The sequence below is a fragment of the Rhinolophus hipposideros genome (genome assembly GCF_964194185.1).
Source record: "Rhinolophus hipposideros genome assembly, chromosome: 1".
NCBI lineage: Eukaryota > Metazoa > Chordata > Mammalia > Chiroptera > Rhinolophidae > Rhinolophus > Rhinolophus hipposideros.
In genome coordinates this window covers 19,003,439-19,139,173 of record NC_138047.1, presented here as the reverse complement: position 1 = coordinate 19,139,173, position 135,735 = coordinate 19,003,439, and the positions used below count along the sequence as shown (strand labels likewise).

The window sequence follows — 135,735 nt, the reverse complement described above, 5'->3', positions numbered from 1 at the left end:
AAAGAACAACATAAATGTCTCGTGCAAGGCCAAGCAGCAGGGGCTGGGCGACCTGGAGCACCAGGAGTCAAGGTCATCAGGCCCCAGAGGACAAGGGGCGCTGGTGCTCATGGGTTCACAGAGTCTGCAGCAGTCACAGGGGCCAGGTAAAAGGTGCAGACTCCTCCAAATGGCGTGTTGCTGACAAAAGCAGGCTTTTTATGTTTCCATGTCTCATCACTTTTAAAACTCATAAGCCAAGAGAAGGCCATGCCCACAGAGAGATTCATGAAGGAATAAGGAAAATATTAGTACATAGTTTACATAATGGTGTCTTAACTTCTGGGTCCAGTTCTCTGCTTATTTATGGACAACTCTCCTCTCCTTCCTCCTCTGTGCCCTGCTTGAGGGCAAGCAGTGATTTCCTCTCTGCAGCCTCACAGGGTCATGCTTGTGTGCAGTCACACAGGATGAGACACGAACAACCCTGACTCCCTCTAAGGAGTCACTTCCCCAGAGGACCCACCTCTCCTGCGTGCACACGAATCAGGTCCTCACAGATGCCATGGACACAGAGCGCCTTGGAGCCGCCTTCACAGTCGTTGTATTTGGATTCACACTGGGGGCCATGGGTCTCAGGTGAGCACTGACAGCTGTTGGTTACACAGGAGTGCAATGTCAGGGCATGTGTCAGGCGGAGCGCCTGTTTCTTAGCATCAATTAAAAACAATAATAACAATTCCAGTGGCGGGTCAATGCTGTTCTTGTGGAATTATACACCAGCAGACCCGACTTACTGGCTGAAGTCTTGGAAGAAAATCACTCTGTCCTGCTTCAAGAAGTGGATGGAGTAAATGTGTTATATTTTCAAATACGGTGTGGGAGGGGCACGACTTACCATCTGGGCAGGACTGCCACTATAAATTCTTCTGGTATCATGTCATCAAACAGCGCTTTCAAAGGTCAGACATCTATAAACTAAGAGTTCATTCAAGATGGTCAAGGGAAAGACCAACGGGTGCATTCACTGTCTGTCCACCTGGACCCACCTGTTAGCACAGGTGACCTTAACTGAACTGATAAATTCCTGATTGTTCTCTAGGATTGTATAACCCAACAAGCAATGATAGCTATGATAACTATTATTATCTTACAAAGGGCAACACTCCTATCTGTAAGAGATATAGTTAACATCGTCACGTTTCTTTTGTAGCTATGTTTTAACTCACAAAATGGAATTATCACATAATACATATTACATAATAGTGGTAGGTGCTTTGTTACAAGAAGATTTCAGTTCAACAATAATCAAATAAGCAAAGCTGTCGTAAACTTTCTTTAAATTATACATAATTCTTAAAATTGCTGAGTTAGCTTTCTATGTACCTGGCATGTTCAAAGGGAATATGGAAGGTATGAGAAAGACACTTGGGGGAGAGGAGAGGGGTTGGGGAGTCACAGAGCCCAATCCTATTTACACGTATCAGAGCACAACTGATGGAATGGAGAGCCAGGCCGAGAAGTCACTGTTTGCCTGACTTCCACAAGCGTTGGACCTCACAGAGGACATTGCCCATGGGGGCTCGGGGTCAGAGACAAGGAACCAGGAAGGCTGGCATGGTCTGGAACCATGAAGTAGTTACTGAGTTGTGGAAAAGGGGCCATTCTATGAGGTAAAGAAGCTCTTTTAACAACACACATGAAGGTACAAGGAGCTTAGCTAATGTCCATGGATGGAAACACACATGTGATTGGCAGTGTGGGAAATGAGAGTTTCAATGTTTGAGAAGCATCAACAGCCACACTCTGGGCACACAATGTGGTATACCCGTGGAGGATCCCAGAAACAATGTCCTGGGTGGCACCTTTGAGTGGGTTCTGTGGAAGATGAGATCAGTAGACGTGGCTAGCGATGGAGAGTAAGAATACGGTGAGTACCATGCAGGCACTCCCATGGAGGGTTGCCAGATCTAGCTAATAAAGATATAGCATGCCCACCGGATAAATGAATACTTTTTTGGTACACGTATGTCCCATGTAATCTGCAACACCAACATGTAATTGTGTAAAGTATGTTCCATTAAAAAATCATATTTCTGAGCATTTCAAGATTGCCTTTCTCATTAAGATAAGGTCATAGATTACTAGCAGGAAGAGATGATTAAACTTAAAAAGAGATCGTATTCATGCCCTATCAAAAGCTATTTATCTTCCTCTTTCTCTTTCCATATGCTCCCTTTCATATTCTCTTCCCTTTCCTCTGCACTCTCCCATCCTTACAAAGACTATTCTTTCTGAGGATTTGATTAAGCTCTTGGAGATTATAGAACTTTAGACTATTTCATATGCATATTTGAGCATTTGATTCAGGTGTCTCCTTGCTTAAAATTTATTTCACCACCACCTCCATCTGCCAATTTAAAAAAACAAAACAAACAAAAAAGACCTTTAAAACAAGATCTTTATTACTAGCTTTCTGAGTTTATCACGCATAAGAGAGCTGAGTATTCTGAATCTCATGGGACAAGACTACCCAGGTTTAAATCCTGACCATACTTAGTTCACCTGAGACAGTGTTTGTTTCTTGTAAAATAATGGTGCCAATCTATAAGCACTATTTTCATCTTGGGATCTAAAGGCATTTTCCTGTAGGCAGTGCTTGGGAAATTGTGTTTATCTTATCACTACGTGCTTTACTATTGGAAAATGACTTAAGATTTGAGAGGGGATTCAGGGTCAGGAACTTGCAGTTAAATCTTCTCACTTTCTCTCTCTCTTCCTTCTCCTTTGCTATTGTCACATAGAGATGAGCAAATTTTAATCCTACATTCTTCTCAAAACAGCTACAAAGTATATTTCTTTCATTTAAATTTAGATCATATGATCAGAAGAAAGAGGTGGAGAGGAAGAAGCCAAGTACATTATCAGCTGCTTCTCTATGATCCTCAAAGACAAGTACTATTCATCCCATTTTACTGGCAAGATTCACGCGGGCCAAGGCCACAGAATTAGTAATTTGCAGACGATGAATTAAAACCTACTTCTGTGTTACTCCTGCACCATTGTTTCTCCATATCACATTCCCACATTGAGAAAAGGAAAGTTAGATGAAGACTTTCCCTTTTAATGTGTCTTTTTAACATAACAGTGTTTGTATGTGAAATGTATTCTCAAAGTATCTGGATATGCCGTTAAAGAAAGAGAATATTGAATTACATACCTCACTGCTGAGGTCACTTTTGTGAATCTACTGCTGATGGGGTTCCAGTAGAACAAAAGTGGGCTTTTCAGAAACAGTGCAAGTGTACTTGGCAATTGAGAAGAGGTCAACTATACTTTCTTAGTCATAATTTAACTTGCTTTAGAGTCCATGGTTCAATATTAATATAACTGACTAACTGAAAGAGGTAATAAGTTTAATGCCTAACTACCATCTGAGCTAAAACTAGATCATCCTCGTCATGTAAGCTCTCCATGTTTTAAAATCCACCAGTGATAAGAATGGAGATAAAATATAATGTGCTAACACTCATTGTGTTCCTGGAGAAAAACAGAAGACAACAAACTCAATTTTTTTTTCTAGAAAACCTTCTCGATCTGAGCCCAAAGTATAGAACATATACACCGTCCATGCATGGCAAATTTGGACCACCAAGGGCTGCCTTAATCCAAGTAAGCAGGAGAACAACAAGAATTAATTCTTCAGAACAAAGAGGCAAAAAAAACATTGAGATGTGGCAGAATATTAGCTATTATCTATCTGAAGCAGTTGAGGGCAAGACCTCCTCGGTGCAGAGAATAGTTTTCCTTGCTCTACTTTCCTTACTGTAAAAAATAATTTTAACCAGAAATTTTTCTGGGAAATAGGGCTTCCAATTAATTAGCATTTGCACAGTGCCTTATCTTTTCAAAGGTCTTTATATGTAGGAATCATTAATCCCTTTAAATAAAGACTCCTTTGTACCCCCAAGTAAATGGACCCCTGGAGTTAGACACCTCAAAAAGAGGCCCCAAACCCAGAACAACCTCTGCCCACCATGGCCCCATTTCTGCAGCTCCGATTGTTCAACAGCAGGTCCAGTTTACCTTCAGCAAATGTCTGTTGCAGTTTCCTGAAGGGGTTACTGGCCTCAGAGAAGCTACTGATGAACAAGGATGTAACCTCACATAATTTACAGAAGTCAAGAAAGTATCTAAGTGATCACTGTTTCATACACACAAACTCCACAAAGCAAGAATTTAATTTGAGACTTAAGCACACTTTTCTATGTACTTTTATTCCTTCAAAAGTCTCTATTACATGCCTGAATTAGAGTTTTACATTGTAGATAATCCAGTGGAATTCCTGAGGCTTCATAAACTAGCAAGAGGAAGAAACCCGATTTAAATGTACTGCTCTTTAAGGTCCTCCATCCAGCAAATCTATGAAGGATAGTGATTGGAAGCCAAAACCATTTCCAGAGTCAGCACTACCCTATTTCCCCAAAAATAAGACCTAACCAGAAAATCAACTCTAATGTGTCTTTTGGAGCAAAAATTAATGTGAGGCAGGGTACTATATGATAGTAAAATAAAACCGGGCATTTGATATGATATGATATGATATGATATGATATGATATGATATGATATGATATGATATGATATGATATATTTATTATATGTCATTGACCTGGTCTCATATTATAGTAAAATAAGACTGGGTCTTAATTTTTGCTCCAAAAGACACATTAGAGCTGGTTGTCTGGTGTTATTTTCAGGGAAGCACAGTATGAATCTTCAGGCTTTCTTTCTTTTATAGGTGGTACAAGACAGAATTCGGCATTTTCAGCATTGCTATTTACAATTGAATCTATTTAGGAAGCTCTCAAGAGAAAAAAAATATTCTCTCTCGCCCCTCTCCCTTCCCACCACCATTTGTATCAGGACAAAGAACTCTCACCCCTGACATGCAGTAAATAGTAGTGCTAAAGTTTTTCTTTTCTTTTTTTCTTTTTTTTTCTATTTGTTGGGGAGAAGGGAATATAATGTGCTGGGGGAAAAACAATTTTGCCTTGGTCTACAAATCTCATCCCACTAGCACGTCTTTCACTTGCAAGACCCCAGAAGTCAGTGATGATAAAGGAAGACTAGAGTAAGACCTAATTTGCAGGACATTCCTGAGTATCAGGAAGGCAACAGGTATTAGTGCTAGGAGTCCAGACATTTGCCACTGATATCTCCAAGCAGTAATTCTCCTTGATAAATGCCTATAAATAGAAAGAGATAAGGCTTTCAAGAGAATGAAAGATAAGACCTGCATTCTGGATCTAGCCCAAGCTTGAATGTTTAAATAAGAAACAGAGTCCTAAAAGCAGGAGGTTTTCTAATAACATAATACGTAATTTAAGTTAGAGGTGGTTAATTTTGGTTTTGCACAATGATGAACTCATAGATATATCTACCAGAAGTTTCAGTGGGTTAAGCTTATAACTTAGAATGAGCAAGAAATTTTTAAGATCAGATCAAAAGAAGGAAAGAATCAATTAAATGAAGAAGAAAAGGATTGTGACTGCTTTTTGAGAAAACAGTGTGTTAACAGATGACAACGAAAAAAAAGCAAAATTATTGCATTTATTTTTGTTGGAAAGAACAGAATGAATATTTTAAAAAGAGAATCGAAGAACAAGGTAGCAGAAAGACTAGTAAGAGAGCAAACAATTGCTCTTCACTCCAAAGAGATTACCCACCCACTCCATACCCCAGAGTAATAAAAAACTGTTCATGCCATAATAAAACAATTTCTTTATCTTTAAATAATCACAGAGTATAAGAGATCAAAAAAAATAATGTCTAGAGATTTTTTTTAGGAAGTGATTTTTAAGAAACTATACAAAAGTAAGTTTGATGTTATCTGCCATCACTTTTTGGATTTGATTATTGAAAAAGATAATGTGTCAGCCAGTTTAGCTTTGACGACCAGTACTGCTACAGTTTGATGGGAACATGGAGGTGTGTGAGACTGCTTAGTAAGGGACGGGAAGCTATCCTGGGGAGGAGGGTACCTGAGCTGAGCTGGGGAATATGCTGTAGATAAGCCATGTGACAGAGTTCATCAGAAGAAAAGATAGGAGCTGCATGACAATTGTTACAAGGGTCCTTGTAGCTAATTAAAGAAAGGCAGTGAAAGTTAACTATTTGATCACAACCTCAGTTGAATCTCTAATCTTGTCATGGTGGACATTTTACTCAGTAGCTCTTGAATGAAGATATCCTTACTAAGTCTATTAGCTCATTCATCTACTGAAGGAGGACAGCAGTGGTTTACTAATATGGCGGGGTAACCCTTGTCGACATACGAACGTCCAAACCTACAGAGAATTTTTATATTAATTTATTTGAGCCAAACAGAGGACATGCCTGGAAGCAAAATCTCAACAGACTGAGAAAAATGATCCTGAGAATAGCAGTTTGCAGTTTCTTTATGCATTTGAGATTAAGGAGGGAATGTAAAGATGACACTAGGGTGGGAGAAAGCAAGGGGGGTTCGGATTACAAGCTAGTTAAGATTCTGTGCTCTCTTGAAGGCGGTCATGGTTTAGATGGAGGGGACTCAAAGGGGCATTTCAAAGGTGTGTTAACTTAAATGCACAGATACAAGAGACAGGGCTTGCTGAACGCAAAGATAAGCCTTTTAGTAAAGAAGTTACATGCCTGGGGTGGGACTACCCACCATCACCTGCCCAGTTAGGAATTCATGATCAGATCACCCTGTGAGATTCCTTTCCACAGCACCCCTTTTTCTTGTCCACACGTTCTTCTATTTAAAGCTCTTCCACAGCTGTCTATTCAATGCTCTGACTGTTTCTAACCTTTCAGCCTCATCTCGTACCAGGCCATCCTTACTCTCCATGCCAACCTCACTCTCCATGCCAACCACAGTGGCCTTCTCCCAGTTCCTCAGGGCCTCTAGAGAAAGGATTTTTCATGGGTGAGAGCTGAGGGTGCACAAGCTTTTCTTCATCTAAGCAAATAGCCGTGTGTACTTCAAATAAGAGCCACGTGTTTCCCCATGGAGCACCTCATTTTGCTGCTAACACAGGTATTTAATCTTGGATTTTCTTAACTATGGGATGTTTCAGTCCTTCAAAAACACATCCTAATATATATATATATATATATATATATATATATATATATATATATATATATATGTATATATGTATATATATATATACATATATGTATGTATGTATGTATATATATATATATATATATATATATATATATATATATATATATTTAATAGGCAAAAGGCAGTCAGTTTTGAGCCAAAGCTTTAAGAGACTTTACAGGTTTCTGCTCAATGCTCTGGGAGCGTTTGACCTTGGCCATGAGAAGTACCTTCCTCAGGTAGCTGCTGGTTCTTCCCACCCCAGCCCAAGAATGAGACATGCAGACCACACCTAAGAAGAAGCAGAGCTACCATGGCCAATCTACCGACCCACGAGTATGAAAAATCAATGCTTGCTTTTTTTTGCTTTTTTGTTTTGTGTTTTTTAAAAAAAAAAAATAAAGGAAAAGTTACCTGTAACTTCCTGCTGTATTTATGCACGTGGCTCCATTCTGGCAGCCGAAGGGTGTTCCTGAGTAAATCGCACATTCATTAACATCCACGGAGCACAGAGGACCCTGTGTTCATATAAAGAACAAAGTCAGGTGCCACGGGTCACAGAGGCAACAGGGGCCACTGTCATGTGAGATGTTTAAGGATTTACACACTGACGTAAAGGACTCTCGGTCAAGCTCAATACAGTAACACTAACACAACACCAGTCTCCAGGTATCCTCATCTGGAACTCAGAGTTTCGCCCAGGAGCTCTTCCTAAGAAAACACCAGTCACACAAGAGGAATCCTTAGAAAACTAATTCTCATTTCACCATGGCGCTATGCCTGAGAATATTCACTCACCAATATTTTTTTAATACACATTTCCACCATTAATAAAAAAAAGAGTAAGAAAACGTATATGGCTATGTCAAGATTCATCTAGACTTTCGATGCTGAACAATTTAAATCAATGCTAGCTGAAATATCATGCTCTTCCACATAGTTATCCACTCAAGTGAACCCCCCCTTAAGATGGCTTAGCATTTAGTGGGATATATAATTACGCTGGTCGTTGTTTGCATTTTGGCATCCATTGTATAATTCGTTCTGATTCAAAAGACCACAGAATCCTAGAAACTTGGGATGGAAAATTAACTATGTCTGAAGGATTCCAAGGAAACCACAGATGCTGCCTCACCATCATTTTAAACCGAAGACCAAGTGACTCACCTTCCACTGTGAGGGACAGATACAAAAGAAGGAGTCATGAAGATTGAGACAGGTTCCACCGTTTTGGCAGGGATTGCTGCTGCACACCTTTTTGTCCACTGTCTGAAACAAAGACAGGACAGTCAGTCAAGACAATCGGACTGGAGGTAGGCAGCAGTGAAAGGTGTGTTCGGTGCAGGTGTGTGTGGAAAAATACATTTTACTCCTAGTCAACAGAAGGTCTTCCTCTGGATTTTAAATCAATTACTTAAATTCTTCTTCAAATCAACTCTTGGATGAAAACATAAGTGTTTCTATTATCAGTCCTATTCATATTCCTTCACTATTTACATGCCTGTAACCCTGGATGGGATGAAGCATGAGGGGAGAAAATTCTCACTCAATTCTCCGGAAAAGCATTGTTTACCAGAGAAATATGCTTTGGTAGACAAGAGTAAAGATTTCAGGTGTGGGAATAATAATGGACATGCCTATTGTACTAAGAAAATAAAATGGAAATTCCAGTTCCTTTGCTGTTATTCTTATCTTTGGTACCTCCAGATAAGCATTTGAAATCTGATCATCTTTTGCTGTCACCCCTCCTCCATCGGTTAAGATGACTGAACTCTTTTCATCCAGGTCCCTTTGTTTGAAATGTGACCAGCTCAAATACACCCTCCATTCTCGTGTTCACATGACTACTTTCAGACCAGAGTCACAAACAGACTCGCCTTTGTCTACACAATCGGGGGGATTCCCACCATATGTCAGATACCAGTTCTAATCTTGTAAGATTTGCAATGCTTTTGGTGGCAGAGAAAACTTCTTCTTTAGAAGGGATAAGTGATTAGGCAAGGATAGCTATTCTATTCATTTCACTTAATCATAGTCTAATTCTCTGTTTTAAAAATTAAAATAGGAGCAAATTATTCACTACACTTTTTTTTTTTTTTTTTACATTTTGCAACTCAAAGAAAATCAAGTTTGTTCTTTTCATTCTATGGATGAAACTGAGAGCCAGAAAATAGCCAACTGTCTCAGCACCATTTGCAAAGCCCATTCTCTCTCCGCTTTTGTCATAAGTCAGGTGACCATACAAGTGAAAGTCTCTTTCTGGACTCTGTTTTCTTCTATTTGTCCATCTTTGGGCCAGTACCACAATTAGCCCTGTTCATCAAAGGAAACTCTTAAGAAAGTTAACTTCAATCTCATTAGAAGTATTTCTGGTATACAAAAGCAACTGTGTCTGGGGATTAAAAACACAAAAGCCTACAGGGGGGAAAAACCAGGAAACAGAATCAGGAAGCACTCAGGGGCAAGACAACAGGGACCAGTGGCAACTGTAATGCTCAGAGCATACTTGCCTTATCCTAAGGCATAAAGGCATGTACATTCAAGCATCACTGAAAGCTCTTTTTGAAGGATGGCGAGAGGGAGGCAGTCGCAGCTTATTTTGACCCAAGCCTCCAGGTATCACCCTGTGGTGGGAGTAACAAAGCACTTGAGAAGACTAAACATGCCAGTGCTGTGTCTTACTCCCAGGTGTGATTCCTTGCTCATTTTCATTAACTCAACTAATCCCTTCAAAGAGCAAGGCTCTTATCAAAATCGGGAAAAAGAATACATGAACTTGTTTGGCAAATTTAAAACACTGAAAAAAGAAGACAACATGTGAAGCATAATCAAAACAGATCGAGAATATTAGGGCAGAGATCCTTAACCTGGAATCCCCTGACTTTCATTCAAAATTTCAGATGTAGGGACATTCTGTGCATTTCTCTGGGTAGAGGTTATGGTTTCCGTGAAAGTCTTAAAAATGTCAGCTACCTACAAAAGGGGTAAGTAGTCTAAAATTATAAGGACTAGTTTCTAAGCACGTACTGAAGTTATGGAAGGTATACCCTAACAAACTTTTCAAATTTAATTGCCAGTAACTGTACTTCTAAGGAAATTTGGGATATTTTGTGATATACCCTACACTTCTGAGTTGAATGTTAGAGAGGATGCGTGGCGTTTCAAATGCGGTCCTTGATGCCAGGATCAGAAATTGGGTGGCTACCAGCTGACCAGGTAGGGCACGCGTAAGCCTCCTCTGACACCATTAAGGGGCGACAGCATAAGGTGAAGAGCACGAGGACGGCTGGCCTCAGAGTCAGGGGCCTCACGTGCCCGCGTGACTCCCATGCCCAGGGACCCTGGGCTGGTGCCGTCATCTTTCTGAGACTCAGTTTCTTCATCTGCACCCTGGGAAGCATGAGCTATGATAAGAACTAAATTACAGGGGAAAATCGAAGTCCTTGATACTGACAGCCATCCACCTGACGTTAAGAATGCCAGCTCCACCAGTGATTCTAGTACACTTTCAGTGAAAGACACTCCATGACTAGTAGTTACGGGGCTTACCTGCTGTAAGCTTTGAAATTTTCTCTCAAGATCCACAAACTAGACGTGGAGAGGAAAAAGCATAAAAAGTTAGCTGGTTCAAAGGTATTTTATATATGATGTTATCCCCTTGACATGCTTTTCTAATACTCGCTCCTGGGGAACTCACTTTATCTGTTCTTTCTTTTATTGCCATCCCCCTCCTCCTTCCTCTTCCCTCCACGATTCCCTTCCTTCGTACTCTCTTTCATCACGTAGGTTTTTAAAGGTATTTTTTAAAAGAAGTACAACCCACTGACAAGTTGATTCCCTGCTTCTCTGCACACAGGGACGCTGGGAATGTTTATAAATGACAGGGATCCATCCACTTCACCAACAAGAAGGTCGCCATCAGAACATGAGCAAGCCCACGTAGGCAACAGGTTCAGCATTTCCAACTTCCTGCCCATCCCCACCTCCACATCCCCTACTGGACTGTGTCACTTAACCAAAAAAGTCCATAGTTGCAGAGCTCAATTTCTACAGTGGGTGCGAAGTTGGTATATTCCCTGTAAAATGGTTACTGAAGGAGCTGAGTGAAGGAAAACCCCTTTGCTCTAACTGTGTGGAGGCCAGACTTACCTTGGAATTAAGCTGATGGATTTCACTAGAAATATTTTGCGGCAGACCAACTGCACTCCTTTTTAAATCTATAATATCATCTTTGTTTTTCTGGATCTAATTTTAAAAAGAAGAAGGAGGAGGAAGAGGAGGAGGAAGAGGGAAAGGAACAGGAGGAAGACCATGAGAGTGAGAAATTTATGCATGCATTATAGGAATACAATTCAAAATTTGAGTGGTATTCTACTTCAAGCACTAAGATCTTGCCCATTGTTATAAAATCCAAAAGAGTGCCATATGTAATAAACATGGGACTAAAATACCCATGGCATAATTCCATTTACCTTTTTCAGAAATCTATCAAGGTATTTTCCATTTGCATTTTCCCCCATAATAAGTTTAGAGTGCTTACTAAGAGGCGTGGCTTGGAATCAGACTGTTCATGTTTTAAATCTTGGCTCAGCCAGTTTTCTGTGTGTGTCCTTGGGCAAAGGACAGAGGTGCTGCAGGGTTCCTTTACCTCCTTTATAAGTGGGGTAATAATCAAGCCAAGCTCGAGGGTAGCCATGAGGGTTGGATGAGATGACGCACAGAGTGCTGAGCACCGTAGAGAGCTCATAATGAGCTCTAAATCACACCAGCTTCTCCTCTGTGGCTTATCTACCAGCATGGTGTAGCAAATAATGAGCACTAACAACACTCAATAAGGCAGGAGAATAACTGGCCACTTCTGTTCTGTGGCAAAAGTGAACTGGTCCCATCTATTACTTTCTCTGATCTCCCTTTTCCTTGCTCCCCTTGGGAAGGAGTCCCAACATACCCTCTGGTCTGGCTCTAGACCAGAGTACACCGAACTGCACAATCAGCTCCTTCCCACTAGCATTACTCCTTTGACCCATCATTAACCCTCAGGCATTGTTCTTCACAAGGACTTGTGTCACCTCCAATTATGTCCCCTATGCTCAAGATTCAAGGTACAGATTAATATAGACCTGTTCAATTAAGTGACCACGCATGGACATATAAAATGACGTCAGTATAGTTCCAATGTATTACCTGATGTAAGCATTCATCAAAGTCTTCATCATTTAATTTAATTTTTCCCAGAGATCCAGTTCTAAATTCAATGTTTTGAGCAGACCCAGTGAGAAACACTAAATTTCCTCTCTCTGAAGCCATCCGAGGCCTATAAAATTAAAACCACAGAATGCATCAGTGATTGGCACATATAATTTTTAAATCCAAAGAATGAGTTTCTCACTGAGTAACTGTAGACGGCATACACCTCCACCGGGTGGTCAACTCAACCAAATTCTCCCTGTTCATCTGCCATTTCTTTCTTTGCAAATTTCCTGGAGCTATGCCTTATTTGCAAAATGGTAAATTTGTATATAAGAAGATAACTCCATATGTCCGTCCAAAGGCTTTTCCCTATTTGTCTTTAACATCATTATTTTCCTCAAGAAAAATTACACCTTTGCTTATCTGGTTATTTGTAAAAATGGATGAGGAACTATCCTGGTCTATCAGCAGAAATAATTCGTACGTCTACTTACTGTTGGAGGTCAGTATTTCTTTTTTGTCTCTGCAACTCAAGTCTTCCAGCTTCACCATCTGATTCAGCAAATGTCAATAAAATAACCAAACTCCAAAGAAAAGGTGAAGACATGTTCTTCACCAAACCTCCTACGTTGCCAGGTAAGAGGGAGGCCACTCCAACCAACTGAGTGTGGGAGTTTGGAGAAAGCAAACCAGGCAGATGTACTTTGACCTGTGGAATGTCCTGCAACTTTCCAGCTCATTCTTTTTTGCCCTAGAAGGCTAAGTTATTTTTCCTTCCTGAGGAATGTAAATGATCTTAGATCTTCAGTACTCTTCAACTTGTGAGAGGTCAAAATCTACCTTTAAGTGACGTACAACTTAATCATTATCTATTTCACCTTTGAAATGGTAACAAACTGCTTTGGAAACACCCACTAAAATAATCCTTGCTTAAGAAGTAGCCACCTTTCAACAAATGGTACTGGAAAAACTAGATATACACATGCAAGAGAATGAAGTTGGACCCTTACTTTACACCATTCATAAATATTAACTCAAAATGAATCAAGTACCTAAATATAGGAGCTAAAACTATAATACTCTTAAAAGAAAACATAGGGTGAAAGCATTAGGACATTGACTTTGGCAATGATTTCTTGGATATGACACGAAAAACTCAGGCAACAAAAGAAAAAAATAAACTGGACTACTTCAAAGTGAAAAACCTTTGTATATCAAAGGACACTGTCAACAGAGTATAAAGGCAATTCACAGAATGGGGAAAAAATATGTGCAAATCATAGATATGATAAGAGATTAATATCCAGAATATACAGAGAACTCCTATAACTGAACAAAAACCAAATAACCCAAATATGAAATTGGCAAAGGAAATAGACGTTTATCCAGTGACGATATACAATATACAAAAATGGCCAAAAAGCACATGAAAAGATGCGCAAAAGCATTAATCGTTAGGAAAATGCAAATCAAAACCCCGAAGAGATACTACTTCATACCCATTAGAATGGCCACTATCCAAAAAACAAAACAAACGGTTGATGAGGATGTAAAAAAATTGGAACCCTTGTATACTGTTGGTGAGAATATAAAATAGTGTAGACACTATAAAACAGTGTGGCGGCTCCTCAAAAAATTAAACAGAATTACCATACAGTCCAGTAACTCCAATTTTGGGTATATACCCCATCTTGCAGGGTGGCATGAGGGGTCTCTGGTCCTGTTCCCCACATAAAAACACAGGATATGGTGAGGACAAAAAGGAACATCCACGAAGCCATAGATAGGGGAGTCATACCACTATATTCTCGTTGGAGGCTGGGTTGGAGACATAAGAAGCAGGAGCCACACGAGCTGCAACCCTTACTCCGCCGCTTGCTATCTCAGCCACCATCTCCTTGCTAGCACCCATTTGCTGCTTGCATAGCCACGACAGTTATATTAGTGGCCAATGGCTCACTGGTTACAGCTGACGGCCAACTAGCCACAGCTGATGGCCATCCAATCACAGCTGATGGCCATTTACTACCTGAACCAGCACCTTTCCAAGTGAGGCCGAGAGCCTGGAAACTGCACTCCTGGCTCCGTCCCCACATACCCCAAAGAGCTGAAAACAGGGATTCAAAGAAATATTTGTACAACCATGTTCATAGCAGCATTATTCTTTTTTTTCTAATTTATTGGGGTGACAATTGTTAGTGAAATTACATAGATTTCAGGTGTACAATTCTGTATTACATAATCTATAAATCCCATTGTGTGTTCACCACCCAGAGACAGTTCTTCTTTCATCACCATATATTTGATCCCCTTTACCCTCATCTGCAGCATTATTATTAATAGCCAAAAATTAGAAGCAACCCAAGTGTCCATCAACAGGTATTAATGGATTAATGGATAAATAAAACATGTTACATACATAATGGAATATTATTCAGCCTTAAAAAGGGAAGGAAATTCTGACACAAGCTACAACATGGATGAACCTTGAAGACATTATGCTAAGTGAAATAAGCCAGACACAAAAGGACAAATACTCTGATTCCACTTATATGAAGAACGTAAAGCAGTCAAAATCATTAGCGACAGAAAATAGAATGGTGTTTCTCTGGCTGGGAGAAGGGAAAATGGGGATTTATTGTTTAATGAGTACAGAATTTCACTTTGTAAAGATGAAAAAGTTCTGCAGATGGATAGTGATGATGATTGCACAACAATGTGAATGTATGTAATGCCACTAAACTTTCAAAAAGATTAAAATGGAAAACTTTATATTACCGTATTTCCTTGAAAATAAGACCTAACCAGAAAATAAGCCTTAGTCTGAGTTTTCAGGATGCTCGTAATATAAGTCCTACCCCCAAAATAAGCCCCAGTTAGGATCGTCGCCAGAGGGACGCATTTAGTAAGTCCGTTGCAACACACAACAGACATATTGAATTATAAAATAATAATGTTAATATATAATTAAATATATATAATATTATTGACATTAATACTTAAAATAAATGATAATATAAATTATAATTAAGTATCTGTAAATACCCAAGTGAGCACCTGTGGAATTGGACGAGCGGTAAATGCCTATGTAAACAGGCACTTGAGACTTAGTCCCGAATGACCAATCTGAGTACAGATAAATAACGTGCATACTTGATAACGAATGCATGTGTTTGTGTCTAATATGAATCTTCATAATTCAATACATCGTGTGTTGTAACGGACATACTTAATGAACTCGTGTGAAATAAAGAAATATTTTCTGAATTTTGGTGCCTGTAATTTTTCATTGCTTTTGTGTGGATCATCATTCTTAACTGTCATCATTTTTGTTGCCAGTCCTGTCCCATAAGTCTTCAATTAATACTTGATTTAATGGAAGATTTAAAGGGAATAATGTTTTGACCCCAGACAAGATGAGTGCAAAGAAAGAGCTATTCTGTCAAGTACAAGAAAGGAATCATGGAGGACTCCCGGAGCAAGAATCTTACGGTTTTCTGCAGAGAAGAATTTGGATCTCCGACTGGTCGGAAAATGGTGAGCAGAGTACGATAACCTCAGTCAACAGGTAGACAAGGGAAATGCTAAGAAGTGCAAGTGTGGATCAGGTCGGCAACCATTATTTCCTGAGCTGGAAGACATCATCTGTGAATGGATTGCTGAGAGGAGAGCGAAGGCTTTGGTTGTGCGCAGGGCTGATATTCAAGCATTTGCCCTTGCAATGACACCACAGTTAGAAATAGCCCCAGAAGAATTCAAAGCATCACAACACTGGCTGGATGGCTTCCTTCAGTGATATGAACTGTCTCTAAAATCGACAACACTGTTCAAGCTGGAAGATACTGAAGTTATTAAATGTGCACTTGCTTTCAAGTCCTTTGTTGATGGCATCGACTTCTCTAAATGCCAACTCTCCAGCATGATTGCTATGGATGAAACTGCAGTGTTTATGGCCCAAGGATCTCAAATAACAATTGATCAGAGGGGTGCCATGTCAATCTATATTCCCTCCACTGGTTACAAAAGTGCACGTGTTACCTGTATTTTGGCAATTCGTCTGGATGGAAAAAAAGCCTCACTTCTAATCATCACTAAGGGCAACAAAGATAAGGTTGAACGTGTTTCAGGCATTTATGTTCTTGAAAATGAAAAAGCCTGGTGCACACAAGCAGTTATAAGGAAGTGGGTCGATTTAATGCTGACACTTGTTTTGTGAGGTGGCGAAAGAGGTCTGCTAGCTTGGGATTCAGCCAGCACTCACCGCGCTAAAGACATGAAGAACTTCTTTGCAGAGAGAAGAACAGATCAAATAATGATTCCCGCAGGAATGACTGCCTATTTCCAGACTCTTGATATTGCAATAAACAAGCCATCCAAGGACCATTTGCACATAGAAATCAATGGCTACATTGAAAATAGAATGGAGAGAAATCAGCGTGGAAACTTTGTGAAGCCTCGCCTGCAAGAGGTCGTGACTTGGGTGAAGAATTCATGGGATAAAATCACTGACAGCTGTTGCCAATGCACTACGAGCAGGCTACACGGATAAGAAGTGTTCATTTAAGGAGAGCTCTATTGCCGGACATGAGAGATTGGGGCCAATGGTTCTACAGGAAATGGAGTCGCAAGAAATTCAAGCCGAATTCGGGGTTTGGAGAGTTATGACGATGTTCCAGAAGAAGATGACATGACTATTTGAATAAATATAGATTTTTGTACATGAATAAATGAATATAGATGGTTGTACATGAATAAATGTAGATTGTTGTACATGAAAAAATAAGACATCCCCTGAAAATAAGCCCTAATGAGTCTTTTGTAGCAAAAAATAATATAAGACCTGGTCTTATTTTCGGGGAAATACGGTATATATATATGTTATAAGCTGTAAAAAATTGAAACCAGAGCTAGGAAGATGGGATGGAAATTGGTTGCTATAGAAACTGTCTTAAGAAATAAAAGGATGCTTTTGCATGTTGATTCATTGGCTTCAAAAATTTAGAAAACTCGTCTGAAAAACTTTGAAGTGCCATTTAAATTTTAGATAGTATCTATATAAAATTACTCCTTTAAATAAGGTGGTGCAATTTGATATTATAGAGAAATGTAACACTGTTTTACACCTGTTCTATTCAGCCACAATAAAAATAGCAAAAATAGCTGGTAAGTTGCTGTTTATGTAAGGTGATACTGGGGTCAAGTGATGAGTTTTTGCTATTTTGTTGTTTGTTTGTTTTAAGAAATGGGTGTAATAACAATAAAATGGTATTTCAAGTTGAATAAACTTCTTTAAATTTACATTCATCCAAGGTTTGTTTAAAAGCTTAACAACTTGGGGTAGGGATGGGGAACGCTTGACATTGTGAACTATTTGTCAACTTTAGAATAAGATAAATAAAGGATGGGTTAGAATCTTTCAACACAGGATAGTTCTAACTCTCTGAGGTCTGGATATAACTATTTTCAGGATTATAACATCTTACAGCACTGAAGGTGGATAAAACATTTAGCATATTGGGTCTCTGGCACATAAGTGTCCACTAAATATGAACTGTTATTATATAAATAAATATAATACCTCTCCTTCCTCTTCCACCACTTGGGTTTGGGTTCCTTAAAGTAAGAAATGACAGAATTCATAGTTGACTTTAAAATCCTGAGTACAAGGAAAATCGGGATTGTCTAATCTCTTCTCTTATAGGAAAAGGTTCCAAAGCAGAGACATGCATTAGGGACATTGAGTGAGGAAGACAATAGCAGATCTTCAGCTAGCGATGTGAGGTAAATATGAACTGATGTCTGAGAATCAGGTAAGGTGGTGCCAGGAAGCAAGAAAGAGCTCCATGTGGATGGGTAGAGCGCAAGATTAGATTTAAATCCAAGAGTCTTCAAGAGTAGTCAACTCAAAGGGAATGATCTCTTGCTTAAGGTGGAGCTGACAAAACAGCAAGAAGGAGGGTTTGCTTTGGAGCTGCTGGGTATTGGGGGAGGAGATGGAGTGTGAGAGTACACCTAAGGAAGCCCTTACACACTTTTTTTACATTCATAAAAATAAAATTATTAATTCAGAACACTAATATTATTAAAGACATTTACACATCTTAAGTTTGTAATGGGGTCTGTTTTATTCTTGATTGCTAATGTCCAGCCTTTACTCTCTTTTGCATCTTCAACAAGGTACATTCAAACATATTTTGCTCTATTATAGATATTATACATGGTATATGGAATTAGGGTGATATCTGTTTCTCCATCTATATGTTCAGTGTATTGATAATTAGTAATTCATGACCTATTGACTTCTGGTTCCAATTCTGCCTCATCATCTCACCTTCCTATCTCTTCTTCCACCTGGCTTCACAGCTCTTCTTACAGAAGTCTCAGCTCCTTTCTCTTCCTTCTTCTCTCCTTACAAAACCACCAGAATGCAATTTAAGAATCAGAACTATCTTCTCCTTTCTTCTTCCTTTAACTTTTCCAAAACCTCTTTGTACAACCTTGGCTTCTTCTGTGCCATCGACTTCACTTCCTTTTTCTTTTCTGAATCCTGAGTTCCCACCCTTTTTAATAATCCTCAAGACAATGCACAAATGAAACTCACAAAAGACTCACAATTCACAAATGAAAATCCTGTAGTCACCAAAAACATACATGAAAGATTTCTGGTCAAGATGGCAGAGTAAGTAAATGCTATGCTTGTCTCCTCTCACGGCGACATCAAAATTACAACTAAACTACAGAACAACCACCATTGAGAATCACCTGAAGCCTAACTTAACCAAAGCCCTACAACCAAAAACATACAGAAGAAGCCACCTCAAGACTGATACGAAGGGCAGAGACATGGAAAGGGTTGCTCCCACACATGCATATGACCATTAAAAATGGGGAGGGATATCTTGGCTGCAGAGTTTCCCCCCAACCCCTGAAAAGCAAGGGGTCCCAGCCTCACACCAGGCTCTCCCAGCTCAGGGTTCCAATGCCATGCAGAGAAGTCCCCATTACTTCTGGCTGTGAAAACCAGTGGAGATTGTGACTGGGTTAGAGGAGGGTGGCTGGGGTCCCAGGTGCTTCTCTTAAAGGAACCGTGCAGACTTGCTCACTGATGGACTCACTCACTTTCAGCTCCAACACTGGGACAGCACCTCGAAAGGCCCCATGTACATAAGGGGAGGAACTGAGTTGTCTGGCTGCAGGGCAAAGGCTAGAGGAGCAGCTTTCTCTTGGATGCAGGAGCTGGTGGAAGCCATTGTTTCTTTGTTGAACCTTCCCCTCTCCCTATGTGCAGACGCACTCAGGCACCATATCTGAGTCACCATCAACCTGACTGACACCATTCATTTGTCCTGCCCTGGTGATTCCCTGAGACTCCACCCTATCCAACTTTCAGGCCCACTCAAGAGACTTCCCGTGGCTTTTCCAAAGTCCTGTGCTGTAGACTTTCCTAAAATCTCTCAAAGTTTCACAAAACCCAAACAAGCAGCATCTGGCTTCAATGTGTCCCGTACCTCATGTTGAGCAGCCCCAAGCCTGGCACTAGCAGTAGCTGGTCTCAGTTCATGGCTTGGCCTCTCAATGTATATCCAAGGCCAGCACAGATGGCACCCATCTGTGAATTGCTTTGTAGCTCATGCCAGATGGCCTGAGCAGGGCACAGGCAGAGGCTGAACTTGGCCTGTGCAGGGGCCCTTCCTAAAAAACCCTGAAGCTGGCATACCCAATAACAAGGTTCAGACTGAGCCAGCACATTACCCAAAGGGCAGACTGGACAGGCACCAGAGCCCCACTAAAGTGAATCCTGCTCTGTAGGGTCAGTTCCTGCACAACAGCTCTTCTACTGTAGTCATGGTCAGTACTCACAACCAATTAGCCCAAAGGTCTATTCCTCTAACAGATGAGCAAATAGCAACCAAGGCTTAATTATAACAGGAGGGCACACACAACCCACACAAGGGAGTACCCAGCTCAAGTGAGTAGGGAGACTGCAGCACCGGGCCCCACAGGACACCTACTACCCAAGGCCACTCTACTAAGACTGGGAGGCATAGCAGCCCTGCCTAATACATAAAAACAAACATAGGGAGGCAGCCAAAATGGGGAGACAAAGAAACATGTCCCAAATAAAAGAAGAGAACAAAGCTCCAAAAAAAGGAACTAAACAAAATGTAGACAAGCCATCTACCAGACACAGAGTTCAAAACACGTAAGGACACACCGTGAGCTCAGTGAGAACTTTAACAAAGAGATAGGAAACATAAAAAAAGAACCAGTCAGAAATAAAAACTACAATAACTGAAATGAAGAATACATTAGAGGGAATCAACAGTAGATTTCATGAAGCAGAGGATCAAATCTGTGATTTAGAAGATAAGATAGCAGAGAACACCCAATCAGAACAGCAAAAAGAAAAATATCCAAAAAAATGAGGATAGTTTAAGGGGTTCCGGAGCAACATCAAGTATACCGACATTTGCATAATAGGGGTACCAGAAGAAGAGAGACAGCAAGAAATTGAAAAAGTATTTGAAGAAATAATGACAAAAAACTGCCCCAACCTGGCAAAGGAAATAGATATAGAAGCCCAGAAACTGCGCTGGTGAACCAAAAAATGCCCACACCAAGACCCATCATAATTAAAAGGCCAAAGGTCAAAGAACAAGAGAGAATCTTAAAAGTAGCAAGAGAAAAGCAATTAGTTACTTACAAGGGAGCTCCCCTCAGGCTGTCAGCTGGTTTTCTCAACAGAAACTTTGCAGGCCAGAAGGGTTTGGCACAAAATTCTCAAAGTGATGAAAAGCAACGTCTTACAACCAAGATTACTCTACCCAGCAAAGCTATCATTTAGACTTGAAGGATAGATTAAAAGCTTCCTAGAGAAGAAAAAGCTAAAAATGTTGATCAACACCAAACCAGTATTACAAAGAAACTTAGAGGGACTTCTTTAAGACAATAAATAAATAGATAGATAGATATATAGATATATATATAAATATAGATAGATAGATAGATAGATAGATAGATAGATAGATAGATAATTTGAATAATAAAATGGCAATAACTACACATCTATGGAAAATTACTGTAAATATAAATGGATTATATGCTCCAATCAAAAGAAAGGGTGATGGAATAGATAAGAAAACAAGAACCTTACATATGTTACTCACTTAAGATTGAAAGACATACACAGACTGAAAGTAAAGAGATGAAAAATGATATTTCAGAAAATGGAAAAAAAAAGCTGGGGTAGTAATACTTATACGAGACAAAATAGACTTTAAAACAGAGGCTATACTAAGAGATAAAGAGGGACCAAGTAATCCCACCTCTGGATATTTATCTGAAGAAATCCAAAACACTACTTCAAGGGGACAAGTGTATCCATATATTCATTGCAGCACTGTTTACAATGGCCAAGATGTGCAGTGTCTATTGATGGATGAATAGATAAAGAGGAGGTGGTACATGTATACAATGGAATAATGCTCGGCCAGGGAAGGGAATAGGTTCTTGCCATCTGCAGTGGCATGGATGGACCTGGAGGGTATTGTGCTGAGTGGACTATGTCAGACAGAGAAAGATGCAATGTGATTTTGCTTATATGTGGAATCTAGAGAACAAATAAACAAACAAAACAGAAATAAACTCAAAGATACAGAGAACATTTTGATGTTTGCCATCTTGGAGGGGGTTTGGGGAAGAATGGGTGAAAAAGGGGATAGGATTAAAAAGTACAAATTTGTTATTACAAAGTAATTATGGGGATCTAGGGTATTGCATAAGGAATATAGCCAATAATATTGTAACAACTATGTATGGTGTTAGATGGGTACTAGATTTATCAGGGAAATAGATGTTAGGGGGTTTGGGGACAGAGTAAAAAAAGGTGACGGGATTAAGAAGTACAAATTGGTAGTCACAAACTAGTCATGGGGATTTAAAATAAAGCATAGGAAATATAGTCAATAATATGGTATTAACTATGTATAGTTCCAGGTAGACGAGACTAAAATTCTTAAATTTTATAAATGTCTAACCACTATGTTGTACACCTGAAATTAATATAAAATAATATTGAATGTCAACTGTAATTAAAATTGTTTTCAATGGGGGAAAAGGTGAAGGGGAATAAGAAGTTCAAATTTCCAGGAATAAAACAAATAAGTCTGAAGGTGTGATATACAGTCAATAATATTGTGATAGTGCGGTACATTGTCAGATGGTTCCTGGACTTATGGTGATCACTTCTTTAGGTATATTAATGTTGAATAGCTATGGTGCACACCTGACACTAATATGTTAGTTGTATGTTAACTGTGTTTTAATAAAAATCTTTTTAAAAACATACATGAAAGTAAATCCCTACATACTAGCATTTCTCGTAAGGGGAATTGCTATTAAGAAGGGATCACTGGAATCAGAACACTGATAAGAACAAACAAAGAAAAACAAAGAAGAGAGAATAGAATTAATTCTGTCTAGAAAAGGCAATACAGGATTCCCAGGAGACCAGTTGAGACTTACAGAATCAATAGGAGTTCTCCAGGAAAAGTAACGGGATCTGGAGTTTCAGGAAGAGAAAACGGCACATCCAAAGCTTTTCAGTTAGAAAGGAGCTCAGCATGGCTAGAGTAGTGTGTGTTTCTTGGAGATTAATTTTTTGAAACGGACAGGAAGGACCATATTACTGACTATATTCCCTGTTCTTTACTTTATGTCCCCATGACTATTTTGTAACTACCAATTTGTATTTCTTAATGCCTTCACCTTTTTCACCCTGCCCCCAATGCCTCTCCCATCTATCACCCTGATAGATCTAGTTCCCATCTGACACCATACATAGTTATTACAATATTACTGACTATATTCCTTATGCGATACCCTACATCCCCATGACTACTGTGTAACAACCATTTTAATGGGCTTAGATTTTATTTTTAAATAATGGAGAATCATGAGAGTATTTTAGGCAGGAGATTAATATGGTCATGTTTGAATTTTACAAGTATCTCTGTGTGGCCAAATCACAGACCCAGAGTTTATGAAGAGGTTGGAGTACAGTTAAAGAGAGGTGACCTGGTTGGAGCAGGGGACAGTTAAAACACTGGGCAGAGAAAGCAGGAGACAGTGAGAGAGATATTTAGAAAACAGGATATACCAAAGAAATATTTGGACAATTAGAGAGGAGAGACTTGATGCTCAGTTTCCTTGCTTATGAAATTGGAAGGATCAGGGTGCCAATAACTGAATAAAAGAGAATAATCAGGGGAAGGGGATTTTGGGGAAAGTATAGTGAGGCCAAATATGAATGCACAGATATCTGATACACTGCCCTTTGCTGCCTCACAGCCTCCCTCTGCAAGTGGTTTAGTCATTGATGAAGGGTGGAGGGAAGATGCAGAGATGGCCTAGACTACAGCCTTGCTCCTCAAAATATGGTCCATGGACCCAGGACAGGCAATCACCCAGGAGATGGTGAGAAACACAAAATCTCAGATTCAACCTCAGACCTATTGACTCCAAATGCACATTTTTAAAAGATCCTCCTCCCTGACCCAGGAGGTGAGGGCATCTTCACTCACAAAGAGAGTCACATGGTCACCTCTGCATCAGTATTTCCTTTTTTTTTTAATTGATCTTCTAATTTTCCATGCTTTCTTTTCTGTTTTCTACTTCATTATCTTTTGTTCTACTCTCTGAGAAATTCTTTGTATTTATCTTTTACAATCAAAATTAATTTTAAAAAAGTTATCATATTTTTAATTTCAAAAACTCTGGAAAAAAAACCTCTCTTTTGTTCTTGTTTCATGGTTGTAACATTTTCTCCTATTACTCTAAAAACATTAAAATTGCTTATTGAAGTTTTCTTCTGTTCACTGTATGGTGTCTGATTTCTCTAAGTTCTTTGTCTCCTGTTGGCTTGTTTAGGTCTTTCTATACCATGTTCGAGATGCTCCTCAAATACCTATTGATTCTATGTGTTCACTTAAATTTAAGAATAAGATATTAAAGAGTGGTTTATAAGTTCTGTGTGCATGGATGTGCTTCTAACTAGTAGGCTTTATCATGGGGTGATAGAACGGCAAGCAGGCAATTTCATGGAGGAACCTCAAATGTCAATTTTTAAAATTATTTTTCAATTATAGTTGACATCCAATAGTATATTAGTTTCAGGTGAACAGCACAGTGGTTGGATATTTATATAATTTGCAAGGTGATCCCCCTGATTAGTCTTGTACCCACTTGGCACTATACGTATTTATTACAATATTATAGACTATATTCCCTGTGCTGCACTTTAAAAAATGGGCAAAGGACCTGAATAGACATTTCTCCACAGAGGACATACAGATGGCCAACAGACATATGAAAAGATGCTCAATATCACTAATCATCAGAGAAATGCAAATTAAAACCACAATTTTTAGCTATCACCTCACACCTGTCAGAATGGCTATCATCAATAAATCAACAAACAACAAATGTTGGTGAGGATGTAGAGAAAAAGGAACCCTATGTACTACTGGTAGAATTGCAAGTTGGTGCAGCCTCTATGTAAAACAGTATTGACATTCTTCAAAAAATTAAAAATAGAACTAACGACCTTATGACCCAGCAATTCCACTTCTGGGTATTTATCTGAAGGAAACCAAAACACTAATTCAAGAAGATACATGCACCTTTATGTTCATTGTAGCATTACCTCCAATAACCAAGATATGGAAGCAACCTAAATGTCCATCAACAGCCAATGGATAAAGAAGAGGTGGTACATATACAATGGAATATTACTCAACCATAAAAAACAGAATGAAATCTTACATTTGTGACAACATGGATGGACCTAGAGGGTATTATGCTAAGTGAAGTAAGTCAGACAAAGAAAGACAAATACCAAATGTCAATTTTTGAAGGTATTTTCCCCCTAGGGACATTTATTTTCTTCAGAAAAAAATCCTCCAGTTTCTATTTGGATGAGGAAAGTTTGCTGGAAATTTTACTGTTGAGTATGCAGACATCATTTAGCCCCTAGTTAAAAACTGTGATTTCATCTTTTCTCCAAATTCTTGGAGAACATGTCAATACTACTTCATATAGTCCCATAACTATTGTTTTATATACCAAAGATTATTTTTCATTCCTACTAGCTTCATCCAAATCCCATTGTTTCATAGTCTTAATAAGCATTTATTGCTTATTTCTCTCAACAAGAAATTCAAAAGAAGTACAGGTCATGACCTCTGGTACAATAAAACCATCTGTACAAATCTAGAGAGCTGTAATAAAGCAACATTATAAAGATGTGCATGACAACATGGGGCAAAATATTTACCAATACGCCGTTATGAAAACAGCATGTACCAAACTGAAAAAGAGCTCCTAAACCCCGTCTGGGCAGACTTCAGACACAATAGCTCTGTAAATCCAGGAAGGTCATTTTGGAGAAAGGTGATTGTGTAAAAGTGGGGGCATTGATTAAGTCCTTAAGTGGCAGGACGAAGAACTGTGATTTAATCTTTTTTATTTAATAGGGAACGGCTCTGTAGCTTAAGTAAAAGAATCCTTATGTGATATTGCTGGCAGGCCAGCAGAACTTCTCTGGTGAGCTGTATCAGTGTGGGCATCGTGAGAAGGAGCAGAGAAGGTGGAAATGGACAGACACTTTGGAAGAAAAACGGCAAGATTTTTCTTGCCAGTCTAGCTCCCACTCTATGTTCTAACTCCCATTTCATTTTATTGCTTCAGTCTGGCTTTGGTGCTTTTGTTAGTCCCTTTTCATATTCCTATCAGTTTAAAACATAACACTGTAGAATTAATCTGTGCTTTTAGTGATTAATGAAAACATGTATGAACATAATAATCTCTTGTGACCTTTATGATACTTAAGTCTTTCTTTTTCAGGGACACAGCACTGCTTAAATGGTACATTTACATACGCCAGTCTGGTGCTTTTCTATAAAATTCCTGGGCAATACAATATTGCTCCAATTGTCTACTCATTTTCCATGAAGCATCACATAAAATAATTATGGAAATGCATGTAAAGTTTAAAGCTATTCATATGCTCATTTCATGAGAAATGCATTGCCTCCTAGGAAATTACCAAATCCTCTACTGCGATGAGATGATCTTTGTGAATGCAGTGTGGTCTTGATTCAGGAAACGTAATCCAAGCATTTGTCCTCCATGCTCATTACTGCAATGACTGCAATTATCCATGAGTATAATAAAAAAGAATTATGAGTTAATCACTGCCATCTGAACAATTCAGTTCTGGCAGATAGGTTCCTGAGATGGTAGATTGTTACACACGATCAAGTTTGAAGGACTTTTCTGCCTTTTTAAGACTTTTTTCTGAAGTACAATAATCTCTACACTAACAAAGAGAATATAATCAAAAAATTCATATCCAGAGGAAGAAATGCAGTAGAGGAATAGGGCTTCAGATAAGGACCACAGCGATGCTAATGGCAGTTTTATATATACACACACGCCCACAATGCACACACGCATACGTAATCTACCATCCACTCAAGCTCGAGAAAACATAAAATATGTAGAGAGGTCTTGTGTCATAGTGATACAGAGACTGGCTAAAGATAGGGCAGCACGTAACGGAGGAAACATAAATTGCTAGGACTCATGGCTCTAAAAGCTCTAAAAGCCAGCGAGGAAATACAACACAGCTTGTCTACCTCCACCAGCGCTTCTCACCAGCATTGCAGCACTTCCCACTAGATTAATCCAAGCTTGAGTTCCATGAAGGTGGGAAGCAGGAAGTGGAGGTTATCTTTGGCAAGCACGATGGGTTAACTCTCCTGACATCCCTTTCCAAGGTAAGCTTTTTTCTAAAAAGCACAAAATCAGTTTTCTCCTTGGTAACTCCTATAATTCTCTGAACAAAGCAACGAAGTGAACGGTTTAGATGCCATTCATACAATGAGAGGAAACTGCCACACTGCGCTAACACTTCAGGGTGAGTGACTGTAGAGTGTAGGTGGTAAACAAGTGTAATTTCTATTGGATCTGATCTTTTGAGAACGCGGAATGCATTTTTATAACAATGTGTTTTGTGTCTGACAAGAAGAAGAGAACAACTGAGGTGAGCATGTCACTGAGGAGAAGGAAGAAAGAAGAGTTTAGGGATACTTGGCATGCTAGGGACTCCGCCTGTTGTACTTTTAATTGGAGAGATACAAATACAAGCAGTACACAGAGGCATCTTTATCTTGCGATGGGAGGCTTTGCTTCACTGATGTGATTTACGATGGGAGGAATGTTTTAACAAGGCTGATGCCTTACAAAGGGCCCTCTTCTCGGGGGATTCCTCAATTGAAGTGCCACACAGATCTGTGGGAAGATATAAGGTGGTGTCCTCGAGAGCAGGAAGAAGGATAGCTGACCTCCTCTCCTCTCAGCTTTTTCAGTGCCATTATTCTAAGATCTATAAAAACCAAAGACTTTGTCCTTTGGTGAGATTTTTTTTAAATAGTGGTTTGGGCTATATTTATTACGGAAGTACTGCTAAATCAGGCTGTGTCAACAATTCCTAGACTATGTTTAGAGCAGGCATAGACAATCTCCTAGGAGTTATACACAATTCTAGTAGTAAATACTTGTCCTATAACATCTAATGTGCAATTTTTGTTTACATTGAGGGATAGAATTATTCCAACAAGCCATAAAAGCCCATAATGATTCTCCTATAACAGTCAGCATATACAGATTCCGGTCAGGTTAACTGCACAATTTTAGGTGCCCATATTTGTCAGCATCTGAGAGAGGGGCTGAGCAGACAGGACTGGTTAGGTCCAGCCTCTGTCCTGAGAAGAAAAGTCTGGGGAGGAAGCCGTACTAAAAGCCACCAGAATGCAAATGAAGAATGACTTGAAAGCCAGTTTAAAATGATCAGACTCTATGGTAAAGACTTGAAATAGAGTATTGGTTTTGAATGAAAGAATATTTTTGATTACAAAACTAACATATTCAATTTGCAAAGTGTGAACAAGACAATTTTGAATTCAATTACTCTAACATAACTTTTATCTATTATTTTATTCCCATCTATTTTCAGATGAATAATTTACATAGTTATAATCATAGGATATGTACGCATAAAATTGTGTCTCTTCTACTCGTCTTTATTTCACGTGAGCCTAATTTAGTGCCACTACCTGGCCTCCCTAACAATAACTGTACAAAGTTAAACAAGGTTTTTGTACACGAGTATATGGAGAGAGACACACTCAGACAAAGACTATTCATATACCATAAAGTTCATCCTATTTAAGCGTTTTTTTGTATAGTCAGAGTTATACCATCATCACCAGATTCTAATTCCAGAACAGTTTCATCACCCCAAAAGGAAATCCTCTACCTCTGGTAATTCTCCACTTTCCTCTTGCCCTGGAAATCACTAATCTACCTTGCCTCTTCTGGACATTCCATATAAAATGAAATTATGCAATACGTTCTTTGGTATCTGGCTTCTTTCCCTTAGCATAATGTTTCTGAGGTTCATCCATGCTGTAGCCTGTATCAGTACCGCATTCCTTTTTATGATGAATCCATTGGATGGATGTACACGTTATGTTTATCGTTATTCATCAACGATAAACATAATAGTCCCTTCTACGTTTTGGCGCTTATGAATAATGCTTCTATGAATATTTGTCTACTAGTTTATGTGTAGACATATGTTTTCAATTCTCTTTGGTATATACTTAGGAATAGAATTGTTGGATCATGTGGTAGCTGAACTTTTTGAGGAACTGCCAAACTGTTTTTCTTTTTTGGATTAAAAATTTAATATTATAAAAATATCAATTCTTACTAAATTGATATGTAGATTAAAAAAATTCTAATCAAATGTAACCGGTTTTTTTGTTGGAAGATATGGTATATATACAATGGGATACTATTCTGCCATAAGAAAAGATGAAACAATGCCATTTGCAACAATGTGGATGGATCTTGAGATATTATGTTATGTGAAATAGACAGAAAAAGTCAAGAACCATATTCTTTCACTAATATGTGGTATATAAAACTGAAAACAAAGGAACAAAACAAACAAAAGCTCATGGACACAAATAGTGGTTACCAGAGGGTAAGGGGGGTGGGGGGTGGGAGATAAGGGTAAGGGGGATCAAATATATGGTGATGGAAAGAGAACTGATTCTTGGTGGTGAACACACAATGGGATTTATAGATGATGTGATACAGAATTGTATACCTGAAACCTACATAAATTAATTAACAATTTTCATGCCAAACTGTTTTTCAAAGTAGCTTCATTACTGCACAATGTGTTATTGACTGGTTTTACCGTTCTTATTGTAGGACATTTTCGGTTTCCAGTTTTACTCTTTAATATCTTCATTCCTATAACCATTTGTCATTTTGATTTATAAAATGAAGGCAGATTCCCTTTGTGAGTCTTAATTTTACCATCCCATCCTTTTACTTTCAACCTATCTACATCATTTTATTTGAAGTGAGTTTCTTATAAATAGCATGTAATTAAATTGTTTTCTATCTACTTTGTCAATCTCTGTATTTTAATTAGTGTATTTTGACCAATTATATTTAAGATAATTATTGATATGATAGCTTTTGTGCCATTTAATCATTTGTTTTCTGTTTGTTTCCTCTGCTTCTCATTCCTCCATTTCCCTTTTCTTGCCTTCCTATGGGTTATGTGAACAGTTTTAGGATTCCATCTTGATTTATTTATGGTGGACTTGAGTACATTTCTTTGTATATTTTTTTTTTGCAATGGTTGCTCTGAGAATTACAATATACATACATGACTTCTCAAAGTCTACTGATATCAGTATTTTACCACTTTAAGTGAAATGAATTCTCACTTCCATTTAGGTCCCTTTACCTTTCTCACTTTGAAATGTTATTGTCTTGAGCATCAGATGATATCACACCTTTTGTTTCAATCTTCAAATGTGATCTATAAAATTCATGAGGAAAAGCATAGTTTATTGTATGTATCCATATTTCTGCCTTTTACATTGTTCTTTCTTCCTTCCTGATGCTTCAAGATGCCTTCTTTTATCATTTCAGTTTGAAGAACTTCCATTGTCCATTATTTATGGATAGGTTTGCTAATAACAAATACTTTTAGTGTTGCTTTATTTGAGAATGTCATCATTTCCCCTTCATTCCTGAATAACAGTTTGGATGAACATAGAATTTGCAGTTAATAGTTCTTTCAGAACTTGAAAAATGTTGTGCCACTTCCTTCTGGCCCTAATGGTTTCTGATGAGAAATCTGCTGTCATTCAAATTGCGTTCCCCTATAGTGATGTGTCACTTCTTCTGGCTGCTTTTTAGTTTTTTGTTTTGTTTTTAGTTTTCACAGGTTTAATTATATATCTTGGCATAGATTTCTTTCAGTTTATCCTGTTTGGGGTTCACTCAACTTCTTGAACCTAAACATTTATATCTTTTGCTAAATCTGAGATGTGTTTATCCATTATTTCTTTGCATAATCTGTCAACTCTATTCTTTTTTCTCTATTTCTGAGACTCCAAATATATGAGTTTTGGCTACTTTGTATTGTCCCACAGGTTACTCAGGTTCATTTTTCCCCCTAGTTTTTCTTCTCTGTCTTGTTCAGATTTGGTAAATTCTATTTAATTATTTTCAAGTTGACTGATTCTATCTTCTGTTATTTCTACTCTGCTATTGGATGCATCCAATGAGATTTTTATTTTGGTTATTGTATTTTTCAGTTACATACTTGCTTTTCTTTCTTTCTTTTTAAAAAGGGACATAATGGACATACCACAGTAATTTTTAACGTAAAAAAAACACTGAAAACTCCTTTTGTTAACTATTTCTTGCTGAAACTTTTTATTTTTTTTTTGTTTCAAGAGAATTTATACAGATGTAAAAATTCTAAAAAACTAATAGCAAATTAAATACAACAATATATTAAAAATATTATACATCACGATCAAGTGGGGTTCATTCCAGGCACGCAAGGAGTGGTTGAACATATGCAAATTGATCAATGTGATATACCACATAGTTGATAAAATAACTGATAAAAATAATATGATCATATCAATGGATGCAGAAAAAGCATTTGACAAGATACAATACTTATGATTAAAACACTTACTAAAATGGGCACAGAAGGAAAGAACCTCAACATAATAAAGGCCATATACAACACACCCTGAGCTAAAATCATACTTAATGGTCAAAAACTGAAAGCTTTTCCTCTAAGAACATGAACAAGGCAAGGATGCCCTCTCTCACCACTGTTATTCAACAGAGTATTGCAAGTCCCAGCTAAAGCCATCAGGCAAAAGAAAGAAATAAAAGGCATCCAAATTGGGAATGATGAAGTCAAGTTGTCACTTTTTGCAGATGACATGATCCTTTATATAGAAAAATTCTAAAAATTCCACCAAAAATACCTATTAAAAACAATAACCAAATACAATAAAGTTGTAGGATACAAAATCAATGTACGAAAAGCCATTGAATTCGTATATACTAAAAATGAAATTTCAGAAAAACAAGTGAAAAAAGAAATCCTTTTGCAATTGTAATAACAACAAAAATACCTAGGAATAAACTTGACAAAGGATGTGAAGAACCTATACATTGAAATGGAAATATATTCCATGTTCATGGATTGGAATAATCAACATAGTTAAAATGGCCATATTATCCAAAGCAATATACAGATTTAATGCAATTCCCATCAAAATTTCAATGGCATTTTTAAATAAATAAAACAAAAATTCATCTTGTACGGAATCACAAAAGACCCCAAGCGGCCAAAGCAATCCTAAGAAAAAAGAATAATGCTGGAGGTATCACACTCCCTGACTTCTGCTTGTACTACGGAGCAACAATAATCAAAACAGCATGGTATTGGCAGAAAAACAAACCAATGGAATAAAATTGAAAACCCAGAAATAAAGCCACATATATATGGGCAAATAATTTTAGACAAAGGAGACAGAAACATACAACATATTGAAAGTCTTTTCAATAAATGGTGCTGGGAGAATTGGAAAGCCTTGTGCAAAAGAATGTAACCAGAATGCAATCTGTCACCATATACCAAAATTAACTCAAAATGGATCAAAGACCTAAATCGAATACCTGGAACAATAAACGGCATAGAATAAAGCATAGGTACTGAGCTTACAGACCTTTGGTTCAGAGAGGATTTTATGAATTTGACCTCAAAGGGAAGTAAAAGCAAAAATAAATGAATGGGACTATATTGAACCAAAAAGCTTCTGCACAGCAAAAGAAACCATCAACAAAATAAAGAAGCAACCAACCAAAAGGGAGAAGATATTTGCAAATGACACCTCTGATAAGAGGCTAATATACAAAATATATAAAGAACGCATAAAACCCAACAACAAAAACCCAAACAATCCAATTAAAAAATGGACAGACACTTTTCCCAAGAAAACAAATAGCCAACGGATACATGAAAAAATGCTCAACTTCTCTAATTATTTGGAAAATGCAAATGAAACCACAATGAGATACCACCTCATATCTATTAGAATGGCTAATGTAAACATGACAAGTAATAACAAGTGTTGGACAGGCTAAGGAGAAAAAGGAATCATCGTATATTGCTGGTGGGAATGTAAATTGGTGCAGCCACTATGAAAAATAATATAGAAGCTCCTCAAAAAATTAAGAATAGATTTACTATATGACCTAGGAATCCCCCTCCTGGGTATGTACCCCCAACAATCTGAAAACATTTATCTGTAAAGATATATGTACCTCTATGTTCACTGTAGCATTAGTCACTTCAGCCAAGACATGGAAACAACCAAAGTGTCCTTCAATAGATGATTGGATAAAGATGTGGTACAAACAATGGGATATTACTTGGCCATAAGATGAAATACTGCCATTTGCAACAACATGGATGGATCTTGAGATTACCACGCTAAGTGAAATAAGTCAGACAGAAAAAGTTGAGAACCATGATTTCATTCATATGTAGGATATGAAACTGAAAGCAACAAATGAACAAGCAAAACCTCATAGACACAAACAACAGTTTAGTGTTTACCAGAGGATAAGGGCGGGGGCTGGGGGGTGGTAGATGAGGGTAAACGGGGTCAAATATATGGTGACTGAAGGAGAACTGACTCTGGGTGGTGAACATACAATGCAATATATAGATGATGCATTATGGAATTCTATACTTGAAACCTATATAATTTTACTAAACAATGTCACCTCAATAAATTTAATAAAAATTATAAAAAGTAAACTTATAATTGCTTGTTGAGGCACTTTTATGACGGCTGCTTTTAAATCCTTGTCAGATCATTCCAACATCTGATTCATCTTGGTAGTGCCAACTTTGTTTTTTTCTTATTCAAGTTGTAATTTTATTGGTACAACAGCTGATTTTAGATTGTATCCTGGATATTTTGTTTATTATGTTAGGAGAATCTGGGTCCTATTTTAATCTCCCATTTTAGCAGGCAGTCACTCTGCTTGTATTGAGCATGCAGGGTCAGGCCTACTTTTTGGTCTGTGATCCTGTGACAGTTAATTTTCAGAGCCTTTGCAATGCTACTTTGATCTTCTTGGTTTATCTGCTGCTGCTGGAGCTCCCAATGTCCTTGATGGTGCCACATTCGGGGAGGAAGTTTTCCACAGGCTCGGATACCTCGTGCCTCTAGGTCGGGGGAAGGAAGCCTCCTGCTCATGGTGATGAAATGGCTCCTGAATCAGGTACTTTTGTGATGGGATCCATCTTCCTGGTGCCCTCTGGCTGCCCAGTATCTCTCAGCAAGTGAGAGGGGTCTCAGACCTAGCAGGGAAGTAGAATGCTTCCCCTGGATACTTACTTGTCAGTGGGGATTTCTATATATTGCCATTACTGATGGTATCAGACTCACCTGGCTTTGTCAACAGGACTCCAATTCCATCTGGGGTAGAAATGAGCCATTTTGGACTCCCTTATGCTGCTGGGTGGGGGCTTGGGAAACCCCACACCTGGGTTTCCTTGTTGGGTGGGAGGTCATAAGATGTCCAGCAACTATGTTTCTGCTCCAGTCTTGGGAGTCCTTAGCCAGTTTGTTTTCCTCTTCCCACCTTTCAGGATTCTCTTTCTGTTGCCTCTTGCACTATTTTATAATCATACTTATCCAGAATTATTATACTTATCAGGGAGGAACAAGGAGAAACAAGTCTGCCATCTTGTCCAGACAAGAAGTCAAAATACAGTATTTTAAAAATTTTCTATCTGCCCAGCTTCCCCAAACCCTATTCTAGAATTATTTTTCAAATCGTGTTTCAAACTGGAGTAAACTTGGCTATTCCTCTGTGTATGGAGGAAGTGGCAATAACACAAACTAAATAGTTCTCAGGAGAGTGACTCAATGACACTGTTTAACCTCTACAGTGTGATGACCTTTGTGCAGCTTTTACATTAATCCAGTACAGTGGCTATTTTCCCTCGTTTAATAAATATTTATTGAGTGCTTACTATGTACCGGGTACTTGTGTAGTCACTGGGAAGGCAGCAACAAAAATTAAAATTCTTGCCCTCCTAAAAGTTTACATTCTCTAAAACATGGACTATTTTTCATTTAAAACCAACTCAAATCATAGCAACTATCCAGCTTAATGTCTATTCATCCATATGATGAGTTCTCAAACACCACACTCAGCTTATACCTACCACACAAGGAATATCACATTCCACTAGATATTTTCAATCATCTACGTGTGTGTGTGTGTGTGTGTGTGTGTGTGAAATTTAACTGTATTTGTGTGAGAACTAGGTAAGTGAGCAAAATAACTATTTTAGTAAGAATAATATTCATGCCAGATTAAATTCAGAAGGCCCAAATCTGTTAAATAGCCATGTTTAGCCAAGTATACAAATATGACTGCAAACATACATGTATGTTTTGAGACTTTAAAATGCCTTTTTCTCAGTTTTCCTAAAATAAATATAGTTCCAGGAAGTCTTTCTTGTGAAGACCACTTTATTACAGAAGCTGTAAGTGGAACTAGAGTGAGAAAGAAGGTGAAGATGATCTTGGCTGACGGAGTTTGAACTTGGGAGATTGGGAGAGAAGCAGCACCATAGAAAGAAATACTGAAGTTAGTCAGCAGTGGAACTGATTTTGGACTGCAGGATCATTGTTTTCAAATATGTTAAATTTGATGTGACAGGAAGATACTCAAGTTAAAATTGTTCCTGCATGAAAAGTATAGAATAGGGCTTAGGAAAAATAATCATATCAGATCTGGAGTCATCTGGGTATCATGGGCAAAATGGTAGAAGTTGTAGGAAAGGGTGACATCTCTGAGGAAAAGGGCTTGAACAATGAAGGGTAGAGAGACCTGAGAACTGAATCTTCAGAAATAGGTAAGAGTTCAGCTCCAAACCTCTGCTCTCCTCTCCGTCTCTCTTTACACTCTTGAGATTGTGATCTTATCTGATTATAGAGCCAACTCGGCTAAATAAACATGTTCTGTATTTACACTCTTATAATTTAAATCTGCCCTGATTTGAATAGATATAAAGATGCAAACAATATACAATACAAATGCTTGAAGTAAACAATAAAACCATAGTACGTACAAGCAAAGAAATAAGAACAATCTAGGGCTATAAAGAAGAGTTCTATGGGACAATTAACTTCCTATCATCCAGTTTTTGGGGAAATTTATATCTAGACTCATATTTACAAGAAAAATAAGATTCTGGAAGCTTTAGGAATCAAGTATGGTATACTTGAGAGTTGTAAGTACTGGATGTAGGTGAAAATAAGACTCAGAACCTATATTTACCTACGGTAAATAGAAAACAAATTAATTTGAGAACTTGAGGAATAAAAAGTCAAAAAAGTTCTTTCAACGTGCTCATGGTTATTGAATAAATAAATTTAAAAAGAAATAACTCACAAATCAAGACAAAACCAGGACTATAGTTTGGGTCATGGTTGCATAAGATTTTAAAGAGCACAAGTGTCTTAATGTAAGATGTCCTTCAAAGTCCTAAAGAGAGAAACAGAGACAGAGAGCCTAGGGAAATACATTTTTAAAACACCGAAGTTTTAAAATTTTAGTAGCAAAGTGAAGGAATGATAGGGGAGGGAAAGAGGTGCAGACAGGCTGGCTGGTATAAACTGAAGAACATGTTTAGAATTCTTACTGCCTTTTAATAAAGTTTGCAAAGGGACATTCCCAAATGAAATATTATAGGTCTAACTAGACATCTTGGTGAGTATGATGAATGGAGAAAGAACAGGCTGGATTGGAGGTGGATCAAAACAATGCACAGTAAGAAGTTGACAATGATAGTTGAATGCAGCCTACTTTGACATGAGAAGTTGAGAGGAACAGAGTTCTAGTCCAGGGAAGTTCAAAGCTGTCTTGAAAAATTATATAATGGGTTCAATGACAGGCTACGTAAAACTGCTGGGACAATATGACCCTCACTCAATTTCAAAGTCCAAAGCTATTAGTAAATGAGTTTATAACTGATAGCTTAAAATAGTTACAGTTCCAAGCTGAAGACTAAGTTATGAAAAGTTATTCTTTTCAATAACATAACCACCTTAGGAAAACACTCTTCAACTACTTTACATGGGCTTAAAAGTGGATCATTATTGTGTTATCCTGGTTTATTTGGGAATCTCTTGATTCTGAATTTTTACTTTAAATTATAATGTTACCAAAACAAAACGGGGACCCTGAGCTATTTTAGTTTGGAGGCAGACACAGCAGCTGGCCTGCAGGCTGCAGCCTTCAGCCTGGGTTTGTGGTTAGTGGGCATAGTAGTTGCTCCTTTCTTCTGGACTGCTATCGCTAAAATCAAACCATTTTCATTTGTACCCAGCTTCATTTCTCTACCCTTAAAAGCCTCCAATTTAATAACTTCTTACCCGAATGAGATTGAGATTGGAGCAAAAGACCGATTATGATTTTTGTTAAGGAATCCTACCCACTACCCCCCCTTTTTAAAATTTATTTTATTTATTTATTTACTTATTTACTTAATTACTTAAGTTCTGGGTAGTCCTTCAACTTTCAAAATTTCAACTATTAGTTTTGTCTTTTTAAAAGGCTCTATCTTGTGAGGTGGAGCAAGCTGGCTGGTGGTCAGAGGCATTTTCTCACCTCGTCAGGCCCAGAGTGCTGCCCACCCTGCAGGTCTGATGTAACAGCCAGAACACCACATTCAGCATCCTGTGAAGAGGCCCAGCGGATCCCTCAGTGACAGGGTGACCCACGCTGTCCTGTCACTCGGCTCTGTCGCCTGCTACCATAGAGATGTCTAATCATTATGTTGTACACCTAAAATTAATATACTATTGTATGTCAACTATACTTTCATTAAAAAAATAAGAATACGATGCCATCGAGGTGAAAGAAAAACTGTATCAAGAAAGGGAGCGTGGATGTTGAGAAGTCGAGGAAGGTGGGGACTGAAAACCTCAGGCATACGGAGAAGCTTGATCACAACAGTAAATGCTCTTTTGGTAGTTTGACCAAGGCCAAGTTATATTGGAGCAGTGGAGGAATTAGACAAGAGATGTGTAAGTGCAGATAAGTGTCAGATAAACTCTAAGAGATCAGGCTATGAAAGGGAAGCGATAAAAGAGGAATACAGGATCTGGAAAGGTTTGTACTTGTCCTTGTTTTTATCATGGAGGAGATTTGAACATAGGAGATGCTAGGAATGACTGAGATGGTGTATTTGAATATTTAAGAGGGAAAAGGAACAATAATGTAAGTTTCCTGAGAAGGTGAGAGGATATGGATCCAAAAAAATTAATAAAATCCTATACGAGGGCACTCATGAAAGATTATCAAGCCTTTGCAATTTGTCTTATTGTCTACCCTTCTCTTCAAAATTATTTTTAATATGATTCATTTTGTTTGTATTAACCCATTTGATTATCCCTTATTTATTATTTTGGGGTCTGAAAAAAGTCTACTAAAATATGAAGCAGATTAATAAATAAAGTAATTTGGCAAGCATCTAAAAGAGCACAAGTGATGCTAACAGTAGAATGAAAAATTAGTTTACTGTTAGAAATGGCATAGATTTAATTACATACAGTTCTTTTTAAAAGAGACTATATTTTCCAAAATATTGAATACATAGTAAGTCCAAATATCTGAAATTTCCAGGACAAATTTTATGCATATTTATTACTCATAACATAAAGTGGACATTCAATAAAATGATAGTTTCTAAACTAATTATACATGTGTATATATGTTAATTAAATAACACTGGTAAATTATAAGGTGTGAGCTTTATGCTTGCTACTGTGTATTTTTCAATTATGAATTAAGGGCAAAAATTACCATCTGCCCATGAATATACTTCAATAATTTAAAATATTTCACAAAGCAATGTTCTATCTTCTAGTTTGTAAAAAAGTATCACCATGGAGCTTTCATGTGTTTAGAGTTAGTGCACTGTAACTCAACACACTGACTTTGTGTAACATTGCTCAATGGGGCATAGAAAACTATGAATTACAGCAGAAACATAGTAAAACTGAACTTTTTTATTGGTAAGAATCTTTCAGCAGTGAACAGAACCTAGTAAAAGTATGCCAAAGTACTTTCAGAATGTATGCTAAAATTTATGAGACTTATAACAAGGTATGCTTTTAAATAAACACAAAATGTAGACAGTGATAGTTGATACATATATGCATTGGCCTATAGCTGCCCCATTTCTATATTTATCTATGAGTTCTTCTGAAAAAAAAATGGTGGTGGGGAAATATTGTTTGCGTGTGTGTGTGTGCTAAACTGTACATGACATAAAATTTGCCATTTTAATCATTTTAAGTATACCATCCAGGGGCATCAAGTGGTTCTGCAACCATCACCATCACCCATCTCCAGAACTTTTTCACTACACCAAACAGAAACTCCATAACCATTGAATACTAATTCTCATTCCTGAGGTCCCCTAAGCCCTGGTAACCACTAGCCTACTTCCTGCAGCCATGAACTGCATTCTTTTACATACCTCATAAAAGTGGAATTATACAAAATTTGTCCTTTTGTGTCTGGCTTATTTCACTGAGCATAATGTCTTCAAAGGTCATCCACGTTGTAGTATGTGTCAGAATGTTCCTTTTATCGCTGAATAATATTCCACTGTAGGTATACACCATATTTTGTTTATCGATTCCTCCACCGATGGGCATTTTGTTGTTTTCCCCCTCACTTTTTGGCTCTTGTGAATAATATTGCTATGAACATTTGTGTACAGATATCTGTTCAAGTCCCCACTTTCGATTCTTTTGGATAATACCCAGAAGTGGAATTGCTAGATTGCTTTTTTTAAGGAATCATCATCTATTTTCTACAGTGGCTGTACTATTTTACATTCCCACCAGTAATGCACCAGTTCTAATTTCTCCACATCAAATGATTTTCTTTTAAGAATAAAAATATGAATTAAAATTTTGTGATATAAATTCTGGTCTTATTTCTTTTCGTTTCTCCACCATTTATCACTTGCTTTTATCACTGAAATCAAAACCACAGGATTTCTGATGCAAGACTTAGTCTGATGAGAAACCCTAATTCTAAGAAGACTATTGAAAGGGAAACACAGAGAAAGTTAAAAATTATAAAAGCTAATTGACAGAATAGCCATAAAAATGGGATCAAAGGGCAGAGTTTCCTCTCTAACATTTTAATGCCACACTACATTACAATGTGATGGCAAATTTAATTTACAACAAGAAGCTGAGAAGAAAGACAAAAGCAAGCTCTGATAGCAGCAAACTAAAGGGAAGTATGCACAAATGAAGGAACGATAAGTTTTGCCCTTCAAATAGAATTAAAAATATAGAGGTAGAATTAGAATTAAATTCTAGAATTTAGGAGGTAGAATTAAAAATAACGTGCACCTATATATTCTGTAGCTTCCAGATGCAGAGGTAATAATCAAGAATTTAGAATGACTTTTTCTCACATTTTCTTCAGACTGTTGCTTGAGGTAAATAATGATAATTTGGTTCAAAATATTATAAGCATTTGTTTAGATAAAATAAAGGAATGTTTAAAGGATTGAAATTAAGTAAAACATTCAATAATTAAATCAGGCTAGAATTAGAATCATCATTTTAGAATTCTAATAATCATCTAACAAATGTAAAATCATAAGATTCATAAGCAACTTCTTTAATTAACACAAAAATATTTAACTTTTCAGGTTCATTACACCTATCTTGTTATCATTACACCTATCTTGTTATGACACTTTATAAAATAGTCATGTAGACACTAAAATTCTAATGTTTCTCAATTTATTTATACCATGTTTTAAAGAGAATATTTTACACAAACATTTAACAATATCATATGAAAATATGTTCACCTAAAGCATAACAACTTCCCTTTACGAGATGGAGTAATATAAATTCAAGGAAACATATTGGCATTTTTGTGATAAATCCAAATTTCTCATTAAAGAAAGACTGAGTTAATTTAGCTGAATTTCATAAAAATTAATTTAAAATAGAATTTCAGTATTACCATCTGTATATGAAGGAATACTGTGGCCATCTTTCAGAGTTATTTTAAAGGTACTCATGTAGGACTTTGATTAGTTTAGCTACTACATGCACGTTGAGACTATTTCCAAGTAGACGATAACGTTGTTTCACTGTTATATTCTCAGGAAAACCTAGAAAAGAGAGATGACAATTTATAACACAATCATTTGTAATAACTTCCAGAGATTAAAAAAAAATGTATCCTTTAGTAAGAGCACAGTGGGCATTTATATCAATAAGTCCTTAAGGGCTCCATGAAGTTCCATTAACAAATGGGAATTTGGAGCCAAAAGTATATACCAGTACATTGCCTACACAATGTGATATTATTATATCATATTTCATATCATATTAGGCACAGTGCACACACAGGTATACATATAACAGTTATATAACTTAGAAATCTGTATATTAGTGCACTTTAGGAAAAGCAGTGGCTAGCCAGTTTTATTTAACAACAGATTTATGAAGATATAATTCACACACTGTGAAATTCACCTTTTAAAGTGCACAATTCAGTAATTTTTAGTATAGTCACAGAATTTTGCACACATCTCCACTATTTAATTCCAGAATATTTCCATTACCTCAAAAAACAAACAAACAAACAAACAAAAAACTGGCCCAAAGTTAACATAATACTCAATGATGAAAAGCTGAAAACTTTCTTCTAAAATATGGATACCCACTCTCACCACTTTTATTCAAAATAATATTGGAAGTCCAAGCCAGAGCAATTAGGCAAGAAAAAAAATAAAACAAAAGGCATCCAAATTGGAAAGGAAGAAGTAAAACAATCGCTATTTGTAGATGACATGATATTGTATACAAAAACCCCAAACAACTCAACCAAAAGTGTTAGAACTAATAAATTCAATAAAGTTGCAGATACAAAATTAATATACAAAAATGTTTTGTTTCTATACACTAATAATGAACTATCAGAAAGATAAATTAACAAAACAATTCCATTTCCAAAAATAAAATACCTAGGAATAAATTTATACCAAGGAAGTAAAAGACCTAGACATTGAAAACTATGAGACAGTGATGAAAGAAAATGAAGACACAAATAAATGTGAAGATATTCTGTGCTCATGGATTCGAAGAGTTAATATTGTTAAAATGTCCATATTGTGAAAAGCAATCTACAGATTCAATGAAATATCTAAAAAAATTCTAATGGCTATTTTTTACAGAAATAGAACATACAATCCTAAAATTCATTTGGAACCACAGAAGACCCAAAATAGCAAAAACAATCCTGAGAAAGAACAAAGATGGAGGCATCATACTCCCTGATTTCAAACTATTAATATATTACAAGCTGTAGTAATCAAAATAGTATGGTATTGGCGTAAAAACAGACTCATTGATCAACAGAACACAATAGAGCACCCAGAAATAAACCCATATGTATATGGTCAATTAACTTACAACAAAGGAAGCAATATAAAATGGGAAAGGACAGTTTTTTCAGTTAATGGTGTTGGAAAAACTGAACAGATACATACCAAAGAATGAAACTAGACTACTATCTTACAACATGCACAAAAATTAATTCAAAATGGATTAAAGACTTGAAAATAAGACCTGAAACCATAAAACTCCTGGAAGAAAACATAAGTGGGAAGCTCCTTGGCATAGGTCTTACGGATGATTTTTTGTATCTGACTCTTTTCATATGCAAAGACAACAAAAGCAAGAATAAACAAGTAGGACTACATCAAACTAAAAAGCTTCTGTACAGCAAAGGAAATAATCAACAAAATGAAAAGGCAACCTACTAAGTGGGAAAAAATATTTGCAAATCAGGTATCTGATAAAGGGTTAATATTCAAAATATGTAAAGAACTCACATAACTCAATAGCAAAAGAAACCACAAACAATTCAATTAAAAGACTGTTAGAGGATCCGAATAGACATTTTTCCAAAGAAAACATACAGATGGCCAATAGGCACATGAAAAGATGTTCAACATCACTAATCATTGGGGAAGGCAAATCAAAACCACAATGAGATATTATCTCACACCTGTTAGAATGACTGTTATTAAAAAGATAAAAAACAACAAGTGCTAGTGAGGACATGGAAAGGGAACCCTGTGCACTGTTGACGGGAATGCAAATTGACTCAGCCAACCTGGAAAGAGTATGGAAGCTCTTCAAAAAATTTTTAAAAATCAAACTACCATTTGATCTAGTAATTTCACTTTTGGGTATTTATACAATAAAAACAAAACACTAATTAGAAAAGATATATGCCCTTCCATGTTCACTGTAGCATTACTTACAGTAGCCAAGACATGTAGCTAAGCGTTCACCAATGGATGAACGGACAAAGAAAATGTGGTACACACACACACACACACACACACACACACACACACACACACACACACAAAATGGAATACTATTCAGCCATAAAAACAAAGAAATCTTGTCATGTGTAACAACACGAATGGAGGGTGAGAGCATTATGCTAAGTGAAGTAAGTCAGACAAAGACAAATACCATATTGTCTTATGTGTGGAATCTAAAAAAACAAAGCAAACAAACAACAACAAACAAACAAGCTCATTCATACAGAGAACAGGTTGGTGGGGGGCAAAATGAGTGAAGGGGTTCAAAAGGTACAAAATTCCAGTTATAAATAAGTGTCATGGAAATCTTACGAACAGTTTGGTGACTATAATTAATAATACTGTATACTATATTTGAAAGTTGCCAAGGGAGTAGATCTTAAAAGTCTTCATCACAAGAAAAACATTTTGTAAGTACGTATGGTGAGAGATGTTAACTAGACTTACTGTGGTGATTATTTCACAATGTATACAAATATCCAATCATTATTTATTACACACCTGAAACTAACACAATATTATAGTCAATTGTACCTCAATAAAAAAAAAAAGCCAGTACCCATCACTCCCTATTTCCCCTCCCTGCCCCTCAACTAGTAATCTATTTTCTGTTTCTATGGCTTTGCCAATTATGAAGATTTTATATAAGTGCCAATTATGAACATTTTATATAAATTTATATATATAAATTATGAACATTTTATATACTGTTTTTGTTTCTGGTTTCTTTCACTTAGCATGATGTTTTCAAGGTTCATTGATGTTATATTATGTACCAATACTTCGCTCCTCTTCATAGCCAAAGGTGACATTCTATTACATGGATATACCACATTTCATTTATCCATTCATCCTTTAATAGAAGTTTGGGTTGTTTCTACTTTTTGATTATTATGAATAATGCTGTTATGAATATCATATATAAGTTTTTGTGTGGACATTTGTTTTCAATTCTCTTCGATATGCATCTAGTGCTGAAATTGCTGGGTCATACAGGAACTCTACATCTAACATTTGAGGAACTGCCAGACTATTTTCCAAAGCAGCTGTACCATTTGATATTCCAATTAGAAGTATACAGGGACCCTATTCTCTACATCTTTGTCAACATTCATTGTTCGCTTTTTTATGAAATGGTATCTATTATGGTTTTGATTTATATTTCCCTCATAACTGATGATGTTGAACATCTTTGCATGTGCTTATTGGCCATTTGTCTATCTTCTTTGGAGAAATGTCTACTCAAATCCTTTGCCCATTTTTAAATTAGATCATTTGTTTTTTTTATTGTTGAGTTGTAAGAGTTCTTTATATATTTTGGATACAAGTTCCTTACAGTTGTTTTTAATATTCTGATTCCACAAATTGACTTTCTCATGGCGGACTTCTATTTACTATATTCTCAAAACAAAATGGCCCACAGACACTACATTTGCTGGTACAAAGCCTTGTATCAATATAAAAGATTGTCTGTGCCTAAGAGTATACACTATAATATTAATTACAATGTTAGAATTTCACATCCAATAGTATCCTTTGGCATAGCAATTAAATAAAAGAAAAGCAAGTTAGATAATTAAGAAAATAATTGAAGAGCATTAAGAATAGCAAAATTTCATACACTTATGAGAACCAGATTATGATAAAATTGCTTCATCAAAACTTGACATTAAGTTTACTACAATAACAGCGATTACCATAATAAAACTATATTTGCAATTGAGCATGATCATAAAAGTGCTACTGTAAAGATAATATGTCTTAGACAAGCATATTAGTGATCTCAACAATTAGTTTGTTCAATGCACCCCAAAATACAAATATATCTACTGACTTTTAGGTTATCGCAGGAATGATCTTTTGCAATATTAAGATTTCATCACAGGGGAAGAAAGGTTTGAAAACAAACAAGATTTTGTGAAAATTATATATGTGTGTATATTTTATATATGAGTACAGACATTAAAATCTAAACTAGCTTATGGGAAAAAATTACGTAATTTTTTAAAAGGTGACTTTTCAGAAGCTTAGGAACATTAAAAATAATAACAATTCTCAAAAACAAAGAAACATAGAATAAACAAAGTCAAGCTGGCAGCTTCCATTTAGTAAGTGCAGGTTAGTGTTCCTCTCTTCCAAAGACTGCCACTTCACAAATGCATGCCACGAGTCACAAAGGGAACCAGGACAAAATGTATGGAAAAATCAATGTAAATCCATTATTGCCAGTGGACAGGCAGTGCAAACAATGCCTATTTTGGACCCAGAGTCAATAATGTCAAAAGCACACGTGAAGGACAGTTCTGTCAGAGTATTGCTCAGTGGTGACATAAGGGCAAGCCTGACTTATATCGCATATTTTATAAGGAGGGCAAGCAACGAAAAAGGCTTTTGTGTATGTATTACACATATATTTTCAGAGAGCTTTGAAAAAGCCTATCTTCCCCCATCTAAAAATTTTAAATAATGAGAAAACATATTTATGAAGTAAAAGCTATAAAAGCAAATAAATGTTCATGATATAAAAAAATAAAAGCTGACACTGAAATTTTACAGTATACGTGAGATAGAGTGTAAACATTTTACAGATACTGTCACACCAACTATATGAATTTGATTGTTCTGCAATTATTCCCATTTTACAGATGCGTAAACTAAGCCAGACAGTGGTTAAGGCAGGGTTAAACTCAGTCTGACTCTGGGGTCCATGCTAAGTTTTACTATTACCAAAGTGTAACTACTACTTGTAAAAACAAACACTCAAATAAAACCTAGGAATTAATTATCAAATAGTAAATCTCGTTTCTCTCTTTAGTACTATGGAGAGTACCTTTGGTTACTTGTTCTGAAAAAGAACAAGGAAAGCAGATTGGGAATTAAATTCTCGAGTTTAGCCTTCAGGTCTTTATTTATTTTATGATGTTCACACTCACTTTGTGACATAAACTAAGAAAAAGAAAGTCTGTGTTTTTCTTAAATAACACTCCGCATGGTATCTGTGACTGAATGAGATCACCAAGAAAAAGGCAGAGAGTTCAAAATAAACCTGGTTGTTGTGACTACACTTGAAGAATCAATTACCAAGAGGGTAGTCAAATCATATTAGCAGTTTTGTTCCCACTGTACAAAAGGATGTGTCCTAAAACTTCATTGGTAAATCCATCACTATTTAAAATTTAAAACATGATCTATTTAGCTCATTATGTGTTTCAAGAATAGAACTGTATTACTATTACAACAACATTAGCAAAGTCTGATTTTTCTGCAAACTCCAATCAGAGTTATCAAAAACACATTTCTTCTTTGTGTAGCCCTGGAAGCATGCTAAGGAGGTCTGTCCATACGGGGCCATGAGCCAGGTACTGGGGACACAGCCGCCTAACACACTCTTGGTGTCCATCCAGCGAGAGCTCAGGCACCAAGGAGTGGGGTCAGGAAGATGCTCTAAGAGGCAAAGGCAATCCGTCCCATCTCTTAGTAGGAACGATCCCTGGGTTCCTGCACTGCAAAGAGTTAGGACTTGGTCTTTCTTACTCTACAACTGTATCTTCACTTTTATTCTTGAGATTCCCTGCTTCAGATCCCCTAACTTTTTGTCACTTCTGGTATCTATGCTCCCGAGTCACCCTTTCTTTCCATTAGGGAAGCTCCTTCCTAGACCACTTCTCCATCTTCTCTTTTCACCACTTAAACCTTGTAAGGGAGGATAAAGGAACATAATTGATAAGAATGCATCTTTGAGAATAAACCCCTCACACAAAAAAGAATAAATTCCTCAATCTCCTTTTAATTTCTTTGTTAAAAAAAAAAAAGACAATACAATGTATTCTTTCATGTGATCTAGTGTTGGATTATTAGAACTAGGAATTCTGGAAGCAAGAAAATAAGCTGGAGAGAGATGCTATTAGCATCCATCCATGGGGCAAGGTGAGAAATTGCTGATTTGGCCCTGTGTCCCTGAAAAACCACTCAGGACAGTTACTGGAGTAAAGGGAAGGAGAGAACTGAGTGTGAAGGGAATGGATGGTGGCAGATTATAAACGAAAGCAGAAAGAGAAGAAAAATGTCAAAAATTGCATCATCAGGAAAAGGAAAAAGGTTTCTTGTATCCATCCGCCTGAGTAAGGGTTTCTTTGTAAAATACATATATGAGTCTCTAATGAATTTGAGGGCCTTTTACAAATGAAAGCAGAGGTCTGAATGTATCCCACATACCGAACTCTGGAGGAAATCCAAGGAGATTTGCTATTTCTTTAGGAGTGAAATATCGAAGTTTAAGCATTGACAATTTTGTTATCTTTTCTTCTTGTGACAGATTGGGAAGGGATTTGTAGATATTCTCAATCTGTAAGAAAACATCCAAAATAACTGATAAAGTAGATTGCAACTAGACTTGTTATGATAAGATCATCTATTGTGAGACAGTTTAAAAACGATAGTTGTGTGTGTGTGTATATATGTGTATATATATGTGTGTGTGTGTATATACGTATATATATGTACGTATATATACACACACACACATATATATGTATATATATATATATATATATATATATATTCTGCTGTAACACAAAGAAGCCAATGCACGGGTGGGGCAAAATGTCTCTCTGAGATAAACTTTATCATTGGCTCATCGACGGAAATGTAAACTTTGAAAATGAACAAAAGCTTAATGTTGAACAGTTCAGGATACTTGCAGTCATTTTTGACAGGATATTGTCATTCTTGATCCCTCAAAAATTAAATCATAATAATATAAATAATAAATGACAATATAGCAAAAGAAATACAGTGAAAGATGCATAAAAATAAACTTGATCAATCAATGAAGTCAGTTTTGCAATGCTAACAAGTAGATCATTAAAATATTTACTGTTTATGATTAATTTCATCAAACTATTTTCTTAAAATGATAAAATATTTAGTAAATATAATTTCTCAAATATAGACATGCATTTGCCTCTTATAGGATTTTTACCATGGGTAAATTTTATTAATAGTAAGAGTTTAAATCAGTAAAAAAGATAATGTGATTTCACTTCAGACTTATTCCAAAGTATAAAACTTGCACTATATGAAGCTTATATTCAACCATGATGCCATGAAGAGTTTATAACTGAAGTAGTAATAAAAAGCCTTGCTAAAACATAGATTTCTTTCCCTAAATGGCAGTTTTATAGTATGTGCTCCAATATTAAAATATATGTGCATAATTTTAGAGAAATTAACTATTGTACACTGCATATCAAGTTACTCTTTATGGAACAAAAAAACACAAAAGGTAAGAATAAAAAGGAAATAAAAACATGGAACATTCTTTGTCCATAAACTCATATGTAACAAGAAAAAGAAAATATTCTAGAGTAAAGAATTACTATATGTGAATACACATATGAGTGAATTATATATATTCATTTCCTAACGGAACACGTAAAATTATTTTAACATTCGCAAATTTTAAATATTAAAGATAGTTTTATTTAAAATTATTTTCCAATAATTTAGTTCTAAAGCCCGCATGGTACCTGCACATCCTCTGCAGTCTGTAACACAGATCCTGTCCCTTCTATGTACCTGCCGTAACTGAAAAATTAACACAAATATTATAAAGCATCTAATGAATTTGTTAATACAAAATTTGTTAAATATTTCCTGAATAAATTAATCAGCTACATAATTATTTCCTTCTGAAATATTCTAGATAATGTCACATACACAGGCTTTGTAAGTGCAAAATTACTGGGTGAAAAACATAAGATCATTCTATTTAAGCTTCTCAGACACTAAACTTGGCATAGTTTTCTGAGTTGTGTAAATACTATTTTGAATTACAGATTGTCAATTGTCATTTCTTTGTACTGTCATTTATTTAATGTTCATCATTAGTAAGTATGTACTTGTTACAATTTAATATCCAAATATAATATTGTTCAATATTTGCATCCCTGCTATATTAACCCAAATGCTATGTAGGTAAAAATAAATTGCTACTCTTTTGTATAAAGCCAGAACCATTTCTTCTCCTGGACACAAAACCCTACTTTCCAGTACCCAATGGCAAACACAGGCCCACAGAATGAGCGCCTGCCTCTTACTGTAACACAGTACGTTTTTACTCTTTTCATAAAACAATGAGCCCATTGTATACAAAATGGTAGTGGAAATTATAAAACACTCAGAAAGGTATTTGTAATATTTCTTTCGTAAGATCATCACCATGCTGGCTGTTCAACATATTAGCAGTATCTTTTTTCCAATGTATAAAAAGAGCAATTTAAAGTATAAATTAGAGCAATTTAAAGTATAAATTAGAGTAAGTCACACTAGGGAAAAATTTTTTTCTAATTGTTTTCCCATATATCATACACACACACACACACACACACACACACACGCATATATGTATGTTTATATAATCTACACTAAAACAGACTTTTACAATATGTCTTCTTTATAATCACAAAAGAATTTCAAGGCTGTTTTTTATTACAAAATTGGTAAGTCTTGTTTTATTAGAATCCTAACAAGAGTCTATTGGACTTGGAAATAGACAACAGCCGAGAGAAGTCTTTTAAGGTAATGGAAGGCAATAAACCTGTGTTCCTGAAAGTACAAGGGCAAAGTGTGATAAAATCAAAACGAGTCTGGTGTGACTGTATCAGGGACGTAGTGTCTTTTGCAAGATAGCTAGCTAGTAGGTAAAAAGGCTTGAAGTTTCAGAGCACACAGCTACTTATCAATCGAGGCTGAGCGGCATTAACAAAGCTGAGTCAGGGATTTTTACAAAATTTTCTGGAAAGGCCTAATTTTCCCCCTTTCTAGGTTTTAAAAAAGTTGATGAAAAATATATTGAAGAAATAATCCAAAGTTAACCAGTAAAAGAAGGGAGTCTTATAGTCTTAGTACCTTTTACATTCTGAACCATGAGAATAGATTACTTATTTAAAACAGTAAAATTTAAATGTGCTCCAACATATGCCAGGTGTATCAATTTTATATCTTGATATTAAAATTTAATTTCTTCTTATACATTGATCATGAGAGTGGATATAAATTTTTGAGGTCTGATGTGCAATAAAAAGCAAGGTGCTAAAAAATGAGCAATTCACCATTTATAGAAACCCTGTTTCCACCACGGGTAATTAAGCTTCTGTGAAGGTCACCAAACAAATGGCATCGTGTTTTATGAGCACTTTTGTGGGTTGTGCACATAATGTTTTGCCAGAAGGAATTTTCACTCGTGCATTCTATTAGAACATGAAAGCAGGCAATTAAGGGTGAAAACAATCATTCTAGCAGAAACATTTTATAAAATGCTCCTTGTTTTGCGAAGAACTAAAAGAAACAATAGGTATAAAAACCTGGTTATTTTGGATATACCATGAATAGAATCTCTTTAAAACCTACCCTTTCGTAAAGCACATGGACCTTCTGCAAGTGGGCTTTACAATGTCTAACAAAAGAGCATATCGCAGCAATGACTTTGGTGGTAAAAAGTACTGATTCAGGTCAATGTCATCTTCAAGAAAATCTTTTAGCATCTGCACAGAGAGATCACTGTCCTGTTGATGCTTCCGGTCAATTTCTTCTGCAGTTTCAAGCTTATAAAGAATAGCTTCTTTTCCAGAACATTGTTTGCTGCTAGTAAAGCAAACATTTGGTCCAATTTTCTTTCCTTCAATTTTATTTTCTGCATCTATTGCATGTTTTTGTAGATGTTCAGATTCAATTTTGGGGAATTCCATCAGCACCTGGCATTAAGTAAAAATACATAAACTGTCAAAAGCTTTTAAAAATAAAGAACAAATTAACAATGTCCATTCAACATTATGCAAAATATCTCTTTAGTTTTTATAAAGTTGTCATTAAAAATATAAAAACTGTGGTTTACATGTATTTATACAAGTTATTACAAGCTATTCATCATATATCTGTAGTGTCATCTGGCTACAGGTAATTTATTTCATGGAGATAAGGCTTTCTGTATTTAATAAAAACATTCAACAAAGTAATAGAAAATATACTGTGTATACGTAGAGCCTCATTATTGGAAAAAAGTTTAGAAAGCAACATTAACATTTCTAGAAAATGTGTTTTGCATCACACCCCAAAGTTTGCCATACCCCATCATTAAAAAAGAAAAACTAGAATATACCCATGATCTAAATGAAAACTAGTAATTAAAAAAAGAAAAGCACCTTTCACCCTCAAAGGTTATTTCTATTCCTGAGTCCCACAGGAAAAATTTGTTCCTGTAAAACATGCAACCATGGATGACGTCCTACTTTGTAAAAACAAAAAATAGTTCCAGGAATTTTAAATTAATTTGTTAATATATTTTATACACTGCTTCTGGAAGTGCCCGCCTTGGAAAGGGAGATGCATTGGTATTGTATAGTAGGGGATTCAAATGACACTACTGACCCTGACAGTAGGACATGGCTTTGAGTTCTTACCCATGATGGTTACAGGGAGCTTCACTGAACCACTGCAACTCTCTGATTCAGACCAATTTCTGACAGAAGCACATACAACTTTGCTTGCGTAATTAGAGATCCTATCTCTGGCAACTGAGCATTTTATTCTAGTTTGTAGTAATCATTACTATATTATAATTGATTGAGGCAAAATAGCATTGACTTCAAAGAAAAAGTAACCAATGTGTTAAAATACCCTCAAGCCATTTTTTCAGACAGCATAACTGAATTTTATCAAAAGTAGTTCATGGATTGTATTGGAGGAGAAAATGATAGATGCAAAATAGTCAACCGTCAGAAGGTAGATTATAGGGGGAACAGGAGGATAACAGCACTAGAGGTAAATTTTTTTTTTTTTTTTTAGTTTCAACTTATTTTTTCTCTAATTATGAAAGAAACGTTTTTGTTTTTTGTTTAGTTTTTGTTGTGTTTAAAGCAATAAGAGGATAAGAAAAAGGCCTAGGGGATAGAGCTAGGGCACAGTCTCTACAGTAAGCTCCGTAAGATGCACACAAACTTCCACAAAATAGTTCTTGAAATAAATCAGCAGGCTGATATATATTTACAATAGATAAATTATAATAATGATGACAATAGCAACAACAACAACAATACCTGACCAGGGACTTGAAAAGGTAATGGCTCTGACTGAAGCTTTGCAATCAGGAAATACCGTAGCCTTGAATTTGGAATGCCAAGCTGCAAGGAAACCAGAGCAGTTAGTTACTGTAGGAAATTAAAGAGCTCTGTATCAACGGTTAGCACCGAGTAAAGAAATTCATACATGTATACCTTTAGTTCCTGACAGAAAAAATATTATTGATTTGTAAAAAAAATAGCAAGTTCTTAAACTTTTTAAATTGCTGATTTGTACTTTTATTTGAATAAAACAAAGATTGAATCTGGTGAATCATACCTCTCTTTCATTTTATATTTCCCAGGTAAGAAGCTACATAGACATTTTTACATTCATTATTGATAATATAGTAATCATAAAATAAATCACATATACCTATTCTTTGTTATTTATTACCTCATTTTATTTAAAAAGTAGGTTTCACTAAATTTTAAAAGTTAAAAGGCAATAAATATGAAATGAACTTAGATGCCAGACATACTGCTAATTTCCACAGTTGTACCTCTAATTTTTGAAATGGGTTTTCTTTTACTTTCAGAGCAAAGAAGTGTATAATAGGTGAAAGCTAATGAGAGACTAACGAACCCAAAGACAAAAGAAAAAATAGACAGCGATGCTTGTAATATCAAACATCTACCAAAGATCTTATCAGAGCCAATTACTTCAATTTCTTACAAGAAATGCTTGCACGTTAATGGTGTGTCCCAGAAAAAGCAATGAGAAAATTACCATACGTTCATTTTGTTTTCTATTTTGGACTATTTTGAAACATTACTAAACTACAGCACAACTACTTTAAAAATAACAAATGTCACATATTTTCAAAACACACTTTCTGTGTGGAAAGCAAAATATATTCTCTATGAGCCTCAAGCTATATATTTTTTCATAAACTATGTATAAATGAATCTATATGTCTGTTCTATGTTCTTTAGAAAGATCCATGCCTGAACTAATTTTAAGATTTACCTATAATAATATCCAAAATACTGATTCAAATTCCCTTTGGGAAAATTTATGTAAGAGTTTATAATTGTGGTACCTACAGAGGTTGGCGATAATAGAAATTCTTGGTATTGAAAGCCGCAATTTTCTATTGTTTGTATTAACAGGTCTCTGAAAAGACAAAAATAAAAGGGGAAATAAAGGAAAAGCTTTCACTCAACAGTTGGAAATAGGGCTCTTATACAAAATATACATAAAGCTTCATCTTAACTGAAAACTGTATCTCCACTCAAGTTGTTTAGAAAGAGAATGATCCTAGGTCTTTAAGTCCAGAACACGAGAAATTACATTTCTCAAAAAAAGACAGAGATACTTTCTATCATAAATAAATAAAGCTGTCAGATAATTTATCCAAATTAGTGAGAGTTACAATCACTAATCTACTGATGACAAATCTGCTATGGGAACTAGAACGACCAATAGCAAGTCAGATGGGCAAACACTGTTACAGACAGCAGCTGAATCAAGAACACGGATGCTTTCTCTCCAGCGGGGCTACCATCTGAAAGGGCCCTGACACAGAGCTTGCTTCTTCCGTCTCACTGTAAGACAGAAAATGCCCGTCCACAGAACCAAGTCTTACTGAAAACATTCCAACTTCTAAAGAAATAGGCAACAATATAAGCAACTGCAATTGAGAAATACCCTTCTGATTAAAATGAGTGCTCATTCTGGAAACATTCAAACATATCGAAACGGAAGAGAATGAGTTGAAACTAACTTTGTGATACTTTACATTAATAGTCAAAATCATATTAATGAATAAAATATGTAACACATATGAAACGTCAGAATGTAGGTGTTTCAGATCTTTATTTCACAACAGTTCCTACTACAAAATATACTAAGTCTAAGACAAACACAAGAAAAATACATTTTTTACCTTGTAGATGATATTTCAAAACCTTTAACATTTTCTAACAGAATATACTTCGGTAATTTTTGTAATCTAAAAAAAAAGAAAAAACAAAAACAAATGGAATCCCAAACATCTCATTACAAAGAAGTAAGAAGTAAAGAAAATCCTTCCTTGTGGGAAATAAGTAGTTTTCTGACCTCTCTTTTTTATGTAAAATAACTTTATAAGCAATGGAGACAATACAGATTTTATTCATTTTTTCCCCATAAACATGGTACACCTGATAAAGTTAACAGCTGAAATGCTAATTTCCATTATTTCAAAACATGGGTTCACGCAGAGCCTCTCTGCACTGCACAGCTCAAGGGGCTGCCATTTACACAGAATGGCGGTTTCCAGGGTTAGCACGAGTTTCCAGGCCATGGCAACAGCATTCACTAACTTTAGCTTCCTCTGCAGTAATACTATGGGCAGAGGCAACAGAATTTACCTATCAGGCTGTGATTCCCTCTCACTCACTGTAGTGGCAACTGTGGAATCAGCAAACACTTGCAGTTATTCTATTAGTCATGGCAGAAGAAGATAAATGACGTGCACCAGGCGACATGTATACACTGCTCATCCCTATAAAATGACCAACATCACATTCGTCCAGATCCAGTTTTAAATTTATGGTAAGCTAGTACAGGAATCTCAGGTTTTACCTTGGGAGAATGTCTAGGATATACAAGAAGCTATTCGTCCTTGAATCAGTCACATCTCCTTGAAGACCAATTCTAAAGAGATAGAGAAAGCACAAATACATTTATCAAGAATTTTACATAAAGATATCAAATAACTTTTAAAAAGTTATAACCAAGTGAATTAAAACTAGTAATGTATTTAATCACTTAATTTAAAAGAAAAAAGGCTTGCCTATATAATAAACACTTAAAATTTATTTTTACAAAACAATATGTCAAATAACTTATATGAGGCAAAGAAAAAAGTTAAAGAATAAAATCAATTACCCTCTTAAAATCACTTGGATTAGGACACACACACACACAGCTGATGACACATTTTGCTCTGCCCCAGATGAGACAAAAGCTCTGATGAATGAACTGGTTGGGTAGGGGGCAACGTAGAGCTGATGGCATTCATGACTAATCACCATCTGAGCAGATCAAAATAATGAGACTGAGGACAATCCTGTCCCATGTAAATACTAGGAGAGACTGAAGCTAAAGGCTTGATTCTACAAGCAGGAGCAACAGGCAGTATGTGAACTAGCAATTAGATCTAACAAGTAAGATTCCACCTGATCAATTTAGAAGCAGAAAGGAAGACTTGGATTGAACCTGAGAAGTAGAAACAAAAGTACCTTGCTACTTATTAGTCTCATAGTCTTAAATAAGTTACTTGGTAACCTGACAGCCGGGCCAAAACCATCAGTGGACCTGAGACTCGGATGGGAGATAAGAATCGACTTTGAACAGATTCCTCAGAAATGTTGGGTTCTTCTCATCCTGGCCCTTTCCTTTCAGCATTCCAAATAATGATGGTGCTCCAGAATCAGTTACTGCTCCTACTATCAGCATAAGATTATAATGGAGTTGAAAGCTTCCCATAGCCTAGTGACATGGCCGTCACAACGTCGTAGCGTAATGCATCACTCACATGTCTGTGCTGACGCAGGTGTAAACAAACCTACTGCGCTGTCAGTCAGGTAAAAGTACAGCACAGGCAATTATGTACAGTACCTAAGAGTTGATCCTGATAATAAATGATTATATTGGTTAAATACTGGTTTATGTATTTACTATACTATACTTTTTGTCATTATTTTAGAGTGTACTCTTTCCAGTTTACAAAAAAAAAAAGTGTGCTGTAACACAGCATGTCATGTTATGCTGGCAGCAGCCTCATGTTTCCGTTCACCGCATCTCTAGAGATTGCATCATTTTCTGCTGTTTGATTCAATCTCGTGTTGTTTCATAAATGTAGTGTAGCCTGATGTACAGCGTGTATAAAACCTACAGCCGTGTACAGTCACATCCCAGGCCTTCACGTTCACTCCCCACTCACTCCCTGACTCACCCTGAGCAACGTCCAGTCCTGCAAGCTGCATTCATGGTAAATGTCCTATGCAGGTGTACCATTTTTTACCTTTTATACCATATTTTTACTGTGCCTTTTCCATGTTTACATATGTTTAGATACACAAATACTTACCATTGTGTTACAGTTGCCTCCAGTATTCAGCAGAGTTACATGCTGCACAGACTTGCAGCCTAGGAGCAATAGGCTGTACTATAGAGCCTGGGTGGATGGTGGGCTAGACCATCCAGGTTTATGTAAGTGCACTCTAGGATGTTTGTACAACGAAATAGCCCTAATGTTGCATTTCTTAGAGGGTATCCCCATCATAAAGCAGCACATGATTGCATCTTAGGTGGATACAAAAGAGGTCCCATATAGTCTCTGTATATCTACTACTGATCAAATTACTTTGCTCATGTGGCAGTAATTACAATTTCCTTCATGATTATGCTGGATTATAAATATGAGTAGATAAAAGTAATTATTTATGAAACATTTCAAAACTATGAAAATGCAGCTGATAGACTTCAAAGTATCCATGCTCGAAACTATGCTATGGTTTGATTTAATGAGACCTTCAAAAGTCCTCTTTCTCAACAGGGAAATATTCATTATACATACCTTGTGAATGGCTGACAGGGAGGGCTCATTAAAATCATATCGAAAGATAACCTGTCAAACTCTTCTAGGGTAATGCCCTAAAGAATGAACATGTGGGGGAAAAGAAAAGAATGTAAAAGCATGCATAGAATGGGAAAGAAAGAAAAATGGTAACTAATTATAACTGAATATATCAGACACTGTAACACTTAATAGTTTTATTTACAACACGTAAAGGTTTACATCACACTTAATACCTTTCAAATCAACTTCAGTAAAACTAACTCTTCAAAGCAATCTTGGGAAGGAAGTGAAGCAAAACTGCTGCTGTGAAAAATGAAGTGACTTTGCCCGAGTCCCAGAGCCAGCCAATGCAGAGCTGGGACACTAGTGTCCTGGATCTTTTGCATTTCACGCCTCTGTGATCTAAGGGCTAAGGTCTCACACTGCTATGTTTTCTGGAGTCAAACACGGAGAACTTTATTTTATAATTAACGATTTTCAGGCTAGGATGTAGGAAATTTTTAAACACTTCACTCTCAATAATATGTTTTATTTAGGAAATGTGATGCACTGACCGGTCGCCATTTCTTTCACGTATGTCTCTGTTACTGTATCACCAAATGGAAAAAGGTCTCATTCTCAGATATCCACAATTATTATACTGTTTTACAGTTGTGTGTGGTCAAAGAAGTTCAAATGATTGTAGATGAACCAAAATAATCGCTACTGAGCTAAGGAGTTGAAAAATGTGCTGTTTCTCTCCTGTTTTATACATCAGAAGATCGAATGATGGGTGTGTCAGTTCTCATGAAGCACTCTTAGTGCGCATTTTTAGCCAGAAATGTAAAGCGATAAGCCCAGAATCACAATCTTCCTAATTATGACATATTTCTAAGTAAAGTTCAAGTATATGAATAAAACAGGAAAAGCTTTATTCTGAGTTGTGTAAAATGTGAGTTAACTGGGGAAACATGTCAGTTATCTCCATTGTGTTGAAAACTTGAATGTGTATGTCTATCATTTTAGCATCGCAGGCCTTTTAAGCAGTTTAAGACATGTATGTAAAATGAAATTGGGCTGGTGCCCGACTCCCACGTTGCTTAAGAGTCAACTGTACTCTGACATTTTAGAGCTGGCAGAAATCTATTCTTTTTCCATAACCTGGCTATACAAGTTAATAAAAACATCATTGCTTTCTTACAATATTAGATCAACTCTGTGGTAACAGTGTTTATCACATGTTAATGGGCAGTTTTATTTGTCCCCCTACTTGCTTTATTCCTTCTTTTCTCAGAAAGTTTCTCAGAAAGTTTTCATTTAAACTTTTGGAAGAAACCCAACGAGTAGAAAACAACAAATTTTGACAATTGTAATGAATTTATAGTTAATCTAAAGAGAACTAAATTTTATACAATATTCTGTCATCCTATCCAAAACCACAATATGTTTCCATTTTTCAAATCCCTTTTTTTCCCATGTGGGTCATGCAGATTTCTAACTTTTGCATTGCTATTGTAAAAAACAAACACACAAAAAAAACAACAAAAAAAACTTTCTTCAATTATATTTTCTAACTTTTTTTATTAAAATTTATTGGGGTGACAATGGTTAGTAAAATTACATAGGTTTCAAGTGTTTTATTTGCATGTAGTAAGCTAGTGGTTGGCATATTTTTTGTAACCAGCCTCCTTATTAAATGCACTAATTGTTCCTCATACTACTTTTAGCTCAATATTAACTACACTAATAGTTTCTCATACTATTTTTAGCCATTTGGTGTTTTCTAGGCACATACAATTATTCTTTAGAATCCTCCTTAATATTTATATTTATACACTATTTCTCTTGTAGGAGTGCATTAGCTAACATCCATAACAATATTAAATAACAGTGCCAAAGGTGAACATCCTGGTCTTATTTATTATTTGAATGAGAATGCCTTTAAAGTTTTACCAGTTAGCATGTTACTAGATTTGGAGATATCTATGTGTGTGCATGTGTTTAAACACAAATATAAACACACACACACGTGCTTGCACATATTAAGCCAGTAAGTGACATATATATCACTTATATGGTAAGTGATAATACTGTGGTAATATTCATTTGTTCTTATTAAGAATGATTGAAAACAATCAGAAAGACACTACATTTTGTCAAATGTTTTCTAACATATAGTTTGGCTCTTTCCAATTACTACTATGTTAAATAATATTAACAGAATTCCTAAACACTCATCTACTTTTGCATTCCCAAAACAAAATTCATTTTGGTTATGCAATGCTATTCTTTTAATGTGCTTTTGATCTATTTGGTCATATTTTACTCAGAATTACTGAGTTTATATTCATAAGACAATGGTTTTCCTGTTTTGTGGCATATAGTGGGTACTCAAAACCATTTACTGAATAGGTATTTCCTACCATTTCCTGCCCTATGAACTCTGATGTGACTTTGTACATGAATATTCATGACAATCAAATATTTCTTGAGGATTGTACTAATCATCATGGCAAAGTAACTTCCAATGACTCTTAAATGATTTTTCTGTGAGGTCCATCTTATCCAACATTAATTCTGAAACACATTAGCCTTTGCTGACATTTGCCTGGTACTTGTCCATTGTTTAGGCACAATATGTTGTCCATTAAACAGTGTTTATAAATTAATCCACCAAGATTTCAGAGTATCTACTATAGGCCAGACATTATGCTAAGTCTGGGAAAACAACAATGAACAAACTAGGCAAGGTTTCTGCTCACATAAAGTTTATATAGTAGTGACTAGTACTTTCCCATTTTCTATCTAGAGAAATTACAGATTTTAGTGTTATTACTAGTTATCTTTACAACTAAGGAGTCCTGCTGCTGGTTAAAAACCTGTATGTGATTTTTTCACATGTGACTATAGGCAATTACAAGGCTTTGCCCAGGAGAGTAAAAACTTCACTGGGGAAGATACCCTCTCCACCCAAACTTGGTGCAGAACTCACGCATCTCAGGCTCTGAGGGCAGCTGCAGTCCAGGTCTGAGGCCCCAGCCACTCATGCTCTTCACATAATTGCATTTCCAGGTCTCTCTATTTGAGGCCTTCGACAGAGGTCCCCTTCAGGCACCACCTATTTCTGCCAAGGCCTCCTTACAAGAGCAGGAAGAAACCTTGAAGATACCTCTCCCCACTCTGACCAGTATCCGGTACTTTTCTGTCCCAGCCTTCCCCCAACTCCAGGGGCTCCCAAAAGTAAGCTGACCCCCACGTCTGTGCTGATCCACTCAACTCTCCACCAGTATGCTGTCTGATGGGGAAACGAAATGGGGTGTTGCGTTTTCTCTGCTTTTTTGACTTGCTTTTACCACCACAATAAGTGAGTAAGGCTTCACTCTTTTTACTCTGCTTTGTTGCTTTAATCAGCTACTCTAACCCCCGACAGCTCAGTTGTCTTGCCCAGCTCAGCTCCTGACAATAACATTAAATAATGTCCTAAAAATCTATAGCTTCATTAATCTTTCAAAGAATAGACATATTTTTCGAGTCTCACTTTCCCTTCCTACTCCAATTACATTATCCCTACACTGCAAAGATTTACATTTTCACCCTGTTTCCTAACCATGATTCTTTCCTAATAAAGCAGCTTCATTTCTGGGTTCTCTACTTTGATTCACCCCGTGCTTAGTTAGATTGAGTCATTTTTTTCACTAAGGGCTCAGGGATACTATAGTTCATGAGTTGTAGGTTTTATTTTAGGAATTTTTTTCATCTATTTCTGTTAATTATTTTTATTCCTTTGTTTTGTCATCTTCAGAATCATGTGTTATTATCACCTTTATCTATAGCAGTTATCATTTATTCTGCAATAAATGCTCTGTGGTCTTGATCCATATTCTTTTTCACTTTATTTTGCTTATTTTGCTCAAGCTCCATCCTTCATGACCCTGTTTGCAACATTATCCATTTTACTTTTAGCTCTGACATAACTTTTCTTTCTATAATAATGCTTTCATATCTCTCCCGTTGCGCTTTCCAGACCACTTAGTATTGTCTCATCATTGCTTTTTGAACTATTGTATATATTTATCTGAGTTCTTGTTTTGAAGATACCATGTTTTATTTTAAATGCTTCAAGCTCCCAGAGACGTGTTTGTCTGAAGTTTCTTCAGCTTCTTCACATAATTTTTGTTGCATATTCTGCTTTTAATGTTTCTTACCTCCTTTAAAAAATGCTATCTCAGCATCACCTCTAACTGATTCCTTTCTGATTATTATTCACTTTTTAATGGAGGCTACTTGATCCTAGGAGTTTGCTAAAAGACGAGATAAAACAGTGGCAGCTGTATCTACCCAGGTACTTTATGGCCACACTGTTTCTAGGAAGAAACAACAGGGCCTCCGTCCTTAATCCACATTCTTGCTTTCAGGTTGGGCAAAAAGTCTGTGGAATTTACAATGACCCTTTCAGCCTAGTGATTTGGAGTTTTAAATGTCTCTTCTCCTGACTTTAAACAATTGCTTGGTATATTTTGTCTTCTCCCTTGCCATTCTTTCCTTCTTGATTCTGCACAAGATATGCAGAGGTTTGCGTGCAATTTTGCCATCCTTATTTAATCTTGTCCCATCTCCACTACACTTCACATAATTCTTCAGTTTTTGTTTTGGCCTATGGCTAAATCCTATTTTAATTAATAATGGTTTTCCGTCCCTTCTTTCCCCTTCTTTTCTTATTTCTATTAAGAAAGATAATAAAGTTTGGGGGTAGAAACACCTTTTTCATGCTACGATCAATCAAGAGTCCCAAACAAAATGGTTACAAGTTCAACTTCCATACTAAATAGCAAGTTCTTAAAGGCAAAGAAAGACTATCTTAGTCCCATCTGACTTCCCTCGAAAAGCTCAATGCCTTGCATAAAGTATACATATTCAAAGGATTAGTATGTGTTCTTTTACAAAGCTTAACATCCCTAAAACCTCTCATTACTCGTAAGTTTTCCATTAAATTTCTATTGCTTTTTAAACATAAGGTGGAATCCATTGATAGAACAGAGCCAGAAATGAGAGAGATGATGGAATTAGCTTATTTTAAATCAGTCATTATTAATATCATCAATTTGTTCAAAGATCTAAAGGAAAACAAAAACATAATGAAGAGACAAACTGAAAACATTAAAAAGAATTAACTGAAACATCTAGAAATAAAAAAGAAAATATCTGAAATGAAAAATTATACAATGAAAAACCAACCAAAACCCTGAATATACAGCAATATAGTATGCTTTCAGTAGAATGATATGAAGGATATATATTCACATATAAAACCAGAGGTAAGTGAAGATAGAGGACAGAGAAAATATTTGAGGCTATAATGGCCAAAACCTTCCCAAATGCAATGAAAACTATAAACAAGAAAAGCACAATGAGGTCCAAACAGTATAAACATATACAAGCACATCAAAATAAAATTCATGAAAACATCATAGACAAAATCTTAATTGTAGCCAGAGAAGCACACAATACATTAGGAGAAATGAAAATAATTATTATAGACTTCTAGTCAGAAATTAAGCACATAACAACGGAAAATACTAAGAAAAAAATTAATTCATAGAATGCTATGAAAATTTCAAAAATGAATGCAACCGAGGAGTCAGTGAAAATTATATTTTACAATGGAGACAAATAAAATGCTTTTTTACTCAAAAAGAGCTAAGATAATTTGTCACCAGCCAAACATACATGATAGGAGATGATAAAGGAGGATTTTTAAGGAAGAAAAAAAAGTGTATCACATGAAATCCTTGATTTTTTAAAAAAGAATAAAGAATGCAGAAAATAGTAGATATGCAGGTAAATTTAAAATATTTCCTGTCCTCTTTAAATTCTTTAATAAATATTTTATTACTTAATCCAAAAAACAATAACATATTTTGGAATTTATAACACATGTAGCTGTAAAATGCATGACAATAATAGCAAAATAAATTGGAGGGTGAAATGAAAGTATATTGCTGTAATTTATACATGAAGTGTTATAATGATATTTGAAAGTAAGTGCCCATAAATTAAAGATGCATATTGTAAATCATGGAAGAGCCACTAAGAAAATAAAACAGATACATATAATAATATATACCTAATAAGCCTGGAGTGGAGAATAATGAAATATCAAAACATCAAAAGGCAGGAAAACAGGGTAAAACGATGAATAAACAGGTAGGAAAACAGAAAACAAATAACAAGGTAGTCTAATTTAACCTGACTATATTGATAACAAGATTAAAAGCAAATGATACAAACACTCCAATTCAATGTTAGAGATTCTCAGAATAGGTAAAAAATCAAGACTCAACTATAAGCTGTCTACAATAAATCTAATGTAAATCTAAGAACATAGAGTAAAATTAAAAGCATGGAAAAATATATGCACACAAACACTAATCATGAGAGCAGAAGTGGCTATATTAATATCAGGAAAAGTCGACTTCAGAAGAAAACAGGAAAAAAAATGGGGTAAGCAAAGACTTCTTAGGACACACAAAATAATTATGTCCCATAAAAGGAAAAAAAAGATAAATAACTTCAGCACTTTGATGAACACAAAAAAAGGAAATGAAAAGTTACAGAAGTGGAGAAAATATTTGCTACACATATTTCTAACAAACAACTTGAATCCAGAAAACTTAAACAACACTTACAACTAAATAACACAAACATGTCAAATAATAAGAAATGGGCAAGAAATTTCATCATAGAAGATGTAGAAATGGCCAATAAGGATATGAAAACAGATACTCAACATTATTAGTCATCAGCAAAATACAAATTAAAATCACAATACCATACACACACAAAATCACAATACTACTGTATGCTCACTAGAGTAGCTAAAATTTAAAACAACTGACAATAGCAGGTGTTGGTAAAATGAGAAATAACTGAAACACTTACACATTGATTGTGGGAATCTGACATGTTACAAACACTATGGAAAACAATTAGCATTTTCTCCTAAAGGTAAAGAAACTTACCATATAACCCAGCAATTCTACTCCTAGGTATTTGTCCACAAAAAATGAAAACAGATGCACACAAAGACACGTACATGAATGTTCAGAGGAACTTTTTGGAAAAGTCAAAAACTGGAAACAACCTAAATGTCCATCATGTGAAAGATATACACATTGTAGTACATGATATTCCATGGTACAGATTATCACTCAGCAATGATAAAAAAGAGCAGACCACTAATATACATAAAACATGGGTAAATCCCAAAAACATTACGTTAAACAAAAAAAGTTATACACACAAAAATTACACTCATGATTTTATTTATGATATACTAGAAATTGACAATTTAACCTGTAATGACAAGAGAAGATCAGTGGTTACCCGGGGTTGGGGTCAGAAACTGACCAAAACGGGGCACTAAGGAACATTTCAGGGTGATGGATGTTCTAAGTCTTGATTGTGGGGGGCGTGGTTACACTGTTGTGTATATTGGTCAAAACTCAAACTGGGTGCAATTTATTGTATGTAAATTATGGCTTCCTGAGAAATTTGTGTGCAAAAATTCTCACAACAACAAACTGGGAGAAAAAAACAAAATGTCATATTATTTTTAAAATAACAGTGTACATCAGTGTTACGTACTTCTGCTGATTCCATCATAGGTGAAACAGTACCTTTAATTTTGACAAGCTTGCTAAAATCAGAAGCATTCAATAAGTAATAGCCAATGACTATTTCACTTGTTCTCACTCCTGCTATATGTAAGAGTATTACTTCAAAGAAAAGAATTAAGCAAAGTTTATTATTACAGAACCAAGAATTTAGAAGTCAAGCATATTCTTATATTTCAATCCTTTCTCTCAGAGACCAAAATACTAATCTCTCTCTCTCTTTCTCTAAAGCTGGAAATTTAAAGGTGTGTGTAGGGGGTGAAGGGGGGGAGAAGGTGGGAAGAAGTGGAGGGGCAAAAAATAGCCTGTCATCTTCTGATAGAATATAAAACATTCATTTCCTTTCTCCTAAACTTTTTTATTTATATATGACTTATCCTCCAATTAACACACTAGAAACCAGTATTTTGCAGTGTTTTTCAATCACATTTTCCTTGCTATATATTTATTAAAACAATAAAAATAGTTACTCACTTCAATTGTCTTTGCCAGTAACTGTGTGTGAGGAAAATTATACTTGTACACTTCGTTAGCAACATTATTTATATCAATGGCAGCCACGACTTGTGCAGGGATACAGCTTTCTGTAATGATAAATAGAATATTTTAACACGTAAAGTCCTTAACATCGATTTGCTCATTCTATTATAGAAGAAGTCAAAATAACAAATTTCCTAGTACATTTCCTCACGTGGTCAATTATCTAGTCATAGCTCAGATTATCAACTGAGGACCTGGCCAGTAGGAGCTAGGCACCAAGTGGAATATTTATGTACTTCTGATTCATCTCTCTAACAGCATTCCAATGCTAAAAATAAGATTTAAGTGATTTAGTCTTTATCTCTTATATTTGCTTTCCTCCCTCAAGATACACACTTACTGAGTTAAATAGAAAGTTTTCCTAAGTTAAAACAAACCAAATATAGGAAAGAGAAGTATATTCTTAAAAGCCGTCATCACTTGGAACTTTATATAAATAACCACCATTTGTTCTTCACCTTCTAACATTAATACATAGCTGCTTTCCAGGACCACCGAAAATGCTTTTAGGCAAGTTTTAGGTAAGCTTGTTTTTTGTTTATTTCCAATGACAGCTTTTTAAGATATAACTCACGTACCACAAAATTCACCCATTTAAGATTTATGCAAGTTATTTAATGAGATGAACAATTAATTGGTGTCCAAATATAAAAAGTTCACAAACTGAAAATTAAAAATCTTGACAGACCAGGAGAGAATGTGAGAAGAGTAAGTGAAATAATTACAAAGGCATACACCTTTACTGCCCTGTCTTGGGGCTAAAGAAAAGCATTTTCAAAATGCTTTCAGATTCAGAAAATGCTGCCATAGACTTTAAATAGCCGTAGCTGCTGTGATTTTTTGCAATTACCACCCTCTTTGCACTTCTTCCCCAAGTGCAAAACCAATTATGTGTATACACGAAACCAATTATGTGTATACAGGAAACCAATTATGTGTATACTCTGTCCCAAATCAGGAGAAAAGGTCAACAGTTTTAAAAGTATCTTCCTGGGGAAAATATCAGAGAAAATATTACAAAAGTACATAGTAGCTCCAAATAGCTATTTCTTTAATAACCATTTGCTGTTCACAGCTAGCTTAGGTAGTCCCAATATGAAAAAAAAAAAAAAAATGAAGGGAAAAAAAAAAGGATGTGAGGAGCTAGGGCTCCTGCGACAGCCACCTGGAAGTAAAACCAGATCACAGAAGATGGGCCAAGGTGGGAGGTTCACACACATTCGGAAAACAACACCATTCAAGGAGGCCCAGAGGAGATGACGACAGAGAGAAAACAAGGGCCTGGATGTCTCCAAATACATACTAAGGGTCCACTCGGCTCAAGACGGCTGGCCGGGACCCCTTATCTCCTAGCTACCCTGCTGGCTCGTACATAGGTCACTGGAAACTTCGAGGTCTGGTTAGTCGTGTCAGAGGTAGCTGCCTCCAAATGAGTTTAAATTCAATAAAGTTACTCGCCTTAGGATAAAATAAATATAAGTTATAAATGGGGTCTTTGTCAAAGGCATTAGAGAGACCGTGAAACATAAATCAAGATGGCTTTTAAACAAACAAACAAAAAAAAAACTGGTATATAAAGATCACTTAGCAAAATCACAAACCTGTTATAATTCAGGTCAAGAACTAAGCCACTACTAATGACTGTAAGAACTCAGAATTAAATAAACATCACTGAATTATTGTGTTGCTAAATAAGATGTGTTGTACATTGCATGATGTAGCCTGCTTGCATTTCGACTGTATATCCAGCACACTGGGACTGCCTGGAGTTGGTTAAGATGACTTTTCTCTGTTTTCAGGTAGGTTGAATATCCAGTGATGTGCTGGATCTCAACTACAATCAATAATTAATTTTATGTTCTTGTATTATGTGCCTGGAAGACATAAAAACTGACAAAAAGCAATTGCCAAATGATTGTTTCATGGAGTGATCCAAGAATTGATGAACTAAATATTCTTTCTCAGGAAACAATGGATTTTTTAAAGTCAGTAAACAAGTGCATTGTTTGCATTGATTGATGCACATATTTCAGACTGTTACAAAATTAGGATCTACTACATATCTTAAACAGTTATTTCCATAATGAGAAATGGATGTACTAAGATATTACGGACACTAATTTAACTTGCCTTTTCAAAACAGAATTGTTTGGGGGCATGGGGATATTTCTAAGGAAAAGGTTACACTTAGAAATAACAATTTTAAAAAGCAAACCTGTCAATTCTGTCAAAATCTTAAATTGAGCTCCAAAGACAAATTGTCTTGATATCTCCAAAAATCTCTAGTAAGTTGCATATGCATAATTCGAAACTGTTTAACTAAAAATAGCAAAGTGAATACAATTCAACAGAATTTTGTCTAAGTGAGCTCTGTCACTTCAGTGATCCAGGAGTATGAATTTGCAAAGGAGACCCATCAGGATATTTTGGTGGAGGTGGAAGGAGGGGATGTGTTTTCAGTATTTTGATCTATTGCTTTACCTGGATGTTATTCATATTTGTTGTTATTCCAGATTTCATATTTATCAACAGGAGCCCAGCTATAAAGGTGAGACGCTCTAGTTAGAGAAATGCAATATAAATGATTTTACAAGGCTGTCAGATTGCATCTGCGAGGACAGGATAAGGTATATCATGCTCCCATTTATACGAGGACTGAACGAAAAAGGGCAGATTTAGTTTTATCAAGAGACTTCTAGGTGAGATGTTAGAAATGTCACTGACGATACATGCATAATTCCCGCTCTGAAATGTTTCTTATGAAAGTAGGCAAAAATCACACACACACACACACACACACACACACACACACACACACACACACTATTTGAATAATAATAATGCTCCTCCTTTTTCTGATCACTCTTTCTAGAAAAGTTGTACGGTAGAACCTCTGGTTGGTAATATGGTAGCTAAAAGGTACAAGTTCATAATTCTACCTGCCTTTCCTAAGCAAACAAACCAAAAGTTTAATTGTTTATGCATAGTTATTAAGGTAGGGAAAAATAAATATTTTTGAAAGGAAAATGCAGAATTAAACATCCCACTTTCAAATAAAGAAAGTAGCTTATTTCTTCTTTTCCTTCTTTATCATTTAATTTCTGATCTGCATAGCATACAGGTGAGCAATTATTTGAATTACCTCACTGAAATCACACCTGAGACATCTAATTGGGTATGTTAACACTGACATCTAGTTGTGAAATGGAAGTTCAGTTGAATACATCCAATGTCTATTTCCTCTCATTTAAAGTGATAGCTTAATTAGGAATAAAAGTACTAAGCAAAAACAGACCAGCAAGGATTCATTCTCATTCTCTCTCTCTCTCTCTCTCTCTCTCTCTCTCTCTCTCTCTCTCTCTCTCAATCTCTCTCTCTCTCTCTCTCTCTCTCTCAGGATTCTAAATTTAAAATCATTGCCAAATATTTTATCACTATTAGCAAAGTACATTTCTTATTACATTTTAAAGATTCTTGCATTTCAAAAATCACAAGTAAATTATTTGTGAATTAAATAAAATAAAAAATAAGTTTGAGAACAAATTGTTTAAATCCATAGACATTTAGCTAATAGTCAACTGAAACCAATTTACCTTGGCTTAAGACATACTTTAGATTATTGTTACCAAGATCAGACTAAATACAAGAGCTCATCCACCGGAAAGTGATGAAACTGGTCGGGATCTGCCTACAGCCCACAGCGAGAGAAGTGGGATATGCCAAATTAATGTTTTCAAAAAGGCTCACTGAGGGAGTTTATATGGAAAGGAAGATAAACATGCCATGCCAGGTAATACAAGAGGAGGCAATGAATTTTGAAGAGGACCTTGAGAAAAGAAGATGCAAGAAATCTTTCCTGTAAGTCTTGAAAAGTCCATTGAAAATGGTGTTGGCCTGATGAGTTGGCTAACACGGCTAAGCAGTATTGCTCCTTCTCTCCTTCTCCCTCCCCCCTCCTCACCATATCTGGGCCTTTCCTCGCAGAAGAAAAGCAAGAGAGAAACCAATTTGGCAGAGGCCACACGCCCTGCACAGCCCTGCGCTACTACCTTTAGTCCCGGGGATGCGGGCGGCAGCAATTTCCAAGGACGTAAACTGATCCTAAAGGAAAGTTTAATTGTAAATAGAGGCAGCTCAAATTAGACTTAACTTGAAACTCGCAAACAGCACAGCACAGCAGGACTTTCTGTGATGATGAAAACCTTCTCGGTCTGTAAGTCCAAAACAGTACACTAGCCACGTGTGGTTATGGAGAGCTTAAAATATGTAACTGAGGAACTGAATTTTTAATTGAATTGAATTTTGCTAATTTAAATTTAAATAGGTGTACATGGCTAATGGCTACCATACTGGGCAGCACAGCTCTGTAATCATGGTGTCGTGCAGGGTCTCAGCTCCCACTCCCCGCCCAAGAACGCAGGACACGGTAAGGCCAAACAGGAACACCCATGGAGCCATAAGTAGGGGAGTCAAACCAATATATTCTCGCTGGCGGCTGGGCTGGAGACATAGGAAGCAGGATCTACATAATCTGCCTAACAGCAGTCCGCGCTTGCCAGCCACCATCTTCTTGCTAGCCCCCATTCCCATTCCTGCTAGCGTAGCCACAGCCGTTATATTAGTGGCCAATGGCTTACGGGTTACAGCTGACGGCCAACTAGCCACAGCTGCTGGCATCTGATCACAGTTGATGGCCATTTACTACCCGAGCCAGCACCTTTCTATGTGAGGCCGAGAGCCTGGAAACTGTTTTTTGGGGTTTTGTCCCCACACTCCACCCCTACAGGGTCTCGCCTCACAATCTACGCGACAAGCGTCTTCTGCGAGGGGCCCTGTGCAAGGAGCCTGGAGGTGAATGCACTATCCTGAACACAGCCAGGCTCTCTGGGCATAGCCAGGGTTTCTCAGGGCACCACCAGTACTTCTGGGCACAGCCAGACTTCCTGGGCTTCTTAAGGTACCACCAGTCTCCCCGGGCACAGCCAGGGTTTCTCAGGGCACCACCCCAGTACTTCTGGGCACAGCCAGACATCCTGGACTTCTTAGGGTACCACCTGTTTCCCCAGGCACAGCCAGGTTTTCTCAGGGCACCACCACAGTACTTCTGGGCACAGCCAGACTTCCTGGGCTTCTTAGGGTACCACCAGTCTCCCCGGGCACAGCCAGAGTTTCTCAGGGCACTGCCACTCTCTCTGGACACAGCCAGACTTCCTGGACACAGCCAGGGCCTCTCAGGGCACTGCCACTCTCTCTGGACACAGCCAGACTTCCTGGACACAGCCAGGGCTCACAGGGCACTGCCACTCTCTCTGGACACAGCCAGACTTCCTGGACACAGCCAGGGCTCTCAGGGCACTGCCACTCTCTGGACACAGCCAGACTTCCTGGACACAGCCAGGGCCTCAGGGCACTGCCACTCTCTCTCTGGGCCTCTCGGGGTACTGTGCTGGAACAACAGCGGCTCACATCAAGGTGCTTACATATTATCAATGGCGGCCAGTCAAGACACAAAAGCAAACATCAACCAGTCCCACTACATGATGGTATGTTCCCAAACAGTCAAGCGTCCATTAAATTAGGGATAGAAGGCAATTCCCCATAGTCCATAGTCATTCGCCAGGGCTGTCCTGGGGGTGAGGGATGACCTTGACCTCACCCTCATCTCCCACGGAGGACTCAGCAAGCGTTTCCTCCTGGGACTAAAAGTCCTGCATCCGGGCTGCCTCAGCAAGCAGTTCCCAGCCCACAGGGCGGCAACAACCTTCGCTTTCTCCGCTTTCTCCGGCCTCTGCTGGTTGGGGAACCATCCACATCTTTCCACCCCTCCACGGGGATCGAGCTCTCCGGCAGCTGCTCCTCCTGGTCTTCCTCAGACTGAGCTTTCATACGCACAAACTGCTCCACTGCCCTTCGGAAAGCTTTGGCCAGCACCGTATGCTGCCGACTACGCCAAGTGTCACGCGGCGGACCCTGCTCGCTGCGCCATTTGTCGTGCAGGGTCTCAGCTCCCACTCCCCGCCCAAGAACGCAGGACACGGTAAGGCCAAACAGGAACACCCATGGAGCCATAAGTAGGGGAGTCAAACCAATATATTCTCGCTGGCGGCTGGGCTGGAGACATAGGAAGCAGGATCTACATAATCTGCCTAACAGCAGTCCGCGCTTGCCAGCCACCATCTTCTTGCTAGCCCCCATTCCCATTCCTGCTAGCGTAGCCACAGCCGTTATATTAGTGGCCAATGGCTTACGGGTTACAGCTGACGGCCAACTAGCCACAGCTGCTGGCATCTGATCACAGTTGATGGCCATTTACTACCCGAGCCAGCACCTTTCTATGTGAGGCCGAGAGCCTGGAAACTGTTTTTTGGGGTTTTGTCCCCACACATGGCGATGGCTGTTATCAGAAGTCCTGCATGTGGGGGCATCGTGTACAGTGGATATTATGACGGCCCATGGAAGCAGAGAAATTTATGTTCAAATTCTGACACTTATTAGTTATGTAGCCTTGGAAAACTCACTCATCCTCTCTCTCTAAGCCTCAATTCTCTCACCAATGAAACTGACATAACAGCAGTTCCCACAAAGGGCTACTACAAAAACAAGTGAAATAAAATATATAAAACACCTAGTATATAGTAGACTCTCAATAACTATTAAAATTCCTAATCATCGCCTGACATCTATCTGAATATTATAGATTAAATAGACAATAATTATCATACTTAAATATTTTCATTGTTGTTGTTTTTATTATTGTTATTAAAGCTAGGAAATTATACCAGTGAAAAAAGTTTAAGAGCTATAACTGTTCATGTGGACAATAATTTCAAGAAAAAAATATTTGTAAAAGCTTTTACAGTGACATAAGAAAAAGGTATCTTCTTCATAAATAACTAGATGGTTCCAATCTCTACTATAAAACACCGAGAGGAAATGGACTAAAATTTAATCTCAAGAGATTAGCACTAATAAAAGCAAAAACTTCCCCAACATTGCTATCAAAACCTGGTATGAAGGAGGGAAACAGTTAAGTTTGGGGGGAAAAGGGATATTTTTCAAAGCAAAGCAGAATCTCTTATTTCCATGATTTTTATTACTTGTTTTGCCCAATATGGAGAAAAATGTCCAGTTAAACAAACTTGTAAAGATACTTTCTGTCCCCAATACTCGAGTATTCAGAAAAGGAGAGTAGGTCTTCAGGATACCTTTACCTACCTACCATTATTTGTCATTGGTTTTGGTCTTTTTGCCCTAATTCCCTGGTTAGAAACTAGACAGCTGACACAAGAGACATACTCTTCTATGGCTGTCTATTGATTTGTGTTTTCTAGCTACTACATTTTCAAAATTATTAAGGGATAAAATATGTCTATAATTACATTGTGCCAAACAATAGAACATTTCTGTTTCCATATTCAGTGATGATGCAAAGAAAAAGTGATTTGTAGGTACACAACAGCAAGAATACTGTATAAATGCTCATTTTTTTCCCTTCACAGATAAAGCTAGATCTTAGATGAAATACGGCCACATCTTTCTTGATGACATCAGACTTCAATTCCCTTGTCCCTCTTCCCATTTCAAACTACCTAAGCAATACTCACCTATTAGCCAAACTTAACACTAAACAAATGAGTCCTTTAAAAAAAAAGTATAAACAGTGGATAGCAAACATCACCATCTTCGTATTACAGAATTCAAAAAAGTCTCAATTTCTAATTAATGCCCAGTTTCTGAAGTACATTTTATTTCATTCCATGATTTCTAATCATACTATCTCTGCAGAAATTACTTGTATCTCCCAACATTAATTTCCTCCTCCTCTTCAATAACCAAACATCAAATGTATGCCCTGGGGCAATGCACCCAAGTGAAAGCACTATGTCTGGTACTCTCTGAGCTGGAGGTGGCCAGGGGTGAAGTTCTGACCCTGAGATACAAGCAGAAGTATATCACTCTCAGGAAGTCTCTTAGAAGGAAAGAGGGTGAGAGTTGCTTGTGCTTTCTGGCCTTGCCACAATTGATTTGGAAGCTAAATGTAATGGCTGGAGCTCTAGTCACCATGCTGATCATGAAGAGGAAGATCATTCTGTAGGAGGCTCAGCAAAGAACTGAAGGCCCTGAGGCCCTAAGTGACATCATGGACTCCCCACAGCAGCCCTCGATTACCACACTCAGACGTATTTTATGTGAGAAAGAAACAAGCGTCTACCTTCCTTTAGTCACTCTTATTGTGGATGTTTCTATCATTGACAGTAGAACCTAATCCTAACACATACAATTGTTTAGATAGTGTGTGTGTGAGTGTGTGTGTGTGTGTGTGTAATGAGAAGAGAATTTCAAGTTCATTTCCTACCGTGTTTCCCTGAAAATAAGACCTAGCTGGACCATCAGCTCTAATGAGGCTTTTGGAGCAAAAATTCATATAAGACCTGGTCTTATTTTAATATAATATATGACCGGGTGTAATATAATGTAATGTAATGTAATATAATATAAAATAATACAATATAATATAATAATACAAGGTATAATATAGTATAATATAATAATATAAAATACCATGTCTTATATTAATTTTTGCTCCAAAAGATACATTAGAGCTGATGGTCTGGCGAGGTCTTATTTTTGGGTAAACATGGTATTTAGAACAGATCTATTTAATTCAACAAACATTCAGTATCATGTGCAAAGTATTTTGCTAGACCATACAGGGGTGAATATAAAGTTTATATTTATGGAAGGCAGGGGAGTTTTTAAAGTAAAACAACACTGTTTTCCCCTAAAGTACAAGAATCCTTCCCTTAATATAAAAGTTATTTCCCCTCCAATTTTCCTTATCAAGTGAATTTCAACTAAACAAATACTATTTTCAATTTTTTTCTTTAAGTTGCATCTGTGTTCTCCTGAAGAGATAAACTCTGGACCTTTAATTAAAGAAAATATAAAGAATTTAGAAAACCTACGAAAATGATATATTAAATAAACAACTCAAAGATCTACTATGAAGTATGTTACTAGTAATACCAATATTAATAACAATACCATGTTAAACTCAAAAGCAGAACGCCTTAAATTTTGGCACAACGATAATCAACCTCACATATTTTCTACCCTCAATAATCTCTTGCTAAATATGTTTGCATTCAAGACTTCTTCAGATGATTTTTAGCATCATATTGGTTATTAGAGGCAGAACAGCTATCACTAAAGGAGCTGTGCTTTCCCTCTAGAATGATGCTTCTTTGATTGTTGCCTAATAATCAAAGGATAAGAAGCAGCAGCAAACTGCTGTGATCCTCGAGATAAAACAAAGGTCAAACTATAATTGTTGATAATGATCACGAAAAAGAGAATGTCAACCTTAATTTAATTTTTCAGATTTTCATTCAGCAGCTCTTTAGATGAGTACTAGTTCATAAGCCCTTTTTACAAAAGGTATTTGGCGTTTAAAATAATTTATTGTTCTAAGATTAAGAAATGCCTCCTTCCATCAGGTTTTGATAATTTTTAAGATAAAATCACTTGGAAAGTGAGATGAGGTTACTTTAAAACTGTATTTTGTTTAAAGGGAAAATAAACCTTCAATTGTTTTTGCTTCTTACAGAAAGTCTGTTATTTTAGAAACCTTATAGAGGGAGATGGTCCATGTTCAATTGACATATTTATTTATAAGATACACATATCAACAAACATAACACTTAGTGTCAATTTTTAAATAAAATATGAAAACATCAAATGTACTTTTATCTGAACTCACATCAGTAAATTTGCATGTATGGGATTCATCAGGTTCTTTCTGGGTTCTAACCAAATCACCCTACTGCTTAGCCTGGTAATTCACCACTGCCTTCCCTCCCAATAAAAATGCAACCGTCTTAGCTGGAGCTGGACCCTGTGTACTTGGACAATCTCCTATCTTGACGTTGCCCCTTGACCGACCCCTCTCTCTTCCCATTCACACTCACCACAGGCATATGCATACGCTCGTCCCTCAGGGAAGAGCAAACTACTTACCGCGCCGCCCCCAATGGGCCACGCTTTCTCAGTCCTCTGCGCTGGCCCCCTCTGCCCGACCTCTGACACCGTCTCTCTCATCCCAGATCACTCAGCTCAGACATGACTCCTCCAGGAAGCTTTCAGGGCTTTCATCACGTTTATCCCAGGACACAGCCTCTATCACTAGACTACATGATCTGACAGAGCCCGGGCCATGTCTCATCATCTGGCCACTCGCAGCCCCCGGGCACTGCTAGGACTGGCCCCCACGGCCCTCAGTGAACGTCTCGACTGAATAGACGCATGAGAATGAGTGAACTTGATGTCTAAAACCAACTCCTGATTACTGCTGATTGCCTTCTTCACTGTCCAGTTCACAGAACAAATTTTAAAAGTTTTGATACGCATGTACTTAATGTGATTATCGGTATCTACCGCAGAGTTTATTTTTATGTAGATTGTTTGACACTTAAATCAATTTTTTTTTTACTTTGGAAACACAATCAAGTTCCCAAAATGGCCTACGAAATTCTATTTACCTTACAACTTCTTACATACAGCCCTGTCAGGCAGTTAGTAAGTACTGATCACAGTACCTCCCACGTCAGGGAACTCTGCCAGGCGCTGAGGCAACCAGGTGAGTGGACGTCTGGATTCTGCTTTGCCAGCATCCAGGCCCCCGTTGCTGGCGACAGGCCCAGATTTTCTTTTTGAGATCTTACCTCACTTACTCTCTGTCAAAGTGGTTCGGATGCCCTCAAACCCCCCACCCTAGTTTCTACGTAAGCACATGTCAAGTGCCTGTGCCAATAAGACTTCCCAGAGTGCTTGCAGGATGAGCACAAAATTCAAAATGAGCTAATTAGGCACGAGAGGGAATGCCTGGCTTTTTCTTGGGTAACTGGGAAGAGACACCTTCATCTTTCTGACAGAGTTTAACCATGGAAGGATACAAGGTCAGGGGCCACTACAGCCATCTTGATGCAGTAAGGGAAGAGTGGATATAAAAATGCACCCAATCCAGAAGGAACAAAGCTGAGATATATAGAGAAAGAAACAAGTGCCTGGTGACATGATTTGAGCCCCTTCTTCAAGTTCTACCCCAAAGCAAGCCTATAGTTGGGCTTGATCATTACATGAGTTTTTACAACTTTTATGTGAACCTATTTGGGTTGAGTTTTCGTAACTGAAAATAACAGTTCTAACAGGCATTCAAAAGAACACACACTTATCATTTGTCACTATGAAGAAATGTATTTCACATTCCAACTTGGCAAGCAGAGCAACACCACTGCCAAAAGCTTTGGAATGAGTAATTAACTATATATCTGCAAAATAGAAGCACTTCTCTTGATCAAACTCTCACCAAGTGTCCTAAATTGAGGCAATAATGGCAGCAGTCCCAATTTTGGGAGCAAGGGCTTCATTATGAAGCTACTCAATTACCTAATCCTACATATGTATTCTAAGTATAACAAATATGTAGAGTCATTTGTAACCTGTAGTTCTAATGTCTTTTAAGAAGCACATATTTTCAGTGGTACGGTGTTATCAATTCTTATAAAATTCAAGTTCTGAAAGTAAAAACAATTAAAACAGAAATTTTAATCACAAGCATTTCAAAAATATGTAATTTTAAATGATCAATTAACACATAAACGGATACTGAACCTCACCAATAATGACAGAAATCCACATTGGTCGGTTTTACCTATTGGACTGGCAAACATTATATGACAGGAACACTGTCTAGGGCTAGCAAGTGTTTGACAAAATGTACCCTTCCCCAGGTTGGATGGGGTATACATTAATTCAACCTTTCTGTTATTAGACCTTGCTATTCCACTTCTGGCAATTCATGCTAAAGAACTATTTGGATAAGTAAAGATATAAGACCACATACATGTATGAGAACAGATATGTTAAAAATGATACCCATATATACTGACATAAAGTGATATACATGTTTTTAAGTACAAGGAGCAAGTTGCTAAATATCCTGTTGAGAAATGATCCACATTTTGTAAAGTGTATGTGCATATGCACATAAAGGAAAAAAGGAAAAACCAGCAAATGTCAACACGGGCTATCTGTTGGTAGTAAAGGTGGGATTTGGGGTAATTCTTATTTCTTCCCTTAAACTTTTTTTCCCCTTTACAATGCTACTTTTATAATCAGTAGAAAGCAAACCAACAAAAAACTATTTTTATCTTGGAACAAAAGAATTCAATACTTGTGTTGGCTGTGACCCTGAGAAATCACAAAAGGAAAGTTAAGCATCAAGGTCAGAGGAAAGATTCGGATACACTCTCAAAATATGCCCATTGGACTGTGACCACACACTCACACACACACCCAGTGAACAGCTGTAACTCAATGCATTATTTTATCCCACCATCTCTCAATAGTCAAAAGAATAAAAAACAATAAGAATTAAACTACATTGATGTAGTTTTTTAGAGATCAACAAGTAACTAGCATATGGCCAACAATGTAATGAGTTGAAAGCTACCTATTTGCGTTACAGAATTCAAAGGATATAAATCTTTCTCTATTTTTCCCATGACATTTAAGGAGACTACCAATGTTTACAAATACATTACTTAAACAGTTAAGAAATGAACAATATAAATTTATGTGATCCAGCCTATCACAGGTTTAGAGAAAAAAAGACTTTGTTTTACACAAATTTGCTTTGTGAATGAATATCTATGAATGGTTCATCACTATAAAATGTTGAAATGTTCTTTGCTGATGTTTTCTCATAATTTAAAAGATAACAATTTCTGATATATTCATGGAAGAAATTACATAAGCATTAGTACTCTGTAACATAGTTAACTGTGAATAAAAAGACTTGTAAAAATATAATTATGTTATCAATCATAAAGATCCCCAAAATGAAACGAAAAACTCCACTCTAAATTTGTCCTGCCATTCTGAGCCCCTTTGCTTTATAATAAACCTTGAAAGCTTAAACTTTTTATCATTACTGACTTTACAAAGTTTTTAAACCCCATTCTGAATTTCTGTTATAGGCTCTAAAAGAAGAATTAAGTTTCCCAATTTTGCACTAGGCCAGAAAGTATGTTAGTCATAAGACCTCAGAGGAAAACACTTCAATTACTTCATTCCTCATTTTCCTCTTTCATATGTCCTTCTGACTATATAGAGGGAGTGCCAAAAAAGTGTATACACATGACTTGTATTCATCTTTTGTTATTGGTATATATTGAGTATCACTTTCTTAAAATGTGTATACATTTTTGACACCCTCTGCATTTCTCTGCAAACCTTTTTCCATTAAACCACATAGTAGTCAAGAAATATTAGTTATTATTTTTGTATCAAGACTGTCATAGGGACATCCTACAGAGATGTTTTACAGAGAGAGAGAATTCATATGTTCTGAAAAGAAAGATGAAGGACACAGATATCTAGCCCGTTTTTTGCCTGTGTTTGAATTTTAGTTCCACCAGTGCTACAACTATGTTTAGTTCAACTGTGCTACTTAATACCATTTACTTAACCTCATTATGCCTCATGTCTTTACCTGTAAAATAGAGATAATAAAATACCTATGTCATAGGGTTTTCTGAGGACTAAAGTACTTAATACCTTTAAAGCTCTTACGTTTGTGCTGGCTATGTAGTAACCACTCAATAAATGTTTTGCTATTGTTATTAACAAAAATACAAAGACTCTTTAAAATATCACATGCTAGAAAGGACCAGGTGTGACAGGAAGTCTCATTGCAGATAGATGTGAGCACCAGTTGAGGATTTATTGTTTTAGAGTAGCTTGGCAGTATGCATCTAAAGCCTTAAAAATTGCTCTGGACTTATCAATTTTACAGTTGGACATATATCCTAAGGTGTGGTAGGTATTAGAATGACCCCCCGCCCCAATGAGGTCCACATCCTAGGTCCTGAAACCTGTGAAAGTGTTACCTTACATAGTGATTTTGCAGATAAGATGAAGGAATTAGAAAGAAGAGATTATCCTGTATTACGCAGATAGGCCCAATGCAATCACAAGAAGGATGGAGAAGGGTTAAGAGTCAGAGAAAGAGTCTGATGAGGGCAGGAGAGGTCAGAGAGAAAGGCTAGAAGATGCTACACGGCTGGCTTTGAAGACGGAGGAAGGGATCACAAGCCAAGAAATGTAGGTGACCTCTAGAAGCTGGAAAAGGCAGTGACACGGGTCCTCCTCTAGAGCCTCCAGAAAGGAATGCAGGCCCGCTGACACCTTGATTTTAAGCCTTCTGATCTCCTGAACTGTTAGATAGTAAATCTGTGTTGCTTCAAGCCATTAAGTTTGTGGTAATTTGTTACAGCAGCAATAGGAAACTAATACATAAGGCAGTAATAGAGATGTGGAGAAAAAGACCTATATAAAGAACAAATGCTATTTTATTTATAATAATGAAAAATTTATAAGCAATCTAAACGTTCAAAAACAGGTAATTGCTTTGAACAAGTATGGAACTTTTACAAAATGGAATATCACACAATCATTAAAAACCAATTAACAAATATATACTTACATATATATAGATATATATACACACACACATATATGTATATTTACAGCTAAGACTAAATTACATGAGACCTGTAACATTTTATTACATACAAATATATTTAATGGCAAGGAACAATTCAAGATATTTTAAGTAAAAATGGAAAGCTATAATTTATTTGAATGTTCCCAGACACACCACATGTAAAGATTGAAAAGACGTAATCTAAATCCTCAACAGTTTTTTATCCCCACATGAGCATCACGTATGGTTTTTATTTTCAAATTTTCTTCTTCATTTGTGCAGCGTCAGCATTTCCCCGTAGGCCATAATCTCTGGAGAAAAAGAACACGGTTGTCTTGTTAATGCTGTCTCCCCATCACACAGCAGAGTAACTGACACGGAAAACACTCGGTAATGACATGTTGAATGAATAGATGCATATTTTTTCAGTATTTCCCATTTTTAAACAAATGCATCATATAATTAAAAACAAAAAGAATCATGTAAAAATAGTATTTTTAAAATATTCAACTTCACTAGTAATCAAAAAATTAAAATAACTGCATCCAGTAAATCATAGCTTTAAATATTATATGAGCGCATTTCTGGTCACACAGTTCATTGCATACATTCCTTTAAAATGTAACTTGACAATACCAACTTTTAAAATGCTCATGCTCTATAACTTATTCATTCACTCAACAAATCTTTACTGAGCACCCACTGTGCAACGAGCACTATTCCAGGTGCCAAGGAAACAACAGTGAACAAAGTAGAACAGAATAAACAAAGCCCCACACAAACAAAACCTCAAACGAAAACATCCCCACCCTCACAGAGCTTACATTCTGGAAGGGGAGGCGTCAATGAAAAACATATATATAGTACGATAGGGAGTACTAAGAGGAAAAAAAAAAGGAAGCGGGTAGGGAGGCCGGCAGAGGCTGCAATCTGCGATCCTGATCGGGGAAGCCCCGAGAAGATGACAGGAAGATAAGGGACTGGTCAAGTGGCTCCCTGGGAGCCAGCATCCCAGGCAGGTGCAATGGCCCTGATGCGGGAGGTCCTTGGTGTGCTCACCTGCAGCGAGAGACCAGCATGCCTCATTCACTCCCAGGGGCTAACACTGGTAACAGGACAATGGGCATCCTTCTCAACCGTTTTCCAAGTCCGATCTCACCTACAAGTGTGTCTGTACGTGTATGTATGTGTGTACACATGTACACCACACATATGTGTGTATGTACACACACGCACACACACACGCACTGTATGTATGTACCCAAATATAAGACAACTAAAATAAAAGTCAATTGCCTCATCATTTTATCCATGAGAATATCCAGAATTAGATGTATGGGCATTTTCATTATACAGATGATGAAAGGATACAGGTGAACTATTAAAATAACTTCATATTACGTAACTTTTTCAGTTGTACAAACATATTTTAAATAACACTCTCTTGTGTTCATTTAGAAATGTTGCTTTTTTCACTCAAATTTCATAAAACAACTTTATTCTGCTTTCTCTAACACATCTTTGAAATCAGGGTGTTAATCGTCAATAAAGCCACTTTTTAAGTCATCTAACACTTTTCAAGAGCACCTCAACAATCCTCAAAGTTACCTGAGGTCTAGCATTTTTTGAGTTCATGCATGATAACATCACCAGAAATTTTATGCCAACACAAATACCCATTAGCTATTTATGATCTCCACAAAGTAACCCCCTACTATGTTGCTTTGTAAGTAATTTCCAGAAGGTTTGTTTACAGTGATATCAAACACCTGTAAACTGCAAGGTGTAAAAAATTATTTCTAAATCTTTAAATTCATCTGTATGATTTTTCATCAATTCCGCCAAGTGACCTCACTAAGCATCTAAAACTGGTATTAAGTTTTGTCAGGATAATATACCTTATCCAAGCAGCATTTTATTATTTTACTATTCAAAATAAAGTATAATAAATGAGGAATATGAAGATCCTTCATGAGGAATAAAATACAAGGCCATAACTTTTTTTGAAGTAAAATTTTTTGGCGGGAAATGAATATATTACATTACCAAATTTATGACAAATATGTCATTAAGAGCATAAGTATATATGTTAAGATTTTATTTCTGTGTTTGTTTTAAATAGTGGAATCACAAGCCCTTTGATTTTACAATCATGGGAGAAAGTCAAAAGCTGATCTCTTCATAGACACAGATCTCTGGATTTTAAGTATGTTTCCCTTGCCAAATATTGAAGTGCCAACCCACAAAATAATCTAGAAAAATGACAGACTGACATCTTTTCCCTCAAGCTATAGTCACCAATATTCAGACAGTTCAGAATTGAAAGAAATCTCACAGTCCAAAGAAAGAAATCTCACTGGATGGAGTTCAAGGTACAGATAAAATATCAGTATTAAGTCAAAAATCAACAAAGAGCACCATTAAGTTTAATATTCAGAGTACCATTTTAACAACTGACTCAGCACACAATAACCACAAAAGTAAATTTAGGCCACAAAAATAAAATGCCTTCTGAAGAGGCATAGAAATTACTCTGGTACTTTATTATCATCTAAGTCTCAGGGGTTTTAAGATAAAATTTAAACAAGGCCAAAGTAGCTGTTTAATATCTCTCATTTCATCTATTAAAGTTCAAAGTATTTTTAACTAGAATTGTATAACGATAAATCCTTCAAATTATGGGTTCTTATTGCACCAAAATTCCCCTGTAAGTATGGAACATAGCAAAGCATATGAGGGTCGGGTGTGTGCTAAAAGGCTTTGTTTCTTAAATTCAGCCTAATTCATTGAGTGCTAAAGAATTACTAAATTTGCTATTGAGTTTGAATGAAAATCAGTAATGTATATGAAGAGCTATCATGATGAACTCGCTAATGGAATTGTTTTACTGTAGTCCACGGGTTTTGTTTTGCTAGGTTTGGGTGATTTAAAGTCCTAGAATGAAAGGAATTAGTGGATATGAGTAAAAGCAACAATTGATTCAGGGGAAACAATGGTATTGATGGTATTTTTTTAATCCCAACATACATTCTACCTATTTTCCAAAAATGAGATGCGTTGTTTTTGTTTTAATTTCAGCAGGATGGGAGCTAATTGGCACTATTTCTGAAGAGCACTTGTTAGAAATACTCCTGACAAACTTCCACAGATAAAGCAGAAGATCAACAGTGTCCCACTGGGGCTCTGACACCCACAGATACCAAAGGCTACATGGAACCTTAATCTCATGTATCTTTGTGATGGTAATGAGTCTGTAATTATTTATAGACTTGCTCCCAAATAGCAACCTCATTAACTTTCCATGCAAACAAGTAGTGTTTCTTGACAGGAATTAAAAAATAAAATAAAACACTTGAACTTGATTACTTTCACCACATGTCATTATTAACATAGAATCTAAATCCTATCTACATTGAGTTAAAACCAACTTATTCTCAATGGACTTGATTATTTTGAGAAAATTTCAAATGTTTTATCTTGTGGCACAGAAAAATCTCCATCATCCCTTAAAATTTCACATATAATCATGCATACAAAAACCCTCCATGATTCTACTTATTTGACTAGTCTTCAAAACACATATACACATACACATACAGAAACACATACACATACTGTCTATAAACCTATAAACATCCTTCTAAACACTCTCTATGGACTATATCTTGGGAAATGCTAATTTAGCTAGTCCAAAAAAAAAAAAATGACCTTCATGATTCAGACCTAACATCTAAGCTTAAATTTATCACAGTTGGTATTTACTTCAAGCTATACATATTTTATAACAAGTATGACTCTAGTTCATTTATTCAGCTGCTCATTCATTCAACAAATATGTATAAGCAATGTTCTAAACAAAGGCTATCCTACTGTGAAACATATATTCTAGTGGGGGATGGGGGGACAAAGAGTACATGAATAAATAAGTATATTATATGCCTAACAATGAAAAGCACTATGGGGGGCGGGGGGCGGGAAGAAGCAGAGTAAGCCAGTGTGGGAAAAGTTCTATTTTATATGGGTTGTTTAGAGAATGTTTCATTAACAGCAACCTGAAGGAAATGAGGGAGCAAGACTAGAAAAGGAACTTTCTAAAACAGAGAGAAGAGACACTACAATGGCCTAGAGATGGGAGCATGGTTGTCTTGTAGGAGGAAAAGCATATTATGGACTATTTGTTTCCCCCCTCCCCAAATTTGTATGTTCAAACTCTACCTTCCAATGTGATGACAGGAGTAAGAAGTGGGGAGTTTGAGAGGTAATTAGAATTAGGATTAGATGAGGTCATGAGGGTGGAGCCCTCATGAGTGGAATTAGTAGCCTTAGAAGAGTCCTGATAGGAGTATACAAGGAGGCAGCACTCTGCAACCTGAAGAGGCCTCACCAGAACTCAACCATGCTGCCACCCTGATCCTGAAATTCCCAGATCAGGGAGAGAAATGAATTTCTGTTGTTTATAAGCCACCCAGTCTATGGTACTTTGTTACAGCAGCTCAAACTTACTAAGACAGCTGGTAAGCCTAGAGTGGAGTGAGCAAGCAGAGCGCGTAGATGTGGGCAGACAGGGAAAAGGGCTGGCGCTGGACCAAGGAGTCCTGGGGTCGTGTTGAGGATTTGGGCTTTTACTGAGGGATATGAAAATACACTCCGAAGTTTTAATCAGAGGACTGACTTATCTGACCTTTCTCAAGGATCCTACTGACCACTGTGTTGGAAATAAACTAAGGGGGATAGAGCAGAAGCAGGGAGCCCAGCGAAAAGGCTTCTGCAATAATACTTTGTCCAGGTTTCCTACAAAAAGAACCCAAGGCAAAGCGTAGTTGCAAATGCTTTTCCTGGAAGGTAAAACGCCCAAGTAGCCAGAGTGTGTGTGGGAGGCAAGGAGGCAAAAAGGTAAACAGAAGGCAATGCATGACTCAATTGATCACAGCTTCACAAGGAAATCCAGCCAAATGCTCTGGTGGGAAGGACTCAGTGGGCAGGCTGTGTGGGACCACCACCCTCACCGCTGTCAGGCGGTGCCCAGCAGGACAGACGTGCTTTGGTGGAAAGCAGCACTTCCATGTCCCCGTGTGCATCTGAGCAAGGACCCCTGGGAAGAGGAGGAAGGGAGAGAGATGCAGCGGCTGGCTCCTTCCTCATCCCGTCTTTTGCTGGTCAAAGTCACGTCATGAGGCATGTATAGGAAAAACACTCTTTCCTCTTTCCTGTGTTTCTCCTTTAGTCACACACTACTACCACACTCACAATATTTCAGACACCTGATGTGTGGGGGGTTTTCCCCCCACACTAAGCAATTCTCTGAGACACCAGCTCAATGTGCACAATTCAATTCCATTCTTACACTACCCAGCGTTAGCGCAGACCCCACAGGTGATGCACTCGGTCCCACAAGCCTGCCCCCACTTCAGACACTGACTACAAGTAGTAGGTCCCCAGGTTACCCACATCTTCTGTCCAGACTTGACCACAAATCAAAGGTTCCCACAACCCCTTCCTTGGATTTTATCATTTGCTAGAACATCCCACAGAACTCAAGAAAACATTTACATTTACCAGTTTACTACACAATATAGGACACGATAAAGAATCCAGATAAGCAGCCAGATGAAGAAATAACAAAGGGTGAGGTCTGGAAGGGTCCCGAGCACAGGAGCTTCTGTTCCCATGGAGTTGGGGTACAGCACCTTCCTGGCATGTGGATGTGTTCACCAACCCACAAGCTCTCTGACCCTATACTTTTAAGACTTTTTGAGAACTGCCTCATGCAGGGACAATCAATTATTAACTTAATCTCCAGCCCCTCTCTCCTTCCCAGAGGATGGGGATAGGACTGAAAATTCCAAGCTTCTAATCATGGCTTGGTCTTCCTGGAGACCAGGCCCCATCGAGAAGCCCACCAAGAGTCTCCTCATTATCACAAAAGACACTCCTATCACCCTGAAAATTCCAAGGGATTTAGGAGCTCTGTGCCAGGAAGTAGGGACAGAGAGCCACCCATACGTATATTTTCTCGTATTTCACAGGCATGACTCCCCCTCTCCTCCTCTTAGGGTTGTGTTACCCCACCTCTCCCGACAGCTGCTGGGGCGGCGAGGTCCACGTGCACAGCCTGGCGCTTCATTGGAGTCTGGACACTGGGGGGAGTCTGGACACTGAGCATTGTGGGCCAGCCCCCACCCCTGGTCCTCTTATAGGATGAGGCACCAGCAGCCGAGTCGGGGGCTTCCCTGAACAAGCCGCCCAGGGCCCAGAAGGCAGGTGTGGCCACGTGAATCTGGGGTGAAACATACATCAAGTTGATATAACAGGAGAGAGATTGTGGACCAGGTTAAGATGGAGAGAAATAACAGAATCATAAATACAGTTTTCAAGTAGAGCCAGAATTTGCTGAAGCGAGTGAAAGAGAAGAAATAAAGATGACTCCAAGGCTTAGATCGGGCCACTGAAGGAATGGAGATGCTTGAAAGGCTGCCAGGGCAGCAAGTTTTGGAGGAGTAAGGAGAACCAGGAGTTCAGTTTTGTGTCTTCTTAGAAAAAACAAAGGTAATAGGAACATTAACAAATCTTGCCTTACAGAAAAATGACAAAGAAGCTTACTTTAAAGTTAGTTATCAACATAATCAAACATAATGCTTACTAGTCAATCCGCTAGCCCTGGCACTTGTCTCTTACTAACTCACGGCCTTCCTGGCACGTCCTCCCATAGCTCCATCCGCGCCCTCCTGGTGTCAGTCAGGACATGCTCTAAGGAAGATTGTCTGACAGCATGCTAATAAGGCGCTCCACTCCCCCACTAAAGAAAAAGAAAAGTGTTCCTTGCTTAAATACATACTGGAGGTGCTGATTTAAACCAAATAGTGTCTGTTTTGCAGGGCTTCTCAACACCTTTGATACATTACTATGTCCTGAACGTGTTTTAAGGGACAATATCACGTGAAGAGTTCCCTAAACCTGTTTGACCATCAAGACACACCAATTAATACCTCTCAGAATCCGGCTACGTAGGATACCAGCTTGCATGTCTCCACACAGACCATGCTATTTCATGTCTGTGTGTCTACACAGGACGGGCCTTCTATCTGGTAGACACTTTCCCTTCCTGACTATCTGGAAAACACCCAATCATCCTTCAAAATCCTGCTTGGAAAAAAAATATCATAACAAAATTGAACAGCAAATCACCAATTATAAAAAAGAATATACCAATGGCAACACGTGCAAGTCACAAAATAAATACAAATAACAAGCATATGGAAATGTTCAACTTCCTAAGCAACATCAGCAGTGTTACTTATCTACCATGGACCGGGAACTATACTAGCCCTATGTGTACACTGTTTCACGAAATCTTCCTAACAAGCCTATAAGGTGAGCATTACTATCCCAATTTTATCAATGAGAAAGTCCAACACAATTAAGTGGGGAAAGCTGGTTACAAAACAATGTGGGGAAAAGAAAGGAAGTAGGATTTACTGAGAACCTACATTATTTTTCATACATCAGCTGTCTCACTTAATATTTACAACACCCTTGGAGAAAGTTACCCTGTCCATCTCACAGATAGGGTACCTGGGCTCAGAAAGTTAATCACTTTCTAGTATTCACACAGCTATTAGGTTGGTGCAAAAGTAACTGTGGTTTAAAAGGTTAACAATAATTGCAAAAACTGCAATTACTTTTGCACCAATCTAATAGAATTTGGCCGTTCTGTCTGATTCCTAAATAATGGCATTAATTTTCTCTCTCAGAGAAACATATGGAGTACTTCAGAAAGCACTAGAAAGGAGGCCAGGGAAATGAACACAAACGAGATCCAGGTTAGAAAATTTTGTTCCCTAGTGGAGAAGGTAAGTTTTCTAGGGATTAATGAGGGCAAAATAGAATATTCCACTTTTCATCACCTTTTTCTTCTACAGCTTCACATATATTTTATTTATCATCGTTCATGGCTGGAAATAATTCTTTCCTTCACTGATCTATTCCTGTGCAATTCAAACTGAGTCTGAAAGCTCTTTGACAACTTCAAATACCAAAACAATGGAATGACAAGTCAAGTTTGCGGATATGGAGAAAGTGGAACCCTCATACATTGCTAGTGGGACTGTAAAATTGTGCAGCCACTGTGAACAGTTTGATGGTTCCTCAAAAAGTTAAACATAGAATTGCCATATGATCCAGCATTTCCTTCCTAGGTATGTATCACAAAAACTAAAGGCAGAGATGCAAACATACATATACATAGCAATATTCATAACAGTATTATTCAGAATAGCCAACAGGTAGAAACAAACCAAGTCTATCAACAGATGAAGGGATAAATAAAATGTGGTACAGGTAACCCCCGTATAACATGGCACTTCTACAACACGGTTTGAGAATTGGGGTTAATCCTCGTACAACACGGCATCCTAGAACATGGTTTTACTCTAACATGGTTTGAGAATTAAGGAAATCCCCAAACAGCATGGAGCATAATAAGAGCTTTCAAGAGCAAAAAATATCTCATTCAAAATTAGGGAAATCCCCAAACAACATGGGACGTAATAAGAGCTTAGTAGTGATGACGAAGAAAACATTATTTCATACGTATTAATGTTACACTTTTGGCGAGAATTGCTTTAATAAAGATAATTCTCTGGAGAAGACGGCAGCCCCAGCAGCATCCGGGCTCTCCCGGCAGGGGCGATGCTTTAGCACATCTGTGGTCAGGCCCTTTACCAAGCTTGAGGCCACTGTTCAGATATATGGTATTGAAGGTCGCTATGCCACTGCTCTGTACTCTGCTGTGTCTAAGCAGCATCAACTGGAACAAGTAGAAAAGGAACTGTTGAGAGGAGCACAACTCTTGAAGGAAGCCCAAACTGGCTGCTTCAATTATGAATCCCTATGTAAAGCGTTCCGTTAAAGTGAAAAGCCTAAGTGACATGACCACAAAAGAGAAGTTTTCTCCCCTCATATCCAACCGGATGAATTTGCTTGCTGAAAATGGTCGCCTGAACAATACCCTTGGAGTCATTTCCGCCTTTTCTACCATGATGAGTGTGCACCGTGGGGAAGCACCTTGCTCAGTTACCACCGCATCTCCTTTAGATGAGGCCACTTGTTCTGAACTAAAACTGGTGCTGAAGAGCTTCCTAAGTCAACATCAGATACTGAAATTAGAAGTTAAGACTGATCCATCAATCATGGGTGGAATGATTATGCGTACTGGAGAGAAATATGTTGATATGACTGCAAAAACCAAGATTCAGAAGCTAAGTAGGGTTATACGGGAGGTTTTCTGAAAGTAATTGATTTTCTGTCAGGAAAAATTCTTACACTTGGAGCAACAATAAAATCCTTCCTGAACAGAAAAAAATAATATTTCTCTTAATTATAAAAATATAATAGTATGATTTTTTTTTAATTTTTGGAAACTAACCCCCTTTTTTGTATTAGTACTTTGTTTTGTATAACACTGATTCACATAACATGGAATTTTAAGGCAGCTAACAACCGTATCATATGGGGGTTACCAGTATATGCTTATAACAGAATATTATTCAACCATAAAAAGGAATGAAGTACTGATATATGCTACAGCATGGATGAACCTTGAAAACATTATATTAAGAAAAATAAGCCATACACAAAAGGATAAATATTGTATAATTGCACTTATATGAGGTACCTCATACCGACAAATTAGTAGAGACAAAGTAGAATAGTGGTTACCAGGTCTGGGAAAAGGGGAGATGGGCAGTTATTATTTAATGATACAGAGCTTCTGTTCGGGAAAATTAAAAAATTCTGGAAGGAGATAGTAGTAACGGTGATGATTGTAAATGGACTTCATGCCACTGAACTGCACTTAAAAATAGTTAAAATGGCACATTTTATGTTATGTATATTTTTAATACAATAAAACATTCAGTCATAAACCTGACCTAGAAATTTGTCAAAATTTAAGTTCACTATTATTCCTCTTCTACTTCTTTTTGGTATTATTGAAGGTGTACATTCACGTAGTGGATCTACCCAGAAAAATGACAGCCTAGCAAGGTTAAGAGGTCAGGTGGAGAGACCCAGGTTACAATACTGGCTCTGCCACTAAGTTGTTACATACTTCCAACAGGACCTTCAAACATGTAAAAAAAAGTTTTTAATAAAAGTTGCCGTTAGCCGCCATTACTATTAGTCTTTATCATTATATAAAAACCACATGGAAAACAGCAATGCATTTTGTTACAGAAAAATTTAAAACTTTGATACATCAAATAGACGAACACTGGAAGACAAACGTGGGGAAAAATATTTGCGTTGGGTATGACTGAAAGCCAGTATCCCTAAAATGTAGAACTCACACCAAAAGATGAGCATCAAGGTAGAGAGGCAGCAGGGAAGCTATATTGGATCACAGGCTAAGCCACAGAAGTCTACGCTGAAGAGGCCACATGCGAGCCAAGACATAACAGATGAAATGCACCGGCAGTGGAAAAGTCAGGGGTGACAGCACTCTGGGTGGAGACAATAGCAAAGGCCAGAACATCGCAGGAACACGGAGGGTTTGAGGAACACAGAGAAGGAAGACCAGTGAGCCTGGAAAAGAGAACCAGGGGGACGGTGGCAGGTAAGGTGGAAGAGGCAGACAGAAGCCAGATCTCACAGGCCTGTGAGTCCAAGCTAGTTAAGCAAGGAAGTGACATTATCCCCTGTGCGAAAGATCATTCTGTTGCTATGTGTTGAAGGGATGGAGTAAGAAAACAGAGTAGAAACAGGGAAGCTGTTGGGAAACTATTTTAACATTTTATGTAAGAGATAGTATAGCTTAGATTCAGGATAGTTGGCATTGGTGATAGAAATAAACATGTGATGAATTCACATTGCATTGGTTAATAAGAGAGAAAATATTTAACTGTTTCATGAACCAAAAAATGCAAATGAAAATTATACAATTTCCCCTATCGAGTTAACAAAAATTAAAAATAAGGTAAGACAAATGCTGCTCAACATGTAGTTGAGGGAAGCACTTATAAACCTCTGAAAAGCAATTTGCTATATTATAAAAAGCCATAAAATTTTTCTCATAATTTTTGACTCAGCACATAGTCTTTTATTGCTGAATGAATTAATTTGACTTTTAGGAAACATGCTTAGAGAGAAAAGCAGGATTTATGCTCAAGGATATAATTGCAGCACATTTATACTTGCAAAAAATCTTGGAATAATCTAATGTTCAACGGTTAAGGAGTGGCTGAATTATAGCTTATGGTAAAGTACTCAGCAACATTTAAAATTGCATTCACTGAGGGGTTTCAAGGTATGGGGGAAATGCTGGCCTTGTATAATCTTACAAAATTAACTAAGAAAGTGAATTGTTTTGTTTTCATGCTGGTAAATTTTGATATGAGAACTGAACAGAGAGAGCTACCGAATACTCGGTAATAGAAATTTAACAATAACTAACCTAGTCTAGACTCCAAACTCAATACATATGCTCAGAAAATTTCTATGCTCGACTCATGACATATTGTCTGTATCTTACAGTATCAGTGTCTCGTTACTGTTGCTACTGGAAAAGGAAGCAGGGAAGTTTCCGGTTTATGGTTGTCTTAGTAACTTAAGTGTAAACATGCACATGCAAAGTCTGTCACTCCACATCTCCAGGGCCCAACACAGTACCTGGCACAGAACAGGGGCTCAGTAAATATTTTTGAGTGAATATCACCCAAAATAAACCTTTCAGTTCCAACTTAGCACCAAAGAAATGCAAAACCTCGAAGCAGAAGTGGTACTGTGTAAAAGCAATAGTGATGGCAATAACACATAGTTTGAGTGGCTACAATGTAGCAGGCATTGTTCCACATGGTACACGCCTTATCTGTAACCCTCAGGACAGTCCTTCTCTGAAAGAATTCCTTTTCACATTAAAACCAGGCAACAGTTCCAAAAATGTTAAAGAACTAGCCCAAGGTCACACCGCAACTAAGTTTCAACTCGGCTCTTCTGGCGCCTAAATGAATGTAGACACGATGTCTGATGAAGGCAGCGTGTTTCTTTTCAGTGCTCAGCACGGACCAGGTTTTCCCTCTGTGCTTCCCCTACGGTTCTGTGTTCACTCCATCCCCTGAAGGGCCTTCTGCCCCGGCCCAGCCCTGCGGAGCGCGCTCCGGCCCCCACGTCCCCAGAGGGAGGGTCTCCGGGCGACCAGCACTCAGGGAGCCGGACTGGCCCCGGGCAGGGTGCCCCTCCCCCATTTCACAGCCTAGCCTTGAGGATCGGGACGCACAAACGGAGGGCTCAGGGGCTGCACCGGCCGGCCTCCCGGCACCGCTGGAGGCGGGAGGCAGGGAGCCTCCGCCCGGAGCGACCCGCCCCCCGCGGTTTCCAGGACAACCGAGCCCCCCCTCCCCGGTCTCCGCCCCCGAATATGGCCGCCTGGCGCCGGAGCTCTGACCCGCGCCGACGCAGGAATCCAGAGAGAGGTGCCCTGTGCGCTCCCACCTCTTAGAGCCTGGTGCATGCCTCCGATGCCGCTGTACAGCTCGAGGACCCGCAGACGCTCCATCCCCACGCGGCCGCCGCCGCCGCCTCGGAACTAGGCCTGCGGCTCCCACCGCTTCCCCTCCCTCCGCCCGCGCCGCTCCCTCGTCTCGGGTTCCGCCGCTTTTCGGTTCCGCCCTGTCCTGCTGCTTCAGCTCGGGGCTTCGCTGGGTAGCGCGGGGCCTGGGGGCTGGCCGCGGTCAGCAGGGGCCCAAGGCAGAAAACAGGGAGGCTCCCAAGTGAATAGCCACCACCACTCGTGGCCTCATTTATGCTCCATCGTCCTTCTAAGGTGTAGTCAGGGGCTTGGGAGGGGAAAAACAGTCTGGAGCTCGGCAGAGGGGTGAAATCTGCCTTTGCCTCAAAGTGAATTAGCACAGACTCTAAACCAGAAAAACTTTCCAGGCATGCCGCTTTTCCGTCCCTTGCAAGCCTGAATTGTTACAACATTTCTTCTATCAGCCTTGAGCACATACCACGTGTTTGGGATTGGGGAGGTAAGAGACCAGCCTCTACTCCACAGAAGGTCCCAGAGTTACAAATATGGAAACAGCACACGTGCAGTTTGGGTTAGTTGGGGTTAATCGCATTTCAGCTTGGAAAATATGCCCAACATAGAATCCGCTGATGTAAAACTATTCATGGGCCTTCAAGTGCTAGCGCCTTATTTCTCCAAGATGGTCCAGTGACCAAATAGTTAGAAGTTGGATTACAAACTAAGAAGAAAAACAAAAATGGCCATATACCAGAAAGGAAAGGTTCTCACTGTGAAGTGCCCTATTGTTCCCATTATCTCCATGAGTTTTGTTGGAAAACATTGGGGAGTACCACTTACAATAAGTTAACCGATTAGTCAGAAACTCTGCATGGGTGCTAATATAACAACTAAAAGTATGACTGTTGTTACCTGACCTCTAGAACTGACTGATCCATTTTGATGTGTTTTACGAAATATTTACATTGTACATGTGTGTACTGGCCTTTAAATGTTTTGCTTATCGGTCCCTTACTTCAAAAAAGACGGGCTGTGTGGTGGAAAGATAGCAGAGGACTGAGTCTTAGTTCTGGCATTGCCAATAAGCGGTTGTGTGACTTTGCTCTGAGCTTGGTTTCCTCATCTGCAAACTAAAGGGGAAGGAAGAAAGGGAAATGATTGCTTGACCCTGCAGTTCCAAGATTCTGTGGCTGACTCTATATTTGGCAAAGTGAGTCCTGATTTGGCCACATGTCAATTATCTGCTCAAATTGAAATTATCTAGAAAGGACACAATTAAAAAATCTTTTTTAAGCAAATGACTCTTACACCAACTCAACTTATTGAATCATAGACACATTAACATCACATATATAATGCATGAAACAAACTTTCCTAGTACTTATACATACATAGATTTATAGCAGTACATATAAAGGAAGCTAGCTATATAGTCACAGTGATTGATATACAGTCAACAACCAATATATTAAATAAATCTAACCATTAGCGCTATAGGTCAAAATAAGTCTTACCATGTAAGGGATAGACAGGACAGAAATATGCGGAAGAGTTCATGAAAAATACACATGTCCTGAGAGGACTGGAGGTAGAACTCCATCCCCACACAGGCTGATTACAAATTGTTCACTCTGATACATAAAGGTCTTCACAGTGGAACCCCAGACTTACCTTTCTTTGTTAACTTTGCATTCTCCCCATCTTGAACTCTGCTGCAAACTAGACTGCTCAGCATTAACCAAGCACTGTTTCCCTGCACATTTTTTTTATCCTGCCTAGAAACCCTAGCTTTTTCCAAGACATCTACTTCAAGTGAATCTTCCTTCCAGACTCTCAAGCTAGAAACCACAGCTTGTTTCAATTCCTCAATCCACGCCCATCCCAGCTTTCTGAAATACAGATCTCACCTGTTCCTATCACTAACTCCTTTCAGTTCTTTCTAGCCCATTTTTTACTTCCTGTATGCCACATTTTTTACATAGTATTTATTCTCTAAAGCTTACCGCATGTGATACTCATTTCAAAAATGAAAACTTTCTCCATAATCATAAATTACAACTACCTCCATGGAAGCATTTGTAGATGTTAGGACCCCTCAGAATACATATGCATTCTCTTATAATCACTGGAGTAAGCTGTGTGCATGGTGGGGGGCGGGGGAGGGCCACAATTGGGAGTAGTTGAGGAGGAATGTAGAGTGGGCAGATACAGGCAAAAAAAGATATATATTGATTACTCTTTCTTAAAGCAAGTTCCAAATGTTCTTACAGGATTAAAAACAAAGAAAATGTTTTTTTATCCTAAAAAGCTTTCTAATCCTAGAGTTTTCCATAAAGTTATCCTCAATGAAATATCCAATAGAGCTTATATTCTCATCAGAGAAACTCAACACGCTTTTTGAAAATACCAATATCAAAATTTGGACTTTAGGATATTCAGTGCATTTTCCCTCAAAACACCAAACCTACATTTGTTTTTTTTAAAAAAACACTGCTAGTTAACATCCGGCACATGTGAAATATATCAGAAATAATTAAGGGGCACAATATAATTCTAAGGGGTATATTAAAATGATAATAACATACCCTCAATTATTTAAGGGATCATTGTATAACTTGAAATCTAATGATATTTTATTCTTGCTCTCTTGCCTGTAATTACTACCTAACAAAATTAAACAAAGTCTGCCCAATGCTTAAATTACTCTTTTGCAGTGATCTTTGAGTTTCCGTGACCCAAGCCAGTCTTTATTTTCGCAGTGAAACATGATATGGAGTCCTATACAGGCTTGTCTGCGGGCAGAGCAGAGCATACTTCGATCGTGCCAATTTAAGTAATGAATAAATTACATTCTGGTTTTACACAGAAAAAGAATGTTCTTTAGGAATTGCATGGAAAATAAAAAAATAGTCATACAAGAATAAATTGACAATAAATGTCATCAAGAGGAAATTATATCCCGAAGAAATCTGAATTGGAAAGGCCTAGAGAGCTCACCTACCACTTGTGAGCACACATTTATTCAAGAATGTCACTTACGATGTTTTGGATCATCCAGCTTTAGGCCTAGGTTTATGAGCAGCTAATCAGGGGGCCAGAGTACTTCAGTGGGGTGTCTGGTGGTGAAGAGCTTGAATTATTAGAAAACCTTTCTGTGGGGACAGAGCCAGGAGTGCAGTTTCCAGGCTCTCGGCCTCACGTGGAAAGGTGCTGGCTCAGGTAGTAAATGGCCATCAACTGTGATCAGATGGCCATCAACTGTGGCTAGTTGGACTTCAGCTGTAACCCGTGAGCCATTGGCCACTAATGTAACTGCTGTGGCTACGCTAACAGAGAATGGGAGCTAGCAAGAAGATGGTGGGTGGCAAGCACGAATTGCAGTTAGCAGAGCGGATTGCAGTTAGGGAGTCAGTCGGTTGGCAGAAAAGCAGACAGCAGGTCGCACGTTGTGTGAATCCAGCCTCCAGTGAGACTATAGTGGTATGACTGCCGTACCTATGGCTCCGTGGGTGTTCCTTTTGGCCTCACTATGTCCTGTGTTCTTGTGTGGGGAGCAGGAGCTGAGACCCCGCCTGACACTCAGCATGACAAATGGCACAGCCAGCAGGGTCTCCAGCATGACTCCCCGCAGGACACCTTCTAATCACCTAAAATCCAGTTCCTTTGAGATTGTTCCCTTTGCACTGATTTTGAAGAACTCTCCCTCTTCTGTAATGAGTTACATTGTGGTTGGGACTGCAAGCTTGCAAGCCAGAGTGTAAATGTGAATCATAGATCTGCCGCTTCCTAGCTATGTGGATTTGAGAAAATCACTTCACCTCTCTGAGGCTAGCGAACTAAACCGTATAAAAATAGGACCTGTGGTTACTAAGGACTAAATGAGAATTAAAGCACTTAGCCCAATGCCTAGCACAATGCATAAGTGTTTTAAAAATAGCTATATAATAACATTCTCTAAGTGATGCGTTCTCAGTCCCTTCCGTTATGTCATGTGACATGACTCTGATCCAGGGAATCAGTCCCACTTCAGGTTGATGATGTCTGTTTTAGGAGCCGTAACTGAACACTGGGCCCTAAACAAAGTCAGATCAGCATGCTATAGAGTGGTCCAGTTGGCCAGACATTTAAGTCTCTGCTCTTGTGGGTGGTGTCCAGGAGAAGCCTGGGCTTGGAACAGAGTGCAGGAAGGGCTAGAAGTTTGCAAAGCTGTAGACATGGCTGCTGGGGTCCTGAGCATAAAAGCAGGAAGTCAGCAGACAGCAGCACACATAGTAAGACAGACACCCCCAGCTCTTAACTCCCTGAAAGACCATGACAGGTGGGACTACAGGTCTCCCAATCAGGGGGAAAATGTTCAAGTGACTTTATGCAGGATGTGTGAATTGAGGAGACCTGGGGTGGAGGTGAGGGGGAACCTATTAATACCATCCAATCATTTATTATTTTTATGTGCCAGGCATTGAGGAAATTTTTAGTTAAAACAACTTTAAAAAGGTAAAAATACATATTTTATTTCTGATCCTAAAGTTACCAATATTAAAAGACAATTTAATACTTTCTATTCCCTGAGCATAGGGCTATTGTCCAATTTCATTGATTCTCCAGAGGTACACTGTCCAGTAGGGTAACCACTAGCCACATCTGGTGATTTAAGTTTAATTAACTCAATTAACATTCAAAATGTAGCTCTTCAGTCACACCAGGCACGTTTCAAATGTTCAGTGGCCACAGAAGGCTGGTGGCTCCAGGACTGCTCAGCATAGATAACATTTCCATCATCACAGAAAGTTCTGTTGGACAGAGCGCCTAAAGAGTGACAGCCTTTTAAAGTTATATTCTCTCTGGATAGCCCATCAATAAATGAACAGGGTGGAAATATGCAGCAATTGCTAACTTATTGTATATTGAACCCTGATTTAAAATAAGTGCCCCCAAAATATGGAGGAAACGGAACTCATATAAAAGCAAACCTGTAGCCAAATACTCCTCTTCCTTTTCTGGTGTCCAGTCACCGTATTCATAGACTGTCACAAAGGAAAAGAAACAGGAAACGGAAGATGTGTTCTCTCAGTGACATGATAAACTACCAAGAGAAAAAGAACAGATGGAAAAATAATGAACCTCGTGGTATCTTAAAGGAGTGGTACTTTTCTGTTGTAAAGTGTATTCTAGTGACTTCCAGTTGTGAATACTATCTTAGACTTACCTCAGAAGAAAATGAATAAATGTTGTTGAAAATTGGAATCAAGAGGAATATAATTACAGATTTTCTGTTGAAATACATAGAAACCATGCATTTTGTCTTATAGCTTACCATTTCAAAATACTCAAATATTTTGACATTGATTTTTCTCTTTGAGCTTCATTCTAAAAATCTAATTTAAAATGCTATGCAGCACATTTTAAAGATTATATTTTAGTGAAATTAAACATAGTGAGAGTCTCTATCTTTAAAACTGCTTTCATAAGCTCATGGAAAGTTAGAGATGGAAAGAATCTATTTTCTTTAGTCCTAGACGGAAAGACTATTTTCCAGTGTTTTTACAACTATTTTTAGATATAGAGCCTTTTGTTTAAACAAAATCTTTTCTAGAATCAGGGCAGAGAGGTAGAGGGAGTGCTAGTAAAAAGCGCGCACACACACACACACACACACACACACACACACACACACAGCTGTTGTATTGTTGAAGCATGAGTGGTAGATGGCCCCAAACTGGCAGATGACCTCCCCTACCCTAATCAACCCCGGTAGCTGCCTTTAAGTGACCCTGTGGACATGGATTGTAAACCATAGATTTCATCCAACCTCGGTTTTAGAGATAAAGACATTGAGATCCAAAAGGTTTAGGTAACTTGCCCCAGCCCACAAATAGGTGGAGAACAGAGAATTCCACGTCAGGTTTCTTCCAGAGGTCTTTCCAAAGCTGGCTATACCATAACTTAATACAAAAGATATTTAGTAGGCTCAGCTGTCCCATGTCTGCTCAGCTCCTATGACCAGAGATTCAGCCACGGGTCCAAACTACAGACAGAATGCACTGCTTCCTGAGAACAAACACGCTGGCCTGAGGAAGGAAAGCAACTTGTGAGATCGATGAAGCAATCCTGAAGGGATATGGTAGTGCATGTTATAAAGGTCAGACAAAAAGGTTAATTTTGCATCACAAAAGAGGAACAATCTCACAGACTAATTACTAACATTTATGATAGTTCTCTGACCGGTCACTCCTGCAAAGGCAAAAACAACTTGATACAGTGCAAGAAACATGGTCCGTAGAATAGACGGATTAACATGAATCCTGCCTCTAATACTAAATTTCTTCGTCTATGAAATAGGGATAATATTTATTAACAAGGTAGTTGTCTATACTCAATTAGTAATTGAATATATACATATATGTATATATATTATATATATATATAATACATATTATATATATACACATATATATATACCGGGGGTGCCAAAAATGTATACACGTGACTTGTATTCATCTTTTGTTATTGGTATATGTTGAGCATTACAATTTTAATACAATTTTTTCCTTTCTTAAAATGTGTATACATTTTTTTGGTACCCCTGGTATAGTCAGTAATGTGTCTAGAACAATAAATACTGGTTTCCTTCCACCTTCTTAACAACTTTGTCAGAATATAAGATATAACCATTTTTTCCTAACAATTAGAGAATCATTTTCCTAGTATGTTTTCAAAAAGGGTATATTACCAAAAACTAATTTGCATATTACCTAATAAAATGTATTTCCTTATTGTTTTCTATTATAGCCTTCATTAGTTCAGGTGGGTAAACAAGCCCCATGATGGGAACGGAGGAGATAAATTCGCAATGCCTTTCAAGAGCTGTTATTACTTTGCTCCTTTTCTCTAGTAATTCATCCAAACATTCAGAACCGTTCCAGGTAACCAAATCGCACAAAAGAGATCAGTCAAGACCAGGAAAAGCAAAACACACACACACACACACACACACACACACACACTCCACAAAAGCCCTTATTCTTCTTCATTTTTTTTTTAATTGCTATAGTTGTCAGTACTGACAAACCAAAATCCAGAGAAAAATCATATATAAGGGTTTTCCATTTTACCCTTGCTAGTTTGGTACTAGTTTAGATACACAACATTTTCACTTAGTGTCATTTTCATTTGATCCAATCGTGATAAAAATACTTGAAATGTAATAACAGTTCCATACTACTACCCCTACTATATCTATTCCCCACGCAAGAAAAAAGAACCAATTTCATTTCTACTTATAATTGTTAAAATTTACCTTACCAGCATACAAAGTCAGTTATGTAAACATCATACAACACAAGTACAACTTCATACTTGGAATGCACTGGGGGCCAATAATCCTTACAGTAGAGAGTTAAATTTATTTCTGCAAATCAAGACTATTAGTGTTTCAATTCCATCTAAGGTAATGACTACGAAGTTAAAATATAGTACAAGTCCCAAAGGGATTTGTTCTATGTTTATTCATTCATTCAGAGGGTACATAACGACTAATGACTATTTTAGTAGATGGCAAAAGTATATTTTAATATCAGGATAACATAAATAATAAATGATAACATAGGACTCTAAGTTTCAAAGAACTTCATGAATGCTTGAAATGCTTAATTCATCTTCGACTTATCAGCTTTTCTTTTTTAATATTCTGTTTTTTACAAAGAATAAAAAGGAGAAAACTTGAGGTGATTCGCTCAGTGTCACACAGATCAATATTCCCTAGGTTAACAGATTTATTTACAAATCACAGAGACACATTTTAAAAAAGAAAATTGGAAAAAAAACACTTTTTTGTTTGTTTGTTTTTTAATATCTGGAAGGTATCAAATAATAAACGAAAGAAGAGAGCTGGTATACTTTTCAAGAGAAAAATTCACATTAGGAGTTAAAAATCATCCTGGTTAGGAAAGAATGTCAGGAATCTGCATGCCATATCTCTTTTTACTCCTTTCATTTTAGGACTAAATCCTAGAATAGGGTGGGAAAAGAATGCAGCCAAAGCATTATTTATAAAGTTCATAGTTTTAAAATCGAAGATATTCAGATTGTAGTTTCATCATATTACTTGTTCCCTATAAATATGAGAATTATTTGAAAAGCATATCTTTGATTGTCATTAAAAGTGAAAGAGACCTAATAAACACATAAGAAATGCCCAATATGTATTGAAAGCCCAAACTGTAAGAGCCTCTCTTTTGACCATTCTTTGTCTTTTTTACTAATAATTTGGAAGATAAAGAAAAACATAAAAAAGAAAAATTTAAAAACCACAAGAGAACTATGGCTAACATTTTGATGTTTTTCCCTCTAGTCTTTGCACTAATTATATTTTACCAAAATCATAATCGTATTGCATATCTATACATATTGCATATATATCTTATACCCTGATTTTTTTCACTTCATATTTTATCATTATCAGTTCTGAATTTCATTCAATATCTCAAAGAGGTGTATGGTTTTTAACTGTTATCTTTATTTTTTTCTGAATTTTAGAATTAATACATGCTCATTTGGGGGGGTTAAAACAAATCACAAAAGTATAAAAAAGTAAAAAGTATGTCCTTCTATAAAACTTTGACTCCATCCTTAACCCTAAAAAATAGCCACTTTTAACAGTTTACTCAGTATCTTCCCTGCCTCGTTTCTGTAGTACATAAACAACAACAATTTGTTTCTCTATTCTCTCAGGAATGAACATTTATGAGACTTCAATTTTTCACTACATGAATAGTGTAATTTACATTTTTGCATACTAATAGTCAAAGTAATACAATAGAAAGTATTTCAAGATTCAAAAATAAAATCTCTCATTTTTCATAATTGGTAACCAAAATATAGACCTTGCGTTAATTTTAAATTCAAATTTGTGCCAATATTTTATTGTTGTTATTATTTATTTTTAATTATGGGCAATTGTAGTACTAAATTCTAATATTTCAGAAGTCCCTTGGGTGGATAGATTCATACATGGATATTTAGTCATTATCTCAGGATTTTACTACCCTAAATCCTCCATGCAAATCAAGTAAATTTTTTAAAAGTAACTAAATTGACATCAGGAATTATTAGAGAAATGTACCTAACATTCCAAATTATCGAATTCTCAGGAGGTTGTGAAAGGTCTCTATAATTCTCAATAGTATCTGGCGATTTACAAGGACAAACACACCCACACAGGAAGCTTACATGACATTGCAAATCCAAGTTCATATTTTATGTAGATACCCACCTCCAAAACCATCACAAGGCAACCAGGGACATTTCTGCCAAAAGACCAGAGTTGCATATACCTGTATACATACGTTAGTGTCTGCATTTTCATATTATAAAAGTTATGCCTGAAATGCGAAAAATAATCATTTAAACACAATACATAAGATATTTTGTTTAATTTATCTCAAGATTAGTTTATTTGAATACATGTGGGAATCCAGTATCATCTTACAACTGATAAAAGTTAACAATTTTTTAACTTCATGTGAACACAATTTCTAAGCACATTTTAGCTCCTAAAACAATAACATAAATTAGACCCAAGTGATGTAATTCAGTCACTTAAACAAAAAACTATAATTTTATATATATGTATGTAAATGTATTTATGCATATATGTGTATATATATACACATATATATGTACTTATATATATGAAGTCACGGGATATTGAGTACAGCATAAGGAATAGAGTCAGTGGAACTGTAACAGCTATATACAATGTCAGAGGGGTAGTGGATTGGGAGAGAAGGGTTATCACTGTGTGAGGGGTATAAATATCTAACTATTACATTGTTTTGTACACCTGAAACGTAGAAGGAGGAGGAGGGGGAGGAGGAAGAAGAGGAGAAGAAGCGGGAGGAGGAGGAGGAGGGGGAAGAGAAGGAGGAGGGGGAGGAGGGGAAGGAGGAGGAGGAGGAAGAGGAGGAGAAGAAGGAGCTGGTATGAGAAAAAGATTAAATATAAATATCTATAAAAATACTCACATGTTTAAAGGTTTCCTTTGTGATTAGTGAGGGTACTCTGGAGAGTCCCAATTATGACACTTGCATGTATAACCCATCTTCTCCACAGCACCAGCAATGTTGGGGTGATGACCAGTGAAGGCAGAACATCCCCCAAATGATCCTCTCTCCCTTTACCTTTAATGGGAGTTAAAGAGTGCAAATTTTGACTCAAGCACCAAACACTAGATACCACATTCCAAAGTGAAATATGACAATATAATGTAGCATTCTGTCAAAGGAAGGGTTCCAGAAAGAGTTCCAAAACTCTTACAACCACTTCCCCATGTGGAAGGTGAAAAGAGAGGAGATTGTTGAAGATGAAGGTTTTTGGAGAAAGTTGCCAGCATGCTGTTGTGGACTGACCTTTCTCTCTAGAAGATCTATGGGGTCCTTTGTTTCTCACTTCAAGCCTGAGGCTCAGTGCTTCAAAGGACCACCCAGGGAGTTTAAAAATTGTTTCCTCATTATCCTCGGTTTCAGACGGTGAAGTATTTCCCTTGGACCAGATCTAAGCCACCCAAGAGAGAGAACTGTCTTAGGTGCTGTTCAAAGATCACTCGTTGGAAAGAAAGTACCAGAGTGAACAGAAGCAAGGGGTGTACTTCTAAAAAACTTCTAGGTGCTGTGGAAGCCAAAATTAAAAAAACACACAAATGTACTTCTGTGTGTCAGGGAGCTTCGGGAGAGACATCCCAATGATGAGAAGTCTCCAAAGAAAAACCTGCTGGAAAAGATGGTAGTTTTAAACACATGCCAACACCAGAGGTGTAAACACTAGATCACCAAGAGCTCTTGCCAAATAGGAACTTTCTTATCGCCCTCACCTCTTCTCCTCCATGAGCTCTAACCCTGGAGCAGCAAGAAACCTTAGTTAGCAAGGTGAGGAAAGAGATGAAACACTTTCGGGGGGAGGGGGAGAGAGACAGAGAGAGAGAGAGAGAGAGAGAGAGAGAGACAGAGACAGAGAGACAGAGAGACAGAGAGAGACAGATATCCAGGAGAGATCCCGTACTCCCATTTTCTATCGTCCCTTGCCTCCAGCACACACAAGCTAGGAGAGGGAAGACACTTAACTTTAAAACAAGATTGAAATTTTGATCATTACATGGACATGCAGATTACAAATCACTATGATTAATTTTCTCAATTAGAAGTGATCAGAGAATTGTTTGGTTTTTTATGTATGCTTATTTAATTGAAATACACAGAATTTTCATGAATTAAAGGAATGGAGATATTCAAACACTAATAGAAAATCATTAGACTCATCTGGGTGTTCAAACCTTATGCAACACTTCAATCCATCTGATGCAACACTTCAATCCATCTGGTTTTATGAAACCAAAACTTTGAACAGAAGCAAAAGTGTAAAAGTTCACACATTACCTTTTATATGTTCCTAAGTATGAAATTGTATCAATTTATTAAATTAAATTTAAAGTACAGGCCTGCCCAATTCTTTTTAATTCCACAAATACCTAGCTAGCATCCCACAGTAACATGTAAACAAATCTCTACGTTTCTTAGTGAACTTTTTCCAATCTCCAGAATAAATTAAACAGTACTGGATCGAGAACATGACTTTCATGTTCTAGGGATGGTTTCATTCATTACTTTATATTGTATTCGTGATGCAGCAAAGAGTGAAATTTTTCAACTATGTATCGTATTTATTCAAAACAAATTGACAGGTTCAAGCCCCTGTCTTCAGAAAAGCCAGCAGCATTTTTTATTTTTTAACACACTCAAAGTAAGGTTTGGCTGAAGCCCTTAATATGCCCCTGAACAACCATGCAACTAAAAACCCTCAGGAGATGTTGAGAACTGTCTGATTTCAATAAGAATGACCAGAAAAGTCATGGGAACTCACTGAATTTTCATTTGCAAAATGATCAGACCATTTTATTAGCTGTCCCTTTGTCTTAATCTCTCCAAGTCTTGACTTTCAGACATGTGCTTTTATCCTCCTCTGCATGCTACAGTTTATTAATAATGACAACCCACATTGTTGAGTGCTTGTCCTGTCCCAAGCACTCTACTATGTATTTATATACATCTCTCACTTTATCTTCATACAGCCCTGTAGTATTATCAGCCCCATTTTACAGATAAGGAAACTAAGGCTTATCCCTGGTTGCACTGTTAGTAAGTAGAGGATCTGGGAATTTACACAGGTAGCCTGGCACCAGAGTCTGTCATCTTTCTCCAAAAGAAAGAGTAGAGTGGAGTCTCTAGTTCAAAGGGTAAAAAATATCGGTCTTGCTTTCTTTAATAAAACGTATGTGAATCTCCCCCATTTCATGGGGAAAGAAAAAAGGAAACATTCCACCAAAGGTGAAGTAGTAGAAAAGTAAACATAGCTATTTTTGTAACCATTACAATCTGCTGACATACACACTTATTCCCAACTCCTGGATGATGTCACTATGTCAACAGCGACAAAGCTTCCTCAATCCAGACATAAAATAACAATAATCCCAACAACATCTAAAATTCAAACGTTGAACCTTTAAAAACTGCATTTTCATATTTTAATATAATTTTATGCTCACAATGATCCTCTGCGTGGGTGTTGTTCATGCTATGTTTTTGATGAGGAAACTAAGATTGAAAGCTTTTAAAATTGTGATTTATTACAAACTAATACATGACAGAGTCAGGACTAAAGGGGGCATATATCAAAGGTCAGTTGAAATAGCAACCCATTTTTGTACCAACTTCTAGACTTCTCTTCACTACCAATACTTGTACTAATCATTCTTGATTCTTATGCTTTGCATTTTTCTGTAATCAATATGCCTCAGAAATCCTCTAACATACATCGAGTCCCTCGCTTTAGTCCGATGAGATAATTCATGGCAAGTAACAATGCACATGGTTTTCAGAGGTAGAAACGGAAGCTTCAAGAGGCAAACAAGTGGGCCACGTCAATGGAATGCAAGAATCTTACAGAAGTTTACAAACCTGAGTTGGATTTATGTCCTAATATGGCAAGACATGCTTTTTCTCATGAGAGAGCGCATTGTAGAAATTCAGAACCATGCCAATATATTTCACAGTAAGCGAGTCACCCAGAGCTCCCTTCTCTGAGAAAGCAAAGGTCCATGCAAGCCATTAGTCCTGCTAATTAAATTCCAGGCTTTTCTTTTCTGAATTCCAAAAGTTGAAACATTCTTTTCTATCTAGTCTTCATTTCCTCCTAGTGAGAGACTCAAAAACATCCCCACTCTTCAACCACTGTATTTTCCATACTCTCCATGGCCACAGATGCTAATAATTCACTAGCACAGTGGTTCTCAGATTTTAGCACGCCTCAGAATCATCTTGTTAAAACACAGATTGCTGGGCACCCCCCGCCCCCCCGCAGAGTTTCTGATTCAGTCAGTCTGGAGTGGGGACGGATACTCGGCATTTCTAACAAATTTCCAGGTGACGCAGACGCTGCTGGTCTGGGTACCACAGGACTAGGACTTCTCCATGTTCCCTTAAAGGGTCCCCACAGAAAAGCGTTCAGCTGCTAAGGTTCATGAATTGCACAAATGGTGTTCAGTGCCTTGGCCCAAAATTGAAAGCTTCTATCTGGAGGGGGAAAAAAAAAGTTGTCATGACTCACTGTCTTTTCAAGCTTTGCCAACCACAAAATTAAAAACAGAAAAGGTCTAAACTGAAAGCAAAATGAAAACAGCTGAAATAAAACTGTCTAAATTCTGAGACGTATAGCCTGATGTCTAGAGTAGGACAAAAGAGAAAATAATGATTCAAATACACCCTAGGCTGAGCCCACTAAGAGTTGGTACCACCGAGACTGCCAGGAAAACCGACGTCCTAACCCCAGAAACCAGTCAGACACTTGGCTCCCAGTTTTCTTTAACTGTCAACAATAAGTTCTTCCACAGGGCTCTCCAAACACTTCATCGACCTATAACTCTTTAAATTAACTAACTCCTTCTACAACTTCTCTATTATTTTTTTAACACAGAAAAAATGTCAGTTGTCAATAAGCAAATACTGCTGGAACATCAAGCAGGTAGACTGAAAATCTGAAGAAAGAAGTTGACAGAGAAGTTTCCTTAAGGTTCCTTTATTTTTGTAATTATTGTCTCTAGACAAGTCTCAGTGAGGATTTTAATTCCATTTTTCATCTATTTGAAGAAAAATTAAGGCATTTTATGTTATGGTATAAAGTTCTTCACTATTCTAGTTTGCTTATCAAAAGCGTGACTAGTGTTTTAAATAGCACTGTTAGATTAAATAACAAAATATAAATGACAAGAAATATTATTATATAAGATATAACATTTCTGCTTAGAAAATAAGCTGTTAGTTCTATCTTTAATATAGCAATATTTTGCAGAAACTACTGACCTTTTACTCTGATCACCACGAGTCCATTAATTTCAAAATTACTCACTGCCAGCCAGTGAACAATATGCTACTAAGTAATAAACCTACGCCATCCAAATGTAGTTTTTCTGTCCCAGTCCAAAGAAAAAGAAAACAGAAGCATAATGATAAGGTCACTGAATACACACTTTTGAGAGAAGTCTTTCTGTATGAACATGAGTCACCAAAACGACTTCCTTAGTGATAAAAGTTGCCTAAGTAACCTAGATGCCTTACTATGCTAAGAAGTCCATGGGCAGTGTGCTGGGTTTCAAACCCACTAGTCATTTCCGTTACTTAATTGCTAACTGCTCTTCTCCACTGCAGTTTGGGGCCTGTGTTTTATGTAGTAACCCAGCAACTAGATATTATGCTATATTTTATCCAGGACAACAAAACAGTAAGCTTTACATTTCAAGGATTTCAGAGTTAAGTCAATGTTATTCCACCCTGACTTTACAGGGGTGTGTGTGTGGGGGGGGGCATTATGTTAAACTAGGTGTCCATGTGGCAACACTTAATTGCAAGACTTAGAGATGAAATGATTTAACAGAGAAGAGCGAAGTAGATCAGGCGCCCTCTGAGCACAAGGAAGGTGCTAGATTCACTTATGGCTCCTTAGCACCCAACAACGGAGCCTGGCACTCAGTAGGACTCAAAATGCATTGGCTGAAGGGGGTCATTGGTTCTCTTCAGAATAACCTAATCTATGAAGTCATTGTACCACTACCAAGTTAGGATTTTATCAGGCTGTTTAACACTTTCATGCATTCTTTCACCCTTACATCTACAATAGGACTGTGCTTTTTTTTTTGCTCTTACCCTTGTATATACGGGTATGCGAGGTGCTTTAAACATGCTCCATTTAAAAACAGAGCTGGTGTTGATGAGCATTATTTGGAAAACTCTTATCACCAAAGGCAATAACATTAGTACTGTGCAAGAAATGTTCAAAGCTGGGTGGTAAGCTCGTATATGTTATCAGTAATGTTGCTTTAGTTTGGCCTTGAGAATCTTGGTTCTCTTGTAATTCACTGACCCTCTCATTTCACACAATTGTCTCACGATTCTTGGACTGTACAATGTAAATACCCGAAATGTTAATAAATCTCCCTAAAATTCAAATTAATAGAGAGTAAGTATGGGGAGAAGCTGTCCTTATTTATAAAGGTAATGTGTTCCAAAAATGTGGTCAGTTATTTCTTTTCCAGTAGCAAATGAGGTGGAGGACTTTTATTCACTTAACTGTGTGCAGGAGTCATATGCCATAACTATCAAATCATTCTGGTGGGTTGAGTCAGATTTAAGAAATGAGATCTCCACAGAAAACCCCTAAAAATGTCCATAAATGTCTTGATGATTCATTAAGGGCATCATATTCTCTGAATCAAAAGGGGTCCTATTGCTGCAACAGAACAGGGGGAAAAAGTCCAAAGAGATAGACGGACACCATGATAAGAACGCCAAAAAGCCTTGGATATGTCACCCACCGTAGTACAAAAATACCGTAACTTGTTAGGTACCATAGTACAGTGAAGTTTAGAGTATGGGGCCTGGAATCACAAGCCCTGGGTTCAAATCCCAGGTCTGCCACTTGCTGGCTGTTTGAGCTTCAGTAAGTTACTTAACCTCTCTGTGCCTTAGTTTCTGCATCTATCTAATAGGGCTGTGTGAGGAGTAAATACATTAACACACAGCAAATAAGTTAACACTTGGCATGTAGTTGTCACTCGTTATATGCAACTTATCATTATGTTTACCATTAACTTTCCTATCTGGGCCAGGCTCCAAGTCTAGTACTGATATCACAGTATGCCTGGCTATCATTTTCATTGTTTAGAGCTCACTAATCAAGGACAATGAAAACCCACCCAGAGTTAGCAAGAGAAAAGCCCTGATGCAAATATCTCTGCACTGTTTTCTGTTCACACATGTCCAATCTTCTAAAGTTCTAGAGATAAGATGAATAAATTACAATGTTGTATCAGAACAATTTTTCATAATTTATGCTATGAAGAAAATGTACTAAATCTATACTAAGCTCAAGTTCTATAATATTTTTGCAGCTATTCCACATATGAGCCACATTATATTAGAAGACATATTTCTAGTAGTTAGCTAATTAGAAATATAACACTCAATATTTTAGAACCATTGCAGTAGAATTATGGAGAGAGCTGACCATCCCTTTATTCTGCTATAGTTAGGTCAGAATCGTCTTTCTGTACTTATTATTTCTCATAATTTTAATAAGTTTTAATTATCTTTTGCCTTGCATAGTTTTATCATTATGCCATTCAATATTTCCTTCCATTTGCCACAAGATACCATGTAGTGTTACTCTGCTTTTGTGTGTTTATTGGTTTCTAATACTTGGTCTTTTCATTTTCACTTCCAGCTTCTACAAATCTTAATGATCTCTGTCAGCATATGGGTACATAGAGACAGAAGTTTGATGGGATATATTTTATCAAACATATTCAAAAGTAAATTGAATAGGCAGGATTCTGAAGAAAATCATTTCACTGACTAAATAAATGTGATATGCCAGAGCTAAAGCAGCTCCAAATGTTTGGAAAGAGTAGCCAATTCATTAATCAGTTTTAAGATAAGTGAGATAGATTTCTCTTTTTTCCCCAAAAAGCATACAGGAAAGAGATTCTGGCGATATAGATAAAGATATTTCCTTTCCAACTTCACAGTTTACCATAAAGACAAATCAGAAATTATTTTTTTAAAATGTGCTCATTTCTTTAAAAGAAAACAGTGCTATCAAACAGTTATTATCTTTAGACCCATTACCTAAATATCTCCTCAAACAAACTTCCACCACTTAGGAACTAGATGACCTCCTCAAATAGGCAGAATAAAATTCTAGGATGTCAAAGCATTTGGCAAATTTTCTAGTAGTGACACGACCTTCTTCTTTACCCTGAAAAAATGGTAAAAACAACATTATAAGTCAAAGGTAATATGCATGCTTTTTTTTGTAGGAGTCTTAATAAACTGTGACAGTATCATTTAGGACTCTTTTTTTTGACATCTCATTACTATTTTTTATATTGACTAAATGTTGAAAAGACAATAGAGTTTGGATATATTGTTACGTAAGATACATTATTAAAATTAATTTAATCTTTTTCTTTTCATGCTTTTAATGTGACTACACCCCAAATTTAAAGTATGTGCATGCCTCATACCACATTTCTTCTGGACAGCACTGGTTTAGAAAAAAGGGGGGGGGGGAGCAAGTATTTGCTGAATGCCTACCATAAGAAATATTACAAAGACAAATATGCCATTGGGTCCTACATCCACAGGCTCTCTATAACAAGAAGAGACAGTTAACATAAAAAAATAATTATAATATTGGGTGACAAGTGCCATAATAGAACATGGATGAGCTCCATCAACAACCCACAGGGAGCTGATTACAGAAACATGGAGGAGGATCTATTCAAATATTAAGAAGGAGATAATATTTGCTAAGGGTATTCCAGACAGAAGGAACAGCATGGGGAAATGTGGAGGCATAAAGCTGCATGGGTAATTCTGGGAACAACAAATGGTTTGTGGCTCTAGTGTCCAATTGGATGCAGTGTGGGAGGTGGTAGTTGGGGCTAGGTTATAGTGCTTGTCCATGAGTTCTGGACTTTATCTCTTAAGTGAAATAGAGTCAAGAAAAGGTTTTAAACAACTGAGTGATGTAGTCAACCTATTTATGTTTTAGAACAGCTAAACTGGAATGCAATGAGGCCAGAAGCAAAGGGACTTGCTAAATGCAGGGCCTCAAGAGAGAAGAGTTGGCTAAGAAAAAATGTAATGAAAGGACTGAACACAAAACCAGGGAAACACCAATATTTCATGGGGGCTGGTGGGATGAGGTAGCAGGGGGAGGAGGTGGAGCAAAGCATCATCAGAAGGGACTGGGGACTTCGGGTACTTGCTGTAATTGCCTCCTCTCATGACCATATCAAAATTACAACTAAACTACAGAACAACCATCACTGAGAATCTTGTGAAGTCTATCTGACCAGAAGTCCTATAACTAAGGACATACAGAAGAAGCCACCTTGAGACTGGTAGGAAGGGCAGAAATGTGAAACAGGCTGGTCCCACAAGTACATGTGGTGGTTAAAAATTGGGAGGGATATCTCATCTGTGGAGGTCCCCCCTGAGAAATGAGGGGTCGTAGCCCCACACCAGGCTCCCCATCCCAGGGTTCCAGGGCCAGGGAGAGAAGTCCCATAACTTCTAGCAGTGAAAACCAGCAAAGACTGTGGCTGAGTGAGATGGAGGGCTGTAGGAGTTTCAGGCATTCTTTCTAAACGATCCATGCACGGATTTACTCACTGCTAGACTCACTCACTCTGGGCTCCAGCACTGGGGCAGCAGCTTGAAAGGTGCCAGGGTCATAGCGGGAGGAACTCAATTGTCTGGTTTCAGGGCTAGTGCTGGAGGAGCAGCTCTCTCCCAGACAAGAAGTGCTGGTAGAAGCCATTGTTCTTTTGTTGAGCCCTCTCCCCAACCAGCCTGCACCCCCAGTTGGCCACAATATCTCAGTCTCCATCAACCTGGCTAACACCATTAGCCCCTGGTGATTTCCTGAGACACCGACCACCCGATGTGCAGGCCCATCCAAGCAGCTTCCAGTGGCTTTTCCATATGAATGGCCTGTCTTGGCTAATGCTGCAGACTTTCCTAAAATTTCTCAAAGGTTCTCAAACCCCAAATAAATAGCAGCTGGCCTTGGCATACCCCGTCTCTTTTGCTAGGAAGGCACTAGAAACAGCTAGTCTCATTTCACAGATTAGCCTCTCCCAGTTAGCTCCAAGCCCAGCACAAGTGGCTACCAATTGCAGATCACTTTGTAGCTCATATCAATGGACCCCAGCAGGGCAGAGGCAGCACCAGAGCACCTCCCAATAGGCCGCAGAATGAACATACCCAGTGAGCAGCTTCAGACCACACCAGAGCACCACCTAACCACATCCACAAATGACATACCCAAAGGGCAGACTTGGCAGGCACAAGAGCCCCGCTAGAGTGAATTCTGCTCCTACACAACAGCTCCTCCACTGTAATCATGGCCAGTCCTCACAACCATTCAGCCTGAGGGTCAATCCCTTCCACTGATATGCAGACATCAATCAAGGCTCAACTACAACAGGAGGGCACACACAACCCACATAAGGGACACACCTGGAGCACCTAGCTCAGGTGACCAGGGAGACTGTGCCACTGGGCCCCACAGGACACCCACTACATAAGGCTGTTTTACCAAGACTGGAAAATGTAGCGGATCTAACTGATACATAGAAACAAACACAGGGAGGGAGGCCAAATGAGGAGACAAAGAGATATGTCCCAAATGAAAGAACAGAACAAAGCTCCAGAAAAAGAACTACACAAAATGAAGATAAGCAATCTATCAAGTGCAAAGTTCCAAACACTGGCTATAAAAATGTTCAACGATCTCAGTGAGAACTTCAATACAGAGATAAGAAACATAAAAATAAAGATAAAAGACATAAAGGAACCAGTCAGAAATGAAAAATATAATAACTGAAATAAAGAATACATTAGAGGGAATCAACAGATTAGATGAAGCAGAGGGTCAAATCAACAATTGATAACATAACGTAGCAGAAAACACCCAATCAGAATAGCAAAAAGAGCAAAGAAGGACTCTTTCAAATAAAGTCTGAGTTTTATAATTGGGTTGGTTTTGTTTTGTTTTCTGGATCAAGTGAAACAAGATAAAAAATCTAGCTTCATGTCTTTCTCTAACAGCAACTTGAATTTATTTTTTTTTACACTAGATTTTCCCTCCATATGTTAATTAACACATTTTGTCCCTTCCACATACTTACCACGTTCTCTTTCCTTAGACATAGACTGTGCATTAGACTTTACTGAAATTATAAATTACATGTAGTTGTATGGGAAACTATAATCTGCTTTTTTCCCCAAAAAAGATTCAAAGAGATTTCTAGGAGTTTATCTTTAAGATTCTTTATTTCTGAACGTTAAAAATCTGTGTTAGAGGAAACTGAATAAGTCTCCAATTTTCCATCTATATGGAGACCAGACCGACACACTCATATCAGATAAGGAACAATATAAGGCAATCAATATTTTAGTGAACAGACTAGAAGTGCTGTAAAGTGTAAAACTGCATCATTCAGCTTATACCCCACCTTCCCCAGGAAGTTTTACTTTATACAGACTGGAGAAGGGAAGAGATTTCCAGGTAAGGGGATCTCGATGAATTATCTTTCACCTCCAATCAATTTCTCACCTATATATATTTTTTCTGTGTCTCATATATCCATTCTCTCAGTTACCCTGCCTGGTGCCCTCAGAGCCCTGTGTGTGACTTGCTTCTCTAACTTCACAGCCTCTAACAATCATGCCCCTTCATCATCACTGTATGCCCCAAGGTCAGTCTCCTTTTACCAGTCACCGGATCTACTACAAACAGCCCTCAAATCAGTCTCCCCAATTCATCTTCCACAACATGCCAGAACAATCTTCCTAAAACACAGCTACAAGCACGTCTTTCTCCTAGTCACAAATGCAGTGAATTCCCACTGCCCACCACATTAATTACAAACTCCTCTCACTGACATTTTGTCCTCCCACGCATGATCCTATATTAGCTTTCAATTCCCTTTCTCCCTTACGACTGCTTCACCATCCAGCCACCCTGGGATTCTTGCTAGTCCCTAAATGTCCCCAGAACTCTTTCATGTATGTAGTCTTCACTTATACTGTCTCACTGGTTTTGACCATCCTTTCTCTACCATGATAAGCTGTAAAAGCTGTAAAAATACCCATTCCTCAAACCACCTTTTCTAAATACATTTTTTGATCTCCACCAAATGGATATGATCATTTGTCCATCGAAACCCTTCAGTATTTCATTCATGTCTCCTTTCGATCACTCACCCACCACACTGTGCTATGTATTACAGCTCTTTATATGGCTGCTTAATCCTTCTACAAGGCTAAGAGATCCCCAGAGGCATGCAAAGTTCTTACTTACCTAAATACGAGGTCTGACAATTAAGTTCACGAACTTGCCACCGTGCGCTTACATTGGCAGCCCTGTACAAACAGCTCAGTAAGGTTTTGTAACCTTGTATATCAGTGTCTCACAGCTGTGTTCATGTCAACATGTGGTAGTGCCTTGCTGAGTGGCGTTCATTATTGTTGTTATGTGTTTTTGTGTGCAGTCGTAAGAATGTCTGAGCTTGAATTAGAACAACAAATAAACATTAAACTTCTTGTTAAACTTGGCAAGAGTGGAAGAGAAATCAGGGACACGTTAGTCCAAGTTTATGGGGATAATGCCATGAAGAAAACAGCAGTGTACAAACACATTAAAGGTTTTTCTGAGGGGAGAGAGCGTGTCACTGATGAAGAGAGGTCAGGGCGGCCAGTAACGAGCAGAACTGACAAAAACATTGCAACAATTCATCAAATTGTGCATCAAAATCATTGGCTGACTATGAGAAGCATAGCAGACCAAGTAAACATCAATAGAGAAACAGTTAGGAATATCTTAACTGAAAATCTTGTTATAAGAAAGGTGTGTACAAAAATGGTCCCAAATGAGCTCACCAATGAACAAGAGCAAAGAAGAGTTGCAGTTTGCCAAGACCTTTCGGGCAGGCAAGATGATGTTTCAGGCCGTGTTATCACTGGTGATGAAACATGGGTGTACCGATATGACCCTGAAACAAAGTGTCAAAGTACACAACGGATGTCAGCCAATTCTCCATGACCAAAAAAGTTCCGTCAGTACAAATCAAGAGTCAAAACGATGTTGCTAACCTTTTTTGATATCAGAGGGATTATTCATTATGAATTTTTACCAACTGGATAAACAGTTAACCAAGTTTACTATTTGAAAGTGCTGAAAAGGCTATATGAAAATGTTAGAAGAAAACAACCTGAACTTTTTGCCAACAATTCATGGCTCTGGCATCACAACAATGTACCAGCTCACACGCACTGTCTGTGAGGGAGTTTTTAGCCAGTAAGCAAATAATTGGATTGGAACACCTTCCCTACTCACGTGATCTGGCCCCTAATGACTTCTTTCTTTACCTGAAGATAAAGGAAATATTGAAAGGAAGACATTTTGATGACATTCAGGACAGCAAGGGTAATACGACGACAGAAAAAGAGTTCCAAAATTGCTTTGAAGGGTGGACTAGGTGCTAGCATTGGTGCACAATTTCCCAAGGGGAGTACTTGGAAGGTGCCTGTAGTGATATTCAGAAATGAGGTATGTAACACTTTTTCTAGGATGAGTTCGTGAACCTAATTTCCAGACCTCATATACTAAGAAGCATTGCAGGCAGTACAGAAAATGAGTAACACCTAGCTGTTGAATGGAATATGAGAAAAGACCTGACCTGGGGGAAATGTGGTGTATTCACTGGACAGAGAAGCTAAGAGCCCCAGTGAAATGTCTGTCTGGTGGAAAATAGTGGAGATAAGGATAGATGTTCATACTTAGCATGGCTTTCAAAGGCCACAATTGAGCTATGCACCTAAGCTCCTCTGCAGCAAAATGTCTGGTTCATTCATCATCTTTATTACAAATTGTAATTACTTTGTTCGTTCCTTGACTTGAGCATTGTCTCCCTGTATCACACATACGCACATGGGGACTCAACTCTTCATTCCAAGAATGCATGCATTAAACCTGCCTTGTTGACTTTCCCCACTGTCTACCAGAATGCTTGGTCCGTGGTAAATATTCAATAAACATATTTTGAGTAAGCAAATGAAATGTGTGTATCATCATAATATTAATAGCTTGTAAAGATCAAATGCAGTCACATGTAAAGTGACTAGCACAATGCATGACTACAATAGGCACTAGTAAATATTCCCTCCCTCCCCCCTCCCTCTCTCTCTCCCACCTCCCTCTCTCCCTTCCTCTATGAACTACTCATGCATTAATTCACACATTCAACAAATGTGCCAGGCTTCTCTCCAGATTTCAAGATAGGATAGTGAACAACAGAGAAAAAGAATCCCTGCCTTCATGGAGCTTACATTCTGCGAGAATGACTGGTTCATTCTGGATTTTCAGGAAGTCTTATGAAGGCAGTTATTAGTAAAAAGGGGTGTGGCTTGAAGGCAGACACATCGGTGGGGGTAAGAAGAGCCTGGAGGAGCGAAGCCAATAACAGTACCCCAGGGATGAAGTATAACATGGCTGGGATGAGTGACAGTTACACAACAGAGGAGTGGATATAGGAAGCAATGGGACAGGACACCCACTGGAGTTGTGTGATCCAAGAGTGAGGAAGTTGCAATGATGAAAGTTTCCAATCTCGTTAGTTTGCTGTGTTGCCCTGACTAGACAGGGAAGTTAGGAGGGAAATCTACGGTGGTTGGTGGGTTTTAGGGTGTGGGATCAGGTACGCCCAATTTTGGATACGATGCCTCTGAAAGAGAGGGAAAGAAATGTAGGTGAAAGTGTTTAGTACTCAGAGTATGGATTTAGACTGCAGGTGAAAGCCAAACTCCCTTCTTATCTATTATACGAGGTCTGACAATTAAGTTCATGAACTTCTTCCAACATTGTTGTTAACCTTTTGTTGATATCAGAGGGATTATTCATTATGAATTTGTACCAACTGGATAAACAGTTAACCAAGTTTACTTTCTGGAAGTGCTGAAAAGACTGCATGAAAAAGTTAGACGTCCTGAACTTTTCACCAACAATTCATGGCTTTTACATCACGACAATGTACCAACTCACAGGTCACTGTCTGTGAGGGAGTTTTTGGCCAGTGAACAAATAACTGGATTGGAACACCCTCCCTACCCATCTGATCTGGCCCCCAATGACTTCTTCCTTTATCTGATGATAAAGGAAATATTGAAAGGAAGACATTTTGATGACATTCAGGACATCAAGGGTAATACAACGATAGCTCTGATGGCCATTCCAGAGAAAGAGTTCCTAAATTGCTTTGAAGGGTGAACTAGGCGCGGGCGTCGGTGTATGGTTTCCCAAGGGGAGTACTTCGAAGGCGACCGGAATGATACTCAGCAATGAGGTATGTAGCACTTTTCCTAGGATGAGTTTGCGAACTTAGTTGTCGGACCTTGTAAATCAGCGACATCTGAATAACATAAAACATTTCTTAATGTCTGCCAAACTCCTCTGGGAATCTGCTCCTGCACAACAGAATTGATAATTATCCTGTCTTTTCTCTTTTCAGTTCCTGGAACACAGTAGGGCCCTAAATAATATTTGTGAATTGAACTGGTTGACAGTAAGCAAAATCATCATGGCAAAGAGAAAAGAAAGAAGGCATTTGGAGTCAGTTCAAATTCTTGCTCTCTTCCTCTCTCCTACTAGTTAAAGACCGTGAGCAAATCGTTAGCCTGCATGTTAGACACTTCATGTGTGAAATGGATGGTCAACTCTATCTCACAGGACGTTGTGAGAGCATTAAATTCCATGAAAAGTTCAGGTCATCCAGCGGGCACAGAAAACAGGCATTTATCATAGTATTGTTATCTTTGCTTCCATGCCTTTTAGGTTTGCCATGCTTTTCACCATCTCACTTAATCCACCTGCTCATTGCTAACATTCCATCCAGGCGATCCTGCTAGAAGTTGTCCTCTTGGCACGGCCACCTGCCAGCCAGCTCTCCTAAAGCTCCCACAGGCCACTGAGCTCCTCTCCGCATGGCTGGCTGGTCCATCAGTTCTCATCATCCAATGCAACTGAAATTACTACAGCTTGCACATTCCAAAATCACTGCCAGTACTTTAGATTTGGTGACGTGTACACCTGGCCTACAAATTGCACCTTTGTGTCCTTATTTACACACAACCTGCATCACGCAGTGTTTGAAGCAGCTTCACAGTTCAGCATTTAAAGCTACTCTGAGATAGGCTTTCACAGCAGTCACAAAGTAAATATGAAAACTGAGAAAGCTATATCTAAATCCTGTTTGCTTCCAAAAAGTAAGCAGGATGAGTTAATCATATTCAAGGATGTTACTTGAGACATATTGATTTCCCTCAGCGATGACTGTCATCCACTGGTCGAGGCATTGTGCTAGATAGACATTGCATAATTTATTTCCCAATGCATTTACTTCTTTCCAAAGTCTCATGCATTCTACATAAATGAGTAAAAGTGTTTTTGTAACCTTCACTTTTCTACACTCTACAGTCCACCCCAAGCTATGGCAATTTCTAATAAGAAGCACACACCAGAGACTGTGTGTGTGTTTGTGTGTGTGTGTGTGTGTGTGTGTGTTGTGTGTACACGCACACACTCGCTGTATGGCCAGTGCAATGGGCTGAATGTTTGTACTCCACCCCGAAATTCCTGTTAGAACCCTAATCTCCAAAGATGGTATTTGGAGGTGGGGCCTTTCAGAGGTGATTAGGTTTAGATGAGGAGTTGAGAGTAAAGCCCCATGATGGGATTAGTGCCCTTATAAGAAAAGGGAGAGGCCAGAGTTTGCTTCCCCTGAACTTCATGTGAGGACACAGCAAGAAGGCAGCTCTCTGCAAACCAGGAAGCAGGTCCTCATCAGGCACCAAATCTGTAGGCACCTTGATCTTGGACTTCCTGCCTCCAGAAGTGTGAGAAATAAATGTGTATTTTGTATGCCACCCCGTCTGTGGTATTTTGTCACAGCAGCCTGAGCTACGACAGCAAGTGAACACATCACAGTCCTGAAAAAACAGATTGGAGAAGGGGTACCCCTGAGACGATGAGGTCCAGAGTCCACCCCAGAGGAAGTCACCACAGCCCTGAGGAATTTGCTGTGGTCACCAGCAGGGCACATGGCCACAATGCACCAGAGCCTTGCCCTCATTTTCCATGGTGAGTCAGCCAGCAAGCGTCCCCTGACAGCACCACTGCACTGCCCTGGGATCAGCATCTTAGGTGGGAGGAAGGTCCACCCTCTTTCCCCCCATATTGAGAGGACTTTTTCTCATTCTAAGGGTTCCAGGAAAACTCACAATGGTGACATTTCCTGACCAGTGACTTAAATAAAGGGCTCTCGGAGAGCAAGATGGTAACGTGGAGCAGAAGCTGGTTTGCCAGAGCACTGAGCCCCAGGAATGCTCCTTGGGAGGGATACACAGCGTCCCAGTGTCAGAGAGAATAAAGGAAACCCACAGCAGGGGAGCTGTACAGCAAAGGGTCCTGCCGCTCAACTCTGGCAGTGCACTAGGGCAGAATTAACTGAAATGAGGTAAACAAAATATTGCCTGAAAGACGCTTGTACAAAGAAGCTAGAATAAAACCTTCATTTGGTTCTACACTATTTTTCTTAAATGCTAGGTAACCTCCAGTACCCTTTTGCAAAAAAGGAAAAAAAAATAGAAGAGCCAGAAGGAGGGTTTTACTTATTTCGCCCCCACACACACTACCTCACCTATTCACTATAGAATCAAGATGCTTCTGTTTTTACAGGTTTTGGAATTAATCCTTTCAGTACTCCCTAAATGTTCTATGCACTCAAAAACAAACAAACAAAAAACCCTGTGATTTTTTTGAATTGCTATTTAATTCACAAAAAGACTGGCTTGTCTTCACTCTCTTCATCTCCCTTTAGAGGTAACTCTGTTCTGCATGTTCCTAATATTGCAACAATAGCCCTTGAGTGATTTACCTAGAAAGGTTTCAGTCGTGGACTCTGAACACTCCCTTGGTGCTCTGGACTAAACGCTTTTTGTTCTGTAGACAGTTTTCTCTGCCCAAATTCTTCTGGAAAACAGGCCGAAAGAACCTGTGGCATTTCCCAGACACGTCACCACAATCCTGCAATGTGCACAGCTAAATGAACACATAAATCGATCCTCCCCCCAAATATTATGACCTTTGAGTCACATAATGGCTTTTCATTAATCAAATTGGAGTTTTAAAGCAACACCTAATTAATTCTATAACTGGCGCAGATTATACCTTTAATGACTGCCACTGTAGCACAAAAACCAGTGATCACTGAATTTGATTTTGAAACTACGCTGAGTTTCCTCTTTCACCCAGAAGTTTCAGATCTTGTTCAAAGTTGGGTGTGGTTTCGTGTGGGGGGGGGTGTGGGGGAGGCTGAGAGGAGACCCGAGGGGAGGGTGGGAGGAAACTTGGCAAGAAAAAACCCGTGTTTGGGCGACAGTCCAGGGTCTGCATATGTTTCTTGCAAAGAAGTCCGCTCATTGGAGCAAAATCAGGCTTTGGCGAGTTAAGAACTCCGAGGCGCTGTGGTCTCCCCTACCAGAGAACTGCACACAAGAAAGCGGCGGCCCGCCTCGAAGTTGGTAAAACTTGGAAAACCAGTGCGCGCGGGGCCAGGGGAGCCCTGAGTCCATCCCGTCTAACGGTTCCCGCAAACCGCTAGGAGCCCTCCACCTAGGCAGGCAGAGAGCACAGTGACTCATTGCCAGTGACTCAGCGACCCCACCCCACTCCCTGGGGTCGCCGCCTCGCAGCTCACGCGGTCCAAAGCCCGACCCAGCCCGTCACGTCCCTGACCAGGAAACCTAAGGCGAAAGGGTGACAAGAGATGCGGGCCAGAGAGATCCCTGTCCAAGCCCAACACGCGAGGCTGCGCGGGGGCCCGAGCCCGGCGACCCGGGCTGTGCGCCCCCCACCTCGCGCTCCAATCTCGGGCGCTCTTTGTTTCTGTTACCACGCCTTCCAATCTGCTGGATCCCTTACTCCCCCTCTTCCTACTCCTTTGCCGGTGGGTCTCCGCACCCACCCGCTCCCCGCCGACCGCAATCTTGCAGCCACCCGCCCCTCCCACTCGCGCGCCTCCTCCCACGCCTCTTTGGCGAGGTGCCCGGGACCCCTTTGACCCAGTCTTGGGTGCGTTCCCCCGCCAACGTGAGACCCCGCCTTTTTCAGCACCCAGGGATGAGCAGAGCTCAGGCCATCATTAGGAAAGCCCCCAAAAGTCCCAGCCCAGCCAAGAAGTAACGGGCCCATGCTCAGTCGCAGGAGCCCAGGAGCCGGGAGGAGGAAGGCTCCAAAGTGCCCACGCCCCAACCCCCTCCCACCCTTCCCGCTACTCGCCGGGTCCCCATTGGCTGGTGCGCTCCGGATGGCGGTGGGAGGGGACCCTTTTCCCCAACGTTATAAAAACTGCGCCCTCGGCGGGGTCCCGTCCTCTGCCACTCTCGCTCCAGGGTCTCCGCGCCAGAGACGCCGCAGCGCTCCCACCGCCCACACCCACCGCGCCCTCGCTCGCCTCTGCCCGGAGCCAGCCCGCGCCGCCACAGCCACCCACCCAGCCCATCGCCACCCTCCGCAGCCATGTCCACCAGGTCCATGTCCTCGTCCTCCTACCGCAGGATGTTCGGCGGCCCCGGCACCGCCAGCCGGCCGAGCTCCAGCCGGAGCTACGTGACCTCGTCCACCCGCAGCTACAGTCTGGGCAGCGCTCTGCGCCCCAGCACCAGCCGCAGCGTCTACGCCTCCGCCCCCGGCGGGATGTACGCCACGCGCTCCTCGGCCGTCCGCCTGCGGAGCGGTGTTCCCGGCTTGCGGCTCCTGCAGGACTCGGTGGACTTCTCGCTGGCCGACGCCATCAACACCGAGTTCAAGAACACCCGCACCAACGAGAAGGTGGAGTTGCAGGAGCTGAATGACCGCTTCGCCAACTACATCGACAAGGTGCGCTTCCTGGAGCAGCAGAACAAGATCCTGCTGGCCGAGCTCGAGCAGCTCAAGGGCCAGGGCAAGTCGCGGCTGGGGGACCTCTACGAGGAGGAGATGCGGGAGCTGCGCCGGCAGGTGGACCAGCTCACCAACGACAAGGCCCGCGTCGAGGTGGAGCGCGACAACCTGGCCGAGGACGTCATGCGGCTCCGGGAGAAGTAAGGCGACGCCCACGCGGGCCGCGGGAGGGAGGGAGAGGGGTTCGCCCCCCCCCCCACGAGGAGCTGCCACGCCCTGGGGGATGTAACCTGGGGGGACAGCAGCGAAGCGGGGATGTGGCTGCCGTGGCTCAGCCCGGCCCGGAACCCAGACTTGGCAGTTCCCCTCCACACCCACTCATTGCCTAAGAACGCCCGTTTCAGGTCGCATGTCTTGAAAGTGCCGGTGATTAGCTGAAGGCCCTTGCAAACGATGAGCGCAGTGTGTCCAAACTCTTAGCAAGTTTCCTGGCCCCTTCTGGCGGACTGCCAGCCCTGAGGAGGGGGTGGGGGGGGGAGAGACTGTGCGGAAAGCTAGACAAAGGGGTTGCAGAGGCTTCTCGGGGGCGGGGTGACAGCGTTCGCCTTGCAGGTCCGTGCGACGACCGTGATTGCTTTTCCACTCTGCGGCCCACGTCCCGCTAAAACTTGTCGACGGTGACAGTTCCGAAAGCTGCAGTCGCTGGGTGCCCGCGGAGGTGGCGCGCAGCGACTTGGTGGTTGGGTGTGGCCGCCCCGCCCCTGGCGGTTTCCCAGTTCCCCTCTGGTGACTGTGCAACTGTTTCAGATTGCAGGAGGAGATGCTCCAGAGAGAGGATGCCGAGGGAACCCTGCAGTCTTTCAGACAGGTTTGTAGATCCTCTTCCCATTCGCAGCCACTGGACCCCACCCAACCAACCCAAGCCACGCGCGATTCTAAAAGTTACCCCAAGTCTAAGAGTGCAAAACTTCACGTCTGTGCGCAAAGCCCCCTAGTGGCAGAAAGACCCCAGATTGCAGCTTCCTCGATAAAATCCCTAGGATGATTGTTCTTGAGGACAGAGTCTTTAACTTTTTATTGTTTCCAGATTTTTTCCAAAGAAATATTTTTTCCGTTTATTTCTTGCAACACATTGATAATCTGATTTACAACAGTTACAGTTTGAGTGAGATTGCTGTTTGCGAAGTCAAGTTGGCTAACTTTTTACAAAGCCGCAAAAAGCGCAATTCTGCCCTGTAGTTAAAAATGTAAAACGTGTTGGAGGATAAGAAAGTTAGCTTAACTGGAACGAAGCCAGCAAGGTTTTCTTCTTTGCAAATTCTATTGTGGCCTTAAAATTAGATGGAAGTAGTGCTATGCACAACTATTTTGTGGTCTAATAAGGGTGAAAAGGAGCCATCTGTCCTCTGGCTGAAAGGTATTAATGGTTTCTCTGGGCTTCACTATGGAATGTAGATACAGACTCTGGCTAGTGTGATGGCTCTGGACAGAAATAATAGGAGTCTTTGTGTTCCCGGAGAAGCTTTGCAACAGGCTACATTCTTATTGAATATGTAATGATGTAAGCACAATTCTAATTGGACACAAGTATTTGCTAACATCCGTTATCTAATATCTGGCCCAGACTTGTGAAGTATGTGATGTGAAAAGTTCTTAAAGCTACAATCATGCCTCACATTTGGAAAGGTCTCAATATTTTTAACTTCTCTCCATAAATAAAGAATAACCCCAAGGCTGAAAAATGGAATTTTAATTAAAGGGGTGTTTTTTGTTGTTGTTGTTTTATGTTTTTGCTCCAAAGTTAGATGGATTTAAAGGATTTTTTTAACTTAAAGTTGGAATCCAAAAGCAGGAAGAGTTCTCAGTATAGCTGAATAACAATTTGAAGCAGAAATACATTTGCCAAAATAATTTAAACACAGCAATGTATGGTCATTTTAGTCATTGGGCATTTATAATCATCATATGTGTAATGTTTTTCAGGGTAATGAGTTAACATAAAACAATATTAGTATAGAAGATCTGTTTAGGGATTAAGTAACATTCCTCATATTCTTTCTCTTCAATGAAGTAGAATGTCACATTATACTTTTTAAAATAGAGGCTAGCAAGTTACTTCTCACATCTTTTTTTAGGGCTTACTAACAAGCAAAAATGAATTTTTCCAAAGCCTCATTATTTTTAAATCATCACCCATTCCTCAGTTACATTCCCATGAAGGTGGTAGAAGTATCAACATTTTAAGATGATAAGGCTATAAAACTGTACTCCAAAGATAACCGCTTACAAGATCAGGGGTATAAAAATCCTTATGATATTCCCTTGAGGGGAAATAAAACCTGAGTTATAAACTTGTGGGAACTCAGAAGGAGAGCCAAAGTAGCAAGAATTCTACATACACAGTAGTTTCATTATATGCAAAAGTTTTGATCAGTCATTCTGAAACTAAGTAACTGAATTGACACAGTGCTAAGTGAAAATGATGGACACACCCTGTAGAATGAGGCAGGGGTTTCAGAAAGAAAAAAAAATTCACCAGAGAAAGCAAAGAAAACGCAGTTCAGAGTTACATTTCTTTTCATGATTTGCTTGACCTGCATCTTTGCCAGTGTCCATCCTGAATTGGAGTATGAATCTAGCTTTGTAACTTGAATGCCAGATAACTCCATATTTGCTTTGGATCATAAGGATACATTTCAGATTTGAGCAGAGGGGGTTGGAAATAGAGCTTCGGTACACACATTTGAAATACAAATTTCTGTTCTACATGTACTCATGTATTTATGAAGTTGTGACATCTGGTCAACTCCTAGCATTGCATTATTCCATGATGTTTCAAAACAAATTTGTTTTAATGCTGTGGCATTGATTTTCTAAATTAAAAAAAAAAAAAAAACTTCACTGGTATAATGTGGATTCAGTAGTAATTTACCGAGTACAGTTTACCATGGTGGTATACACTTATTTATTTTTAAATTGTCTGTTAGTCACCTTGAGTACACCACAGTGGGTCACAATTCAAATTTTTTAATGAAGAGAAGAAAACAGTATATTAAGCACTGGGTAATTTACAAACTTACTTGAAAGTCATAAAATTTGTCAGCACCCTTTTTATACTAAATACAATGAGCTCAGATGGTTAATTTGAAATGAATAAATAAGCCATAGACTTTAGCATCTTCAATGTCCTGTCTTTTCTCTTTTCAAAATAGGATGTTGACAATGCTTCTTTGGCACGTCTTGACCTTGAGCGTAAAGTGGAATCCTTGCAAGAAGAGATTGTCTTTTTGAAGAAACTGCATGAGGAGGTAAGTGGAGTCCCTTTTCATGAATGCACGTGGGTGAAGCCGCTCCCATACTTGGGATGGCTGACCTTCTGTATGTTTTTTCTTGAGGAAATCGGGGAGCTGCAGGCTCAGATTCAGGAACAGCATGTCCAAATCGATGTGGATGTTTCCAAGCCTGACCTCACGGCTGCCCTGCGCGACGTACGTCAGCAGTACGAAAGCGTGGCTGCCAAGAATCTTCAGGAGGCTGAAGAATGGTACAAGTCCAAGGTATGAAACAAGCTAATGTGGCTAGCACAAAAGAAAAGCATTTTGTTCTGCAAATGCTGTACCTGTCTGTGATTCCTACATACCCTTTCGCTACAGTCAGAAAGGTGGCTTAACTTCAAGTTTTGTTTGTTGCTACTGCCTCCTCACCACTCACACTCCTCAGCCTCCATAATAGCCTTATTTGTTTGCGAGTTTTAAGCTTCCCCATTTGTCCAGGTATGGGAGAATCTCAGACAGAATCAAGTTGTTTGGGTGATCTACATCTCTGATTTCTTTCTCACAGTTTGCTGACCTGTCCGAGGCCGCTAACCGGAACAATGATGCCCTGCGCCAGGCAAAGCAGGAGTCAAATGAGTACCGGAGACAGGTGCAGTCCCTCACCTGCGAAGTGGATGCTCTTAAAGGAACCGTGAGTATCACACTGCAGTACAAGAGGGACAATCACCCACTTAGATCCTTTCCATTGACCAAACTCCTGGTGACATCTGACCAAAAGCTCAGTTGAAGAAAAAATGTCTATCAAAAGAAAATGACTTGTCGAGACAGATCCAGACCTTGAGAGCTGAAGGTTTTCACTTACATAGGTTATTGCTTCCGATAGGAAAGGACGTGGTACTTGTATTCTCCAGCTGAAATCAGAGTGTTCCCCACTGGCCACTTATGGAAATGGTTGCAAATGTTCTGTAAAGGGTGCTGGGCACAGCTGGGTTTTTCTGGCAATGAACGTTAGAAGGCTTTCTCACCTCCTGCAGAACGAGTCTCTGGAACGCCAGATGCGGGAAATGGAAGAGAACTTTGCTGTTGAAGCTGCTAACTACCAAGACACTATCGGCCGCCTGCAGGACGAGATTCAGAACATGAAGGAAGAGATGGCTCGTCACCTTCGTGAATACCAGGACCTGCTGAATGTCAAGATGGCTCTGGACATCGAGATTGCCACCTACAGGAAACTGCTGGAAGGCGAGGAGAGCAGGTATGGAACAAGGACTTGAGTGGGTGAATTGACAGCTGTCATTAGCTAGGTAGCATGCCACTCGCTATACATAACATTATTTTATTTATCTTAAGAACATTTCTTCAAGGGAACTGCTTACAACTTTTTATAAATAAGGAGGAGCCTTAGGTTCAGAGAGATTGAGTAACTTGCCCTAGTTGGTTAATCAATAGCAGAGCTGGGCTTTGAGCCTATGATTTGGGGAAAGCCAAGGATGATCCTCCCACCCTAGGAGGCCTCCGGCTCACACACCTGTGGGGAAGATGCTTGGAGGAAAATATTTAAATGTACTAATAATGAGATCACTCGGGGAAACGCTTTTGAAGCAAATCCCTCACTTATGAATTACGAGAGTAAATTTTCTTATTTGATGAAAATAAGAAATGTATACACTGGTTCCTTGTTGTCCGAGTTGCTTTCCAAAAATTTTACTTCTTCTTTATCTTTCTTTTTTTTTAAGGATTTCTCTGCCTCTGCCAGCCTTTTCTTCCCTGAACCTGAGGGGTAAGCATTTGGTTGCTCTTGATGAAAAATTTCAGCAGCTTGTAAACCGTTCTGTTTAGAAAGCACTCATTTTTAAATGATACTTGTAAAATGCCTTATAAGAGAAAATGCTATAAAACATCCATAATTTGCAAACCCAAGTAGTATCTTACCTTCTGATGCAACACTGATGTTAGACCCTGGGTTTTAAAATAGCTAATAGTTTTTAGAATTATTTTGGGAGTAGTGCTTTAAACTGTGAACAAAAATTGTGAACAAAAATCAGAATTATTTGGCCAAAATAGTTATTTGTCTTTTCAGAATTTCATTTTTATGCATTTGGGGCCTTTGTTTTCTTTATTCAGAAACCAACCTGGTGGATTCACTCCCTCTCGTTGACACCCACTCAAAAAGGACACTTCTAATTAAGACGGTTGAAACTAGAGATGGACAGGTTGGTATCATTAAATCCAAACTGGCGTAATCTCAGACAGGCATTGATATCCTTTTAAATCAATAAGTCTAGCTCAGATACAGCCAGCTAGTTTGGGAGGTTTCAGTTTCAGTCGTGCCTGCTAGAAAGAGAATAGGTCTCTTCTTTCAGTACTGCTGGCAGCCAACTAAGTATTTAGCTCCTAGATGTGAAGGTGAGATAGCAGTCTTCCTTCAGGCCAACATTAGTGGTTTTTCTATCATCCTTAATTTAAAATGGGAGTACATCTTCCTTCAGTTACTTCCTAGGTTAGCTTTATGAACCGTTTCATTAGACTACCTCAGTAATCAGGAGTGTTTTCACCCTTAGACATATGGCCTTCCCTATTGACCATCACCTATACATTCCTAGGCCCTGTTACATAGTACAAGGACTATATGATCAAGAAGTTTCTCGTTACCTCTTTATGCGGGGAAATAAATGGCCGAAATTTATTGTCGTCTTCATGGAATCATGCCTTGCACACATACTTAAAATGTACTTGATGTACATTGTAATGTCTTAGTTGCTTTTAAACTTTTGCGTAGAATTATTATAGCATCCTTCTTCATAAACACAGTTTTATTTTTTAAAAAGTTTTCTTTTTTGATGTCCTAATATTCCATTGGATACTTATTTCGCTTATAGGTGAAGTTCATTTCACATATTATCTGTACCCCCCAGCTGTAACCCTGTTCATGCAGAACCAAAATAACCCTCTGCCTTTCCCAATAAATTACATATAATTTGTAGGATTTTTCTTTATCATGCTGAATGGGGGGATTTAACCTTTAGCATGTCGTAGTATGTTTGATTTGAATATTTTTTTAACAGGTTATCAATGAAACATCTCAGCATCATGATGATCTGGAATGAAAATTGCACACACTCAAGTCAGCAATGTATTACCAGCAAGAACAAAAAAAGAAATCCTTATCTTAAAGAAACAGCTTTCAAGTGCCTTTCTGCAGTTTTTCAGGAGCGCAAGATAGATTTGGAATAGGAATAAGTTCTAGTTCTTAAGAACCAACACTCCTAAACTAAGAGATTTAGAAGAAAGTTTACAACATAATCTAGTTTACAAAGAAGCCTTGTGCTAGAATACTTTTTAAAAAGTATTTTTGAATACCTTTAAAACTGCTTTTTTCCAACCAGTATCTGACCAATTTGTTTCTGCTTCAATAAATCTTTGGAAAACTCTTTTGATGTCTTACTTATTTGATAATATCTATATACTTCTCTAAATTTTATGAAGCTGTATGTTTTAGGTAATTTTTTTTTTTTGGTCTTATTGGTTAATTGGTCACAGAAATCAAGTTTAGGTTAACTTACAAGTGAAACTTATTTGTTCTTGAGGTATGGTTCTGAATTTGATCGTTTTAGGTAGACTTCACTTCTTTTCAATTTTCAAGGTTGTTTTTTTTTTTTTTAATTTACAAGTAAATGGTATAAAGTAATATGCAAAAATGATGATAGGTCTTTTCATAAAATTAGTTAAGGTGGGTCCACATCCATGTGTAACTTAAGTTCTTACAAATAGACTTCCTAAAATTTAAAACTGACTAAAATGAAAACTTTTCCATCTGACTTATTTCACTTAGCATGCTAAGTGATGGAAAAAGTCAAGAACCATATGATTTCACGCGTGGGATCTACAACAAAGCAATAAACGAACAGGCAAGACAAAAACTCATAGACACAACAGTATGGTGGTTACCAGAGGGAAAAGGCGGGGTGGGGGGAGGTTGAAGAAGGAAGAGGGGGTCAAATATATGGTGACAGATGGAGATGACTGGGTGGTGAACACACAATGCAATATACCTTGAAACCTATATCATTTTCTTAACCAATCTCACCCCAATAAATTGAATTTTAAAAAATCAAAACTTGTTTTATTAGTACATGCAGCATATGAGTAGCACAAACTCCACTATGAGAGTTAAAGCATGGGACAATGGCCTATACCTTCCATGAGTAAGATGCAGAGAAAGGTGACACATTCTTCAAGTTTCAACATGAAACCTGCCAGCTCTTCTGTGTGTACATCTATATACGTGACATCTGAATCTATCTACCTATAGCTTTATGTTTGGGAGATGATGTTAGACACGAAGGAAAATCCTTACCTTTTCATCTGGGAGTCACGTAGTGAAATGATGCTAATTGTAAGTCTAATAAGCTTTTAAAACCTGAAGCAATGAGTGAAGTGCTGTCATGAAAAGCTTCCAATTGAGCAGGTCCTAGGAAGACAGTTACAGTGTAGATAAATAGAAAATGGAGGGTCTTACCAGGGGGCAACGGAGTTGTGATGGGCAATTGTGTGTTCTGGAGGGAAATGCCTTTGGGTGATTCCTGGACTTCTCAAAGTCCCAATTTCCTATATAACTATTATCTCCTCTCCTTCGGGAATGATGTGGTCCGCATTTGTTATCATTTTTGGGTGTTTGTATCTCCTCTCCAGAGTTGCTGAGGGGACTAGAGAGATAATTCATACAAAGCCCTGCTCAGTGCAAACACTGTGCTAAAGTAACTTTAATGTTAGCTGTGATTTTCTTCCTTTTTGTTAAGTGGGCCCTGTAGGAGTAACGAAAGGATTGGCTGGGGATGGTGGCCTAGCGAGGGTGGCTTTTCATCCTACTTTCCTTAGGGTTATGCCCACTTGCTAGTAGTGCCCCCTTTCAATCTTACGAGTATACTGGTTTGGACAATAGATAATATCTGGTCATCCTGCCCTTAGGATAGTCTTACTGGAAAGGATATTCTTCCTGAGATTCCTTGGGTGTGCCTGCCCCATCACCCCTCCTACTCCCATTTCTGAACAACTGACATGTTAAATGGGGTAATCAGCACTACGAGAGAAAGCGTTCAAGTCTTCAGGGCCTTAAGACACTTTTTCTCTTAGGTTTTTGGTTTTGTTTTCTTCATCTATTCTCATCACATTCCCCTCAGCCTCCTGATCCCATTTCCCCTGTCTTCTCTTTCATTTCTACCTACCTTTGGTTTACTAGGATCATCCATGAAAGACACCAGTCCTGTGTTGGTTTTCTTCAAGCATATGACCCTTTACTATTTAAAAAAAAAAAAAAATCAAAGCTATAGTTGTTTTCAGGGGAAAAAGAACGAGGATGACAAGTTCTGCCTGTATATTTTGAGACTAGTGGGGGACCCCACCCTTAAAAATCCCTTACAGCTCTTTCTAAAACCACATCCCTGAAATGGAAAAGATGAGCTGGCCTCCCTTATCTGTGACTGTCAGAAATTAGCCCTTAATGAAAAGCCTCACAGGGGACCGCCTCATAGGAATTCAAATCTATTTAAGTCTTTTTTATTTTTATCTTTAATTATACTGTTAGCAGTTTCCTTATCTTCCACTTTGAAAAACTCATAAAAAGAAACTATGTTCTCACCACCTATGGTAAACAAAAGGTTAATGCTTGGTTCTTTTATGTATAACATTAATCCAAAATCAAAGGAGATTAAAAAAAAGTAGGGAATGGGGAGAAGGAAGGAAATGATGACATAAAGTATAAGTCTGAAAAAAGTTATCTAGGGGACTGAAGTCCATGGAAATAATGTGAAAATTAAGTCCTGCTGAGTTTTCTCACAGTAGTGGAAGATGGAAGAGGTGGCTGGTGAATGAGACAAGTGTCTGCTTTAGTTACAGCATGCCTAATGTTAGGCTCCACGTTCCCCTAACCAACCTCTGACAAAGGCAGTAGGAAGCTACATCTCTTTTCTGAGTTTGTGAGACTAAGGGAGGAAGTGTGTGTTCGGTAATCGGTGCAGGGTCGGGGAGGGAAAGGGGAGCTGGGAGGACACCAGCTTCCACTCTTGTTTTCCTGAAAACAAGGATAAAACAGACACTATGACTGCAAGAAAGCTCTGTCTCCAAACCTGGGAGACTTCAGCTAAATCGAACGTCTATATTAAACCTCCTGGGCTGCCGTAACAAAATTCCACAAACTGGGTGGCATAACAACAAAAATTTATTTTCTCACCGTTCTGGAGGCTAAAAGTCCAAGACCAAGGTGTTGGCAGGGATGGTTTCTTCTGAGGCCTCTCTCCTTAGCTAATCTCTTCTTATAAGGAAACTAGCTGCAGTCACACATAGCTTAACAATGGGGATTCAATTCCTTCTGAGAAGTGCGCCGTTAGGCAATTTCATCATTAGGCGAACATCATAGAGTGCACGTACACAAACCTGAATGGTTTAGCCTACCTCACGTCTACAGCCTATTGGGCCTCAGCTACAAACCTGTAAAGCATGTGACTCTCCTGAATGCTGTGGGCAGTTGGAATACGATGGTATTTGTGTATCTAAACATAGAAAAGTTACAGTAAAAATAGGGTGTAAAAATTTTAAAAATAGTACACTTGCATAGGGTACTTACCATGAATGGAATTTGCAGGACTGGACGTTGCTGTGGGTGAGTGTGAAGGCCTAGGACATGATTGCACACGGCTGTAGACTTTATACACACTGTCCCACATGCCCTCCCCGCTTCCTTCCGACAGGGTCAGACATAAACCATCAAAGTTGTCAGTGCTGCTCCATGAATAGTGATGTGGGCTGGACTGATTAGAAATATTAAGGAGAAACCAGCTGGGTAAGGCTTAGCTCACCATAATAGTGACTGTCAGGAGGGAGAGAAAGGTGGCCTGAGGATCAGTAGGAAAAAGAAATCAGGGTGGAGAGATCAAGGAACCCAGGGGATTGTCATGGCAATGTGGTTTTGAGCAGCGGTCAGATTAAGGAACTTTGTGGTATTCGTTAGAAAAGAGGGTGTTTAACATGCAGAGGGTGTAGAGCTGAGGACCCAGCATTTTCACTTTGGAAATTTGGTTTTGGTTCCCCTGACTATACCAGGCACTAAAGGTTCTCTCTGACATTGAATTGGTGGAAGAAATCAAACTCACTTATACTTTACATCATTACAACCTGAAAATATTTCCAAAGTCCAGGGACAGACTGGCTCCCCACCAGCACAGAAAGCTTTTACTAAAATGGCCGTGGCACCTAATTCTTGTTCGAGTCTTCCCTGGATCTTAGGTCCGCAACAAAGAATTGACTGCGATGTACTCTGCAGACCATCAGGCTAGCTCTGGGAGGGCTAAAGCACCTTCTGAATATGGGACGCTGGGAGAACATGCTTCTCTGTGTGAAACAGGTCCATGGCTGACTGATTGGCGTGGAATCTGTGCACGCAAAACTGAGGTGCTGTGAGTGAGAAAAAATCTACTGCCAAGCCCCACAGATACTGCTCCAGTCAGCTGGGGCTGTAGTCAGTTATGCTCCTTGAAACAACAGAGGTAAGTGTTTTCCTTGCTGCTACACAAATATAGCAATATATTTTAAAAACATACATGTGTATTATAAAGATATAAAAATAATACATGTTGGGTATAGCTCGGGTACAAGATTATTTTAATGTGGAAATTAACATTTAACAGTTCACATTTATGAATTTAATATTTTAACATATTAAAGGAGGAAACCCTTTGATATGCTTAATAGATATAGAAAAAATATTCCATAAAAGTCAACATCTTACCATTATAAAAAGTTTTTAAAAAATAGGACTCTAATGGACATTTCTTAACTTTATATGAGGGAGATATAAGAAACTAAGAATAAACATAAAAACCGATGGTGAAATAATGTAACTATTCCCTTTAAGATCAAGAAGAACAGGATACCCTCTGTCTCTACCCATATCCAACATTGTACTATTGGGAAAAATAAGAATTAAAAGGCAGAGTAATAGAAGGGATAAAACTGTCGATTGCAAATGATATTATTGCTTATTTGGATAACCCAAAACTATCTACAGACAAATTATGTACAAAGAAAAGCAAAGGGCCAAGAAGAGATAAGACTCTTTTAGATAAGACAAACATCAAGATAGGAGGCTTTGTCTTACCAGATGGGTTATAGTAAAACATAATCTTGTAGTATTGGTGCAGAGATAGACATCAAGAGAATATCATAGAGTACCCCAAATAAACTCAGATATCTTAGTCAGTTTGTGATGCTATAACAAAATACTATAGACCCGGGGGCTTAAACACCAAATATTTGTTACTCGTAGTTCTGGAGGCTTGGAGTCCAAGATCAAGGTGCTGGCAGACTTGGTGTCTTGTAAGGGCCCAATTCCTGGTTTGCAGACAGACACCTTCTTGCTGTTCTCACATGTGTTCTCACATGGGGGGGGGATAATAAGGGGGGAGAGAGAGAGAGAGAGAGAGAGAGAGAGAGAAAGAGAGAGATATGGAGAGAGAATGCTAACTCTGGTTTCTACTTATAAGGCATGAATTCCATCACGAGGACTTGATGGATACTAAGTGCCCTCTCCAGATACCATCACACTGGGGAACAGGGCTTTCAACATACACATTTTGAGAGGGCACAAATATCCAGTCTGTATGTGGAAATTTCCTTTGTGAAAGAGTGAGCACTGTTCTAACCTACATTAACTGGAAAATCATTTTGAAAAGAACCCTTAAAGGGGAGATGCCATCAAATATATGGCGATGGAAGGAGAACTGACTCTGGGTGGTGAACACACAATGGGATTTATAGATGATGTAATACAGAACTGTACACCTCAAATCTATGTAAATTTACTAACAATTGTCACCCCAATAAATTTAATTTAAAAAATTTTTCTGATAACCTCTGAAAAAAAAAAGGGGGAGATGCCACCATTGTTTACCCAAAACTTATTCTGAAGGCTTTCTGTAATACGGACCCAATAGTCTCTTTCAGGCTGCTTTCTTCCAGATCTTGAAGCAATGGGTGCCTCCTTAAGGAAAAGAGATGATGATTGGATAGTTTTAACATCCCTGTAAGAGTTGCCAAAGATTTATTTGACAATGCACAAATTCCATACCTAATTATTCACTATCTGTGAATACAATTAATTTTAAATATATAGTCTAAAGTTAACTCTAGGAAGCATGCATCGTGTTTGACAATCTCAAAAGCCTTTCTCTTCCCAATCATTACCTATTTCAACCCACCACAACGTATCCCATCTTTCAATTCCAGTTAAATGTGGCTAATATAAAATACTCTAATAAGTGTAGGGTAATGGGTATAGTCAGAAAATCGAATGTTCTCATCACCTCCAGGTAAACTTTCTTCCCCTCAATGTATGCATTGGCTTACTGTGAGAAGAAAAAAGAGAGGATGGAAGCTGTCCCCAGGTGGTATATAGGATGAACGGCTTATGAAACAATGCAATCAGCTCCAGGCGGAAAACATTTCCAACTATACCTCCCTATGGGATTGAACAGAAACAGGCAATTTTTGTTCTAATTGCCCTGTGTTCCGGCAAATCATTCTGGCTGTTCTCAGTAGTCACCTTGCAAGACCATGAGTTATGGTGTGATTTCTTTCACTTCAAACTGACAGAGCGAAGCAGAACGGCATTGATGCAGTTTCAGTCTGTTGTATTCAAGAATTTGATATACTCAAACCTAGGCCTGGCTTCCAGTACCATGGGGTGGGGGACATTTCCTGGCTTGATCATGAAGTTCTCTTGACAATACTGTGTTGATGATATTTTATGGTTTTCAATTAAGTCACCAACCAGTGAGATTTTGTGATGGGAACAACCTTCGAAAACGGTTGATCAGAAAAACTACCAGGTGGCCTATTCCAGAGCAACTTTGCAGTCACATAAGTTGGCTAATGGACCTTATTTTTAATAGCTCTCTGTCAAGAAAGTTTGAGTTCATAAAATTGGAGCCCACCAGAATGACACAAAGTTGAATTTCAAATGCTGCTTTTGTGTTCTGAAAGGATGTTGTAAACATGTCCCTGCCAAGGATGGGTGACTGTCTTTAGGCCAAAGCTTAAGGAGGTGAAGCATAGCATCTAACCAGGTGCCAACAGGAGAGAGAGGCATGCATTTTAAGGGCAGAGGACCCCCACCCCAAACTATAACACAGCCCAGCAGTGGGCCGGCTATCTCTCACGTACAATGACAGTTAGCCGTAGCTCGATAGCCTTGGAAAGTGGGTGTCCCTGACACCGGACCCATGTGTAGCCAGTGAGTATGCCACTGTGGCCACTCCACCCATACGCCCATTGCCCAGTTCCAGGGTGGTCCATAACAATGGCTGGCTAACATAACTCTGCTGAGTCATAGTCTACTTCATTGTTCGGTGTCTCTGCTGTGGTGGGACGCTTTCTAGTGGACGTTAGTACATGATATAACGATCTTATGGCTGTGCATGTCTCATATACCCATCCATATGCCGCTCTCCAGCCGTCCTGGGTCTAACAGTCCAGTGTTTTTCTTTGTAGGCTCTTGGCCAACCAGCCACACTATGATCTCAGCCCACAAATCTCTACCCAGTCTCCTTCTATACCAGGTGCACCACTTGCATGCCTGTTCATTACAAAGCTGTTTTTCCCTCCCCCTTATCTTTCAAGGCCATCCCTGGATGTGGCAGCAGTAGCCCCACCAAGCATTTCATATTATACCCACAAATAGAGCCAACCCATGTATAAATCAAGTGCAAGTTTGGGGCTGGTTGTATGGCACTTCTCCCCCAAAGGCCACCAGTGTGAGCTGGGGAAGGGGTGATGATGCAGGCACAAACAATGGCGTTGGCATCTGGGCTCTCTGCTCCCGCGGCTTACCTGTGTTCACTGGTCCTGCTCAGGCTCAATTTTGGATGCAGCATTTCCATTTTTACTAAGGCCCACTTGGAAACTCTTCTTTAAAAGATAAATAATTCTCCATGGCCTTCCTTTAGGACTCAGGAGTCTGTGTAGCATTTCTCCCTCTAGGGCTTTCCGTGGATGACATACTGCATCTTTGCTCATCACATACCCCTCCAATTCTGCAGAGTTGGCAGGATTTTGTGGCCAAATCTAGGTTCCCGTACCATAGTCTGAACCTGCT

At 38.4% G+C, this 135,735-nt stretch overlaps 4 protein-coding genes and 1 pseudogene across 6 annotated transcripts in view; 2 read left to right on the top strand and 3 right to left on the bottom strand.

Moving 5' to 3' along the window:
* Positions 1-6,888, bottom strand: part of LOC308498989 (cubilin-like) — a gene marked incomplete at its 5' end in the record, with an annotated part of 216,957 nt that extends 210,069 nt beyond the window's left edge. Inside the window, 2 exons of the mRNA XM_081051777.1 lie at positions 523-632; positions 6,830-6,888. Of these exons, the coding sequence (XP_080907903.1) occupies positions 523-632; positions 6,830-6,888 (169 nt within the window). The remainder of the gene's footprint in view (positions 1-522; positions 633-6,829) is intronic.
* Positions 6,889-7,518: 630 nt separating this feature from the next.
* On the bottom strand, positions 7,519-16,010 carry LOC308497722 (cubilin-like). 2 transcript variants are annotated; one of them, XM_081048722.1, is made up of 6 exons: positions 12,816-12,934; positions 12,316-12,445; positions 11,281-11,376; positions 10,681-10,719; positions 8,299-8,400; positions 7,519-7,649 (listed from the first exon to the last, which is right to left on the bottom strand). In XM_081048722.1, the coding sequence occupies exons 1-6, from the start codon at positions 12,926-12,928 to the stop codon at positions 7,542-7,544; spliced, it is 588 nt and encodes a 195-aa protein (XP_080904848.1). In that variant the 5' UTR covers positions 12,929-12,934; the 3' UTR covers positions 7,519-7,541. The 2 variants fall into 2 exon arrangements, with proteins under 2 accessions (XP_080904848.1, XP_080904847.1); XM_081048721.1 differs by lacking the exons at positions 7,519-7,649; positions 8,299-8,400; positions 12,816-12,934 and adding an exon at positions 15,813-16,010 and having other exon boundaries at positions 9,240-10,719.
* Positions 16,011-37,348: 21,338 nt separating this feature from the next.
* On the bottom strand, positions 37,349-92,282 carry TRDMT1 (tRNA aspartic acid methyltransferase 1). Its single transcript, XM_081043167.1, has 11 exons — positions 92,172-92,282; positions 65,075-65,184; positions 56,946-57,022; positions 54,947-55,018; positions 54,267-54,332; positions 53,425-53,494; positions 52,357-52,440; positions 50,672-51,015; positions 48,790-48,847; positions 47,477-47,606; positions 37,349-41,029 (listed from the first exon to the last, which is right to left on the bottom strand). Exons 1-11 carry the CDS (start codon positions 92,233-92,235, stop codon positions 40,923-40,925), a joined length of 1,182 nt encoding a protein of 393 aa, XP_080899293.1. The 5' UTR covers positions 92,236-92,282; the 3' UTR covers positions 37,349-40,922.
* Positions 87,753-88,972, top strand: LOC308495838 (ATP synthase subunit O, mitochondrial-like; annotated as a pseudogene). Its single transcript has 2 exons — positions 87,753-87,783; positions 88,316-88,972. The product of its transcript is annotated as an ATP synthase subunit O, mitochondrial-like (transcript).
* A 28,347-nt stretch (positions 92,283-120,629) lies between the features above and the next one.
* VIM (vimentin) lies at positions 120,630-128,020 on the top strand. The gene is made up of 9 exons (XM_081045069.1): positions 120,630-121,514; positions 122,122-122,182; positions 124,527-124,622; positions 124,710-124,871; positions 125,155-125,280; positions 125,624-125,844; positions 126,326-126,369; positions 126,714-126,802; positions 127,655-128,020. Exons 1-9 carry the CDS (start codon positions 120,952-120,954, stop codon positions 127,694-127,696), a joined length of 1,404 nt encoding a protein of 467 aa, XP_080901195.1. The 5' UTR covers positions 120,630-120,951; the 3' UTR covers positions 127,697-128,020.
* The last annotated feature ends 7,715 nt before the right edge of the window (positions 128,021-135,735 follow it).

What these genes read in the sequence shown, in the direction of transcription:
- LOC308497722 (XM_081048721.1), bottom strand. Translation starts at nt 12,438, where the DNA reads ATGGCTTCAGAGAGAGGAAATTTAGTGTTTCTCACTGGGTCTGCTCAA. An exon ending in TTGATGAATGCTTACATCAG is followed by an intron (nt 11,377 to 12,315) that starts GTAATACATTGG and finishes TTTTAAAATTAG; the next exon opens with ATCCAGAAAAACAAAGATGA. An exon ending in TCCATCAGCTTAATTCCAAG is followed by an intron (nt 10,720 to 11,280) that starts GTAAGTCTGGCC and finishes CTCCACGTCTAG; the next exon opens with TTTGTGGATCTTGAGAGAAA.
- TRDMT1 (XM_081043167.1), bottom strand. Translation starts at nt 92,235, where the DNA reads ATGGAGCGTCTGCGGGTCCTCGAGCTGTACAGCGGCATCGGAGGCATG. An exon ending in TCCATGTGCTTTACGAAAGG is followed by an intron (nt 48,848 to 50,671) that starts GTAGGTTTTAAA and finishes TTAATTTTTCAG; the next exon opens with TTACGGCAGGTACATAGAAG. An exon ending in TGGATTTCCTCCAGAGTTCG is followed by an intron (nt 41,030 to 47,476) that starts GTATGTGGGATA and finishes TCTCTTTTCTAG; the next exon opens with GTTTTCCTGAGAATATAACA.
- VIM (XM_081045069.1), top strand. Translation starts at nt 120,952, where the DNA reads ATGTCCACCAGGTCCATGTCCTCGTCCTCCTACCGCAGGATGTTCGGC. An exon ending in GTCATGCGGCTCCGGGAGAA is followed by an intron (nt 121,515 to 122,121) that starts GTAAGGCGACGC and finishes CAACTGTTTCAG; the next exon opens with ATTGCAGGAGGAGATGCTCC. An exon ending in AAGAATGGTACAAGTCCAAG is followed by an intron (nt 124,872 to 125,154) that starts GTATGAAACAAG and finishes TCTTTCTCACAG; the next exon opens with TTTGCTGACCTGTCCGAGGC.